Source organism: Rattus norvegicus, chromosome 18 (assembly GCF_021556685.1).
Source record: "Rattus norvegicus strain SHRSP/BbbUtx chromosome 18, alternate assembly SHRSP_T2T, whole genome shotgun sequence".
NCBI classification, from domain to species: Eukaryota; Metazoa; Chordata; class Mammalia; order Rodentia; family Muridae; genus Rattus; species Rattus norvegicus.
The window spans coordinates 20,386,303-20,530,481 of NC_141551.1; positions in this window are offsets into that span (position 1 = coordinate 20,386,303).

Genomic DNA, 144,179 nt, shown 5'->3' on the forward strand with positions numbered 1-144,179 from the left:
TGGTTAAAACTAGAAAGAACATCAGAGTGAACTTACAGCTGCTAAGAACTTACATGTTTTCTTAGTTTCATCTATGATGGAATTTGCATGGCAGAAGTCATCACTGACTTTTCAATACATCGATTCGAGAAAAGCTGATCTAATTATAATATTTTCTTCTACAAGGCAGTACTATCGAGTTGATTAAAACGAGCCCAGAAACAGAGAAAAGTAACACCACAGTTGGCAAGTGACAGCTAAATAAATCTACCAGGACAGAAACTCTGGAATGAATGGAAGGAATGTAAATAATTCAGTTTTAATTTCAGAAGTTTCAAAACAGGTAATGGCAAGCTTACCCATCACTTTCATGGAGAAGATAATATGAATACTCATAGACGTGAATAGATGCATGGTTAACATTAGATTTTCCATGGTTGGGAAGTGAAGACGGAAACCCAGACATGTGACCAGCAGGGCAATATTGGTAGAAAGTATCAGTGCCCCCTTGAACTTGAACTTGAAAGTGTGTTCACACCTAGAGTACTATTAAAAGAGAAATCAATTTAAATTAACACACTAATTTGTTATGCTGCTATAGAAGTTGTTATGAGGCATGTCAGAGGTGCAGTATAAAACTTAACAGTGAACTTTAGACAGTGGGTTCACGCTGTGTCAGAGGTCATGTGTTGTTGGACTGGACAACTTTACCCTTTGCAATGGCTTTAGCCAGCGGCTCAAAGTTTAAACCATAGTGTTTACTGTTTATAGTCCAGTCAGATAGTATGACACAGTAACCTTCTAGGAAACAGCTATTGGCAACTGTTCTATCCTATATTTATGTTCATAAAGCAACCCCTCCCTTTAACTTTCTGATAATGAGATTTTAATACACACACACACACACACACACACACACTCACACACAGATATGTCTGTTGTGGTGTCTGAGACCTTTTATATAACATACAATAACTGGTTTGAACGTTCAAGGCACAGAGACCTTTGTAAAATGTGTGAAGGAGAAAAGATCCCAATTTTAAATGCCAGTTTGGTCCCGGCTGTTTCTCCACACATGCGTGGATACCATCTCACAGGGGAAACTTGCGAGATGCACTGGAATTTGATCCTCAGTCAGTGCACAGCCCCTGAATAAGATATTGGTTCTGGGTCTGTACAGCCGTTTGTTTTATTTATGCTGATGATACTTCAAAAACCTGGTGTGTGTTCATTTGTAAATAAGCAATAATTCAAAACCAGCCCACTAACTAAATAGTTAATGCTTATCAATATTTATTCTCTCACATTTTTTGATATTATATGTTCATCTTTAAAAACAAGTATATGAAGCAAGGCATTATTTCTCTCCAAAGATGTGAGCACTAACAGAAACAGACAAAAGTTATATTTTTCAATAGTTATACAACTGGTGATGACATGTAAGTATTTAAGCCATATCGGAATCCAAAGTTCATGGTCCTAATAACTGAGGTAAGTGCTTAACTATGGTAAGTGCTTCCACATTCATTATTTTATTTGAGCCTATAAAACTTTACGAGTGGGGTAGAGCAAGCATCCGCTCACTTTACAGGCAATGAAATGGAGGGTTAGACATGCATAGGGCCAGTAAGCAGCAGGGCAATGTCTTAAGTCTGGACCTTCTGGCTTCAGTGCACAAACCCGATGTTATGAGCTCCCGGAAGTCATGAGATACAAGGTACTAGACACAACCTGTCTGTGACTCGCTATGAAGGACAGCATAAAGTCCCATTAATTTCCAAACATAAAGCCTGCAAGGACTCTTTTAAAGACTAGAAAGATTGAAAGGATTTCTTTCATTTCCTGGGATGGGCATCCTCAGCCCAAATGCATGTGATTTGGCCGCCACCTTGCAAATCTGCCATTAACGGCAAAGAAAAACAATGAGTATAAGCGCTTGCTTCCTTCTGGCTTCGACTTGGAAATTTTCTCAACTCTATTTTAGACTGGATGGGATCTATGTTCTGGCATCAGCAAGCGGCAGTAAGTTAGTGGGATATATTAATCACTCATAAAATGACAACGCACAGCAGCAGCATGTGTCCAGTGCTGCAGTGCATAACAAGCACGGAGGAGAAATAGGTCTCAAAAGCCAGCTTAAAACAAGGGAGAGCTACATACTCAAGCATTAGATCCCCATGACAGGCAGAGGCCTATAGGTGAAGAGACTGTGATTTTGGTAATATCTGCAGCTTTCATTCCTGAATCTCTTAGAAAATATTTCCAAACTGCATTCTTCTATGGTTTCTCAGGTGCTTTATATTAAACGCAATTGCACACCCCCCTCCATTTAGTGATTAAAATCTACCATTTGAGATAAAATATGGGTCTGTATGGTGGACCTCTTAACATAGACTCCTTTTGAGTGTCCATGACTCACCTGGGCTGGTCTTAGAAGAGCTGCCTATAGATCAGAAAGTAAGAATTCATATAGAAGTAGCTGGCATAATCAAGAGAGGGCTCACTTCCCGGCTGGAAGTTGTGTTACTCTTTCTGTACCCCCTCCTTCAATCAACTCTCCTAGTGATGTGCAGAATTCACTTGGATACCACATAGCACCAAGGAGAGACCAGGCTGACAGGTATCTGCCTTAGTACATAGTTCACGGAGCGGTGCATGGGACTGCAGGACCTTGTTCCCACTTCGGCAAGAACAGAAAACAGTTTCTCTCATGTTCTCTGCCCCAACCAATATCATGAGCATAGTGGTTCTGAGGTACAGAGAAACCCATGCTTCCTGTTAGGGACTCTTCTCTAAACACTGGAGACAGCAAGGAGGATTCTCCTTAAGGAAGTAAGTGCTTACTGAGTGAGCATAAGAAACTGATTTCAGATTCTTAGCACCTATGTAAAAAATATAGTTGAGTCTATGCAGGAGCATGTGTGTGTGTGTGTGTGTGTGTGTGTGTGTGTGTGTGTGTGTGTATCAATCCTACACTACACCTCTAATACACATGTACAAAGCCTGCATATATCATATCCCAACACAGACACAAAGACATATACAACATATTCAAGAACAGCTTTGTAAAATAATCTGTTTAGGTGGATAGGATCCCTCTTGAGCATCTGACTGTAATGTCATTGGTTCAAAACCTGCCTGGCTCATAGAACATTCCAGAGGGATTAAAATGAATATTCTTCTGTCCAGAAAGCTTAACACCTATGTCCTAGCCTCTTCGCTTTTCTGCATTTTGTATTCTCTTCCTGTGATTCTTGCTTCTAAGCATCAAGTAACCTGTATTCATGGTAGAGCATCATACGATGTAAGGAAAGGCACATTGCAAACTACTTTACAACACTTGCCATTCTCAGTGTGAACTGGAAAGTACATCATAGCATCTACATATGCATAAAAAATTAAAAATTAAAGACGCTTCAAATAACATCTCCATTTCTAACCAAAGACGTCATGTAGGAAGCCCATTAATAGTAAGGTTTTGCTCTTGTGCATAATTTTGCACTTCTAAAACACTTCCCCCTATTTAATCGTATTTGATCCTCATGACAACCGTGCTCAAAATGTAGGGCAAATGTTAGCTTGAGGGACAATGTGGAGGGGTAGAGAGTGCTCTGAACCAGAGTCTGGAGACCGGATTATGTCAGTAATTAGCAGAGCTAGCACAGGCAAGACCTTAACCCTCTCTGGACTGTTTTTTCCTCATCCTAGCACCAGAGTTTAGCCTGTAGAATTTCAAAGTTTTTGTCAACTAGGAAAATCCAGTCACATGTGAAACAGAGAGATATGAGGAGATTAGGTAGGTGATAACATCAGTAGATGATAACACTGTGATCAGGAGCATAACCCAAACTGTGACCAACAGCCAGGAAATTAAGAGAAGCATGAGTTGAAATGATACAACATTGGCTTTGTGGTTTGCACACTAGCCACAGTGGACCTACTATACTATGGACTAACAGATCTTTTTTAAAAATATATCTATTTACTCTCTTTACATCCCAATATCAGCTGTCCCTTTCCTCACAGAACCCCATCACTCAGATCTTCCCTCTATTCCTCTCTTCCCTTTTCCTTTGAGAATGGGAGCCTCACCTCTCCCCAAAACACACACATCAAGTCACTGCATAACTCACTGCGTCCTCTCCCAGTTAGGCCAGACAAGGTGGCCCAGTTAGGGGAACAGGATTCACAGGAAGGCAGGTATCAGATTGAGGGACAACCCCTGCTCCACGTGTTGGGAGACCTGCATAGAGACCAAGCAGCACATTGGCTACATATGTGTAGGGGGTCTAGGCTTAGCCCATGCTGGCTCTTCAGTTGGTGGTTCAGTCAGGCCAACAGTTCTTAAGTAACCATACTGATGTAATTTCCTCTCAGGTTGCAGATACAGAAGCAGAGATTTCATGCTTTAGAGTTTAGGAAATCTAGCTTGAGTCACCAGATACTAATGGACATCCTGACATTTAAATGTCATAGGTTATTTCATAACTATCCACAAGTAGATTCTTGGCCATTTCTCGAGAGTGTTATTAATGTTATGGCATACTAAACATTTAATAAGTTTTGGTTGAATCTTTGACTCTCTCTTGAGTCACATTCATCATTTATAAAATTGGTATTTTCACTTAAATTTGTTGCAAAGACCAAAGGTAATGACGAATTTAATTTCTGAAACTCAGCATTTGCCAAGTATATTAGTTTTCTACCATTCTTCCTTCAAGGGGTCATTTCCAGATGAATAAAACTTGCTTCACAGTTACAGTTTCTTCTGGCCAAAATATGCTGTCTTGCACATACAGCTAGTTAAACTTGCAAAATGCATTGGTTCAATAGAAATCTTAGAATGTATGATGAACTTACTATTTATATGTTTTAATCATACTAAAAAGTTCATTTCTGATAATAGAAAAATAAATACTTGAAAGTTCACTGAATCACTATTCAATTTTTTTTTTATTTTCTGTATAAAACAATTACAAAGCAATGATGAAAGCAATTAAGGACTGTATGGACAAAGGGATATGTCCTTGTTCATGGCTTGGTGGAAATTAACAGTGTGAATATTGGTGCAATGTGGAAAGTGTTGGGGTAGTAAGTTCAAGATGCTTTGCATATATTCTAGAGTCCGCAGATATTCAAATCCCTGTTGCAGAGTGGCGAATTGTTTGAATGTGATCTAAGAGCATCTTGACATTTCAATTGGCCTCCAGGTTGCTCCAGGTTACAGTATAAGTGTAATATACATGTAATCTGATGATAAGAACAAAATACATACGTCTTCAGTACAAACACAATGTTTGGCTGAATATTTTGATCTTTCTTTCTATTAATCTGTGGATATGAAAGTGAAGATAAAATGGAGAATAGGCTGTGTTTGCCTTAATAAAAAAAATCCTGAAATTGTAGGATTTTCTCACACCAGGAAGCCAGGAACTGGGTGTGTATATTCAGCAGTCTGGGTGACTGAGTTCACAGCAAGTGGCATTTGTATAGCAATAATTTTCACTTCATTTTTATTGGCGATGCCTTGATCAGGCTGAATACATGGCTTGATTTTGTTGTTGTTGTTGTTGAGTGGTTTTTTATTGTTGTTTGTTTGGTTGGCTTTGTTTCTTTGTTTGTTTTTTGTTTTGTATTGTTTTGTTTTGAAGAGGCAGAGCGTCTCTGCAAAATGGCCTTGTTTGTTCAATAGCTTTCAGTATTTTGAGGTCCCTTCTTGTGTGCTTCATAATTCCTAAGGTTTTGGTTAGGGTTTTAAAAATATAGACTTCTGTTTCTCTTTTTGTTTCTGATTTTTCTCCTCTTTTCTTCCTTCCTTTCTTTCCTTTCTTCCTTTCTTCTTTTTTCTCTCCCTATCCTCCCTTTATCCCTCGCTTTCCTCTTCCTTCCTTCCTTCCTCCCTTCCTTCTAGTCTCATTCTTCCCTAAGTTGAATAAAGTATATTTAAAGAATATTGTTATATGATGTCTTATGTTAATTTTTCTTGCAGAAACATACCTTTAGCTTTAGAAAACAACTGAGTTTGTGAAACGCAGTCACGTAGGCTTCAGGGTGGTAATCCAAAACCTTCAATCCCCTCCTATCGTAATTCACCTTTGCTGAAAACAGCTCCTGGTACGAACTGGATTTTAGTAATGTTGTACAAAAAAATGGTGAGTAGTTTCTTGAAACTGGAAGTTCACTGCATAGATTATTTTGCAGTTTCCCCTTGTGAATAGGTCCCACTGTAGGTTTCATTCCATGAAAGTTGACACAGCCTCTGGTGTGAGGATGGAGATTATTGAAATGGAACACTCTTGTAACCTGTATAATATGGACAATTTCCAGCCTATGAAATGGTGGAACTTCTAGTTGTCAGCTTGACTCTATCTGGAATGAACTACAAGCCAGATATGGAAAGTAGAACTTCAATCCAGATCTTGAAGCTGGACGACATAGACTTCTGACCAGGATCATGAAATGGAGATCTTCAGCCATAGTGGCCTCAGGAAAATCGTAGACCCAGGCAAAGTACTATGTATCTTTAATCCCAAGAGACTGAGGAAAGCAGATTTCTTAGTTCAATGCCAGCTGGGGACAAAGGAAGATCTAAATCCAGGTGTGACAGTACGTAACTTAGACTACATCTTCTGCTGGAGACCTACATAAGGACATTGGAAAAGGAATCCTCACGGTTCCTTGCCTGCTTCTTCTATTTGCCAGCACATCTATTGGAACCTACTTCTTTACAACTCCATCTTCTACAGAAGACCAGCTGAAACAATTAGACTTGTGGGACTGAACAGCTACTAGATTCTTGGATAACCCATTCAGAGCTGCCCAGTGTTGTGTTAATTGAACTACAGATTGTAAATCATTACAATGAATTTCTTTAGTATACAGAGACATTCCATAAGTTCTGTGTCCCTAAAGAATCCTGTCTACTGCAACAATGATACCTTCATAAGCAGATCTTTCTCAGATTGAGGACAAAGATCACTGGGATAACACGGCTTAGCTTCATACAGGCCCTGGGATCGATCTCAGCACACCAAGATACTTCAACCTAAGAGATCTCAAATGATCAGAACTCTGATAATCAATATTCTTTTTCCATCAGTCTCACCCTAAATCTGCCTAATCATTTATTTATAAAGAGGGAATGCGATTCTTGTCAGTATCTCCCCACTACTGGGATCTACAGGCTTATACATTTGATTGTTTTCTTGTTCAGACTAAGTATTGGTGTGTGAGTGCTGCGGGAAACTCATCCTCTAATTAAATCGCATATTCTGTAATGCCTTTTCAATTCTTTTTTTTTTTGAACAATGAGCCTATGTGTTTCCATACACATAACTCTTTAGTGAGTGTTTACAGAGACTTTACTGCAATTGTTTTCGGTGTGCTCACATGTGAGTCCTCACTATTGAAATGTGACTGTACCGAGAGACAAACAGTGTATGTTACATGTGATAGGGAACTCACATAGTAATTATATTTTATCTTAAATAAGACCAGAAGAAAGTTTAATTACGACTTTTAATTAATACTGGAAAGATTAATCAATCAATAATTACAGCAATGATGATGGGATATAACTGTGCTTAATTAGAGGGGGCTGATTAATGATCAGAATAAACTTTTCAGCTTTCGTGTCTTGAAAAAAATCATAAATGATGAATTTTGTTCCTACCACTAAAATGAAAGGCCAGAATTGAACATGCATGTCCTTGGCATCTAGGACATGAAAGAAAAACACTTGGTTGAAATTAAGGAATTTATTCTTTTGCTCAGTTTGTTTTCTATTGTGTTACTAATTTCTACAAGTGAGAGATTAATGGAAGAAAATGTGGATCTCAGGCAGTCTATGGGAAAAGCAAGAAAAAAGAAATTTCTTGAGACAGTTTTCTTTGGAAGATTATTTCTCAGGGGTGATCTTTCCATCTCCAAGGTCAAGACCAGTCTGTGAATTCAGATGACATTCTTATCAGTTCATCATAGGAATAGATGAGATGCAGAATCTGATACCTTAAGGACAACGGTTCTTGTTTACAGGCTGATGACCCCTCTGACTTCTACCTGATCTGTTCTAATCAAATCCAAGTGGCTGCTGGGACCAATGCCAATTCTGTCTCAGTGTGATGCAGTTTTCTTTGGAGACCTGGTAGGAGTTCTCATTTCAGTGCCATATAACTAATAAGGATGAATCCCAGAATGCACTTGACAGATGAAGATACATGATATAGCGTGGTGGCATTTCAAAGAAAGCAGCATCTCAAGAAAGAGGCCAAACACAGTCTAGTGCACCAATGAACACATTAGCATAAGAAGCTGTACAGAAAGGCAAAGTATTTTTAAAAACCACAAGAAAATCTGTTTGTCTAAATTGGGAAATAGCTCATACTAAAATTAGCAAGGGACTACACCCATTTTATATTTTCTTCCCTGTAATTCATATGTACTTTTTTCCCCTAAAAGAAATCTCCCCTGCAATGGGAATTTTACATGCAAAAGGGCTGAACTAAGCAATTTGTAGACTCCATTCATATTTATATTACCCACTACATTTTCCCAAATACATATAATTTTCTGGAGTAACTACAAATAAAGAAAGGACTGCAAAGCCTCACTGTGGGCTTCTGTTAAGTTTTGGCATGAAGGTGTTAAAAAGGAGATGAAATCATAGCATATTTTTGGACCATCTATTATTGATACATATTCACAACATTTTATCTGCATCTGAAAAAAAATCTTATCTTTCCATAGAGTATCCCCTCTAATACATGTGCACACTGAATGTGTGTTAGCTTTCCAGGAATATCACAGATTTAACAAGAACACATCCTGTTTCAGTTTGCTTCCCAGAAAGTGATCATTCGTTTAATTATTCTCAAATGACTAATACATTTAACCAATTTGTGACAAATTTGCAACTTTTACTGTCACCTCAGATAGGATGGTTCAATAGGATGATTATCAGGAACAAGGAAAATGATAGATATATGACTGATATATTGCCAGCCTTCAGTGTCCTGTTTTCTGAAAACTGAGTAGTTGAGCTTCAAACATTAACTCTCTAATACCACAAATACCTAGTCCTTTTGACATAACCCATGCCATCTTGAAACTATCTAGAGATCACAGTGAATAACTCCATTAATGAAAACTCAGATGTAGCCAAAAGCAGTACAGTCAATAAAAAGGGCACCAGTTTAGGAGAGATTTCCCAAAGAATTGCTTCTAAAGAAATTGAGAAAAAAAATAAAATTCTTTGTAATTCCACACTTAAAGATTATGAGTAAAAGGCTAATATGTACCTTTGTGTTTTGTTATGTCAAATTTTAAGCAAAAGTAAATGCATTATAATTTTGTGTCCAAGAACCACACACAAATTCAGTCTTCTGACCACAGTGTACCCCTGCCAATGTATTCAGGAGCAAGGACTGTCAGTGTTGGCTCTGTGGTCAGAATTTTCATAACTGAGAGAACTTATGCATGTCTCTATGGGATGGTTATACATTATTAGAAAGTAATTTTACCTTATGTAACATACAGCCTGTCATAGTAATTCAACATAAATTCTGTCCATACTTAATGTAGGTTTGTACCTTACCATTGTCCTTTTGTGTACATTGTGTTGGTACTTCATAAACATATACCTCTTAAGATCCAAGTGCTTTTTCCTATTCCGATGGGGATCAAAGCACAAGGAGAGAAGGCAGTACTCTGTTCTGCTGAGTTGCAGATGATTTGCTGTGTATATTATATGTAGGAAATGCTAGTTACGCTAGTGTCTGGACCAAGAGGCAAGAAACTCATTTCATTCTATTATCTATTAGTTTCCAGCTGGAGCATTTACTACTCTTGAGAAAAAGAATACAGGTAGTCTAATTTACTTTTCCACACGTAAACGAGGATGATCCTTACAGAAAAACAACTTAACAAAGTATTTTGTCTACAAGAACTCTCAGAAAATTAGGTACTGTATGAGGTGAATACAAATAACACCGCCATGTTTCTCGCAAGGTTATTTTGATGTAGGAAAATGCTTTGTAAATTTAACCATTATCTTACTATACAATTAAACTCAAAGCAAACTGTTTGTATGGTCTTCAGATGTAATACTGACCCTTTGGGGTACAACTATTGCCTTCTAGAAAACACTATGCCTATGCATTCCTTCATAAGTACAGAGGTACTATTCCCATTAAATTGAGAATGGAGTTTCAAAAAGTATGTTGTGAGTGGTTGGGGATTTAGCTCAGTGGTAGAGCACTTGCCTAGCAAGCGCAAGGCCCTGGGTTTGGTCCCCAGCTCCGAAGAAAAGAAAAAAGAAAAAAAAAGTATGTCGTGATGTGCAACCTATCAGACTTAGATTCGAGTTTCAAGTTAAGATGTCACTAAACTGCTCCCCTGCCACCACATTTTTTGACATTAGACTCAGAGGAAGTGAAAATACATACAATGCCATGACTGAGAAATAAAGTATCTTTTGCCATGACATTGAGAATAAAGAAGCCTTTGTGGACAGGGTAGCATCTTTGTAATTTGGTTGGGGGAGCTATTGTATAGACTTGAGGCATGTATGTCTGATTACTGAGCAATTCTTGCCAGAAGGAGTTTTGCCCTGTTAAATATTCGAACATGGTTTTTGACCAAGGGCAAGCCTAGAGCTTTCTTTAGAAAGTGTGTTTGCCTTGTCTTGAAAGGCAAAGCAAGGGTTATGTAAGCATTTTACACATAAGCCCCAATGTGTGAATAAATATCAAGGCTGAAACAGCAAGGTATTGAGTGACAGAACCATGTGGGCCCAGCACAGACACAACTAAATATCTTACAGCAGGCAAGAATGTGGTATCAGGGGAGCAGTTTAGTGACATGTTAGTCTGAAGCTCCTATTTGAGTCTGATAGATTGTACATCTTATATGGGAGATAAAGAGTTAGTATTTGTGACAGGAGCCAGAATACATGAGTTTTACTCTTTCCAAAATATATTCCACACTACTCACAAGCATGATAAATGTGCTAATTTAAATCTAGCAATAATTCCAAAGGTAACATTTTTTATAATCTTCAGTTTATTTAAAAAGAACTGGGAACTCAGAGGCCCAGTTGAACCTTTCCAAGTAGGCTTGGCCCATAGGATTCCAGAATATTGTTCAGTTTTTTCTTCCTCTCTCTCTCTCTCTCTCTCTCTCTCTCTCTCTCTCTCTCTCTCTCTCTCTCTCTCATCACTACAGTTTCCCTGTGTCCAAATAAAAAGGCAAGAAAGGAGAGCCATCTGCTTTATTGGCAGTAATTAGTAATTTCAGAAATAAAATCCTCTGGTATCACCCACAGACACTAGAACGTTACCTAAATCGCAGCTCTTAACGACATGGTGGCCAGCCTCTGGTTCTGTAGGCAGGTGGTGGAACTTTTTAGGACAAAACCTAGGGAAATGAAGTTGGATCATCATCAGCTTGATTTTTAAGGACAGAGTGGGACTCTGATCTCTTCTATCTTGTTTTTCAGAGTTCATTAAGTGAGCAGTTTCTTGGTTTGGACTTCCTGCCATGATGTTCTGCTTTTATACAAGAGAGTCGAGTGAGCATGTTTGGTGACTTTGGACACTGAGAAACAGAATACATATTTCATTTTATTCAGAATATTAGAATTTCTAGTATTCTGTAACAGTGAAAATAACACATCAGGCTTTGTGATCAAGGAAAGTTCTAAAGAAGCCATAGACAAAGGGACAAGATGGAGTATGTCTCCTGTCTGGGGATTCTGGGGCCCCTGAAGTACATTTACAGAGATGTAAGTCATGAACTTGTTATTGTGATTTGTGCTGTGGAAAATCGTGAACTTTTCAAGGAAGATGAAAGACATTGTTTTCACGGGTCCATTTTGCTTACTGAAGAACACTGTGCCCACTCGCAGGGATGGATTGGTATCCTTTATCGGTGTCATAGAGTTCGGCCATGGGCTTGCCTTCCAGACCACAGCTGTCAGGGAGCTTCTCACAAAGTTGACTTTTACAGTAAAAGTAAAAACAATCACAGGCAGCTGGGGGCTGTGGAAAACAACACTGTCAAGTCTCCACAGCTTGAGAGACATGATCGTAAAGTAGGTGAAGGGATTCAAACTGTGGAATTGAAAACATCAATGTTTTCAGTGGAGCACAGTGTCATTCACCAAAGACCATAAAAATACAAGGGTGTAAATTTTGAAAATGTTTTCAAAATTCTTAAACCAATACCTAATAAAATATACTCAGGTATAGTAAAGTAGATATTTATAGGAGAAGCTGAATAAGCTGATTATCATACAGAATAATAGAATAATAGGCAGTGTTTTAATCATAAGCCCTGGTGAAGACAATTCTAAATTTGCAAAGCTGAGAGCTGCATTCTTTTTTTTTATTATTTTATTTTCAGAGCTGGGGACCGAACCCAGGGCCTTGCGTTTGCTAGGCAAGCGCTCTACCACTGAGCTAAATCCCCAACCCCGAGAGCTGCATTCTTTATTTTTAAGTTGGACACCTACTTAGGCTCCATCACCCTGGAAAGTATTAATTAGGCTACAGAGTTCATTTCAGAGCCTCCAGGATGAACCTGTTTGGGAAGCACATGAATGTATTTCCTGTAAAAAGATATGGAAAGATAAATATTTATACAATGAGTGAATACTGATGGACCAGGAGTAAGGCTTTTGAAATAGTGCGACATGGAGAGTGTGTTTCCTAGCTAAGAGTTCTTGCTTCATAGTTCCTGGCATTTCTATATCTGTTAGTGTTGCGTTGTTCTAGGTAAAACATCATCAATGATTGCAGAACTTTGGGAAGTGTCATATGGGCCATGATTTCTGGTGTACTTTGCTGTGAGTTCTGAGGAAACTATACTGAGGCCTCACATGGCTGACCACTGGGCCTGAGCCTTGTGCAACATTGAGTAAGAAGTTTAAGATCATATCAACTCCTTTTTGACAAATAAGATAAACGTGAGACATGCCTTATCTTGTCTCTTATATCTGTAAAGAGTCTTCTACATGAATAATAAAAATGTCAAGAATTTGGAATGTTTATACATTCCTCAGTGATCCTAGAAGGTCCATGTTTGATAGAGTGTTTATGTAACAAGTAACTACAAACCTTGTACTGAGTTTTAAAAAGCAGAAAACAGAACACTTAGTTGTACCAAATGTGGAATACAGGGTAATGTGAGTTGGCTTTGTGAGAAGTGAGGAAGTGGGTGTTGAGATAGCCAAAGAGAAACTTATTATGTGGAAAGTTTAGTTAGGCATTCTGGACAGACAGGGCCTCCTAGGTAGTGAAAGGTTACTATATGGAGCCTGGTTAAAATTCCCTGAGTATACCATTGAGAAAGATAGCTTTAGACACATGGGATAGATGGGATCAAGATGGTTAGTTATAAAGATAACAACATATTCTTGATGAGTAAGAAAAGTCTTTGGATGCAAGCAATTTCTCCATGCTTTTAAATGCCAAGTACCTTATGTTATTAACAACTCTATTGGAAGGCAATTTTGCTGCTCAAGTTGAATTCATTAAGTGCAAGCACATGTTCTTCCAGTTAGCCCAGAATTTAGCATAGGACCAGAGCTCAAGGAAGATCAATAAATGTACTTGGATCCAAGCTTTTGAGCTCCCTCTAGCACTGGAGAGGTCAAAGTGTGCAAGAAGGAAAATTTCATCTTAACATTATAAAAATAATTACTACATAAGTCCATAAAATTTAGGGAATCTCAATTTATTCAGTTCTTAGATAAAATATAAGAATTGTACTGAGTAAAGTGTTGATCTCTTCTGGCCTTAAAGGCCTTTTATTTCTGTTCTTCTTACTGCCTGCAAACTACAGCTTAAACATACCACATTGCTTCACTGCCTGATTAGAATCAAGTGTGTGGCTGTGTCTTTGCCAATGTTTTTAATTCTGATAAAAGATACGGGTAATAGTCACAAGCTTTAAGGTTCAACATGAGTCAAATTTTCTTGATGTAGGGAATTCCAAACAGCTTCTTTATATTACAAAATAATCCATTGGCAGGGAGCTCACACTCATGGCCACTGAATTGTAAGTACTTTGACAAGAAAAGTGTGCAATTATCGTTTAATTCTTGCAGCCTTGAACTTTCGTTTAATGTATTTTGAATCCATCAGAACATTTGCAGTGTGAGAAGAGTGACATCAACAAAGCATCTCTTTTCACATGCGACTTTCTGATTCTGTAATTACTGTCACTTGTCAGAGGCAAGACACATCATGTTGAAACCTAAAATCAAAAGAAAACAAATAAAAAGTAGGGTGTCTTGAGAAAAGGAAGACACATCCCCCTGTTTTATCAGAAGGCAAGCTTAGAATGCATTATACACACCTGGAATTCATAATCCTTTTTTTATTGTGTGCAAATAGAAAAATAATATATAAACCTTGGGATTCTTCTGTCGCTCTGCCTATTTAACTTTTAAGAACAATCTATTCCAGCTGGGAACCAATAGGACAAGGATGCATGAGTGGATGGAAAAATTACCCATTACTGTGGAGAAAATATAAATGAACAATCACATCCAAAATTTAGGTTGCTACAAAAACAGCCTACAGAATACTCCAGATTTTATTTTATTTTTTCTACCACGACCGTACTATTTTATATATTATCAGTAGAACAGACCTGTGCAGACTCCAGGAGACCAAACTGCAGCATGAAGAGAGGCGTTCGGCACACCATCCCACCCTAGCCATTGAACCATTGGTATTCAGTTACTGGGAGAAAAAAGGGTGATTTTGTTTCAGAATGTAGCCCATGATGTGCCAACAATGCACCAGTATGAGGCCACACATCCAATGATATTTTGGCAGCACAGATTGGTCTTGGTGGTGGTAAAAGACCCAAAGTTGGACGAGTGAATGAAAGAAAATGGATTTGGAAAGATCCGTGGAGGGATTATTAATGGAAATTATTAGCATGAATGTTTATCATGTTTATCAGTTTTCAAGCACACAAACCAAAACAAAAGGGAAAATATGTCCTGCTGTAGGAAAGATGAGTTTCTGTGGAGGATAAGCAGGCTGAAACTGACATATGCTCTGTGCTTTCTAGGGAGTAGAAACATTAGGAGTATAAGAAACATCAAAGAAGAACAACTGAGTAAGTTACTTATTTTTTTTTAATCTAATCTTTCTTCTCAAGCAAAAAAAATGGAATTTGAGTAAGATTCTGTCTAGGCCTTATATGTAAAGCTACATCTTATATTGCCAGAAATGTCTGTCTTCATCCTAGAAGCCTGGATTCTATTTCAACTTGTAGATGATATTCATAGCCCATGAGACAGTCTTGAGATGTGAGATCATTCGAGATGACCAGAAAGTGAGCAAACTCATTTCCAAAGATCTCCTTGCTGAAAAAGGCAGACAGGAGAGGGAAGATGAGGGAATGGGGTTTGAAAACTACCTGACTTGACATCTCAAGCAGGAAAATGGTTAAGAACTTCACAAGATAAAGATTGTCAGAAGCTTTCTTTTTTAATTTTTATTTATTAAATAATCCATTCATTTACATCTCAAATAATATCCCACTTCCAGGTTACCCCTCCACAACTCCCCCCTATCCCACATCTGCCCTCTCCCCCCTCCCCTTTGCCTCTCTGAGGGTACTGCCCCACCCAACTACCCTTTCCCACCTCACCACTCCAACATCCACTTACGCTGGGGTATCAGCTGGGGTATCAAACTTCCACAGGACCAAGAGCCTCCCCTCCCCTTGCTGTCAGGTAAGGCCATCCTCTGCTACATATGTATCTGGAGCCAGGAATCCCTCCCTGTACACTCCTTGGTTGGTAGACAAGTCTCTAGGAGCACTGGATGATCTGGTCAGACAATGTTCTTAATATGGGGTTGAAATACTCCTCTGCTCTTTCAGTCCTTCTCTCAGCTCCTTCACATGGGTATCTTCGTTACGTCTAATGATTAGCTCCAAGTATCCACATCTGCATTAGTCACTTGATGGCTACACCTCCCAAGGAACAGTCAAACTAGGTTCCTGTTAAAAAGGGCCTCTTGACAAAGGCAACAGTGTCTGGTTTGATTCTGCAGACAGGATGGATAACTATGTGTGGCAGTCCCCGGATGACCCTTCTTTCGGTCTCTGCTCCAATTTTTTTTTGTCCTTGTTCTTTCTTTGGATAGGAACATTTCTTGGTTAAAAATATTGAGATGGGAGAGTGGTCCCATCCCTTGACTGGAGGCCATGCCTATCTAATGGAGGAGGGCTCTACCGGTTCAATTTCCCCTTCTCTGCACATTTCAGGTAAAGTCATTCCCATGGGTCCTAGCAGCCTCTCATTTTCCTGGTGCCTTGGACCCTCCAGTGGCTATCTCCAATTCCTCATCCCCTGTTACAAATGTTATTCAACTTTCTGACCCTCTGTGCCTCTCTCCCATCCCCGCTAGTACCTGATACTACCCTTTATTTCCTCCCCCTCCTCTCTCCATCCCAAGTTCCCCTCTTCCTCCACCTCCTACAGGAGTCCTGTTCCCTCCTCAATGCAGGACTGAAGTATCCACACCCTGGTCTTCCTCCTAAACTCTATATGGTCTGTGTTGTATCATGGGCATTTTGAGCTTTGGGCTAATATCCAATTATCAGGGAGTATATACCATGTGTGTTCTTTTGTGTCTGGGTTACCTCACTCAGAATGATATTTCTTATTTTATTTTATTTTTCATTTATTATTATTTTTATTAATCACTCCATTCATTTACATCAGAAATGATATATTACTTCCAGGTTACCCATTCATCAGCTCCTCATCCCACATGCACCCTCCCCACTACCTTTTGCCTGTATGAGAGTGCTCCCACAACCACTCATAGTCTCCTGTCCCACCATTCTAGCATGCTCCTACACTGGGCTATCAAGCCTCCTTAGGGTCAAGGGCCTCCCCTCCCTTTGCAGTCAGGCAAGGCCATCTTCTGGTACATATGTATCTGGAGCCATGGATCCCTTCAGGTATACTCCTTGGTTGGTGGTCTAGATTCTGGGAGAAGTGGGTGGTCTAGATTTTGGGAGAAGTGGGTGGTCAGGTCAGCCTAGGTTGTCCTTCTAATGGTATGGCAATTCCCCTCCTCTCCTCTAGTTCTTCTGCCAACTCCCCCACCAGGTCCCTGAGCTCCAACTGATGGTTGACTCCAAACATCAACATCTGCATTGGTCAGTTGCTGGCTGGACTTCCTCAGGACCTGACAAAGTAGGTTCCAGTCAGCATACCTCTTGACCATGGCAACAGTATTGAGTTTGGTGTCTGCAGAAATGATGGATTCCAAGGTGGGGCAGTCCTGGTTGGCCCTTCCTTCAGTCTCTATTCCATTTTTGTCCCTTTTCTCCCTTTGAACAGGAACATTTCTGGGTTAGACATTTTGAACTGGGTGGGTGTCAGCATCCCTTGCTGTGCCTATTTCCTGGAGGAGGTCTCTACTGGATCTATTTCCCCTTCTCTGAACATTTAGGCTAAAGTCAACCCTGATTGGTCCTGGGAGCCTCACATTTCCATAGTATCTGGAACATTCCGGTGGAAATCCCCAGCTCCTCATCCCCCCCTGCTATGTATTTTTGTTTTATTTCCTGACCCTCTATACCTCTCTCACATTTCCTCCAAATTCTGATGCTGCCACGGTTATTTTGTTTCCCTTCTTTCTCCCTCCCTGGTCCCCCTTTCATTACACCTCCTACAATTGCATTGTTCCCCCCAACCCCCAGTGCCAGACTGAAGCATCCACACCCTGGTCATCATTTTTTCTATGGTCTATATGTTCTGTGGGCTGTATTATGGGCATTGTGGGCTTTGGGGCTAATATGCATTTATTAGTGAGTACATACCATGTGTGTTCTTTTGTGTCTGGGTAACCTCACTCAGGATGATACTTTCTAGTTCTATCCAAATTGCCTACGAACTTCAGCAAGTCATTGTTTTTAATCACTGCTTAGTTGTGTTTATTATTGTGTATATGTAGTATACTTTCTGCATCCATTCTTCTGTTGAGGGATATCTGGGCTGTTCCCAGCTTCTGGCTATTATAAATAAGGTTGCTATGAACATATGAACATAATGGAGCATGTGTCCTTGTTGTATGTCAGAGCATATGCCCAGAAGTGGTATAGCTATATGCTCAGGTAATACTGTGTCCTATTTTCTGAGCAACCTCCAGACTGATTTCCACAGTGACTGCACCAACTTGCAGTGTCACCAGGAATGGAGGAGTATTTCTCTTTCTCCATATTCTCACCAGCATCTGTTGTCACCTGAGTTTGGGATCTTAGCCATTCTGACTAGTGTGTGGTGGAATCTGAGGGTAGTTTTGATTTGCATTTCCCTGAAGACTAAGGACGTTGAACACTTCTTTAAGAGCTTCTCAGCCATTTGAGGTTCTTTGGTTGAGAATTCTCTATTTAGCTCTTTACTCCACTTTTTAATAGGGTTATTTGGTTCTCTGGAGTCTCGAGATGTTTGTATAATCGGCATATTAGCTCTTTACTGGATGTAGGGCTGGTGGACTGGCTAGTTTTGTGGGTCAACTTGACACAAGCTGCAGTTATCCCAGAGAAAGGAGCTTCAATTGAGAAAAATGTCTCCATCAGACCTAGCTGTAGTGTTCAAAGCGGGAGGACACAGCCCATTGTGGGTGGTGCTGTCCCTGGGCTGGTAGCCGTGGATTCCATAAGAGAGCAAGCTGAACAAGCCAGTAAGAAACATCCCTTCCTGTCCTCTGCATCAGCTCCTGTTTCCTGACCCGCTTGAGTTTCAGTCATGACCTCCTTTGGTGATGAAGAGCAACATGGAAGTTTAAGCTGAATAAACCCTTTCCTTTGTGCAGGAAGAGAAACCCTGACTAAGACAGTTCATAAATACTTTCTCCCGGTCTGTGAGTTGCCTTTTGGTCCTATTGACCGTGTCCTTTGCTTTACAGAAGCTTTTCAAGTTTATGAGGTCCTATTTGTTGCTTGTTGCTCTTAAAGCATAAGCCATTGGTGTTGGTTCAGGAAGATTTCCCTTAAGCCCAAATATTTGAGGCTCATCTCCACTTTCTCGTCTATAAGATTTAGTGTGTTTGGTTTTATGTGGAGGTACTTTGCAGGTTTAGTTGGGGCCCCACATCTGTTCTACAACAGGGCTAGGGCCTCCCAGAGAGGCAGGCCATGGGAGGTTGACCATGCTTATCCTACTCTGTTGCCTTGCAAGTGTTGGGCCATGAGACACAGCTTGTCGGTGCTGGGAAGCAGAGTCTGAGTTCAGGGCACAGCCAGAACTGGCTAGGGGTCCCTGGCCCTGTAAGGAAGCCAGGATCATCTGGCTCTCAGGCTCCTTTAGCATCCATGCACTACTGGAAGCCATGGAAGAGCTGAGAATGGAGTGAGGGCCCACAGGCTAGATCTGGCCCAAGGCCAAACGGGAAAGAGGGAGACTCAGGCTGGTCCCCTGGGGATAGTCCTAGGCTTGATGGTGGCTGGCTAGGTTTGACTTGGTAACAGTTGCTTCTGGGATCATGGGGAGGCCTTCTACAGGAGATTAAATGGTGGCTTTGTAGGCAAAGACTTTTCCAATGACTCCCTGCAGCTGATCACGATGACAAGAGACAGTCCATGGTTTTAAGACATTTATTGTTATGGCAGAAAGTAGATGAGTAAAGCCATACCCCTCTTCTCAGGGTGGGCCTGAGCTTGCCTTTTGCAGGGAGGAGTGTTTGAGAACTAAAGTTCATTGGCTAAGCCTCCAGACCTTTGGATACCTCATTATAATGGAGATCTGTCTTCAGCCTACATGACCTGTGGTCCCATCTTCTACTTGTGGAGGGACTTGGTGCATTGCCCTTACATGACTACTCCCAACAAATCTATGGAGGGTTATTGGCTAGTGATGGACCTTGTTTCCTAGGAGTCAGACAAAGCCCCTACCTTCTCTTTCAGGGTAACCGCAGTTTCAAACCTCCTCAACTGGGAACCAGGGTGCTTTTCATGGTCCCACAGTACTCGAGCCACTTGGACTTGAACTCTGTTCAAGGAGATAAGAATGGGTCAATTTGCAATCTTCTACATGCTGAATGCTAGTTGAAACAGCACCATTTGTTGAAAATGCTGTCTTTTTTTCCATTGGATGTTTTTAGGTTCTTTGTGATTGATCAAGTGACCATAGGTGTGTGGGTTCATTTGTGGGTCTTCAATTCTATTCCATTGAACTACCCGCCTGTCTCTACACAAATATCATGCTTTTTATTAAAAAAAATCAATATTTTTCTATAGGATAGCTTGAGGTCAGGGATGATGATTCCCCCAGAAGTTCTTTTATTGTTGAGAAGAGTTTAGGCTATCTTAGGTTTTGTGTTAATCCAAATGAATTTGAGATTTTTTTTCTTTCTAACTCTATGAAGAATTGAGTTAGAATTTTGATCGGGATTGCATCAAATCTATAGATTGCTTTTGGTAAGGTAGCCAGTTTTAACAATACTAATTCTGCCAATCCATGAGCATGGGAGATCTTTCCATATACTGAAGTCTTCTTTGATTTCTTTCTTCAGACACTTGAAGTTCTTGACATATAGATCTATCACTTGCTTGGTTAGAGTCACACTAAGATATTTTATATTATTTATGACCATTGTGAAGGGCATTGTTTCCCTAATTTCTTTTTCATCCCTTTTAGCCTTTGAGTAGAGGAAGGCTACTGATTTGTTTGAGTTAATTTTGTATCCAGCCACTGTGCTGAACTTGTTTATCAGCTATCGGGGTTCTCTGGTTGAATTTTGGCATCACTTACATATACTATCGTATAACCTACAAATAATGATATTTTGAATTCCTCACTCCCAATTTGTATCCTTTTGATGTTCTTTTTGTCTAATGCTCTGGATAGAACTTCGAGTACTATATTGAGTAGGTAGGGAAAGAGTGGGTAGCCTTGTCTTTTGCATGATTTTAATGTGATTGCTTTGAGTTGCTCTAGTTTTATGTTGGCTATTGGTTTGCTGTATGTTGCTTTTATTATATTTAGGCATGAACATTGAATTCCAGATTTCTTCACTACTTTTAACATGAATGGGTATTGTATTATGTCAAAGGCTTTCAGCATCTAATGAGATGATTACGTGTTTTCTTTTATGTGAGTTAGCTTGTTTCATGGATTACATTGATGGATTTCCATGTATTGAAACTTCCCTGCATTCCTGGGATGAACCTTACTTGATCATGGTGCATGACTGCTTTGATGTATTCTTGGATTCAGTTTGCAAGAATTTTATTGAGTAATTTTTCAGCAATATTAATAAGGGGCATTCATCTGTAGTACTCTTTCTTTGATGAATCTATTTGTGGTTTAAGCATCATTGTAACTGTGGCTTCACAGAAATAATTGGGTAGTGTTCCTTCTGTTTCTATTTTATGGAATAGTTTGAGGATTGGTATTAGAACTTCCCTGAAGGTCTAGTAGAATTCTGCACTAAAACAATCTGATCCTGGACATTTTTGGTCAGGAGAATTTTCATGACTTCTTCTATTTCCTTGGTGCATATGGGAATGTTTAGACGGTTTATTTGATCCTGATTTTACTTTAGTATCTGGAATCTGTCTATGAAATTATCTCTTTCATCCAGGTTTTCCAATAGAGTATAGACTTTTGCAGTAGGATCTCATTTTTTTTATTTCCTCAGTTTCTGTTGTTATGTATCCTTTTCCATTCCTGATTTTGTTAATTTGGATACTGTTTCTGTGTCTAAGGGTTTATCTATCTTGTTGTTTTTCATCAAAGAACCACTTCGTAGTTTTGTTGATTCTTTTTATAGTTTTTTGTTTCTACTTGGCTGATTTCAACCCTGAGTTTGATTATCTCCTGACATTTACTCTTCTTGGGTGTATTTGCATCTTTTTTTCCCTCAAGAGCTTTCAGATGAGTTGTTAAGCCACTATTCTACAATTTTTCAATCACTTTATAGAGGCACTCAGAGTTATGAGTTTTTCTCTTAGCACAGCTTTCATTGTGTCCCATAAGTTTGGATATGTTGTGTCTTAATTTTCATCAAATTCTAAAATGTCTTTAATTTCTTTCTTTATTCCTTCCCTGACCAAAGTATTATTGAGTAGAGCATTATTCACTTTCCACATATATGTGGGCTTTCTATTGGTTTTGTTGCTATTGAAGACCAGCCATAGTCCATGGTGGTCCCTCAGACTACATAGGATCAATTCAATGTTCTTGTATCTGTTGAAGTTTGTTTTGTGTCCAAGTATATGGTCAATTTTTGAGAAAGTACCATGAAGTACTAAGAAGATATATATATATATATATATATATATATATATATATATATATATGTGATTCTTTTTTAGGATGAAATATTCTATAGATATCAGTTAAATCTATTTGACTCAAAACATCTTTTAGTTTCGCTCGACCTCTGTTTAGTTTTTGCTTCCCTGAACTATCCATTGGTGAGAGTGGGGTGTTGAAATCTCCTATTATTGTGTGAGGTTCAATGCATGCTTTGAGCTTTAGTAACATTTCTTTTACAAATGTGGGTGCCCTTGCATTTGGGGCATAATTGTTCAGAATTGAGAGTTCATCTTGGTAGATTATTTTCCTTTGATTGGTATAAAGTGTCCTTTCTTATCTTTTTTGCTAACATTTTGTTGAATGTCAATTTTATTCTGTATCAGAATGGCTACTCCAGCTTGTTCCTAGGAACCATTTCTTGGAGTTTTGTTTTTCCATTCCTTTTACTTTGAGGTGATATCTGTCTTTGTGTCTGAGGTGTATTCCCTGTATGCAGCGAAATTCTGGATCCTGTTAATGGATCTAGTCTGTTAGCATATGACTTTTTATTGGGGAATTGAGTACATTCATCTTGAGGGATATTAGGGACCAATAATTATTTTTTCCTGTTATTTTCACTGTTAGAGTTGCAATTATATTTGTCTGTTTCTTTTCTTTTTGGGTTTGTCCTGAAAAGATTAATTTCTTGGGTTTAGTGTCCCTCCTTGTGTTTAGCTTTTCCTTCGACTATCCTCTGTAGGGCTGGGTTTATAGAAAGATATTGTTTAAATTTAGTTTTGCCTTGCAATACCTTGGTTTCTCCATCTATGTTAATTTCGAGTTTTGCTGCATATAGTAGCCTGGGCTGGCATTTTTGTTCTCTTTGGGTCTGTATGACATCTGCCCAAGATCTTTTGGCTTCTATAGTCTTTGTTGAGAAGTCTGGTGTAATTCTGATAGTTCTGCCTTTATATGTTATTTGACATATAAACAGTATCCATATTTGCTGCTTTTAATATTCTTTCTTTGTTCTGTGCATTTGGCATTTTAATTATTATGTAATAAGAGGAATTTCTTTTCCAGTCCCATCTGTTTGGTGTTCTGTAGGCTTCTTGTATGTTTATGGACATTTCTTTCTTTAGGTTAGCAAAATTTTCTCCTATAACTTTGTTAAAGATGTTTGCTGGCCCTTTGAGTTAGGAATCTTCACTCTCTTCTATACCTATTATTCTCAGGTTCAGTCTTTTCACTGTGCCCTGGAATTCCTAAATATTTTGAAATATGAGCTTTTTGCTTTTTGTCTTTTCCTTGACTGTTGTGTCATTGTCCCCTATTCTGTCTTCTGCCCCTGAGATTCTTTCTTCTCTCTCTTGTGTTCTGTTAGTGATGCTTGCATCTGTGACTCCTCTTCTCTTCTCTAGGTTTTCCATCTCTATGGGTGTCTCCTTTAGAGTTTCTTCAATTTCTTCAACTGTTTTATTGCATTCCCCTGCATTTCTTTAAGGACTTTATGCCTTTCCTTTTTAAGGGCTTCTACTTGTTTACTTGTGTTCTCCTGTATTTCTTTAAGGGAGTTATTTACGTCCTTCTTAAAGTCCTCTATCATTTTCAAGAAATTACAGTTTACATTTGAATCTTGTTTTTCAGGTGTTAGGAAAACTGGGATCTGATGTTGACAATTAGCCTTGGTTTCTGTAGTTTATATTCTTGAGCTTGCCTCTTGCCATCTGGTGATCTCTTGTATTACCTGGCTTCCCTGTCTCTGACTGGAGCCTGTCCTTTCCTGCAAACCTGTCATCCTGTGATTCCATGGTCCTCTGAACCTAGATGTGTCAGAATGTATGGGGAGTAGAGGTGTAATTGGGTGTGCCCTGTGTGGGATCTGAAATTAGGTATGTCAGAATACCTGGGTAGTCAAACTGCAATTGGGATGTGGGCTGTGTGGGATCAGATCCTGTGGTGGTCTGTCAGAAGCTTTTAAAATTGAAAAAAAAACAAAATAACATTTCCAGAAGGTTATGAAAAATTAGCCTCAGACACTGAGAGCCATTTAGACACATGGCCTCGAAGTCTACAAAAGAACACAATTATGTGATCTTTTAAAGACTCCAAATGTGTAGCAATTTATTAGAACATCAAGGAACTACAATGTGGGTCATTTCAAATGTATTTAAAATATTAAATGATGATGTTGTAATCAAGTATTTTATTTATACCTTTTAAAAGTATGTTTATAATTGAAAAGTAATGGCCTCGCTTTCCCACCTCTTTTTCCTCCCTCCAGTCCCTTCCCACTGCCCTTCATCCAATTTCTCCCGTACATACACAGTCTCATGTTGATAGCCTCTTTTTCTTTCATTATTTTGCTATATGCATTTATATATATGAACAAATATATAAACACAGCCTGCTGAGACTGTTTTTGTTGTTTATGTGTATATGGAAATTAAGTATCTTTAAGAGGTTAATAACTCTCTTACATACAAGAATATGATTTTTTCAAAAAGCAATTGCTAATATAACTAAATATCACTTGAAATAAGAGTTTTCTTTTCATTTACCGAAATAAAGGTAAAAGCTTAAATACTTTTTCCCAAGGTAGGGAGATGGCACAGACACTTCAGGCATTTGCTGCCAACCCTGAAGACAGGAGTTTGATTCCTTAGCCCATGTAGTGAGAGGAAAGAATCAATTCTGGAAATGTATGCTGGTTTTTCTGTTTGTTTTTTTTTGTTTGTTTGTTTGTTTGCTTGCTTGCTTGCTTTTCTAAGGCAAAGATTTGAAACAGACCCCTCTTCTTGAAACTAAACAGACAAATAAATAAATGCAATAAAATAATATATGACATGAACAATGAGGAACAGTAAAAGACACTGTAGTGAGCACATTGAGACCTACAGAACATGCAGTTGTTAGTTCATCCACAGAGAGTAGTTTGATGTTGCTTAATGTATTAGTATCCAGCATTTACACAAGTGATCATTAATCATATGGATATTCCCTAAGTTTAAAATAGTGAATGCTTCATATCTGAGAAATCAAGACTGTCACTGAAGTTCTGTTCAGTTTGGTACACCAAGCCACAATTAATTCACTGATTGGGCTTGTAAGGGTCAGCTGATCCTGTAACCTTCAGTCACCATCACCCAAGGCAGCTGTATGAGGAACAGTTTCAGGAAGAATAACTGTTTAGACACCTGTCTGAGTACATTCTGAATGAATCTTTTTTGTGAATCTCAAAAGAACTGCTAACTTTGCTCTCATAACATTTTTGTGTGCTAGAGGAAAAGATGTCAACACCTTGATTTCAGGTATACCACAGTAACAGTATAAGTTAATAACCTAGACTGAAATGCACTCACCTTGGGATTAAAGCAATCACCTGTAAAAGAGTCATAATTTTACAAATTAGACTGAAATATTACTCATAAGCCTCTCTGATCATGATGTGAAGATAATAACAGATGTCCTGTCTGTCTTGCTTCTTGAGGCATGATCAGATTTAAGAGACATGAAGGCAGTGATATTATTTATACCATTATCGAAAAGGATTAAATGATAGGAACAAATTTAAAGAAAGTGGAAAAGATGTGGATGTGAAAAGTAAAAGGGTTCAGACCCCAGTTCTCCCACTACAGCAATTTATGGACACTCTGTCACATGGGAAAATCAAAATTCAGATTTAAAATCATATTCCATGATGATGATAGAGGACTTTAGGAAGGAAATAAATAACCCCCTTAAAGAAATACAGAACAACACAAGTAAACAGGTAGAAGTCCTTTAAGAGGAAATACAATCATCCATTAAAGAGTTACAGGAAAATACAACCAAACAGGTGAAGGAATTGAACAAAATCACCCATGATCTAAAAATGCAAATAGAAACAATAAAGAAATAAGAAAGGGAGATAGAAAACCTAGGAAAGAGATCAGTCGCCATAGATGCAAGCATCACCATCAGAATACAAGAGATAGAAGAAGGGATCTCAGGGGCAGAAGAGGCCATAGAAAACGTTGACAAAACAGTCAAAGAAAATGTAAAATGCAACTAACCCTAAAAGTACAGGAAATCCAGGACACATTCAGAAGAACAAAGCTAAGGATAGTAGGTAGAGAAGAAAGTGAAGATTCTTGACTTAAAGGGCCAGCAAATATTTTCAACAAAATTATAGAAGAAAACCTCCCTAACCTAAAGTAAGAGATGCCCATAAACATTCAAAAAGCCTACAGAACCACAAGTAGATTGGACCAGAAAAGAAATTCCTCATGTCACATAAAAATCAAAACACCAAATGCAGAAAACACAGAAAGAATATTAAAAGCAGAAAGGAAAAATGGTGAAGAAATATATAAAGGCAGACCTATCAGAATTACACTGGACATCTCACCAAGAGACTGTGAAAGCCAGAAGATCCTGGAAAGATATCAAGAGACCCTAAGAGACCACAAATACCAGGCCAGTCTATTATACCCAGCAAAACTCTCAGTTAACATAGATGTAGAGACCAAGATATTCCATGACAAAACCAAATTTACATAATATCTTTTCACAAATCCAGCCCTTAAAAAAGGATAAGAGATGGGAAACCCCCAAGGAGGGAAACTATACCCTAGAAAAAGCAAGGAAATAATCATCTTCAAAAGAAAATAGCTACACAAACATTATTCCACCTCTAACAACAAAAATAACAGGAAGCAACAATCACTTTTCTTTAATATTTCTTAACACTAATGCACTCAATTCTCCAAAAAAAGACATAGATTGGATTTGTAAGTAAGACCTAGCATTTTGCTGCATACAGTAACAAAGACAGACACTATCTCAGAGTCGAAGGCTGGAATGAAATTTTTCAAGAAAATGGTCCCAAGAAACAAGCTGGAGTAGTCGTTCTAATATCAAATTAAATATTCAGCCAAAAAGTATCAAAAAGACAAGGAAAGTTCATCCTCATCAAAATGTACCATGATGAATTATCAATTCTGAACATTTGTGCTCAAAAGGCCAAGGAACCCACATTCATAAAAGAAACTTTACTAAAGCCCAAAGCACACATATCACCTCATACAATAATAGTGGGAGACTTCAATACCCCACTCTTCTGCAATGGACAGAAAATGGAAACACAATCTACATAGAGACACAGTGAAACTAACAGAAGTTATGAACCAAATGGATTTAACATATCTATAGAACATTTCATCTGAAAATAAAAAAATATACCTTCTTCTCAGCGCCTCATGGTACCTTCTCCAAAATGCACCATATAATTTGTCATAAAATAGGCTTAAACAGATACAAGAAGATTGAAATAATCTTACACATCCTTTGAGATCACCATAGACTAAGGCTTGTCTTCAATAACAACAGAAAGCCCACATAAAACTTACACATAGAAGCTGAACAAAGCACTACTCAATGATTTCTTGGTCAAAGGAAAGAATTTAAAGACTTTTGTAATTTATTGATAATGAAGGCACAGCATACCAACACTTATCAAACACAATGAAAATAGTGCTAAGAGGAAAACTCATAGCTCTGAGTGACTCCAAAAAGAAACTGGAGAGAGCATACACTAAAAACTTGACAGCACACCTCAAAGCTCTCAGCGAAATGGAAGCAAATATACCCAAGGGGAGCACACAGCAGGAAATAATCAAGATCAGGGCTGAAATCAACCAACTAGAAACAAACAAACAAACAACTCTATACAAAGAAGTAACAAATCCAGGAATAGGTTCTTTGAGAAAAACAGCAAGATAAATAATTAGTCAGACTAACTAAAGGGCACAGAAATATTTTCCAAATTAACAAAATTAGAAAAGAAAAGGGAGACATAACAGAAACTAAGGAAATTAAAAAAAATCATAAGATCCTACTACAAAACCTATACTCAACAAAACTGGAAAATCTGGATGAAATGGATAAACTTTTAGACAGATACCAGGTACCAATGTTAAATCAGGATCAGAGAACACATCTAAACAGTCCCATAACTCCTAATAGAAATAGAAATCTAAGAATCTAAGAACACATCAAAATGATCATCCATCATGATCAAGTAGGTTTCATCCTAGGGATGCAGGGATGGCTCATTATATGGAAATCCATCAATGTAATCCACTATGTAAACAAACACAAAGGAAGTAAACTACATGATCATCTCATTAGAGGTTGAGAAAACATTTGACAAAATCCAATACCCCTTCATGGTAAAAATCTTGGAAAGATCAAAAATTCAAGGCTCATACCTAAACATAATAAAAGCAACATACAGCAAACCAGTAGCCAAAATCAAACTAAATGGAGAGAAACTTGAAGCAATTCCACTAAAATCTGGGACTGGACAAGACTGCCTCACTCTCTCCTTACCTAGTTAATATAGTACTCAAAGGCCTAGCCAGAGCAATCAGAAAACAAAAGGTGGTCAAAGGGCTACAACTTGGAAAGGAAAATCACTATTTGTAGAGGATATGATAGTATACTTAACTAACCCTAAAAATTCCACCAGAGAACTCCCAAACCTGATAAACCACTTCAATAACGTTTGTGGATATAAAATTAACTCAACCAAACCAGTAACCGCTCTCAACTCAAAGGACGAACAGGACATGAAATAAATTTGTGAAATTTATTTATTTTTCCCTTTACAATATTCACTAACAATATAAAATACCTTGGTGTCACTATAACCAAGCAAATGAAAGATCTGTATGACAAGAACTTTAAGTTGCAGAACGAAGATACTAAGATCTCAGAAGATGAAAATATCTTCTATGCTCATGGATTGGCAGGACTAGTAGAGTAAAAATGGTCATCTTCCCAAAGGCAATCTACAGATTCAATGCAATCTCCATCAAAATTCCAACTCAAGTCTTCATAGCATTAGAAAGAGCAATTTTTAAATTCATTTGAAATAACAAAAAACCTAGGATAGGGAAAAATATTCTCTACAATAAAATAACTTCTGGAGGAATCACTGTCCCCTATCTCTGTATTACAGAGCAATCCTGATTAAAAATAAACTGCATGGTATTGTTATGGAGACAGGCAGGTAGATCAATAGGGTGGAATTGAAGACCCAGAAATGAACCCACACACCTATGATCAGTTGATCTTTGACAAAGGAGTTAAAATCATCCAGGGGAAAAAAGACAGCATTTTCAACAAATTCTGCTCATTCAACTTGAGGTCAGAATGTAGAAGAATGTAGATTGATGCATTCTTATCTCGTGATAGAAAGCTCAAGTCCATGTGGATCAAAGCCCACCACATAAAACCAGATAGCTTGAAAGTAATAGAAGAGCAAGTGGGTGAGAGTTTCCAACACATAGGCACAGAGGAAAATTTCCTAAACAGAACACCAGTGACTTATGCATTAAGATCAAAAATGAACAAATGAGACCTCATAAAATTGCAAATCTTCAGTAAGGCAAAGGACAAACTCAATAGAACAAAATGGCAACCAACAGATTAGGCAAAGAGCTTTACCAGTCCTACATCTGATAGAGGGCTAATATCCAAAATATGTAAAGAACTCAAGAAGTTACACTCCAGAGAATCAAATAACTGTATTAAAATTTGGGTAAAGAGCTAAACCCAGAAATTTCAAGTGAGGAGTATCAAATGGCTGAGAAGCACCTAAAAATGTTCAAAATTCCTAGTCATCAGGGAAATACAAATCAAAACAACCCTGAGATTCAACTTCAGACCAGTCAGAATGGCTAAGATCAAAAACTCAGGTGACAACAGATGTTGGCTAAGATGTGGAGAAAGAGGAACACTCCTCTAGTACTGGTGGGATTGCAAGCACATCCAACCACTGGGAAAATCAGTCTGGCAGTTCCACAAAAAATTGGACATAGTACTATTTTTAGATCCAGCAATACCACTCCTGGGCATATACCCAAAGATGCTCCAACATATAAGAAGGATATATGCTCCACTATGTTCATAGAAGCCTTATTTATAATAGCCAGACACTGGAAAAAACCCAGATGTCCTTCAAGAGAGAAATGGGTAAAAAAAGATACATTTATACAATGGAGTATTATTCAGCTATTTAAAAGAATGATTTCATGAAACTGATAAGTGGATATTAGCCCACAAGCTCAGAATACCCAAGATACAAGTTACAGACCACATGGAGCTCAGAAAGAATACCAATGTGTGGATGTTTCAGTCGACTTAGAAGGAGGAACAAAATACTCACAAGTGGAAATACAGATACAAAATGTGGAGCAGAGACTGCCCCACCTAGGGATTCATCCTATATACAGTCACCAAACCCAGAGACTATGCAGATGCCAATAAGTGCATGCTGATAGGAACCTGATATAGCTGTTACCTGAGAAACTCTGCCAGAGCTTGACAAATACAGAGGCAGATGCTTGCAGCTAATTGTTGAACTGAGAACAGGATCCCCAATTAAGGAGATAGAGAAAGGACTGAAGTAGCTGAAGGGTTTTCAACCCAATAGGAAGAACAACAATATCAACCAATGAAACACCTCAGATCTCCCAGGGACTAAATCACAAAGATCCATGGCTCCAAACTGCATATGTAGCAGAGGATGGCCTTGTTGGGCATCCATGGGAGGAGAGGCCTTTGCTCCTGTGAAGGCTTGATGCCCCAGTTAAGTGAATCTCAAGGTGGGAATGTGGGAGGGAGGGAGCTGTTGGGTGGGTGCTGGAGCACCCTCAAGGAAGGAGGGGAAAGGCTGATGGGATAGGGGGTTTCCAGATGGGATATACAAATAAAGAAATATCCAATAAATGAAAAAAATTAGAAAAAGTAAAAATGCAAGCTGAAGGGCCCAAGTGAGGAAGCCTCAATCCTACCTGGGAGGGAGAAGAAAGCAATCACAGGAGTGGGGAGGAAGGGAAGTACCTGGGTGGTAAAAGAGATAGGGAGGGGAAATGCAGAATATGATCAGGTATTGGCTGGGAAAGGAACAGGACTGAAGCCCTGAGGGCCAGTAGAAAGAATAGAAACAAAAAACCATCTGAGGTAAGAAGTGGGGGAACTGTCTAGAATGTACCAGCTCTGGGAGGAGAGAGACTTAGGACTCAAGCACCTTAGATGAATGCCCTACAGTCAAGATAGGAAAGTTGTAGAGCCTACCTCCAGTAGAAAGACAGGATATCAAGTCAAGGGATGGGGTTGCCATCCCACAGTCAAAATTTTTGACCCAGAATTGTTCCTCTCTGAAAGAACTATATGGATAAAAATGGAGAAGAGCCTGAGGAAAAGGAGGAACAGTGACAGGCCAAATTGGAATCCTGGTCAATGCAAGATCCCAAGGTCTGACACTGTTACTGATGCTATGGTGTGCTCACAAATAGGGGCCTACCATGATTGCCCCCCTGAAAGAGTCAGATGCAGATATTTAAACTCAACCAATGGAAGAAGCTGGTCACCTCTGTGGTTGAATTAGGAAAATGCTGGAAGAATCCTAGGAGGAAAATGACCCTGTAGGAGGACTAGCAGTCTCAACTAACCTGGACCCCTGAACCTGTCAGCCACTGAGCAACCAACCACGCAGCATACAGCAGCAGATGTGAGTCCTCTAATACATCTACAGCAGAGGGCTACCGGGTCTGAGTCAGAGAAGATACAGCTAACCCAAGAGACTGGAGGCCTCAGCAAGTGGGAAGTCTGGTAGGCTGACAGGGGTGGGCACATCTTCTTGGAGACAGGGCTGTGGGTAGGAGGTGTGGGTTGTAGAACAGTCAGAGGGTAGACTGTAAAAAAGAATAAAGAATAAGTGAATAAAGAAAAATAAAGTAAAAGTATTTCTGAGAGGTCTTAAAGACATATGTGAGCAGGAGAACACATGTGCTAAAGGATTGCATGACTTAGGTTTGCAAAAATCCTTCCCCCAAAAAGAAAGTAAGAAGAAGAGGAGGGGTAGGAGAAGGAAGTGAAGAGGAGGTAAATGAGTACGATGAGGTGGTAGAAGAAGAAGAAGAAGAAGAAGAAGAAGAAGAAGAAGAAGAAGAAGAAGAAGAAGAAGAAGAGGAGGAGGAGGAGGAGGAGGAGGAGGAGGAGGAGGAGGAGGAGGAGGAGGAGGAGGAGGAGGAGGAGGAGGAGGAAGAAGAAGAAGAGGGAGAAGAAGAAGAAGAAGAAGAAGAAGAAGAAGAAGAAGAAGAAGAAGAAGAAGAAGAAGAAGAAGAAGAAGGAGGAGGAGGAGGAGGAGGAGAGGAGTAGGAGGAGGAGGAGGAGAGGAGGAGGAGGAAGGAAGGAAGGAAGGAAGGAGGAAGGAAGGAAGGAAGGAAGGAAGGAAGGAAGGAAGGAAAGAGAGAAAGAAGAGAGAGAATATCATATTTTTCACACCAGAGATGTCAAAAATCTTATTTCAGATAGAAAATATCTATTATAAGCTTTGAACACAGTATTAAACAACATTGTATACCAAGGCAATCTTGAGAAAAGAACAGAATTTAAGACATACTATGGAGTCACAGTGATCAAAACAATGTGATAATGCCATGAGGCCATGTTTGTGGATCACAAGTGTAGATCATACAGCCAGTCACTAAATGCTTCATACATGGTCAAATGACTTTTCACAAGGAAATCATTACTATTAGTCCAGCAAAGTAAAGTAACTCAACTTGTAATTCCAGGGAAAATAGATAATCATTGGTTAAAGAAAAGACTTGGACCTGTTAACATATTAAATTTAGTTTAAGCAAATCAGAATTTAGGTATAAGATAACGCAACACTTAGAAGTTGGGGAATCATCTTGCATATATAGGATTTGATGACTATTACTTGACTAGGACATCAAAAGAAGACATAAATATCTGAAGAAAGTGTGTGAAAGGCCTCAAATAACAGAACACAAAACTTGAACAGATGTCTTCCAAAGCTGCAAATCAGTATCCAAAAGAAAATGTCATCGTTCATTTTAGTTACCACACAGGAGGATAGCATTTTGGAATCAACAGGATCAATAACTCACACATGCACGAACACACACACACACACACACACACACACACACGCATATTGGTGGAATGAGAATGAATGATATGTTTTGAGCACTGTTGGTAGGAATCCAGAATTTGATATTAATATATACTGTTGGGCAGAGTATAGTGGTTCTTCAAAAGCTAACAGCATCTTCTCACAATACACCAACACTGAAGTTAAGATTCCACAGTGATTAAAAAGGACATATGAGCTGATATTAATATCCCATTTACAGCAGCCTTTTCTACAAAAAAATAGGCTATAACCAAAGCATCTTTCAGCAAAGACATGGTACAGCTAAACATAGTGCTTGTGTGGGCAAGTGTCACTCAGCACAGTGAAGGAGTTAGAATTGCACACAGTGTAACATCATTGGCAGCATCCCAACTAAAGTGAGTTAGACAGAAAAGAAAATAGATGATGTGCTTCCACTTACGATCAAATAAGTGATTCTACCATAAAAATACAGTATCTGTGAGCAAGGAGAAGGCATGGAATGGGAGCCTTCATTATTTAGTGTTTTGGGAAAAGAGAAAAACTTTCAGAATGAGTGCTTTTTTTTTGAACATTGTGACTATATGTCATGTTATTGAATTTAAAACATTTTTTAAAAGAAATATGCACATATTTGGACACAACAAATTACATTAACTGGAAAGTAAGAATATTTAATAATATGTGTCATTTATAATGTGTTACTTAGTGACTAAGGAGTAACTAAACATGTTAAAATCATCCCCACTATAAAACAGAGACAAATGTTGATGACTTCCTAAAGTTTATGCTGTAAGAAGATGTGGGATGGAGGTGGGAGGCATTGTATATTTGAATCCATAAACTTCATCCATTGAAGGAAATTTTGATGGGATATGTCAGCTCTTCAATATGGCTAAGTTATTGGTTATTGAGAAAGTGTAATGGTAATGTTATCATACCTTAGTCTAGTTAGAACATCCTTTGATAACCTATAGTGTTTTCCTATATGCTATGAAAACTCACTCTGAGTTTAGACTTTAATTCAATATCTAAAGTAGAGATGATCAAACTTCTATGTTATTGGTTCTACTTTTTTCTGTAGCAAGGTCTTTCTTAAATGTATTGTGATCTCCACAGATTCAGTACAAGTTTGCCTCAGGAGATAAGAGAATCACATCTCCATATTCCCATTAATTACTTTTAGGACCTTTCAAATGACCTTCTTACAAGGGATACCCACACTAATTTTTAAATGAATTAAAGCCCACATTTATATGTCTTAAAATCTGTCTGTAGTGATCAATTTTAACTATGAACTTGATGAAGAGGAAGCCTGAGAAAATAGTCAAGTCTGGGTACAGGAAGGCTCAGTTCTACACAATGATGTAGATGAAATGATGAAAGTATGATTTAATGGAGGTGCAACTTTATTGAAATAGACTCCTAGAGGCTGGTTCTTACCTTAGACCTTTCTGTTGTTGATGCTTGACCTCTGTCTACCAGAGTGTATATTGCTATGCCCTGAGGTACCCTTCCCAAAGCAGCCCTGTTCCTCTGTGCCTTTCTCCATTACCCTTTCTCCCTTTGTGCTTTTTCCCCTGATGCTCTTTCCAACTGGGTCTGTTAGGATGATGCTCTGTGTCATGGTGACTTTCACTTTTGGCATTCTGCTCTCATTTTGGCCTCCCACTGAATTCCCTGCTCCTAAGTCACTTTGCCTATAAGGCGCTGCTACACTACACAAATATGGACACTGTTGTAGAACACCGAGTCATCTGAAACAAAATAAAATCTTGATCCCTTGAGTTCGTCTGTAAGGAATTTTTGAAAGCTGCAAATGTTCTCAGTAACACACACCTCCATCCAAGCTTCTGGCCACATTCCTGGCAGTATCTATCTCCGAGGCTGCATTTCCCAGAACCATTAGCAACGTTTCAAAGCAATGTTGTCTCAGTAGAGGCTATTTCCTCAATGTACAATAGGAAATGTGACTTCTTTCCTCTTTGTGAGAACAGTCAGATGCCATTTCTGCAGTGCAGATGACTCGTGCATCCTGTGCCATTTGATATTTCTCTCTGTTCTCTAGTTGGGTGGCTCAGATTCTTAATTAAACGATTTATCTCCACAGCAGCATTTATAACACAAATATTTGCATGTGTAGAATGAAGGAGAGCAGGGCAAGAGGTACATGCAATCTGCTTCAAACCGGATATGGAAACAGTCCACTAATCTTTTTTTGAAGCTTGGTGGAGTTTCATATTCCCCTTTAAATGTGGATTAAACAAAGTTGTCCAGAAAGCATATGCTTTTATATAAAACATTCCAATTATAAGGAGGATGAAAACAATTTGAAAAATGTGTACTGACTCCATCGGAAGAAGAGCTGGCATGCTCTGGCTTCTGCGGGCAACCCTTATATGTGGGTAGATGAAGACATCATAGGAAGTGATGGACTGGGTTTGATGCTGAAAGTGTCATACAGGATTAAAGATAAAGCCTGCAATGAAAGTACAGTTTGTTAAAAAACTGGTGAATTGGGACAACATGGGAAATTTCTAGGTTTTGAGGCTTGTGATCAGTCATGGTGCAGCTGACTCCGAGTTTATTGAAGAGTCTTTCCAGCAAATGCTTACTTGTAGTCAGATGGGTCAGCAGCTGACATATTATACCCCCGGTTTTTAAGCTTAAGCCTCCAAATCTCTGCATTTAAATTGAATTGTTCTATGTCACAGAGCCCTCTGAGTTCATAAGGTAGAGGAGGGAGGACAAAGACTTCTGCATCCTGTCATGGATGCTGCAGGAACTTGCCTTCTCCACAGGGTACATTCTAAATTGCCACTAACCCTGAGGGTGTCTCTTAAAGGTCTTGGGTTTGGAGTGATATTATAGTTTAGCAAATGCTGAGGGAGTAATTGTTTTACTCATATAGCAGAAACATAATGGTGTAATTCTTTCTAAACTGCTGCCTTGGGGTATGTGAGACACTCATTTCATCATCCTGAAACTCAGTTGATTTGTTTATCAATAATATGCCTACCCTAGGTTTTTCTCAAATGTGTTTGTATGGAAAAATAAAATATGCATGGATATATGAAAATAATCTGATAAATTATGTATTGTCCTTTGCAGTGGACAGTGATAAAAGAAGTATCTACAAACGACCTTGCAGAATCTTAGCTCAACAATCCTTTGAATAAAGCGATCATCTTCTCATTTACTGAGAGGAAATAAAGACTGAGAATCACAACAGCTTGTCCTGGATTACTGCATTAGTTCATGGTGCAAAAGGAAATAGAGCTCACTTGTTTGTATTTGCGATCCTTCTGTGTGGTCATCTGCCATTAATAATGGAGTGACACTTTTCTCAGCAGTCCTCATTTCTAATATACTGAATATCAAAACCCTTTTCTTGATATATCATTCTGTCAAATAGATTGGTGGACAAAGAGTAAAACTGGATGATGTGCAAGTCAGAAAATATTCAATTAGAATCTATATTTCTCCTTTGCTCTGTGATACAATGTAGTTGCATTAAATGAGTCATTAATCCAGAAGGAATTAGAGCCTAGAATTCTGTTAACACTCTGAAATTGAGTGATACATCCAAACTCTGCTAAGATTGTTCAAGTGATTTACAAATCATACACGTATGTGCAAGCTAGAAAGGTCTACCCCAAGGTCTGTAAAGAGTAAATGGCTACCTGTAGATGTTCAGAAGTGTTCTTTATGTATCCAGTGCTATGAGGACAGCAGATCTACTCTTGTGACTCAGTATACTAAAGTCTTTTCTGAGTGTAACTATGGTTATCTTAGTCTTTCATGAACACTCAGTCCTGCCTAGAGTCACTTACAAAGAACTACCTTTTCTTATGAATTTTATCATTAGGATATATCCTGTTTGCTTTCCTTGAAGATGATATTGTTTGTAACTCTGAGAAATTCTTTGCTGTACTCCTGGAGACTCTCTTGTGTTTCCATACCCTTCCTATGGTCTTTGTATGAGACCACACACACACACACACACACACACACACACACATGTTTGTGTGTTTATGTGTGCGTTTATGTGTCTGTGTGTGTGTCAGTGTGTGTCTGTGTGTATCTGTGTATGCCCCAGTCCCTATCATCTGAAAATAAGAAATCTTCTTGTTAGCAGATAAAGTATCAGTTCATTTTGTAATCCACACATTCAAGGCATTGCCTGGATATAAACAAATTTTGACTCACAAATAAATGGTTATCATCTAAGAATGTGTTGGTCTAAGGCATCTTATGATTGAAATGATATTGCAACCAAAAATATTGCATGTTTCTAAACAAGGTCAGTTTTTAAAATGCCTAAGTGTGTACCCAGTAAATCAACAGACCATATCATGTATTCTGATTAGACACAAAATTTCTTACAGGAAAATATAGAATAATAAAAGCATACCATGGTAGTTCACTGGATGATACCAAAACAGGTTCCAGAATTGAAACTCATGCCGCCTATTTTCTTGTCTTGATTGCACTGCCCATGTGGCCCTGAGGACCTCAGTATTATGAGAAAGCAGAATCACAGATTCTGGCCTGCTCCAAATCTGTGCAGGTCTATGAATTGCTGGTAAAAAAATATCTTACGGCTCAGTGGACATTTTCTTGATTTACTATATCTTTATAACTTGAGTCTTAGAGTTTACAGCAAGTCTTAAAATACTATTTCAAGACATACTGTGACACTAGAGTACATGGCCTTTAGGGATTCAAACTGAAGTCAACCCATTGGCCTTTATTGGTACTTAGTATGAGCACTATATTGTCTTAAACATAGTGAACATTGCAAAAATAAAATGAAGTCTAATCATAAGTGCTCTAAAATCTAATTGGAGAAGTAATAAAGACAAAAACAAAAAGAACCTGATGGGATAAAAGGAAAAAGTTCTAGGACATTGCCCATGATTGATGGTTATAAAACACCCTGCAACCTATGTGATGTTGGGACATTGAGAATGGTGGGACAGTGATGTCATGAATTTACTTGGGGCACTTAAGACCTGCAGGAGTGTGGGAGAAGTTTCCAGCCAATCTTGGACCTTCACACGTGCGCGGCACATTGAAGGGGCAGAGAAAGGCAGAATCAGATCACAGTATGGATGGAGCTCTTCCCAAAATGAGAATCTGTTTAAGAAAGCAGGGATTAGTCTTATAGACATCTGGGAACTCTATGGCATAGAGGTGACATTACAAAGTTAGAACAGAGCACCACTTAGCAACGAGACCTCTCCTTCCAAAGTAATGGGCTAAAGGAGTCTTAAGGTCAGAATGGCAGGTTTGTCCCACCCTGAGTATGGGAACTGATGAATCAGATTATGCTCTCATTGAAGTAATATGAGTCAGACTTGCATTTTTATTATCTAGCTGATGCATTGTCACTCTTGTTTATGCCCGCACTTTCTGCTTGTGCCCATCCCTGCAAATCAATAAGCAAAGAGCTTTACCTGTGGTACAGCTATCCTACCTAAAAGCAGCAAACTTCCACATGAATGCTACCACACTATGCCTTGTTTCTTTCGCTGGTTTTCTACGTTCACACCAAGGACATTTCTTGTCTGCTTTCTTTGTTCTGGAAGACCTTTCACTCTGCAAACAATACCTCATCCCAGGGAGAGGATTACACGGGTGGATGTGTTTTGTTTCTGTGTAGCCCAAATTTTAGGCTTTTATCTGAAAAACTGAAAGGAAAGAGGACATTCATCTCCTCTATCTAGAACTATAGTGATGTTTTAACCCACTGAAATTTAGATTTATCTAAATTAGATTCAGTTAAATCCTCTCCTCTGTCATCCGTGTTAGAAAACACGCAGGCTTGCTTCCTAGTTGATGAAAGAGCTGAGATTTGAAGTGTGGTTCTTTATTGCCCCAGCTTCCATTCCCACCTCCTCCAAACAGTACACCCCACCTCACTCTGACATGCTCACCCATCCTTGACAGGGAGGTGGCCCAACCTCAATACAGCAAGCATGGAGGGAAAGATGGGAAGCTTAGAGCTAATATTAATGAGCTGCTTTCCTGGGACACCATGTAGGTTTAGCAGCGATTTTCCTCAAATGGGGTATGATCGAGAATTTGTAGAAGTTTATTCTTAGCTCTTCCCTTGGCTTCTGCAACATGTTAACAGCTTGTGCATTTTGTAATGCCTTTTTCTCATTGCCATGGTAACCATTAAAACTTAAGGTATATGTGACTGGAGATCTGGCCCAGACATTGGTTACTGGCATACTGGAAGGCAGTACAAATGGAACTACACCTGGCAGGTTCTTATTGCAGGCGTGTCTAGCTGAGAGGGAATATACAAAATCTTTAAATAGGAAAATATTACCCAACAGTTATTCATTTCAGAAAGACAAAGCAGTGGCGTCTTTTTATTGAGTAAATTCTTTAACTGGCTTCACCCTGGATTATTTCATAATTTGAAGGAATGTTCTTGGAACCTCAGCCCTGAGTTATTGGACTAGAGAAAAGGGTTACATAATTACTTATAGATCTAGATGCTACCTAGACCTCTCCATATTTTTATTTGTTTGTTTATGTTGAATAGCGAATGGCTGGCTATATCAAGATGGCATTGTAAGTGATTAACTCTTAACAAATTCAGTTGAAGTTAAGCAAATCCAGTTACATATGATAACCCTAAGATTACACAAACAAGCTGCAGAGCCCGGCAGGAAGAGCAGACGAACAGGAGCATACAAACTGCAGTTCTGCGAAGGTTGGTGGCTGTTCATCGGAGCTTGTTTCTAGTCCATTTCCGTTTTACTGTTTCAGGACGTCTTGTTCTTTTCAGCATCAACATTGTGCTGCAGGAGGAGTTTGTGTGCAGTTTGTAGGAGGAGTTTAAATCCATGAAGTGAAATTCAGATGTTAATGTATGTCTTGAAAGAGCATGTGAAAAATTAATTAGGAATAAAGTAGTGAAAAGATGAACAATTCTTGTGTTAGAAAGGTGACTCGTGAACTTGATTGTCAGGAGGTTCTGAGGGTCCTGTTTGCATTATCTGCTGCAAGTCCGGAAGAGAATCAGCTGATTGCACTGTCGCCAGGAACAATGTTTCTCAACATGCTACTTTTTTGTATGGTTCACAGGAATAACTAATGTGATTATTCAGTGTAGGGCAGTGTGTATATTTGATGGAGAAACTCTGAAGCCCTAGCTGAAGATGATATTTTGTTGAAAATATTGAAATTCCTTAGAAGTATGCAAATCTTTCCTGGTTCATATGTAAGTGACAGCCACTCCCAGTCTAAGGTGAGGATAACGGATTTGCACTGAGCTCCTGACAGGGTTTGATTCAATGAAATATTTAAAACGGGGAAAAAATAGGCTCCAAAATACAGGAGTATGATGGAAAGCATACAAACCACAGAATCCTATCTCATAATGAAGGATTTCAGGCACAGTGTTTCTTCCCCTCCTGGCCCTTTATGGTACAGTTGTTAAATCCAGAGTCCTGGCTCTAAGACAAAACAACGGACACACTCATTATCCCTCTGGGGACACTGTATGTGGATGAGACACCTCTTCCACTGTTGCCTTTCCCAGAGATGGCCTCCCAGTGTGGTCAGTGGGTTTCCTTCTCAGGAGCTGGCAGGTGTTTCCTTAATCAGGACTCGTACTCACGTGAGACACGAAGCACAGCATTTTGTGAGATTCTGCCTTGATTCTGAAACTGGCAGAGCCACCCTTTTCTTGACAATTGTATTAGAACAAGAGTGATTTTAGCAGTGTCCAAGTTTCCCTAACTGACCAGGCAAATACCCAGCGTGGCAGACCATTGAACTTAGCCATAAAACAGAAAATGTCTACTCACCAATGTGTAGTTAGTTAAGGGAACTCTGATGACGTAGATCTGGAAGAAGCAAAGCCAGTATTATAGAGTTGAAAGGGCATGGAGCAGCTGACCGTAGGTGCAGTTCTGACATGCTTTTTTGGTGAATGGACCTGTCAATCATCCTGACTACTACAAACACCAGGACACAAGGATGTAGTCACATAGCATATTCCTAGACACATATAGCACACAATTACACCACACACACACACACACACACACACACACACACACACACACAAATCATACACAGTGTACAGAATGATACACTAAACACAGTCCACATACTTAGATATATAACTACACATGCACAAATCTTGGCATATATGGTTACAAAAACACACACCTATATTACATGTACACCACATCCACTTAGAGACACACTCCCCACACAGCATAAACATAAACTCACAGATACAGCATACTCATAGACACAAAAAACACAGCAAATGTCTAGACACACAGCATAAAACTATACATATATTAAACATACATCACACACCTAGGAACACTCTATGCACACAACACAAGTGTAGACATGTAGTGTAAACTCACAGTATCTAACAAGAGAGATACTACACACACATACCACATAATTACACACATGCATATTATACACAACATATGTAAGTCATTCCTTAGAGACACACCATGCATCTAAATATACACACTACATCACACATACACGTAGATATACATATTACACTACACATACAGCACATACCATATACAAAGAGCACATACTTAGATACCCATGGTACTACATACAATCACTGCACACCTAGAAACTCACCAGTTCACTACACACACAGAGTAGATACTTAGATACATATATACCATATTATACAAACATACATGTGCAAGCACACAACACACACCTAGATTCACATATGACATGCTATACATAGAAAACCACATTCACTTGGCACACATATAAAATACACACAATCCACAATACAACATCGAGGCTATATATTTCAATACATACTCTACACAACACTACATAAAACACACATCCCAACATACACATTTACATCACATTTCTCCCATGCATACATACATTTCACTCCACCTACACCACACATACCATTCACCTAAATGAATAAGAAAAATCAGACACACAGACACATACACACACACACACACACACACACATACACACACACACACACACACACACACACACACACACTGTAATGGCCTTCACATGATGCACACCCTTCTTTTGATTTATTTATTTATTATTTATTTTTTCTCTCTCTGCAGCATGAAGATCCACTAGTTTCTCTTCTCAATTCAGTGTTATTTTCATGATGTCACCTATTGTTGTGGTTTGCCCTGGAGTTATCTGCATTTTGATGCTAATTCCACTGCCCCAAGGACTGCTGCCTAGTCTCATACTCAGGACTCAGGTGACTTCACCAGAACTTTCTCCCCATTGAATTTATAAAATACAGGTGAGGGGCAGGTATAGGATAGAAGGAGGCCTGTCATTGGAGGAGAAGGAAGGATGGGTGGGAGAGAAGTTTGAAGGAAGAGGAGGAGACTGGAATGGAAAGGAGAAGAGACAGGAGGGAGAGGTCAAGAAGCCATGGCAGGTGATGTTAAGATTCCTAAGATTCTGCTCTCTGTATTTACAGGTTGTTATTAATGTTCTGAAGGGATGGATGGTGCTGAGCTTTATATGTTTGGGTGGGTAATTATATCTTATCAATTGGATCTAAGGTTATTGTGTTGTGTGTTCTTTCATGTGCAGATTTAAGTGTAATTGAGTGTGGGGCAGCTGGTCTGGGCCGCCACGGAGTTGAGATGTGTTTCCGCCAAGATATCTAGCAGATATTTTGGGGCACTGTGGTGCCCAACCTAGCAAGGTAAAAGACAACCATGCATTTTTTATTTTTTATATTTTTACAACAACAACCTCTGCCGTTAGAAGGTTAGAGTATAAGACTACAATTTCATCTGCCTCTGGTCTCTGTGGGAGAAGCCTATCATGAGTCAGAAGCAGTCGCCTGTGACTACGGGAGTGAGAGGAACCTCTGTAGAGTGGGCCTAAATGCCTCCCATGTCCTTTCTACAGTGCTTTCCCCAGACATCTGTCCCATTTTACAAATAGTTATTAGCAGATATAAGGAAATAGGTGAGGTGCTATTCCCATCTCATACCCACATTTGCTGCTGTCAGCAAATCGGAGTTTCAGTAGTGATGTCATCAGTATTCCTACCCCGAAGGTGCACAAACTACTTGGCCATTGGACATGTGAAGAAATTGAGCATATGTAATTTCTACTTTGTACTCTCACATGTAGAGGAACATATAACAGGATGTGGGGGAGGGGGATCTCATGCATGGCACTTCTCCCTTGTAGAGGAACATGTTACAGAATGCTTGCGGAAATCTCAAGTACTTCTCATGAAATGTCTATTGGGTCACATGGCATGGTTTGTGGGTGACTTGCAGGAACGGAATGAGATCTCTGGGTAGTGGGCAGCTGAGAGAACAGTGGGGCCTTCAATCTCCGTACTGCCTGTAACCAGGAAGGCTGGAAGTGGATTCATTGTCTCAGATAAGAATCATATTCCCAGCTGATTACTGGATTAGCCTCCTAGAAGACTCCAAGCAAGGGCTTCAACTAACCTATCTCAAGATGGTTCAGAAATTAGGACTGGATTGTGTTATTGAAGCTCTTGTTTATAGTGTGCACTACACAGTAAAGATAAACAGTGATAGCATCATTCTCCAGTACTCTGTTCACATAGTCAAGTGTCACTCTCCCGCAAAGGTAAGGATGATTCAATCATTCAATCGCACATTACACAACTAAATCAAAAGGAATCTATGATCAAATTCACTAGCTGAGAGCCATCTCCTATTGGTGTATGAGGAACTCCTTTTAAGAGCTTCCTTCAGACCAAGATTCATCTGTCTGTACTGTAACACACTGAGTGCATACTCCTGTCTGTCAATATAAGGCCTTGTTGTACGTTTGTGTTTACTTGGTAATGACTCGAGTCGGATGTTTTAGGGGAGTGTGTTCAATCTCTTATAATGGATATAACTGTGTAAGACTGTCAGTGGGGACATTTCCTCCTGACCTCAGCTGGTGATCACATCGTGCCCTGAAGCACAAGAACAGCTAGGCCTTAGAATTTTATCCAAGCAGAGTAGAGCACCAGCTGCTGTCCTTGAAGCTTGGTATCTGATTAAATCCCCAAATTAGGCATCGCATTTTGTAACCTAAATTCTGTCATGGTAGTAAAATTTGCTAATATAGGTCCTCATTTTCCCATCTGCTATACTAGAGGTTTCTTTAGTAGCTAGCACACAGACTACCTCAGCATCCACAGGTTACTCAGGAACGTTCATAGAGTTTGGAGTCTGCAATCTTCCTAATGTAAGGAAGGAAAGAGGGAGACCTATTCAGCTGCAATTGTTGTACCTACCCCCAGGGACACACCTTACAGATTGCCATGAAAATAAATTGGAGTTTACAGTGTCACATCACTGACTCCCCTGTACTGTTTCACGGACAAAAGCAGATTCCATCCACGACCATCACCACCCAAAACCCAAGAAAACCTGCCAACACTTCTGTTCCTTCCTGAAGAAAAACACATTAACATCAGTACAGGCTACCACCTTTCAGGAAGTGAGTTGGCATTCTGCTTCATAGAAATTGATTTATTATTTATTACTATGTTTCTTCAAGATTGTCTTCCTTGTTTCTTCAGGGAAGGGGCTGTTTGCCTCCAGTATCCAGAATGAAAGCTTTCAACTGCAGCCTGCTACAAATTCCACCCTCACAGTCAAGCAGCAATTAGAACTGTTTGTAACAGTGACAGCCAGAGAAGCCTTTCAAGCAACAAGGCAGAAGCCTGGGGAGTCAGAACAAGAGCTGGTTCATTTGAAGGGGACTATCGCCACACAGCAGCTGATCCTGGGATAGCAGGCAATTTGGGGAGCATGGCTGCTTGGAACTTTGGAGAAAGGCCTAATCTTGATTTTGCTGGAAGGAAAGAAAATAGGAAGCCATGTTTGGGATATTTAAAAAGAGACTATCCACTCAATATATGAAGATTCTGGTATGAAATACAGAGGAATAAATTGGGAGCATCACTTGCTAATGTTGGATTTGACACAGAGTTGCAGGGACCAGAAAACATCTTAGAATAATAACCGTGAAATAGAGTCCTGTTTACATATCGGGGGAGCATATTTAAAATAATATTTTTGGCATCTTTGTCTGTAATACAGTCTTTTGATATTGGTAAATTATATTGAGTTCAATTAATATCTTGGTTGGAAATCTTATGTTCGGTATGACAATTTTCTCCCAGTTCTTTCTGTTTCTTGTTTTTCTTTCTTTCTATTCTTCTAGTATACACTTTTCAAAATTATAATTGGATTTTGTTCTTGATTTAAGCAATTAAAAAGAAAAAAGTGTCACTCCTGACAAGTAAGTTGTTTTTGGAGGCTATCTGTTCTTCTCAAATACACCAAGAATCTCACTCCTTTCCCCAAAAGGCACTGAGCAGCTGTAAAATACTGCAGGGGTTTTGATGTTCTTAAAGAGAAGTAATTTTCCTCCTTTGTTCCAGAGTAATTATTAAGTTGAGATTCAATAAATAGCAAAGTACAGATAGGTCTTAGGCATTGCATTGAATAAACATTTTGCTAATTTTTTTGTGTTCACATATTTGAATATATTACAAATTTTATTCTCTAATAAAAAGAGTCAGGTTACCAAGCAGAAACTGTGAACAAGCATCTCTCAGAGGAAGCTGACTTAAGGCTGGCTGGTTTGCACAGGTTGTTAGGCTTGTTTCTGTTCAGCCTCCAGTGTGTTCTCGGTAGCAAATATTTCAAATGCAAAAACCAAAATCAAACAAACAAACAAAAACATTGACACTTTTCCTCTTTGTTTTGTTGTAGATGTCCCTCCCCCCATTTATTTTGCAAGTACACAACCCCTCTACCGCAATTCTTTCTCATGTCAGAGATGAGGCCACACTTGACTGGATACATGGAAGATCAATTTGTTACATCATACTTCAACATTCAATGTAGCTTAAAAGATAACTGTTAGTCCATGTACTCACAGCTCTTAGGAAGTATTCCAGCTTGCAGAACTAAGAGTGTGGCTATTGGTGACATGTAACCAAAACCAAAGCTAACCAAAATGTTCAGGCTGAGAAATGTATAGCTCCAAGGAAGAAAGATGGGGAGGAGGAAGAACAAAAGACAGAAAAGGAAAACACACACAGACAGAGCTTTGCCACTCCAAATACCAAGGTTGATAATTTACAAATAGAGTATTACATGTAAATTACTTTTCATTATTCTTATTCATATTTAAAATGTTCCACAACCCCCCTTTTCCTCAGATAGCTTCATGAACCCTGCTTTGAAAGAAGGGCATCAGAGTAAGTGGCTCCTGCTTTCTATTTTGAGGGATGCTTGCTTACCAACAGCCTATTCGGAGAGGAAGCCATAGGAGAGGCTGCATGACCAGCCCAGTGACTAAGTCTTTTCACATTCCTTTAGAATCAAGCTGCCTGTCCTCTCCCATTAAAATCTATAAGGTTCTTTTAAACAAAAATAAACATGCAATCTTTGCAGCTTCATAAATTGAGAGGAGTCCAGACATTATTAAGCTGATCCTATGGTAAGTCAATTCTGTGAAAATATGCACTCACATTGGCTCCTTAGATGGAGAAGAGAAGATACTTGGATGTTAAATGTAGCTGTTGCCTAGTAATATGATCTTCTTTGGAGACATTACTGGATTTATGGTCTATCTACCCCAAAGCAGTGTGGCTATGACCTCCTATGACAAAACACACATGCCAAAGAGTCTTGACATTTCTGGTTAATAGAAGTGTTTTATAGCAGACCGGAAGCAAAGAATCCTGGGAAGAACAAGGGTATAATTCCAGAAAGTTAGGGCATATGAACCTGCTTTATCAATATGTCACACTGAGACCTCGGATTCTTTGCATCCCTCATGAAACTGTGATTTGCAGTTAGGACAAGGGACAGAGTTCTGTTTATAGTGAGGATTTGTAGGATGACATTGTCAGCACCACAGGTTGCTACTTAATGTAAGCATTTGTAATATCTCTTCAGACAATATGCAAATACCCTTAGCAATTCTCTGCTCTTTTAGGTCACCTATCATGTACAGGGTTGTGACACATAGCCATAGTATGGAATGTTGAGCACAAGAGTCTTCTTATATCCCAAGCCTTTGGATCCCTTGGCCTCCAGCAGTGGAAGGATCTTTTATCACCATTGGATCCTGTCCTGGATACTGTCACCTCACTCATGCTAGCTTTTCATGAGAGAATTCAAATCAGCCTGGATCCTGTGTGTCACTGTTCATGAATAAGCAACACAAAATGAAAATCTTAACTACTGTAGAACCAAGAAGAATGAAGAAAACCTACATGCCAAAAACTGCATTGAAGAGTACTAGCCAGGTATATATTTCACATCTGAAATCCAGGACTTTGGAATGCAAATCAGCATGGGTGACACAGGAATACCTAAGCTTCACAAACCAAAGTTGAGGCAGGAGCCCACAAAGAGTACTGACATGGATGCCTGTAATCTATAAGGTCATAGTCTCATCAGAGCCTATAATCCCATAACCAGAGTAAGCAAAGACATAAAACAAAACAAACAAGCAAAATAACACTGACTGGAAAGAGAAAACCTCAGTCAAGACAGAAAAATCCCACAAGTAAATTAAATAAAATTAAATTAAAAATTACAAAATGACACGATTGCTTCTATGAACGTTGGGGAGAATGTTTATTGCAGATTTGAAGTAGAGCACACCCAGAGGCATCCGGCAGGGTCAGACTGAACTGTGCCACGAAGGCAAAAAACAGAAAAAGAGAAGAGGGGAAGCAGGAGCCAAGAGGACGCGAGTGAGGCAGGAGACCAAGAGACACAAAGTTTTCAAAATGGCTGTGATATATAGGCAAGAGAACATGGTGGACAAGACCCAGGCCAGTCTCTAGGCTGGTGAATTTAGGGTACTTGGTCTGATGGAAAGTGCTGGGAGGATCTACAGGTACTAAGTGATGCTGGGAGAAATGGCAGGAGCTATAGGTACTGAGAAATGCTGGGAGAGCTTGGCGGAGTCACAGGTAATCCCTGTTCAACACAGGCTTGTCAGCTTAATTGGCTTTATAAAGCATAAAATAATGTTGCACTTGTGGGCTGTTTTGGTAGTTAGAGTTCACATCCATAAACATGTGCTCATGTGCACACACATGTATACATGTATGCATGACTGTGCTCCCAAAACACATACTTATTTTACCAGGTGTTGATGATGAGGATCAATAAAATATGTCAGTTGTTTTAGCAGATTCCATATTACTCCTCTCCAGATAAAGAAAATGCGTCACAGAAGACAGCTAAGTGGATCAATAATCACACAACTGCTCCTGAGTGAAAGGGCTTGTACTCAGTCTTTTGATCCTATATTCTATTTCTTCTAATACATCAGTCTGCCTTTGATATTATCGTACCTGATTATCAGGGATCTCGTTCAAATCTTTATTTCCTTATGATGTCTTCCTGAATGCATCACTTTACACAATTCTCTTCTTTGAAGTGTGCGATAATAGTAATGATAATCTTCGCATGATATATATTGAGAGTCTTTTTCAGTGTACAACGTGGTGATGTATAATTAATTATAAAATTTTGTATTAAAATATTTATTATTAATGCTGGAACTGTATTTTTTTGTTCACTCAAATAATTATGTTTCTGAAAGTGTGTTGTAAACTTTGGAAGGCAGAAAATATCTTCCCCATTCTGCCTTTGTCTCTGCAGCCTCTAAGTGATACTCATCACGCCGAGGCTAGGTTGGTACATAGCACCTGAGCAGTTACATCTAGCTATGAGTTAAATGCACGTCATTGGCTCTATCACTGCTGTCTGGGGTAGTTTTTGTGACTACGAAGTCTCAATTCAGAGCATCCCTGTTTCTTGAATGCTTAGACAATGCCAAAATTTTCCAACTCCCGGAATTCTCAAGCTTCATTTGTGCCAGCTTTTTGGGAGGCCAAGGAAGTCTAATGTAGAGAATAATTTTCAGATCTATGTGTTCAGAGCTGCTAATGTTGCATGTTGAGCCAAAACATAAACAATGTCCCACCAGCCATACTGTAATACATTATAAAATTGAGAATTGCATTAACAGCAAAGTCTAGTAGGTGTTTCTGAGATGGGATGAGTGCACATGATCACGTTCTAAAGCATGCACTTGAAATTCCACCCTCATGGACAGTAATGGCAATGGGGATGAAGAGGGAAGTTATCCATTCTAGAAAAGCATCTGGGCTCCTATTTCAGCCACCCTTACCCTCTCAGTACCCTGCCTATGTCTGGGCAGCACTGAAATCTAAAAGAGTTCATTTCTGATTATCATCTCTTAGCCTTTACAACAACAACCAAGGTCACACATCCAATTTAAGAACACAAGTCCTCCTGGAATGACTCTGATACTGGTAATGTAATGGCTCTGTCATTTTGTTATAATAGATGGTATTTAAGGAACTTTCTCCATCTTATATGAGAATTAAAAGATAGAACCCATTTCCAATAATTTTTAGAACAACAACAAAAAAAAACCTACTTGGTGGACTTCACTGCTTCTTTAGTCTTAATTCTGTGGTTCTATGAAATCAAGATTAAGAGTAATCCTCCAGATTCTTCACTCACAAATGTATCCCTATCTTTACAGGTATGGCAGAGTGGGCAAAGACTCAACATTGGCTCTGAATATTCAATTATCATGTGATGGTATAAAAAACAAAGAAAAGTGTTAGGTTGTTTCAAGAGCCAATACTGAAAAGCTTTGCAATAGGAGGAAATTCTGGGCAAAGGACAGGTATTACAAAAGACCCGTGGAAAACACAGAACCACAGCCAAACTCTGGAAAGACCCAGTAGCTGTACGTAGTAATTTATACTCTGATGCTATTGTAAAACCTGGACAAAAGTACATGGTGGAGGAAAGGACTTATGTGCCTCATAGTTTACAATGCAACAAAGAGGGAAGGCAGGTCAGCAACTCAAGGCAGAAACTTGGAACTTAAGTAGAGACTATAAAGGAATGCTATTGCTTTGCCCATATTTGGTGACTTTTCTTATGCCTCACCCTGGTCCATTTGCATAAGGATGGCACTCAACAACGTGGACTGTGTGCTTCAACAATTATCTATGAAGTATATATCCCACAGTCATGGCCCCTGGCTAATCTGATAGATGCAAATCCTCAGTAGTGCTTTCCTCTTATCAGTAGTGTGTCACTGACAACTGAAACTAACTATAACACTGTCACAATAAGAATTGAGATGGTATAAGATTAAGTAAGTTACATGCAAGCTGGGCTTGAGCATACTCAAATCCTACAGGAAAACAATAGAAAAGTGAAGAATAGGGCTTCTGTGAGGTGTGTTCCCAGAAATTATCTCTTGAGGTAAACACAATGAGCAGACAGAGAAGTCGGATAGAGATCAGATGAGAAGACCTCAAGGTCTCCATACCTCAGCATTCTCCAGTGGAATTCAGAATTCTGAGAAGGGATGGAAACAAACTTTAAAGGGACCATCAATGAACAGAATACCATAAATAATGACTCTGTGACTCAGTACAAAATCGCCTTCTGGTATCTTATTTACAGTGGCCAACACACAGAGGTATACAATTGTAGAATAATATAGACATTTCAGTTAATTATTTCGTATTCAGATACTCTAAAAGAAATTTTGTAAACCTCCAAAATTCACATGGATCAGAGTCAAAATCATGAAATTCTGTATTACAGAGGGAAAGTTCTTAAGTCTTTCAAACTCTATGTCCATCTAAATATGACTTACGTGTGAATGCCATCTCAACTTAGTTACTACAGAGGTTGGAATAGTAAGAGTCACAGATGTCTTCTAAGGCTGACCAAACTGTAATTTAAAACAACTGTCTTCAGCACAAGACTGAAGAACTTATTTATGATGCATTTTAATCAAGACCAGAATTATTGTATTTAAAGCTGTTGGTATTGAAGCATCACTAAGTGATTGAAATGTACTAGTGTGGTAAAATCGCTGAAGGCTGAGTTTCAGGCCCCCTTACTACCTCACATATCTGTGACCCTGAATACATTAACAAAAGGGCCATAGCAGTTCTCATACATAATATTAGTTAATAGTTCAAACTCCTTCATATTTTTATATGAAGATAAGACACATCGCCTGTGTAGAGTTACAGCATGCCATCAATTCAAAGCTACAACGATCGCTATTATAAATCAGTGTAGTGAGCCCTATGTTTTAGTCACAGCACCCAGTGGGTTGCAGAATTGGTGGTCACAGTGAATTTAAGACTGAGCCGGCATAAATATCAGAAACTGTTCTGTTTTTCAAAGTTTATCACATTTTTCTACAAACCAAAACCAAAACAAAACAAAAACCCCTAAGGAATCCAAAACTGAAAAGATGACAGTGAAATCTTCTGTAATTTCTAATGGAAATATTTTATCACCTGTGCTAAGCTACTAGCCTTTTAGTAATGACCATAGATTACTTTTACAAATTCATCTTTATTCTTGTTAAATAAAAGACAATATCTATAAAATTGACCTTAAAATCAATTTAAAGTGGCAACAAACACAATCTGTGTTAGGGATTTCTGCTCGAATCATAAATCCTCCTCTTTGGAGTTTTCTTCAGTAAATCGTTAAAAAAAATGTTTAAAACATTTCAAGTTCTCGATTATTGAAATGGAAATAAACTTGAGAAACTAGGATAAAATCCTTTGTTTTTTTCTTTGTAAACATTTACTTTATTATTGTTGTTTGTCACAGGAGGCAGGACTTTCAGGAGTTGGTTTTCTTTTCGCAGTGTAGATTACAGGAATTGAACTTAGATCATTAAGTTTCCATGCTGATGCATTTTAGCAGCCCTACCCAAAATTAACTAGGCCTTTCTTTCCAAAGAAATACTAAATATTTAAAATTAAAAAAAAACCTATATCAATGGCTATCATGAGATTATATGTTCTTTACACTTGGCTACCATTACATCTATTTTCTACTGGTATGAGGTTGTCTTATTTGGCCTTGACCTTTGCGTATAGCATATTGCTGTACATGGTATCTTGAAGACTATGGGACATTCTACTGTCAGTTACATGTTCAATCAACTAGGCATTAATGTCACTGATGAGAATCAGGGAAAGATAAATTTGAGGGATAATGGATTCAGCACTTGAATGTGTGGATATAGAGTTACTCAATTCAATAACAATCATGCTAGGTCAGGTGAATTTCTGGGAAAGCGCCATAGGCTTAAGAAAATGTCTCCAGGATGAACACGTGCAGATCATATCTAAATATCTACTAACTGTAAAAAGAGAATTCCTAGCCTCTAGTGAATCTGAATGTTACATGTTGGACATGCTAACTCAAAAGTCCTATGGAACGTGCATTGACTGTTGTATATTGAGGAAGCATCTCCTACAGTATTGTTTATAAGTATTGTTTCGATACCAGTGGTGTGTTTCCATTGTAGTGTGAAAACAATTGCCAAAAGCAACTTGGGAAGAAAATGAATTTTAGTTAGTGACCCTCAGGACTCAAAGCATGACTTAGGAAAGTCAGGGCAGGAATCTAGAAGCAGAAACCTAAGAAAACATTGAGGAATGCTTCTTACTTACTCGCTCCTTGTGGCTTGCTCAGATTACTTTCTTACATACCCAGGGTCACCCAGCTCAAGACTGCCAACATCCACGTGATTTGCAAACACCCACATAAATAGCTAATCAAGAAAATGCCGGACAGACTTGTTTATAGGCCAATCTTATGGAGACATTTACTCGACTGAAACTCCTTCTTCCCAAGTGACTCTATCTTGTATCAAGTTGAAAAAACAATACCAACCAATACACAGGCATGCTGTATCAGTTATGTCACTATTATGAAAGGATATGTAAGGATGCTCTCCTAGTTAGCTTTAATTTTCAACTTGTTACAGCTTAAAGTCAGGTGAGAAGGGTGTTTTAATTTAAGGGAATTATCAGATGAGATTGTCCTGTGAACACATCTTTGGAGAATTTTCTAGACTATTACCTAAGTTTACCAAAACTTAGGCCACCGGGGAGTGAAATCATTCTATGTGTAGGTGGCCATGGCTCTACATGAAAACTAGGGAAGCATGATTCTAGGAACAAGGTAGCAATTAAAGTTCCTGCATGGTTTCTGCTTCAAGTTTCTGTTCAAGTTAATGCACCAACTTCCCTCCATAACGAACTATAAACTAGAAGCTGAAATAAACCCTTTCTTACCCTAAGTTGCTTTAGTCAGAGTTTTATTACAGTTACAGAGATGCTACGAGCACAAATGGGAATGGAGTAACGTTGGTGAAAAGAGACATGTGACCTTAAAGATCTTTAAAGGTCATTTTGATAAATTCAGTGGACTGGATGATAATGCCTTATTTTGAACACACACAGGAGTCAAAATGAATAGATTGAAAAGCAGCGCTTCTCCCCCCAGCTGTGCAGGGATCAGCAAGACCATTATCAAGACACTTACTCTCTGTGAAATGGTTTCTGTTGAAATTATTTTTTTAAGGGCATCATTTCTCTTGGCAAAACTTCATTACTAATTTGCCAATTGAATATCCCATAAGATATTGAAAGGCGTTAGTGAATGCAGAGTGAGTATTTTGATTTAAATAACATGTGCATCCCCGTTGTTCAATAATAATAGGATGGATAACATCTACTTTAGATTTTCAAATGTAATTTATGGTGATAAGACCGTAAGACAGCAGATGGATGAGATAATGGGTGAAGCACATACTGCTGGAACTCAGGTAATGATTGTGACATATTTTGCATAAGGTTATGATAATCTGAAAACAAAGTAATACTTCCTTAAAAACAAACTGCCAAGGAGACTGATTAATGAAATTCTGATATGAGAAGTGGTCTGAGTCTTGTACTGCAAGACTTCTGGTCTAGTTCGAAAAGTTTCCTTCCAAGCAAGTTCAATGTGGCATTTTCCTGGAGAGGTGGGAGCTGAGGGGTGGGTCATTTCAGGATTTAACATTGAACAGCCATAGAAGACTACACTGAGCAAAGTAGAAAAATAACTCCTGGTTGATTCATTGGATAATTTGTGTTATTACTTTAACCAAAGTCAAGTCAGATATTTGGAGGCTGTAATCGCATTATATACTGAGTTTTTCCTCCTTATAAGTTTTTCTATTACTGGAAATTTTGCATATTTACTTGATATGTATATCATTTATGTGAATTTAGTCTTCTTTCATTAGTCTGTGGGTACAAACTCTAGCCAACTTACCCCTGCTAACTATTTGAAATGGTCGTAGACTAAGCTGTGAAAGACATGACAAGACCCTGTAGACCACAGGTGCATATAACCCTTGAGTTCTCCACAACATTGGGGCATACTGTGGCACCTGCCAGTAAGCAAAGGGCGTTATAAAGTGTTCCAGTTGGTATCCAAAAAAAGCCAATGCTTGCAATAAGGTTAAAGACAAACAATATTATTCCAAATAGACATTGTTAGAAATAGTGCTAAAGTGCCCAAGAGATAAACGTTACAAAGATGTGCCCAAGTAAAATAACCATCAAACCGTGTATATTCTAATTAAAGGCAGGTAAAGGACACCCAGAAGCTGACATGTGCAGAGAAATCAGAGAAGGAACTGAAAGGCTTACCATAGTAGTTGGACTATTACAGTATTAACTCAGAGCCAAGTTTCAGAAACCAGGAAGAAAACTAAATATTTGGTTGAAAAGCAAATGGTTTCTGTTTATATTTCCTCTCTACTCTGCATGCACGAATAGAGGTATTGAGTGAGGAAATTGCCAAATTCTGCCATTTCCAAGGAGCCTTTGAGTCTCTATGTGAGAGCCTGCCTAGCATGGGCAGACTTATTAGCTTTCCCTAAATAGAGACACAGAGGAGGACACTTATGTCAGAGTAATGGAGTGAGATGGCAAATGTGTTACTAGGTTCCGCTGGGCTCTCCTGAGCCTGGATTTCCAGGCTTAAAATTCACTATACTTTTCTGGCATTCTCGGGGGGGGGGTGAAGGGTTTATACCTATTTTTCAAGGCTCCCTTGACCATGGTCCTTTTGAGTTAGATGAGGTTCTGGATGTTTCACACAGGATTCTTCTCCCTAAGAACTGATGTCACCAAAAGATCTAACCTGGGTTAACAGTAAGAAGCAGGATGAGATAATTATTACTGAAGTGGAATGTGTATGAGAGTGGGTTAGGAACCTAATTCATCGATAAAGTTGCATCTATGGGAGTAGTAAGTTTCAGTTTTAAATATATAACTACAAAAAGATGTTGAGACAGAATCCCCTGTATTAATGTCACACACTGCAACCATTACATATGTTACCTTTGGCTTTAAGTTATGCCTAGAACATTAAACAACTAAATCAAGGTGGGTATGGTGGTATACACCTGGGACTCTGGAGCTAATTAGGGAAATCCAAAATCTTTGATTTACCTGGGTGAGTAGATTGTGAATTCTAGGATTGTCTGAAGTACTAACAAAACCCCTTCTTATAAAATAAAACTGTATCAAACAGGGGAACAAAACTAGAAAGGAAACCCAATGTGAATTTAAAAAAATCTCTTTGCTGCTGCACACATATTTCGTAGACCTCCACAAGCCCTTTAATCTTCTGAATAAGAATGAATTCATGGGCATCTGCTCCCACCAGCATCCTTCCCAAGAGCTCCTCTTCTGGATAGTGAGAGCAGCTGTGCCTCCCTTCCTTCCCTCCCTGATGCCTAAGACCCTAAGAGACTCTACAGAATGAAAAAGCAAGACATCAAGGCTGAAGTCTTATTCAATTCTATGACTGTGATAACGTAAAGAAATCCATTTGCTGTTAGTAAGACCTCATTTCCTAAAAGATAAGCCTCCTATATATTGAAATGTCCTCCAGCCCCTGGGTCACAAGAACCACAAACTTGCCAGTGATAGGCTCGCTCTCCTGAGTGGAGGCTCTTAAGAAAATCTGTGACTGTCTCCATGCTTGCCTTTGCCTTCTACAAATTAATCTTGTAATACCCATTTCGAAAAAGGGATAGGAAGCTTTTGACATGTGTAACAAGGACTTGGAGATCCTCAGATGAAAGGAGTCTCACATGTTTGAAAGCATTATCCTTTCTGCATGTGTATTTTCTCCCATGGTCTAACTGAGGGGAGGGATTAAGGGGATTAATTGCGCATATGATCTGTCTAATCGGTTACGGAGAGCACAGAATGCTCATGACCTTCAAGAACACCAAATAAAACAGCCTGTGCCAAGTTTCCCTAGCTTAGTGAATTGTATCAGGGAAGGCTGAGCTGGGCAAGGGAAGGCTCAGCTGAGTCTTGAGACATTAGACTGAGAAAGGACAGAGTGAAGCATCAGCCACAGCAAACCACAGAGACAAAATGTCACAAAAAAAATATGTTTTAAATACCATGTCTCCCATGCTAATATAGTTTAAAGAGTGAATATATATTGATATATTAGCTTTGACTTTTTTCGTGTTCCTTTAACTGATCCTTCCCCCGAAACATTTAGTTGGACATAAGACTCAATCATCTGCTACCCTAGTCAGTTGAGGGGAACTTATGTGATACCTACAAAGGAGTTCTCTTGTAGAAAAAGCCAGAATTCTTATTGAAAAATCCAAGTGAGGAATTGTTAATGACAGATACTTCAAATGGCAGGATGAGCCCTGCCTTTAGCATCTGTCCTTTGCAATGAACTCCATCAAGCAATTTAAAGAAGTGTAATGTGCTTTCCTTGCTTGGTGAATGTTGAAAGTTTTAGTGCTTTCTGCTTCTGTCTATAGCAATAACTTCTTTGTGTTGCCAACTTCCTTACCATATCCATTTATATATGTAATAAGTTACGTATATAAATATCAATGTGGACTCACTATCAAGCTAAGTTGGAGTCAGAAGTTAAGCCACTTGTACTTGCATTGTCTTTTATGTGACTCAGCAGATATACACATTTTTTTTTACTTTTAAAAATTGTGTGTGTATGTGTGTGTGTGTTGTAAGATTTTTATCTATGAATACACAATTCACAAAGATGAATGTGAATGTACATCTGTACAGTTTGGAGGAAAATCAATTCTCGCCATTCACCTTTCCTTAAAACAAGACCTGCTTGATTCCTATTTTTACATGATGAGCTCCAGGATACATGGTCCATGAGCTTCCAAGAAGTACTCTTGACTCTATCTCCCCTCTTCCTTTAGGAGTGATTGGACTGTATAATATCTGGCTATTACATAATTAATAGATTTCAAATCATAGTCCATCAGCATTGTGTAGAAAGTAGCTTACCTGGACCATCTACCTAGCCTTCTGTTTTTATGTACTACTTAAAGGCTTTGAGTCTAAAATACTGAAAGTATACCATATGTATTGCTCACAACTCTGTATTTCTGTTATTATTTAATAGTACTTAAAATGACATGCTTCTTCAAATTGCATTTCCTTTAAAAATAATGTTATAGTGGAAAACAGAACCTTGAAAAGTGATAAATCTTGATGCATCATGCTTTGATTTTTTAAGTAAGTAACAGGATACCGTGGAAGTCTGTGGCTATACGCTGAGAGCAGTAGAACATTTCCTTTACAGAACAAGTAATGGTCTTATTTGAGTATTCAGAGTAGAGAAAGGTCTCAAAAGTCTTTGGCAAACACCATATGTTCTTAATGCTTCTGTCACACAAAATATTATGGGTGTGCATATTTACTTTAATAATATTTTTACTCGGTGAATGTTTTAAAGTTGTGTGCAGTGTGTATATAAGGTGTTGCTATTTTCAAGCAAGCTACTCATCGAAACATGATGGTCATGTATACTTGCATCCCAGATGGTCCAGATCGTTCCTGTAATTTGGTAGTAAAGAAAAACAAAACACTCTGGTGCTCTCAAATGGGAGTTGACTAAGGAATAAGAGAGGTGAAGAAGCAGAGACATCTAGCTGGTGGTCACGTGATGGGTCAATGCTGTCGAGCTATGCCTCTGAAGAACCTCATTTAGTTCCTCTCCATAGTATAACTAAACCAAAACACCCAAATCACACATTGCTGATGTTGTCAGGTAAAAATTGATCTTTAAACAATGAACAATAATGACCACAGAGCATATTCTCTATGACATGAGAGAATTCACAGCACTATAGATACACAAATCGCATTTCACATTGTGTATGGTACTTCCAAGATGTAGGAATGCAGGAAACCTCACAAACTTCCACATGGCTTCTCGCCTACAGAGCTACTACAGAAGATGGAATTTTCTGGAGACAGGTAAACTGGGCAATGTAAATCATCTGGATTCATTGGAAAACTATGCCTTTTCCTATGTGAAAGAGTTAACAGTTTACTGTTTTTGAAACTGGAGAGCCAGGAGCAAGACCATCCCCATAACTGATATCATGACTTTCACAGATACGTCACATGGACATGGCTAGAGATCTAGAAAGGATTAAAAATGGAAGCATATTAATAAGCATTTATCTGTCAATAAAGATATGAAAGTCATGATTTAAATAGACTATAAAACAGATAAAAATAATGAAACATATAGAATATCCACCTATTTACTGTCACCTATTTACCTTGCTTGCTTATTGTCCATGATCATAAGATCCTAGTACCACCATATGGAGGTGATCACTGAGTAGAATGACCATCTCATTGTATTAGGGCTCAGACATGAGGTATAAGTTGAAGACTTTCTCTATAATATCTGTCGATGCTTATGAATAATAAAAAATAATGGTGAATCCATACTATTGATTAAGGTAAGAAATGTAAAAATAAAGCTTAGGATAATAAAACCATAGATGCTAATATTCATATAGCCTGCCAGGGAGTCAAAAAGATCTACTGGAGGGTAAACTCTAGTTCATCCAGCTGGAGACCTGTCACTGAACGTGACCACATTTCCAGCACAGAAGAAAGATAATGGTTTAGCAATCAGAAATGCTGAATGTTTACAGACTGGGAAATCTCTACAATCTACATGTAAGTACATCTTTCGAGACAGGGTTTTGTAGCATAATGACAGAACGTGGTGTCTCTGTGTACCCACGTTGTATTGGCAGAGCAGCACACTGCAGTTTGACTCCATTTGACTGTTTGCCTAGGCACTATAGCGCTTTTCTAATTAATATGGGTTGAGTGTTACTGTCACAGCCTCCAATCCCCAAAAGATCTTTTCCTCTATGCCTGCAACCCCACCATTAATGCTTTATTTATATGCGTTAAGTGCTGCCCTCTACCCAGTGTCTTCATTAGAATGCAAATTATACTGAAACAAATATCACATTAAATAAATATGAACATATTTACTGTGTCCTTTCTCTTTTATAAGAAGCGTCAGGTGAAAGAGGGAGGACCAGGTGCCTAGGATCGGGGTGGACATTTGTTTGGGGGTAAAAAGCTTACGTGGAAGGTTAGCACAACCTTGGTGGCAGAGCAAATGAAATAAACAGAGACAGCACCGCCACCCTAAGCTGTGATATCTGATGTAGTTTTGTTGTTTACACCTCTGAGTTCCATGGCCTTATTTCATTCCCTTACACTACAGATCCATTTCAAAGTCCAATGAATAAATGTCACACTCTTTGCTTTCTGCTTATGGTACCGACTCCAGTGTCCTCCAAAAATACAACAATCAGTTAGCGCCCAGCATTTATAGGAGTGAAGTATGTGTTAATGAATATTAAATAATAAGATAAACTGGCAAGTACTGGGCCGTTTTGATTCATGCAAGCGATAAGGTTTAGATATATGCATATATATGTTTATATTTCAGGGTACATGAATCAGAATACATAAAAATGTTTGTAATTTATCTTGATTCTTAATATTTATTAATGTATGATACTAATAAATTTTAGTACACACACTTGTAAATTTTTAATATATATTTGTACTGAGGGTTGAGTAAAGAGAGGAAATATTAGAAATAAAAAGAGCAGGGTGATAAATGTTCTGTTTCACCCTGTTTAAAGTTTGTTTTCTGAGTAAAACAACCTTGTAGTGTCAAAGTAGGTTTTAATTTCTGTCCTTTGCATTTTCTTTCATCTTTTTTCTTCTTTTTCTCTGGTGAAGTCATGGCAGATGTGCTGATATTTCAAGCGACAGGCAAACACTGAGGGGTGACTTAATCCAGACCTTGAGTGGCTGAGAGCTATTCTCCTTACTTCTGCAATTGGTCCATGAGAAAAGGAACAGAAGGCCAGTCTCACAGGCAGTCAACCCATTATCCATTTCTGTATGTCTTCCACCTTGTACTAATTGTCCTTACTGATCCCAAGGTTTAATCTGAGTCTGAAGAAGTTATTTTCACTGTGAGGCAGAAGACAATGAGAAGGAGCAAAGGACATTTTAAACTCTTTAGGGCCAAAACCTAACAGGGTGTCATATAAAATGAAGTGAACTGGGTTATAGGCTTCTGTGTAGAGGAAGGAGACTTCTTTAAATGATCAGGAGCAGGGGAACAATTTAGACTCTAAATGATCTAGGTTTTAGAGGCTATTTTCAAACAAGTAACTGGCATTTTGTACTCTTGTATCATAAACAAATTTATTTCATGTTTTTGTCAGATATGATATAATTGGTTATTATAGGGAATGGTTTAACAATTGATTCATAAAATCTGACATGTTATTGTTATATAGGTGTTATGTTTAGGGCGGGATAGATGATTGGAGAGCAGAACTGGAATTAATTATTGATAGTAAGTATAAGATAAATAAAAATTGAAGGAGGTGGACTTTCAATTTGAAAAATCATATTCTGTAATTAAAATTATGACAGGGTCTCCATACATACAGATGAGAGTTTATGTCATTAACTATATTGAGAAACTTTGATTTGTGAACTGATTCAATATTTATTATGTAAATATTGTGTACACATTATTTTTCTTAGGTGTAGGTCATTGATCAGTGAAAATGGTTTCTACTCTCTTGTTACAGCTAAGACCAGTATGCCCCATTGGAGCTTTCAACACTTTCATACACACTGCTTTCTTCTGTTTCACAGTGGTTTAGATAAGAAGGTTATTTTATGTACAAGAGCACATAGAATCTGAAGTAAAGACCCCTGGCAGTAAGCTAGAGAATTCAGAAACACTCAGGACTGTTCAAAATCTCTCCCCACTACTTTCAACAGACCTCACCTTTCTCACAGAAATGGCTGAAGCATTCTATATTGACCAAGAAGAAGAGAAGAGAAAACAAGTAAATTACATTTACTAGACCCATTGTTCTTTAAAACTCATTAAATGTCTTTGGATAGGGCTCTGATTACTCTTAAATGATAAAATGTCCAATGACAGTTGAGAGACTTTTGTTAGATATCCATAGTACTAAATCCAGACACAGGCTTGCAAGTTAAGCTTTGTTATCTTTTATAAGAAGCAAATGATATTTTATTCAATCCATGCTTTCTCCTGCTAATATCTTGTTTAAAATCTAAAGTTGAGCTCTTGTTCATATAGGTGTTGTCAAGAATACCTATGAGTACACACCCACACACTCACCCACAAAAGCAAACCACATGTATGTACACTAACACATTACAACTCTGAATGCACAGAATGTACTGAAGGGACTCAAAAATGTGTGCTGTGCTCGCACAACTTTGTTTTCTCTCATCCCTGCTTAGAATCCCTTACAGAGCAACAGCAGAGAAAGCATGTAGTTCTCCTCAATTTGAACATATGGCTTGGCATTGCTGAGAGTGACCTTGTGTTAGATTTTGCCTGCTGGCCAGCCATTCTTACTCCACTGTGGTCATCAGGACCTAATGCCTCCTTAATGACAACCTTGTCTCATTCCTGGCATGCTAATGATGCCACCTCAAGAGACAGCTTTTATATCTTAACTACAACCCAAACTCCCTTAGCTTCAAATATTAATCAGAAGCCTGTAGCTAATAATAGACTGTCCTTCCCTATCCTGATTTCAGTGCCTGATGATTGCAGCAGGTTGGTAAGTGCTAAGAAATCACCGATTGGAATGGTCTTCACCACCTCATTTAGCTGCCCCCTCCAAAATTTACATATTGGCCCCCATTAACTGGACATTCACTTGTGGTAGGCTTTAAAGTGTTTGTGTCCTACCTCAACATCCCTGGTTTCCTTTTGGCAAAGTACAAAGAAACACAATTTTGTGTACACAAAGTACTACACCACTAAGTATTTCCTTCCAGACATTAAAGTCATGAAATGAGTATCTATTGGCCCTGACTCACAAGTCATATAGATAAATAACAGAGTACTGTATCATGTTGGAAGCTATGATATCTGTAAGAAAAAGGCTATTGAAATCTCTCTCTCTCCCTCTCTGTGTCTCTGTGTCTCTGTGTCTGTCTGTCTGTCTGTCTGTCTGTCTGTCTCTCTCTCTCTCTCTCTCTCTCTCTCTCTCTCTCTCGTTCTCTCCCTTCCCCTTCCTCCCTTTCTCCTTTTTCTCCTCTCTCAATGTATAGACAAACAGAAACGGACAAAAAGGATATAGTCTCACAAAAAGGCATCAGCATCTGTCAATTTGAAATTTCATGGAAAAGAAACTCCATTTAAGAGTGATAATAAATGTTAAGGGTTTTGAAACCTATTTAAAGCATATTCAAGCTTATGCTTTTAACAAGAGCAAAAATAAGCAACCAGGTTTGTCAAGTGTGATTATGTGGTTATATCAGAATATGCAATCTGAGGTGTTACCTGCTTCCTTTTCCTAATATCTTGTCTATCTGTTTAAGAAATCGTAGATGGCCAATGAGTCTTGAAAGCAATAAAGTGCTAACCTTCTATGGTCACTTGCAAAAGTTTATTATATTCAGATGTATAAAAATATACAGAGGACAAAACTAAGAGTAGACACACCAATATAGGATTCAGCCTTCTCAATTTTCTTTATTAAGGTAAGAATGTAATGATGGTGTCTTCCAGGTCTGCAGTTATCTATATTTGTTATGGCTTCAATTGTTGTGCTGCATATTTATATTTAGATGTTCTAGTCACAGATCTTGAGTGTGATTCTGTGTCAAAAACCTTTTAGAGATATCGCACGTAAGAAGAGAGTTTCAGGAAGTCCCAGTTGAATATGATTGTGGCCTTTATCAACAAGGAAAGTGTGGACAGTAGAATGCAGCCAACAAACATAGGTGAAAAGGTGCAAAAAGGAGGACAAAGGAGAGCCCCTGGCAAAGGTCACTTAGATGCCTTGCGAGGACAAAAACCTATCATATCTAGATTATTGCGTTTCTACTAAGAAAATAAATTTACTTTGGTTAAGCCACAATATCTATGATGCCTTGTTTGAAGACCCAGAAAAAATACATTTTTTATTAACTTGAGTATTTCTTATATACATTTCGAGTGTTATTCCCTTTCCCGGTTTCCAGGGCTTCCCCTTCCACTGGTGCTCTTACTAGGATATTCATTGCTACCTATGAGGTCAGTGTCCAGGGTCAGTCTATGTATAGTCTTTAGGTAGTGGCTTAGTCCCTGGAAGCTCTGGTTGCTTGGCATTGTTGTACATATGGGGTCTCGAGCCCCTTCAAGCTCTTCCAGTTCTTTCTCTGATTCCTTCAATGGGGGTCCTATTCTCAGTTCAGTGGTTTGCTGCTGGCATTCGCCTCTGTATTTGCTGGAAAAAATACATTTTTTTAACAGTTGATAAAATGTTTCAGATTTGTGAAGTGGAATTCTTTCCTATGGTGTATGACATAACTCTGAGAAATTGCAATCTATCCGTATAAACCAAGAAATGCAAACATCCCTTGGTGGGAAGTGGGGCTCATAGAGTTCAACGCTCATGGGTCTCACAAGAGTTCTTATCTCCCTCGAGAAATATAAGTAAACAAGAAACGTGCAAGGGATTCCTAGTGTACTGATGGCCTATCACTTCCTCATGTTCCTGTGAATAAACCCTAGTGTCTGTTTTGGGGATGAAATTCTGACAAGATGAAACAAAGAAGGAAGGGTTTAATTTGGTCCAGAGTTCCAGAAGGCAGTTTATGATTTGGGGACAACATGGCAGCAGGAGCACGGGAAGGCAGGTGGTCACATTGTACCCACGGCCAGGAAGACGATGAAAGTAGATCCTAGTTCTTGGCCTGCTTTCTCCACTTAATGCACTACACAACCCCAAGACATAGAATGAGTTCACCCAAATTCAGATTGGAAGTTCCCACCTCAGTTAACTACATCTACATAATCCAAAACTGGAACTATCCAGTAGCTTATTTAATTTAATAGCCCACATACACACTATGGCTTTTTTCCTATGGGAAACTAGATGCCTGTTGGGCTGACAATCAATGGTAGCCATAATTCCACTTAACTCAGTTTACCGAGGTAGACTAGTGTGATACAGTTTCTTCTTCCTGTCCCTGCCTTTTCTCTCATGAATGAGTAAAAATAAACTTACTAGACCAGTCAGAAACCAGTAGACTTTGATGCTACTTGATATATTATTTGGAATGTTGTAAGCTCTGTCCAAAACCTTTACAGATAGTGAGTTACTTCACTGAGAGATAGTACTCATTTTTGTTTCTGCTTTGAGTTTTCTTCCATCAGTCATGTGCGATTGGTATGTAACATCAGTGCACCATTTTGGAAAAAAAATATGTGCATGAGTAACTTGCTTCATTAAGGAAAATATTGCTAGGCCATTAGATGCTGCTTCTACTCACAAGCTAAAACTTCTCCAGTTGATAACTTGCTGCTCAGATATACAGATTTTGATGTGGGACTTGTTTATTGTTTTCTGTCAAAGGATTTGTTATTTCATTTGAACTCTTTTGGATCATGGTATCCATTACTATATCACTCATATTTTCTGTGCTGTTTCTTTTTGGTCAACTTGATAAAAACTACAATTACTGGCAAGACATAACATCAACGGACAGTTGCTCCTACCAGATTAGCCTGTGTAAATGTCTTTGTTGTGTTTTGTTGGTTAAGTACTGATGTGAGAGGGCCTGTCTTACTGTAAACGGTAATAGTCCTCAACAGGCAGTTCTGGTGCTATAAGACAGAAGTCTGATCAGACTATGAGAAGGAGTCAGCAAGCATTCTTCCATGGTTGGACTGTAAATTGAAGTGAGGCCTTTCCTTCACAAGTTAACTTTTGGTCAGTGTTCTACCACATAACATGAAACCTTGAATTCCATGCATGTAGTGCAAGTTGAAGACATACTCCACCAGCATCACCCAGCTTTGGCTAGCAGAACAAGCTAGAGATAATTCCCACCTAGTCCCACAGGGTCTAGAGAGGCAGACTACATTTGAGAAGACCCCTGCCAGGTACAACATAGCTCAGGCAGGGACATTATATTCCAGAGACAATCCCAGAGACCCTGAGGCTCCAAGAGTCACTAAAAGAAAAACGTAACTGTCTGAGAGATGAAAGAAAAAGAGAGGCAGAAGGGTGTGTCCACAATGAGTGTATGGCTCTGCAGCAGTAGAGGTCAGTTACCACTAAAGGTCATGTGAATGCTTCTAGTGAGGGCTGCTGGCTTGCGCCTTGTTGATGTCTGAGTGCTGAGGAGAGCTGACACCAACACTCATCAGTTGCGGGTGCCTGGAGAGCTAGAGAGCTGGCCCTGGTCCTGGATAGATGTAGCACTCAGCAGAGCAGACTCTGTATCTGGCCTCAGCAACAAAGTAGGGCCAGCCCTGGTCGGGGAGGTGCAGATGAGCTAGTCAAAGCTTGAGAGTAAGAATGGGGAGTTATGTGTACTCCGTGTATAGGGCAGCATTGGGTAAGCTAACTGGGGGAAGTGCTGGAGAGCTTACCCTTCGGTGTGGCTGTGAGAGAGCTGGCATGCTGACCAAATCACTTACCACATAGGCCCAGATCCAGGGCTTTCAGTTGGTCCTCCCCAACATCTATCCCATCTGTAAACTGCTGGAGCACGTGAAGGGCTAAGTTCGGCAGATCCTAAGCCATAGAGTCTCCATGACAAAGGGCAACAGTAGAATAGCCAAGAGGAGTCACAGGGACAATCCAGTATTGATAGTGTAGCAGAACCAGAGGCCTCAAACAGGATCAATAACTTACTACACTGACATTAACAAGTAAAGATATGTGGACAAAAGGGTATGTGGGGTGACAATCTGTGACAGCTTCCACAACAACTTTATTTTGAGTGAGGTGGGGACAAAGGGAAGATATTAAGAGTTAAGTAGATGAATGGAATTCGGGTGCATGATATGAAATTTACAAAGAATCAATAAAATATTAAATAAAAAAAGAAATTCAAAATATCCCCCTTTTCAATTCTGTGATTTTTTGATTTACTTTAGATGACTGCTATGACACCTTCGTTTCTAAAATAGAGATGTGTATGAGTTAATTCCATCTTTTGTTCTGCTCCCCAAATCATAGCCCATCTTTCCCCTGGTACACTTTGTGCCAGACAATAACTAGCAAGTAGGTGAGTGTCTCGGATGTATCTATCCCTTCAGATAGTAGGTCGTAGTTCATAAGGTCAACTGTTTTCCTTGCAGGTATTCTAGTGGGTTAAATCTGTACTTGCTTGATATTATACATACATAGAACTTATTTTTCTCTTCTTCTATGGAAAAAATGTTCAAGCTCATGCACAGTTTTTGCTGGGCTGTTTTCTAAGCATTTCATATATACATATATTTTTCATATATGTATGTAATTACACATGTAGACAGTTTAATGTGTTACAAACCACTTCTCCAAGTTAGAAACTTGTTTGTCCTCCTTTTATGGAGTTAATGCTGCTTTTAAATAAAAGTTATCCTTATTAATGTATCTTTTTAAATGTTCCCTATTTGGGTCATTGTAGAAAATATTTTTGTCCTCTGTGCTCACACAGACTCTACAACATGTGCTAAAAATATTATGATTTTGCTGTTCACATTTAGCTCCCCCATTCTCCTTGTATATATGCCTTTGTTCAACTACTATTTCTTTCCACTAAACTCTGACAGCTTTCCTAACTGGAACACACCACGTTTGAGAGCTCGGGTATGCCAAATTGTCACTTACTAGGTTCTGTGTTCTGCCCCAGACTGACAGCAGTTTTCTAAATCACAAGCATGCATCACTCCTTCCCTTAGAATATCTGAACTCCCAATGCTTGTACAGATTACTATATCAAATGAGTGATGTATTTGGCTAATGATTTTATACTTTATGTATGGAATATTCATCATTATTTTCTGACACCTATTCAGTGATGATCTTACTCACCGATGCCAATGTTGCTGATCACTTAAGTAACTAGTATAAATGCTTTAATAAAGGCTTCCCATTGACCCTTGTGTCTCATTATGCCCTAGAAGGGAGCTGCAGACTCGTTTTTAGAGAACATAGACCCTCAAAACCAAATACTTATTTTGTGCTAAAGAAAAATTACTAGTATATAACTACATGTGAGAGAGACGGATAGTATATGAATTGTTAATTATAAAAGATCTACCTGCTATAAATGTCATGGTTTGCCAGGTTTTCCAGGACCATTGTTATGTTATTTTTATCAACAAAACATTTTTTAAAGTGATTTATGGTGAGTTGTGATAGCTTGGCATGGGAATTTCATATTATCTTTATAATAGATGTAAAATATTCCACTTGATGATGGAAAATAGAAAAGCCTCACCCACAGTCCCTGCATTTCTCTTTGTTTCTTCAAATTCCTGAGAATCCAAACGCTTATCATTATTATTATTACTTGTTTCATCTACTGTGTGCTTATCAAACTGAGCCTTTCTGTCACAGCTGGAGCAATCAAGACTTCTTTTGTTGCTTATCATAAATAAATACTCAATTGTAAGAATGTCCTCAGGGAAAGTTCATTAAAAAGAAACGAAACCGCTGGGAAATAAATGGTTATTGTGGCTGCACTCATTTTGATATCATATGCAAAAATGTAATTTTATTCTGTAACGTCTGAAATGCAAGGAAAAAAATTTGAGATGGAGAAATGGAAAAGACGCTACATTTGTTATGTTAGTTCAATTATCATTTTAGTTCTGAGGGTGCGAGAATGTAGATTCAAAACATCATTTTGGAATAAAATGTGAATGCAGCAAACAGAGGAAGGAGAGAAATACATAACTAGGAATATTAACTGATAAATGGATAGAATCAGGCACACTGCTAGCATTTCCCAACAGATACTTTTTTAGACTTAATGCCTGTGCATTTGGATTTTTCTCTTTGTTTTGTTTAAAATCTCTATTGGCAGTGTTATTCTGCAGCTTCCCACGTTACTTTGCCTTCTCCTTGCTTTGGCTCAATGACAAGTAACAATTAACCAGTCAGAGAGCATTGTAATAGAGATGTGAATGGCTGGAGGTAAATGCCTGATATCAGAACACAATTCTCTAGGTAAAGCAGTTTCTTTTGGGGATCCAGGATAGAAGAATGAAATTAGCTCTGTTCCTCTTCCGTTTTAATTCTATTCACTTGTCCTCATTCCTCAAGTAATTTTCTCTTTTATATCTCCAATGTGGATTCACACAGTAGTGTTGTTTTTCTCAAACAACCAGAATGGTGAGGAAAGATGCAGATAAACAAAGAAAGCACATAGGACAAATAGACAGTGTGAGCCAAGGGTCAAGAATCTAAAGGGTAAGTTAGGTAAGGCAGGCGGCAGAGAAAGGAAGGGGGATCTTTGAATTGAACTTGAAAAGCCATGGGGACAAGTGAATGTCAGCATGGCCAGAAGCCTTAAACCTACCAGTGCTCTCAATTCCTAATCTGCTTCTTTATATAATTGATTATTTAACCCCAACCTGTATCTATTGTCATCAAACAGCCAATTTATGGTAATTTTAACAAGTAAATAATACTGAAAGAATATTTTCTTCACACACACACACACACACATACACACACACACACACACACACAGAGAGAGAGAGAGAGAGAGAGAGAGAGAGAGAGAGAGAGAGAGAGAGAGAGAGATACAGACACATACCAGGTATACAGAGAAAGAGATAAACAGACACACATATATATGCGAACATGTACTCACACATGTATACAAAGTGAAAAAGAGAAAGAGATGCAGACAGTCACATATGTACACACACACACTTACACACACACAGAGAGAGAGAGAGAGAGAGAGAGAGAGAGAGAGAGAGAGAGAGAGAGAGAGAGAGCAGAAGACTCAAATACCTTAGCTAAAGGGAATTCAGGAATTATGTGACTATCCAGTAATTATAGGATAACTTTTGTTAACTGCTGTCAATCATCTTTACTTTTCGTTAAACAGAGTCTTAGACATTTGCCAAGATCAACTCAAGCTGGGGCAGTAGAGTGGACCACTGTGATGAAAAATAATTAGAACTGAAAACAGAAATTTAGATTAGAAATAGATGATTCAAATAACTCTGAAATTAAATGATATGCAAAGCATCAGGCCATTTTTGTGATGAAAGGAGAAAAGCAACATTGTACATACATTCTTTGGTTCCTCCAAGAAAGTACAATTAAAATAAAATATACCTCATTAGTTATGACTATATCTCAAGCTTTTAGAGAGAAGAACTACCCAAAAGAAAACTAGGAGAAAATTGTAATAAAAGGAAATAAACTGGTCTTGATTGCCTAAAGAGGAAGAGAACACACAGGGTAATGACAAAGTGGGATGTTGGAGAAATGGGCAAGACTGTAGTGTACAATATTTTGAAAATAATGAAGGAGAGAGGTTTACATTGCTAGAATTCATTTAAACCTGTCCCTAGGGGACTTCTTTAAAGCATACACTTGTATAATGTTTGAAAATATTTGTTATAGGTTAGTGATATTCATTTAAATACCCAAGAAATGGCTCTAAGATCATTGCCCCAGTGAAACGAAATCTATCAAAATTTGACACATGACTGATGCTTGAAAATGAGCTATCAGAATCAATCAATCTATAAAATAAAATAGTGAACAAGTAGAGCATATTAGATGATTAGCTTGGCAGTTATGGGGAAGTAGGGAAGTGACTAGAGGTGAAGCAGCTCATAAGAAGCCACTGCAGGAAAGCAGAGGACAGGTGAGGAAAAGTGTCACGAACGCGGTGCAAAGAAGCAACTTAAGGCCCAAATGGTATTTTCAGGGAGTGCCAGAAAGTCTTAACTATCTAGATCAAGAGATAGTTGAAAAAGAATTATATACTTTGAAATAAATGGCTGAGGTTTTTGTCGATGCTGAAAATGAAGAGATTTTGGGTTGGAATCCAAGACTGGAATGCGGTACAAATACTAACATAGGAATCATATCTTATGTGTTATCAGAAGCCCATGGAAGTTGGAGTGGAAACAAACATCAAAGTCGGAGATCTGCTTCTGATTCATTCACTGACACTGAATCAAAACGATGGAAACAGTCACTACTCTTAAGGAACAGGCAGGCATTATCTGCCGTGTGTGACTGTTGTGAAAAACACTTTTTCTGGGGAAATACAACACTCACTCCTACTCCCTCTATATAAGGAGCCAAGGAACTTCCAAAATATGGATACCACCAAAGGACAACTTGGTGAAATAATGGGGTTGTTTATTACAATTACTTGAAGGAATATGGATGAAGGGTTACTTACAGAGACAAAAATGACTCAAAAGACATTTACACTGCCAACCCCCCCCAAGTGTGGATGACAGCTTACAGATTTGGGTACCTGAAACAGAATTCACAGTCTACATTCAGCACAATATTTGAGAGAGTACCTTTTCCAAGCAACTCAAGTTGGTCTAAACTTCTCCATGCAGCTCAGCTAATTTCTGCTTCTTCCAAATAGATAGCATAGTGCCAGAGTCTTCTTTGCAGTTTGACTGGTCTGAACTGGTCCCAGCAGTCATATATACAGGACTACTTATATAATCCTAATAAACTGATTGAGGAATAAGGGGATAACTGAATATGGCTGGTTTCATGGACTTCCTGAAACCTTTCTAGATGTTTACCTCCTGTTTTAAGGTGCCTGTCTGTAGGTTAGGTTGTTTCAGGCTTAGAGGAAACTACTGCCCACCATACTTGTTAAGAGAATGCTGTTTCCAGTTGACAATGTGGAAGAGTAATTGTGCTTTGATTTTAAACCACATCAATCATGTTTCTAAGCCAATCAATCATTTGTAATACCTGTGAACTTGCTTATTAAACCCTTGAATTTCCCTCAAAAGAGTCATGGAGGTTCAATTGTCTTCATTTTGTTTTTATCTTTTATTATGAGAACTTTCCTTGCCTTTCATTTTGAGTGAATCATTATCCTCTTGATAGTCAAGCAAATAGCATAAAAAGGTAAATTTCATTTTGGAGGTCGGGAATGTTTTATATATCCAAATAGTCAGATTTGGCTATTTACATACTACAGGATTTGCCATAAAAATGCTTTCAGCATAAATCTCCATTGATTCAAAGCCTGTAGCCAATGTAAACTCAATGTTAGTCATTTATCTTCTAGAGAACCTTGAAAGACCCAACTGGAATGGCCTAATCCACGGAAGATAGCAAACTTACACACACTGTCCTTTCCCCACACATGGTTCTAGCAAGAAAGATTAATTTACTTGGGTCTCAGCAGGATAGACACAGAAACAACTGATTCTAAAAGTGCAGAATTGAAACGATATGCTATAATAAAAATTGTCTCTCTTGAAGAAGTCAAGAACCATATTTTCTTTAAATGTATAAAAGTTTGAAAACAGGAATTACATAGCAAAACAGGCTGGACCTATGTTTGAAAAAAGTCCTGTTTATTGGAAATCTGAATGTTAGATGGTACTGGACAGTAACAGCTGTAGTAACAGAGAGAAACATCCATGTTGTTAAATTACATGTAGTTCTCTTGACTAAATCTAAATCTGGGTGTATCACTGTCAGTAAAACATGACTATGAGTTAAGTATCTTCAGTTCACTTGCATGATGAAGGTGAAAATATGGAATATGTGAACCTATCTTGATTGGTTCCAGTTAACTAAATTAAAATTAATATTACATAGTGACCAAACCAGGAAAGAAGATAGAGTTGTACATCGTAAGTACCAAGTATCCCATCTTGTCCTTTCATTTGATGCATAGTGAATGCAGAGATGTAAAGGGCACAGTCAACCGATGTCTACATCAGTTGACTCTATACTGTAAAACCTGACAATACATAGCAACATTGCTTTGCTGTCCCAGGGTTCAGGAAGATGCCTTGCCTCATCCACAGGCCACAGAACCACTGACTGTTCTCTCAGCAGTTAGGCTTACTTGAGACCTTCAGACTCCTTTCTCTTCAATATCTGCTTGGCAATTTTTAGGACTTTGAAGGGTAGTCCTAGCAAGTCTCTCCTCCATGGCAAGGGTTGGTGCAGATTTCTGTTTCTTCAGCCTTAATTAGCAGCACAAACAGGTGTGCTCTGCTCAAAAGGTTGGGTTAAAATAGATTCCTCTATTCCTGAGTCACAATGTCATCATCAACATTTGGAGCTCACAGGGTGAAGCAGTGTCTGGGACACAGTGACTGACTTCACTGTCCATTTTGCTTCAGTTGATAAAGTGACATGATGGATAGCATGGTTTAGACTTTATTTCTATCTTTACTTCATAGGCTTGTGAGAGCTTGGGATTGTAGTTTTCTGTAACTTAGAGGTTCCCTGTTTGGAGTGCTGCCAGTGGCTACATGGGACCTGCTTGTGCTCAAATGTAGTCTGCGATGACATCGTATTTACACTCATTTCCACAAGATTACATTTCTTTGTGTGATAAACAGAAGCTAAAAGGATTCCACTTGTCACATGGGTCTGAAGCTTGTAGAGGCACTGGATGCTGTGTGACATGTTAATTGTGTTCAAATGAGAATAGTGACAGTTGTATCAATTGGTAAATATATGTTAACACTTGCTGATTATACTCTTGAATAGGGTAGGTTTTATGTTTCTCAAATAGACAATTAAATACATTCAAGAGTGTTATCAAAGTCAAAGCATGCCAGACTTGACCTGAGGTAGGAAAAGGGCTCAGACCACATCAAAGAGATAATTTCTCAAAGAGTGGGCCGTCTATATACAATTCTTGACTTTATCATATGCTTCATGGGTGCAATGGATTGCTATGCACTTTAAATACATTACATTAATTCTAATATCACCTTCGTCTATTTGTGGAAGAAGTACCGGAACCAGCACCCTGCAGCGTCACAAGTTAAATAATTACATGGAGAAAACGACACATGAAGGCAATTACTCAGAAAGACTGGTCAGCATTCAGTAGTGGAAACATAGGCTCTGAATTTCTGTATAATCATTGCATGTTCACAATGTTGTGGTCCAAGGGCATGTCAAGCAAGAAGTAAAGCTTGTATATAATTTAACTGTATAAGGAGGCCTGTGAATAGTTTCGGTATATATTACTCAGGACTTTGCTGGTGTCCCTCACATACAGAAATGAAATTCACACTGTATTCTTCCTTCGGCACCTTAAAGGTCCACAAAGACATGCCTTCGTTAAGCCTAACAAGTCACAATATACTTGCCCATTTGTGTTTCTCAGCAGATTCATTGATGTTTCAATGATACCCAAACCATGGTCCCGGAATGTAGGAAGATATTTTTAGAATTTTTACAGTACTCACTTGACTAAGACTGTATAGCATTTCAAGGAAAGACAATGGGACACAGAAATGCACTGCCATTTTAATGTTGAATCTAAATAGTAAACGTTCATTTCTTGAAAGGAGTTCAATGGAATAAAGAATGATTTTATAGAGCAATGCCAAAAAAAGCATTAATCTTTCCCCAAACACAATTATAAATTTAACTGGTTTATCTGTTTGCTTTGAATATATACTATTTCCATCATTTTCAAATCAGGGTTAATTTAATTTAATCCAGTGTGTTTCTCAGATTTCAATTTAAAACCATACCCATGTCCCACACAGGAGACTCATAGCTCAGTGAGCTGCATTGGGCACTGTGATGCTGATAGGAGTATCTGGTCAGTAAACTGGGTGGACAGCATCAGAGCTAGGGGAGAGGAAAACATCTGAGCCTTGGTGAATGAAGCAGGAGCGAAGTGTAAACCCCTTTGAAAGTTTAGCTATTTGCAATGTAAAATGGACCTCTCAGTTAGATATGAGTATATATGCTAAATCTCTGAAGTTTGGGCCACCGTCCAAAAATACTGGAGTCTCACAGATCTAACATCTTATTCAGACTCTGCAAGTTTCTCAAGGGTGAGTCACAGCTAGATTAGTACTTCATGCTTAAAGCACTCTACTGTGTGATATATGTTAAGTGTGTGTGGGCTATAGAGATGGCTTAGCAATCAAAGTGCTTACTACACAAGAGAAAGGACTGGAGTTCCAATTCAGAGACCCAAATGACACATGGTTGTGATGCCCTGCTTTCCCTTCTAGCCAGAAGGAGAGGAAGGAGAGGGAGTCTATGAATGAAGCCTGTGATTCTGACTAGCCAGATCTACCAGGTCTGGATTTGAATGATATCCTTCAGGTTAACAATAGCTGCTTTAATCAGTAAGGAGGAAGAAAGATCTAACATTGATTTCTGACAATAGCCAAGAGCATTCATATATATGTGTACACAATATGCACACTTAACCCACAAACACAAGTGCCCACACATAGGCAAACATACGTACACATACATGAAAATACACAAAAATATATGTAAAATGTGTCTAGTATCTATGTTGTAAATAAAATTACATTAGAATGTTCATTATTTCTCCTGTGAGGCTTAACTGTGATTCATCCTGAGTCACTATTGTCCTACAAGCCCTGTGGATAAGAGTATAGACATAGCACTAGGACAAATGAAAAGCTATATGAAATATTTTTCCACAGACTTAAACTGTTCAAAAGACAGTGTCAAAGATCAATCCTATTTGGCAAGAAACATTCCTGAATTCTCGGTTGTTGCCCCAGTGATTTTTCATCCACCTAACTCAGACTCCCTAGGACAGATGACCTCAACAATGCTCTTTTCTTGACGTATAGAGTCGGTTGAAACATTCAAGCTACCAAAACAGTTTAAATTTAATTTTATTAATGAAAAAATAGACATTTATCTTTTCTAACAGTTAGCCTTGGATTTGTATGATCAAAACTCCAGTATTCCTAATAGGAAATGCATTATTTTATGATCACTCTTTAGTAGAACCCTCCTGGATGATTGCAGGCTGTCAGAAAAGAGGACAACATACAGAACTCTGTTGATGTTACCATGTGCTCAGAAGTACCTGGTTTAAGGAAGAAATATTGTTGTGTTGATTTCATAGTAATGTGATGGTCTGAATGTTGCAGGTGGCAGATGTGATTTGCAATCAGATGTAAGAGGATGAAGGCCGGTTGACTGACTTGAAGAACATTAAGACAATGGTAAGATAGAAACTCTCTGATCAGTTTTCCAATAGTGAACTGAGCTTCTACAGCTTGAAAATTATCAGCTCTTCAGCTATGGTCTTCTCATGTCTTTTGTTCTCAATTTTAAAGCATCTCCAGCCATCTGAAGCTTTGATCATCAACACATGCAGTAATGTTTCTTAATTGTGTGCCTATCCAGTTGATGGCTTGAGTGATATGCTTTTCAGGAAACAGCCATTGTCACTTTTGAAAGCCATTTATATTTTTATTGCCAATGACCTGACTACATGCATTTGCCTTATGGGTCCTATCATCGGTTATTCTAAGATTACAAACCAGAACTCAGACACCCGTCTACAATACTCAGGTCTATGTATATCCAATCCAACATTATATTTTTCTTAAATGAATGGCCGTATTAGTACCCCACACTTTTTACTGTATCTGTGACTTACTATACCTTTATCTGTCAATCTTGGAGTGTTTTCTAGTCTTTTGCCTAGGGTGTTCTATCACCTACTAGGTAGCCTCAGATTCTTGGTGCTATGAAAATATATAAGAAAGCAACTACCAAAAAAGAGTAATTTGTATAAAAGACCATTATTTTTTCATTCAAAGACAAACAACTTTGCTTCAAGTTTAGTATCTGTTATATTGAGTAATCAAAATCTGGATTGCTTCAAGATTCACCTAATGGGGCAGAATTTACCCAGTCTTCAAAGAGTTCAGAGAGAATTCTAATGCATCTCCTGGAGACAGAAAAATAATAGATCACAGAGAAGTAATTTTTGTTCTTTCTTTATTGTGGTGTCAAAAGTCACTTTACATATTGTTGGAAAAAGAGCTTCAGAAAAATCCCCCTAGCTGTGATTACTATTTCAAACCAGATTTCATCAGAAAACCTGTTTTTATATATGATATTAGAAGACTTTCACATTTATCTTCCATGGAATATATTGTGTCTCCTTCTCCCAAAGCACCTTTACCATGCATGTGACTTGGGTTGGAAAAGTTGAGCACATTTTTAGAAGAAAGTTCTTTCTCCAGCATTTTAATTGAGTTACGTAATCTACCATAATTAATGAGATTTTCATAATATAAGCAACTATGAGAAGATCAAAAACACTTTTAGTGTGGCTCTGTAGGGGTGTTTTATCCAATGCTATTTTGATTTGAATGGGAAATAAAAATGAATTCATGGTGATCAGTACTCAGGACGGAGAAATTAGCTTAACATTTAAAAGCAAGATCCACATCATGTGTGAAATAACCTAGTTTAGTGTAAAACCAAATGTCTGTCTTGTTGAATTGAACTCTCTCAGTAGATATCTCAGGAGCCCTTTGACTGCCAGAGATGAGGCACATAAACATCCATTAGTATAACACTGTAGAAATATTTTCCCCTTTCCAAAACATTGCAGTGTCTATAGAAAAATACTTTTCATATCAGAGAGATAAATTCTAATATTTGAAACAATTACAGACAGAAGAAACACAATAGTTTTAAATGTTATCTCTGCATGAGGGATGGAGGGAAGGTGGTAAAGGAACTCCACAAGGGATGTGCAACGTTTATATTGTTTTCAGGATAATAAAAGGAGTCTGGGAGCGGTTTTCCTTCAGTGTTTATGCTCTTCTTTCAGTGTTCCGGTATGGACTTAATGTAGACCTATTTATGATGTATGCCTTTAAAAACCAATGGAGATAAGCAATGTCCATAGTTCAAGCACTACCTGAAGTTCTCCAGTCACTCATAATAACAAGGAGATTCACCAAACTACAACAAATAGAGGCTGGCTTATTTATGGTGTGACAAGGAGACAGGATATTCTTATTCAGCAAAATGTGCGATGTACCCCTTTCATAATTTGGTTCAATGATTCCCCAGTAAGTCACATACAACGGAAAAGAATCCTCTGACCATCCTATGCATCATGGCAGAGTTTCTGTGCAGATGGTAGTGATTGTTAGTGTAGAATTCTGCTCAAAGCTGGCGAGTTTTCACCAAGTAGGTTCATATTCTCCATACTCCTGTTCTAAAGAGGGCAATCTAGAAAACACAATAAGAAGTGTGGTGGCTGGTATAGTCTCATGTTTACAGTGCAGGGAAATGTAATTGGAAGGGGGAATAGAGTTATACTAGTGCTCTGTGCAGCAAGATACTCACAGAAACCCTTGCCAAGAAGAAGCAATGTAAATAAAGACAATAGGCTGGTTTGGAGCAAGTGGTAGGGACAGTGAAGAAAGAGTGGGTGAGGAGAGTGGAAGGCAAATGAAGAAGGCCCAAAGAAGAAGTAGACATGAGATATAATGAAGAGCAAAAGCCTGCATGCATCTAGGGGATGCATGGACTGTACCTGTCCTGAAGTGTTACAAAGAACTAACACGTTTCCTCTGAGTGAGAGCAGGTGCGGTAGCAACTTACAAGGCAGAGAATGCGATCATCTTACTTCATCCTAATGTTACTACCATGCACTATGGCACTATTTGGAAATAAACAAATCATATACAAAGACCATGCAGGGTCTTTCAATTGGAGGCAACACAGTTATGTGAAAGCACTCCGAAGTCAGGAAGGAGGTAAAAAGATCGGCATGAAGTACATTATGAATAAAGTCAAGATACATAACTGAGCAGGCTTTTAACCTACAATTGTAAGGAAGTTGCTTTTGTGAAGAGAAGAAAGTTCTTGGCAAAGAGAGTAGGATGTATGAAAAGATTTCCTCATGTTAAATTTAAGATGCCCATCAAAAACTCAGGTAGAGGTGTGAGGAAAAAGCATACGATTGAATTTTACAGGATTGGTTGCTTTGGAAGCATATTCTACACAGTGCACAATGTTAAAGGCCATCCCTTATCCATACTGACCCTGTGAACTCAGAATGTGGTATTAGTAGAAAAGATGTCACTGCAGAAACGTTTATATAATCCTGGAATGGAGCATTCCATCCATTATTTCATAATTCATCTGTATTTACCTTGTTATAGGTAGACTGCTGCATGGTCCTCAACACAGATGTGTAATCAATGCTGTGCAAGTCACAGAAAATGGGGCAAGCACCTTGATTTTGAATGTTTTACTTCCAAGGTACTGAAATAATAAATTTCTATACCTTTAACCTATATGATATAGGATATTATGTATTGCACCCATGGAAAATTAAAAATTAGTTGTTTAGAAATAATAATTAGTTTGAAAAGGTGTACAAACCTGGATTATTTTTTTGGTCAGGGTGTGGAATTGAGCCTTTCATCCCTAAGAGGCAGAAACAGGAGGATCACAAATCTGAAGATGGGGCAACAAACTATGACCCAGTTTCACAAACAAACCAGAAAATCTGGACAAATCTTCCAAGGAGAAAGTGTAGTTAAAGCAAAATGGGGCTCAGTGTTTGAATCCTAGGAAGGGTATTTGTCAAAAGGTCATAGAAAGTAAAGATGAAGGGAGCCCGATGAAAAATTCACACTGAAAGGAGGCCACCTGTCCCCCAGTGTGGATGACTCAACCAGATAAAGCTTGATAGATCACTTCTACCAACAGAGGACTCTCTGCAGTCTTCTGCAAGTACAACACAAGGCTCTCAACGACTGAGCCTTATTTTAACCCCTTAGTTAATTTTTCAAAATATATTTTACTGAATAATCAATCGATGTTTCCCCAAGAGAAGATGGTTTCTCTAACTCATTTCTTAACTGTGATCAGTCTTCCGTGTAGGACGGAGGGCTTTTGGGCTTTTCCTCTGTCTAGTTTGTTATGTCTAATGTTGTCCTTGTTCAGGTCATGTTTGGGCAGATATCATGAGCCTTTATGGGTTTAGCTTCTGATATTACTAGGAGACACAGCATCATGGCAAACTCTCCTGTCCTCTGGCTCTTACAAGCTTTCTGACTCCTATTCTCTTTCTTAAAACATGTATGAGAAACATTACTCCGATTGAGCAGGCTTTATTAAGGAATATATACATATACACATATATTGAATTTGAAAGAGCAAGGGAAGTATATGGGAGACACTTGAGAAAGGAAAGGGGATCAAAAGTGATATAATATAATTATAATATCGAAAAGAAAAGAAAACTTAAAAAATTAAATATGACACTAAGATGATGTCACCTATAGCTATAAAAATTATTGTAACAATTATTTTATTATGTGCATGGGTCTTCCTGAGTCTCTGAGTGACTCTGTATAGTTGTCGCTGGACCTATTTGAGTTCACGTATGTAGAGAATGACTGAGAATGTTAGAAGAGGGCAACAGATCCCCTGAAAAAGGAGTTTTAGGGTGTTTTGAACTAACCAAGCTGAGAGAGACATTCCACCTCCAGTCCCGCAAGTATTCTTAGCCAATGAATCTTCCCTCTGGTCCTTATGATAGTTAATATTAATTGTAGATTCCTTGTGGTTTATTATCACCATGGAAACATTTCTGTGCAGGACTCTATGGACTGAGAACTCACACAAATCCTTTCTTACCTAACTTAATATTGTCAGGTTTGATTGCAACACGGCACAAAGGGAGTTATCGACTGGTAAGTAGGACATCTTGCCACTCTCTTAGGAATGAAACCTTAACTCAAGCAAATCAACTGTCCATAACTGCCTGCAGGGTTACCATGAAATACATAGTTGAGAAAATTTTCTTAGAAAACTTTTTGTAAGGTTGTATTCTATAGGAGACTTTCCTGCATTATTAACTCCCCACCCCCCTTATTGCAGAAATGACAAAGAATGCAGCTAGTTGAAAGGCAGAAGAGAAAGGGAGGTTTAGCTGGGATGATCTTTGATGTCCTCATAGGTTATTGGTGATAGAAGAAGGCAGAATGCCAGAGGGACATTTGGTATAAAGTTCTGAGTTTTCATGCAAGTACTCTGCCATAAAACTAACCTACAACTTACCTGGCTTGTATTCAACTTGACACCATTGGAGAACTGATCCCTTGGAAGACATGTCTCTATACAGCTGTCAAAGTAACTAGTGTGGTTAGCTATTGAAAGTTAACATTCTTGTGTGTTAATTAATTTGTGTATTTGAATGCAGCATCTTAATTTAATCAGAGCACTATATTTAGTGAGGTTTACACAGCATAATGCAGTATCTCAAAGCTGAATATAGTGTGCATTGTACTGAATACTTGCATGTTTTATTTTTATCACAGATGATATGTAAAGCGCCTGGATCAGGCAAAACTCCTCTTTCTCTGTTGCCCGAGATATTCTTAGTACGGTCATTAAGTTCTCATGTAAGTATTTCACTTTGTGCACTTGAATAATGTCTTCTCTCAGACACTCAGGTGGTTCTTTGTGAAAATACTCAGGTAGTTGTCCAAGTGAACCTAATGTTTGTAGCATTGTTAGGGCTGAAACTTGCACTCCTTATGGTGGCATACAGGATAATAGGGGTTGCATGGATGTCCCAGAGCTAGAAATTAAGTTTATAAGAGTTGGAATAGTATCCAGGGAAAGTGAACCAAGAAGATGGTCTATGTTATGAAATATAGGAAGATTAAATATATTAGGAATGTCATATTTGGATTTCGTTGGAACTGATGTGAGGATAGTAGCTTCTAGTCAGAAGCACCCATGTCTGCTGACACAGAGTATGCTGCGTTCATCTTTTGTGACCACAAAAGTATCACAGAGGCCCATTTTATAGGAAATTTTATATAGCGGGAGACTTCAGCATTCCTTCCTCTAGAAACTGTGTCCTTGTCTAGGAGATTTAACTTGTTAAGTAGACTTTAATTGATCTACTATGTTGTTTAGTCATTTTTTGTTTGATTTTGGAAAACCAATGTTTTTTTCATCCTTCATATGAAACTTGCTTTTGACTCTGAGAGAAACACATGAAAATAAAACTGAAAAGTATATTGGAAATGGGTATTATAGGGAAGCTGACCACTCACATACTCAACATTACCTTATGGGATCACATAATATGATTGGCGGGTCAAGATTACAAATTAACCCATTTCGTAAGTAAGAAATGAACAACTGACGTCAACAAATATCTGAATGTTTAGAATTCATGGTAGACATTCATTTTATAAGAACCTTCAGCATATTTCTTCCTTCCAGAAAATGATTATCATAACAAATGTATAAACACACAAGCATCATTCTGGTTCAGGGTTATGGAACAAATCATAATTTAAGATTGCAGCTATGTATTATCTTTTTTATTAGATATTATATTTACATTTCAAATGTTTTCCTCTTTCCCAGTTTCCCCTCCAGAAACCACCTATCCCACCTTCCTTCCTCTGATTCTATGAGAGAGTTCCCCATCCACCCACCCACTTCTGCCTCCCTGCACTGGCATTCCCTTAAACTCGGGCATCAAGCCTCCACAGGACCAAGGGCCTCTTCTCCCACTGTTATCTGACAAAGCCATCCTCTGCTACATATAAAGCTGGAGACATGGGTCCCTCCATGTGTACTCTTTAGTTAGTGGAGCCCTGGGAGCTCTGGGGCATCTGGTGGATTGATATTGTTATTCTTCCTATGGGCAAAGCCCCTCAGCTCCTACAGTCCTTTCTCTAACTCCTCCATTGAGGTACACATGCTCAGTCTGATGGTTGCCTGCAGGCATCCTCATCTGTATTTCTCAGATTCTGGTAGAACATGACAGGAGACATGCATATCACTCTCCTGTCATCAAGTATTCATGGCATCAGCAATAGTGACTGGGTTTGGTGGCAGCATATGGGATGGATCCCCAGATGGGGCAGTACTGGATGACCTTTCCTTCAGTCTCTGCTCCACTCTTTATCACTGTATTACCTCTCGTGAGTATTTTGTTCCCTCTTCTAAGAAGAACTGAAGCATCCACAGTTCAGTCTTCCTTCTCTCGAGCTTCATATGGTCTGTGAATTTTATCTTGGGTATTATGAGATTTGGGTTAATATTCACTTATCAGTGAGTGCATAACATGAGTGTTCTTTTGTAACTGGGTTACATCATGCAGGATGATATTTTCTAGAACCATCCATTTGCCTAAGAATTTCATGAAGTCATTATTTTTAATAGCTGAGTAGTACTCCATTGTGTAGATGTACCATATTTTCTGTATCCATTCCTCTGTTGAAGGACATCTGGGTTCTTTCCAGTTTTTGGCTATTATAAATAAGGATGTTGTGAACATAGTGGAGCATGTGTCCTGGTTGTATGTTGGAGCATCTTCTCGGTATATGCCTAGGAATGGTGTAACTTGGTACTCAGGTAGTACTATGTTCAATTTTCGAGGAACTGCCATATTGATTTCCAGAGTGGTTATACCCTCTTGCAATCCCACCAACAATGGAGGAGAATTCCTTTTTCTCAATATTTTCGCCAGCATCTGTTGTCACACGAGTTTTAAATGTTAGCCATTCTGAATAGTATGAGGTAGAATCTCAAGGTAGTTTTGATTTGCATTTTCCTGATGACTAAGGATGCTGAACATTTCTTTAGGTGCTTCTCAGCCATTTGATATTACCCAGGTGAGAATTGTTTGTTTAGCTCTGTCCCCCATTTTTTTTATTAACTTGAGTATTTCTTATATACATTTCGAGTGTTATTCCCTTTCCCGGTTTCTGGGCAAACATCCCCCTCCCCCCTCCCCTTCCTTATGGGTGTTCCCCTCCCAACCCTCCCCCCATTGCCGCACTCCCCCCATAGACTAGTTCACTGGGGGTTCAGTCTTAGCAGGACCCAGGGCTTCCCCTTCCACTGGTGCTCTTACTAGGATATTCATTGCTACCTATGGGGACAGAGTCCAGGGTCAGTCCATGTATAGTCTTTAGGTAGTGGCTTAGTCCCTGGAAGCTCTGGTTGCTTGGCATTGTTGTAATTTTGGGGTCTTGAGCCCCTTCAAGCTCTTCCAGTTCTTTCTCTGATTCCTTCAATAGGGGACCTATTCTCAGTTCAGTGGTTTGCTGCTGGCATTCGCCTCTGTATTTGCTGTATTCTGGCTGTGTCTCTCAGGAGCGATCTACATCCGGCTCCTGTCAGTCTGCACTTCTTTGCTTCATCCATCTTGTCTAATTGGGTGGCTGTATATGTATGGGCCAAATGTGGGACAGGCTCTGAATGGGTGTTCCTTCAGTCTCTGTTTTAATCTTTGCCTCTCCCTTCCCTGCCAAGGGTATTCTTTTTCCTCATTTAAAGAAGGAGTGAAGCATTCACATTTTGATCATCCGTCTTGAGTTTCGTTTGTTCTAGGGATCTAGGGTAATTCAAGCATTTGGGCTAATAGCCACTTATCAATGAGTGCATACCATGTATGTCTTTCTGTGATTGGGTTAGCTCACTCAGGATGATATTTTCCAGTTCCAACCATTTGCCTACGAATTTCATAAACTCGTTGTTTTTGATAGCTGAGTAATATTCCATTGTGTAGATGTACCACATTTTCTGTATCCATTCCTCTGTTGAAGGGCATCTAGGTTCTTTCCATTTTCTGGCTATTATAAATAAGGCTGCGATGAACATAGTGGAGCACGTGTCTCTTTTATATGTTGAGGCATCTTTTGGGTATATGCCCAAGAGAGGTATAGCTGGATCCTCAGGCAGTTCAATGTCCAATTTTCTGAGGAACCTCCAGACTGATTTCCAGAATGGTTTTACCAGTCTGCAATCCCACCAATAATGGAGGAGTGTTCCTCTTTCTCCACATCCTCGCCAGCATCTGCTGTCACCTGAGTTTTTGATCTTAGCCATTCTCACTGGTGTGAGGTGAAATCTCAGGGTTGTTTTGATTTGCATTTCCCTTATGACTAAAGATGTTGAACATTTCTTTAGGTGTTTCTCAGCCATTCGGCATTCCTCAGCTGTGAATTCTTTGTTTAGCTCTGAACCCCATTTTTAATAGGGTTATTTGTTTCCCTGCGGTCTAACTTCTTGAGTTCTTTGTATATTTTGGATATAAGGCCTCTATCTGTTGTAGGATTGGTAAAGATATTTTCCCAATCCGTTGGTTGCCGTTTTGTCCTAACCACAGTGTCCTTTGCCTTACAAAAGCTTTGCAGTTTTATGAGATCCCATTTGTCGATTCTTGATCTTAGAGCATAAGCCATGGGTGTTTTGTTCAGGAAATTTTTTCCAGTGCCCATGTGTTCCAGATGCTTCCCTAGGTTTTCTTCTATTAGTTTGAGTGTGTCTGGTTTGATGTGGAGGTCCTTGATCCACTTGGACTTAAGCTTTGTACAGGGTGATAAGCATGGATCGATCTGCATTCTTCTACATGTTGCCCTCCAGTTGAACCAGCACCATTTGCTGAAAATGCTATCTTTTTTCCATTGGATGGTTTTGGCTCCTTTGTCAAAAATCAAGTGACCATAGGTGTGTGGGTTCATTTCTGGGTCTTCAATTCTATTCCATTGGTCTATCTGTCTGTCTCTGTACCAATACCATGCAGTTTTTATCACTATTGCTCTGTAATACTGCTTGAGGTCAGGGATAGTGATTCCCCCTGAAGTCCTCTTATTGTTGAGGATAGCTTTAGCTATCCTGGGTTTTTTGTTATTCCAGATGAATTTGCAAATTGTTCTGTCTAACTCTTTGAAGAATTGGATTGGTATTTTGATGGGGATTGCATTGAATCTGTAGATTGCTTTTGGTAAAATGGCCATTTTTACTATATTAATCCTGCCAATCCATGAGCATGGGAGATCTTTCCATCTTCTGAGGTCTTCTTCAATTTCTTTTCTCAGTGTCTTGAAGTTCTTATTGTTCAGATCTTTTACTTGCTTGGTTAAAGTCACACCGAGGTACTTTATATTATTTGGGTATATTATGAAGGGTGTCATTTCCCTAATTTCTTTCTCGGCTTGTTTCTCTTTTGTATAGAGGAAGGCAACTGATTTATTTGAGTTAATTTTATACCCAGCCACTTTGCTGAAGTTGTTTATCAGCTTTAGTAGTTCTCTGGTGGAACTTTTGGGATCACTTAAATATACTATCATATCATCTGCAAATAGTAATATTTTGACCTCTTCTTTTCCGATCTGTATCCCTTTGATCTCCTTTTGTTGTCTGATTGCTCTGGCTAGAACTTCAAGAACTATATTGAATAAGTAGGGAGAGAGTGGGCAGCCTTGTCTAGTCCCTGATTTTAGTGGGATTGCTTCAAGTTTCTCTCCATTTAGTTTAATGTTAGCAACTGGTTTGCTGTATATGGCTTTTACTATGTTTAGGTATGGGCCTTGAATTCCTATTCTTTCCAGGACTTTTATCATGAAGGGGTGTTGAATTTTGTCAAATGCTTTCTCAGCATCTAATGAAATGATCATGTGGTTCTGTTCTTTCAGTTTGTTTATATAATGGATCACGTTGATGGTTTTCCGTATATTAAACCATCACTGCATGCCTGGGATGAAGCCTACTTGATCATGGTGGATGATTGTTTTGATGTGCTCTTGAATTCGGTTTGCCAGAATTTTATTGAGTATTTTTGCGTCGATATTCATAAGGGAAATTGTTCTGAAGTTCTCTTTCTTTGTTGTGTCTTTGTGTGGTTTAGGTATAAGAGTAATTGTGGCTTCGTAGAAGGAATTCGGTAGTGCTCCATCTGTTTCAATTTTGTGGAATAGTTTGGATAATATTGGTATGAGGTCTTCTATGAAGGTTTGATAGAATTCTGCACTAAACCCGTCTGGACCTGGGCTCTTTTTGGTTGGCAGACCTTTAATGACTGCTTCTATTTCCTTAGGAGTTATGGGGTTGTTTAACTGGTTTATCTGTTCCTGATTTAACTTCGATACCTGGTATCTGTCTAGGAAATTGTCCATTTCCTGAAGATTTTCAAGTTTTGTTGAATATAGGTTTTTATAGTAAGATCTGATGATTTTTTGAATTTCCTCTGAATCTGTAGTTATGTCTCCCTTTTCATTTCTGATTTTGTTAATTTGGACGCACTCTCTGTGTCCTCTCGTTAGTCTGGACAAGGGTTTATCTATCTTGTTGATTTTCTCAAAGAACCAACTTTTGGTTCTGTTGATTCTTTCTATGGTCCTTTTTGTTTCTACTTGGTTGATTTCAGCTCTGAGTTTGATTATTTCCTGCCTTCTACTCCTCCTGGGTGTATTTGCTTCTTTTTGTTCTAGAGCTTTTAGGTGTGCTGTCAAGCTGCTGACATATGCTCTTTCCTGTTTCTTTCTGCAGGCACTCAGCGCTATGAGTTTTCCTCTTAGCACAGCTTTCATTGTGTCCCATAAGTTTGAGTATGTTGTATCTTCATTTTCATTAAATTCTAAAAAGTTTTTAATTTCTTTCTTTATTTCTTCCTTGACCAGGTTATCATTGAGTAGAGCATTGTTCAATTTCCACGTATATGTGGGCATTCTTCCCTTATTGTTATTGAAGACCAGCTTTAGGCCGTGGTGGTCCGATAGCACGCATGGGATTATTTCTATCTTTCTGTACCTGTTGAGGCCCGTTTTTTGACCAATTATATGGTCAATTTTGGAGAAAGTACCATGAGGAGCTGAGAAGAAGGTATATCCTTTTGCTTTAGGATAGAATGTTCTATAAATATCCGTTAAGTCCATTTGGCTCATGACTTCTCTTAGTCTGTCGACATCACTGTTTAATTTCTGTTTCCATGATCTGTCCATTGATGAGAGTGGGGTGTTGAAATCTCCCACTATTATTGTGTGAGGTGCAATGTGTGTTTTGAGCTTTAGTAAGGTTTCTTTTACGTATGTAGGTGCCCTTGTATTTGGGGCATAGATATTTAGGATTGAGAGTTCATCTTGGTGGATTTTTCCTTTGATGAATATGAAGTGTCCTTCCTCATCTTTTTTGATGACTTTTAGTTGGAAATTGATTTTATTTGATATTAGAATGGCTACTCCAGCTTGCTTCTTCTGACCATTTGCTTGGAAAGTTGTTTTCCAGCCTTTCACTCTGAGGTAGTGTCTGTCTTTGTCTCTGAGGTGTGTTTCCTGTAGGCAGCAGAATGCAGGGTCCTCGTTGCGTATCCAGTTTGTTAATCTATGTCTTTTTATTGGGGAGTTGAGGCCATTGATATTGAGAGATATTAAGGAGTAGTGATTATTGTTTCTCTTTATATTCATATTTGGATGTGAGGTTATGTTTGTGTGCTTTCATTCTCTTTGTTTTGTTGCCAAGACGATTAGTTTCTTGCTTCTTCTAGGGTATAGCTTGCCTCCTTATGTTGGGCTTTACCATTTATTATCCTTTGTAGTGCTGGATTTGTAGAAAGATATTGTGTAAATTTGGTTTTGTCATGGAATATCTTGGTTTCTCCATCAATGTTAATTGAGAGTTTTGCTGGATACAGTAACCTGGGCTGGCATTTGTGTTCTCTTAGGGTCTGTATGACATCAGTCCCGGATCTTCTGGCCTTCATAGTTTCTGGCAAGATGTCTGGTGTGATTCTGATAGGTCTCCCTTTATATGTTACTTGACCTTTTTCCCTTACTGCTTTTAATATTCTTTCTTTATTTTGTGCGTTTGGTGTTTTGACAATTATGTGATGGGAGGTGTTTCTTTTCTGGTCCAATCTATTTGGAGTTCTGTAGGCTTCTTGTATATCTATGGGTATCTCTTTTTTTAGGTTAGGGAAGTTTTCTTCTATGATCTTGTTGAAAATATTTACTGGTCCTTTGAGCTGGGAGTCTTCACTCTCTTCTATACCTATTATCCTTCGGTTTGATCTTCTCATTGAGTCCTGGATTTCCTGTATGTTTTGGACCAGTAGCTTTTTCCGCTTTACATTATCTTTGACAGTTGAGTCAATGATTTCTATGGAATCTTCTGCTCCTGAGATTCTCTCTTCCATCTCTTGTATTCTGTTGGTGAAGCTTGTATCTACAGCTCCTTGTCTCTTCTTTTGTTTTTCTATATCCAGGGTTGTTTCCATGTGTTCTTTCTTGATTGCTTCTATTTCCATTTTTAATTCCTTCAACTGTTTGATTGTGTTTTCCTGGAATTCTTTCAGGGATTTTTGCGATTCCTCTCTGTAGGCTTCTACTTGTTTATTAATGTTTTCCTGTGTTTCCCTAAGTGTGTTCATGTCTTTCTTGAAGTCCTCCAGCATCATGCTCAAATATGATTTTGAAACTAGATCTTGCTTTTCTGGTGTGTTTGGATATTCCATGTTTGTTTTGGTGGGAGAATTGGGCTCCGATGATGCCATGTAGTCTTGGTTTCTGTTGCTTGTGTTCCTGCGCTTGCCTCTCGCCATCAGATTATCTCTAGTGTTACTTTGTTCTGCTATTTCTGACAGTGGCTAGACTGTCCTATAAGCCTGTGTGTCAGGAGTGCTGTAGACCTGTTTTCCTCTCTTTCAGTCAGTTATGGGGACAGAGTGTTCTGCTTTCGGGCGTGTAGTTTTTCCTCTCTACAGGTCTTCAGCTGTTCCTGTGGGCCTGTGTCTTGAGTTCACCAGGCAGCTTTCTTGCAGCAGAAAATTTGGTCTTACCTGTGGTCCTGAGGCTCAGGTTCGCTCGTGGGGTGCTGCCCAGGGGCTCTCTGCAGCGGCAGCAACCAGGAAGACCTGTGCCGCCCCTTCCGGGAGCTTCAGTGCACCAGGGTTCCAGATGGTCTTTGGCTTTTTCCTCTGGCGTCCGAGATGTGTGTGCAGGGAGCAGTCTCTTCTGGTTTCCCAGGCTTGTCTGCCTCTCTGAAGGTTTAGCTCTCCCTCCCACGGGATTTGGGTGCAGAGAACTGTTTATCTGGTCTGTTTCTTTCAGGTTCCGGAGGTGTCTCAGGCAGGGGTCCTGCCGCTCCTGGGCCCTCCCCCACGGGAGCCCAGAGGCCTTATACAGTTTCCTCTTGGGCCAGGGATGTGGGCAGGCGTGAGCAGTGTTGGTGGTCTCTTCCGCTCTGCAGCCTCAGGAGTGCCCACCTGACCAGGCGGTTGGGTCTCTCTCTCACCGGGTCTGGGAGCAGAGAGCTGCTCGTGCCGGGATCCGCGGGTGTGGGACTTCCGGTAAACACAGAACGTGCCCGGTCCTAGAGAAGTTCTGCTTCCCTGTGTCCCAAGCTCACCAGGCAGCTTTCTTGCAGCAGAAAATTTGGTCTTACCTGTGGTCCCGAGGCTCAGGTTCGCTCGTGGGGTGCTGCCCAGGGGCTCTCTGCAGCGGCAGCAACCAGGAAGACCTGTGCCGCCCCTTCCGGGAGCTTCAGTGCACCAGGGTTCCAGATGGTCTTTGGCTTTTTCCTCTGGTGTCCGAGATGTGTGTGCAGGGAGCAGTCTCTTCTGGTTTCCCAGGCTTGTCTGCCTCTCTGAAGGTTTAGCTCTCCCTCCCTCTGTCCCCCATTTTTAATAGGTTTATTTGCTTCTCTGGAGTTTAACTTCTTGGGATTTTTGTATATATTGGATGTTAACCCTCTCTCAGATGTAGAATTGGTAAAAATCTTTTCTGAATCTGTTAGTTGCCATTTTGTCCTATTGACAGTGTCCTTTGCCTTATAGAAACTTTGTAATTTTATGAGGTCCCATTTTTTGATTGTTGATTTTATAGTATAAACCATTGGTGTTCTGTTCAGAAATTTTTCTTCTGTGCCCATGTGGTGTAGGCTTTTCCTCGCTTTCTTTTCTATTAGTTTCAGTGTATCTGGTTTTATGTGGAGGTCCTTGATCTACTTTTACTTCAGTTTGTACAAGGTGATAAGAATGTATATATTTGTATTATTCTATATGCTGACCCCCAGTTGAACCAGCACTATTTGTTGAAAATGCTGTCGTTTTTACATTAATGCTTTGTCAAAAATTAAGTGACCATAGTTGTGTGGGTTCATTTCTGGGACTTCAGTTTTAGTCCACTAATCTACCTGCCTCTCTTGGTACCATTATCATGCAGGTTTTTCAGGGTTGCTCTGTAATACAACTTGAGGTCAGGGATGGTGATTCCTCCAGAAGTTCTTTTATGGTTGAGAATAGTTTTCACTCTTCTGGGCTTTTATTATTCCAAATGACATTGCAAATTTCTCTAATTCTATGAAGAATTGAGTTTGAATTTTGTTGGGGATTGCGTTGAATCTGTAGATTGCTTTCAGCCAGATGGCCATTTTACTATATTCATCCTGCTAATCCATGAGCTTGGGAGATCTTTCCATTTTTTGAGATCTTCTTTGAAGTCTTTCTTTAAAGACTTGAACTTCTTGTCATACAGATCTTTCATTTGATTAATTAGAGTCACACCAAGGTATTTTATATTATCTGTGACTATTGTGGAGGAGGTTCTCTTCCTAATTTCTTCATCAGCCTGTTTATCCTTTCAGTAGATGGAGGCTACTGATTTGTTTGAATTAATTTGAATTTGTTTATTAGAGTTTGAAGTTCTCTGGTGGAATTTTTGGGGTCACTTAAGTACACTATGATACCATCCACAAATAATGATATTTTGACTTTTTTCTTTCCAATATTTATCCCCTTGACCTCCTTATGTTGTCTAACTGCTCTTGGTAGAACTTCAAATACCATATTGAATAAGTAGGGAGAGAGTGGGCAGCCTGGTCTAGTCCCTGATTTTAGTGGAATTGTTTCAAGTTTCTCTCCATTTAGTTTCATGTTGCCTACTGGTATGCCGTATAATGCTTTTACAACATATAGTTATTGGCCGTGAATTCCTGACATTTCCAAGACTTTTATCATGAAGAGGTGTTGAATTTTGGCAAAGGTTTTCTTGGCATTTAATGAGATGTTCATGTCATTTTTTCTTTGAGTTTATTTATGTAGTAGATTAAGTTGATGGATATCCATATATTGAACCATCCAGGCACCCCTGTGACAAAGCCTACTTGATCATGATTGATAATAGTTTTGATATTTCCTTGAATTCAGTTTGTGAGAATTAGTAAAATTCTGAGTATTTTTGATTGCTATTCAAAAGTATAGTTCTGAAGTTCTCTTTCTTTGTTGAGTTTTCATGTGGTTTATGTATGAGCATAATTGTGGCTTCATAGAACGAATTGGGTAGTGTTCCTTCTGTTTCTGTTTTGTTGAGCAGTTTGGAGAGTGTTGGTATTAAGTCTTCTTTGAAGGTCTAGTTGAATTCTAACCTAAACTTATCTGGTCCTGGGCTTTTTTCGGTTGGGAGACTTTTAATTACTGCTTCTATTTATTTGGGATTATGGTACTGTTTAGATAGTTTATTTGATTCTCAGTTAACTTTGGTACCTGGTATCTGTCTAGGAAACTGTCCATTTCCTCCAGATTTTCCAGTGTTGTTGAGGATATTCTTTTTTGTAGTAGGATATGATGATTTACTCAATTTCCTCAGTTTCATTTTATAGCTCCTTTTTCATTTCTGATTTTGTTAATTTGCATACTATCTCTGTGCCCTCTTCTTAGTCTGGCTACGGATTTATCTATCTTGTTGATTTTCTCAAATTAATTGCTCCTGGTTTTGTTAATTCTTTGTATAGTTTTTTTTGTTTGTTTCTGCTTCATTGATATCAGACATGAGTTCGATTATTTCTTGCCATCTGCTACTCTTGCGTGTATTTACTTCTTTTTGTTCTAGAGCTTCCAGGTATGCTGTCATTTGCTACTGTATGCTCTCTCCAGTTTCTTTGTGGAGGCACTCAGAGCTATGAGTTTTCTTCTTAGCACTGCTTTCAGTGTGTCCCATAAGTTGGGGTATGTTGTGCCTTCATTTTCATTAGATTCAAAAAATTCTATAATTGCTTCCTTTTTTCTTCCTTGTCCACATTATCACTGAATAGAGTTTTGTTCATCTTCCATGTTTTGTGGGCTTTCTGTTGTTTTTATCGAACACAGGCTTAGTCCTTGTTTATCTGATAGGATGCATTGAATCACTTCAGTCTTCTTGCATCTGTTGAGACCTGTTTTGTGGCCAATTATATGGCCAGTTTTGGAGAAGGTACTGTGAGGTGCTGAGTAGATTGTATATTCTTTTTTTTAGGAAGATATGTTCTATAGATATCTGTTAAATCCATTTGGTTCATAAGTTCTTTTTGTTTCACTGTCTCTGTTTAGTTTCTGTTTCCATGATCTTTCCATTGCTGAGAGTCGGGTATTGAAGTCTCCCCCTATTCTTGTGTGAGGTGCAATGTATACTTTGAACTTTAATAAAGTTTCTTTTATGAATGTGGGCACCATTGCATTTGGAACATAGTTGTTCAGAATTGAGTTTGTCTTGGTACATTTTTCCTTTGAAGGGTATGAAGTGTCTTTCCTTATTTATTTATTTTTTTGATACTCCATCTTGTTTCTTGGGATTATTTGCTTGGAAAATTGTTTTCCAGCCTTTTACTCTGAGGTAGCATCTGTCTTTGTCATTGAGGAGTGTTCCCTGTATGCAGCAAAACGCTGGGTCCTCTTTAAGGATCCAGTCTGGTAGTCTATATTTTTTTATTGGGGAATTGAGAATATTGATGTTAAGAGATATTAAGGAAAGTGATTTTGGCTTTCTGTTATTTTCATTGTTAGAGGTAGAGTTATGTTTCGTGACTATCTTTCTGTGGGTTTGTTGTGAGAAGATTTTTTTTTTACTTTTTCTAGGGTGTAGTTTGCCTCCTTGTGTTGTAGTTTTCCAACTATTATCCTTTGTAGTGCTGGATTTGTGTAAAGATATTGTTTAAATTTGTTTTTGTCATGGAATATCTTGAGTTTTTTTCTATCAATGTTTATTGAGAGTTTTTCTGGTTATAGTAGCCTGGCATTTGTGTTCTCTTAGTGTCTGTATGATATCTTTCCCAGATCTTCTGTCTTTTAGAGTCTCTGGTGAGAAGTCCGGTGTAATTCTGAAAAGTCTGTCTTTATAAGTTACTTGATCTTTTACCCTTAGTGCTTTTAATAGCCTTTCTTTCTTTTATGCATTTGCTGTTTTGATTATTATGTGATGGGAGGAATTCCTTTCATGGTACAGTCTATTTGGAGTTCTGTTGTTTAGGTTTTTGTGCTTCCGTCTCATCATCTTGTTATCTCTGGTTTTAGTTGGTCGTCCTATCTCTGACTAGAATCTGTCACTCATGTGATCCTGTGCACCTATGATCTTAAGTGTATCAGCACTCCCAGACCAGCTCTCTCTGTGTGGGATTTGAGTAGGAAGACCTGTGCCACAAGGTTAACTCAGGAGTGCATATAGAGACCTGAAGTATCCTGTCCCGAGTTACTCTGCAGTTCCTGTGCTCTGTGGCTCCTATTGGGTCCTTTTTTGGCCAGTTATGGGAACAAAAGTATTGGTCTCACCTATAAACTTAGGAGTGACAACATTCCTGGGAGACCAGCTCTCTCCAGGCAGTATTTGGGTACTGGGAGCTGTGCCAGAGGTTTGATTCAGGGGCAAAGATGGAGACCAGAAGAGCTATGCATTATCTTAAGCTTCAAAAGTTGATTATATGCAAAATCCGAGGTGAATGGGTCAGGTGTTATATTGTTCTCTTAAAGGCATGTTAAACAGACTGACTGTACAGTAAGAATTCTTCTTAGGTCTTACGTGACCTCAAGGTGCATCATTACCTCTTCTGTGAGGACCAGCAAAATTTAGTTTCTTAGAATGCAAGAGAAATTTTTATCACAATGTCAAAGGGTGTCCAACTTTTTAGCTGTGGAAATCTTAAGTCTATAAAGCACCAACTTCCTTTGTGTTATAGAGAGAGGGAAAAAGACAGAGAGATAAATATAGATGCAGACAAAGGGAGAGAGGAGAGTGAGAAACAGAGAGAGAGAGAAAGAACAGAGAAAGATCAGTTTTCTGGTCTCATTCTTCATAAATTAAATATCCCTATGAACTAATAATTTAATATTTATTTTAATTTATTTTAAATGCATATGAATACTTTGCTTGTATATATGAATGTGTAATGATGCTCATAGAAGTCAGAAGAGTGATTTAGATCCCCTAGAATTAGTGTTATGGATAGCAGTGAACTGCTTTATTATAGTTTAGAGTCAAACCTTTGTCCTCTGAAAAAGCAATAAGTGGTTTTTTTTTACTACTGATCCATTTCTCCAGACCCTTTAAGTAATACACAAAGACCCTTACTCTCCATAGCCTACAAAAAAGGCGAGCAATTCAACTCATAAGTCTGGAAGGTACAAGCTGTTGTATAGCCCATAATGAGCTGATGTCCAAGGAAATCCATATAATACAAGCCCTGAAGACTGAAGACAGAACACAATGACCTTGTAGGTGATAAAAATGGCATTTTCCATTGAAGTATTCCTAGTTTCTCTTAAATAATTCTTGTGCATTTATCATTGAATTTTATCAATTTTCTTTCCACATTTGTTTGTAATGTATTAAGCTTTGACAATTCACAGGACCACTCTCTAGAGATATAGGAAACTATAATTGGCAAAGGAAAGCATCCCAGTTTAGATCATATATCATTCATTAATATTTTCATGTGTAATAACAATATAGATATATTCTCTAAAGTAATATAATGTCTTTTATTACTAAACTTACTCTGAAGAATATTGTACCAATAGAAAATTTGTTCCAGCAAAAGATTTTATGCAAAAAGAGTATGTCTGGGTGAAAATTTTAATGATACAATAATATAAAGAAATTCTGAGACTTTTTGGATTGGAAGACTGCATTGAAATGTTATATTAAATAATCTGAATTTAATCTTGGAGGAAATCCTATGAAGATTTGTTGCAAGTGCCCCTGGTTCACTTCGATTTTGGTTTTGTTGTTGTTGTTGTTTGTTTGTTTGTTTTGTTGCTGTTGTTGTTTTTTATTTTTTCTATGTTTTTTTTGTTAATGAACTTCATGGAAAGAAAACAATGGCACAAAGATAAATGACACAGACGCTCATCAATCTCCTCATTGTGTCTCATTAACTCAGAGGCCGATATTTAGGTCTTAGTGGTTTGGTCATATTGACTTTAGGGTATTTCCAATTTGTGAAAATAAAAGACCTTTTTTTTGAAATAAAAGACTTTTTTCAGAATAATGGAGTCTCCCACACTCAGATTCAGTGATGTGTTAATAACATTTAAGCATTGTCTTGTAGATCAACGGAATGATGCTAGAGATGGCTAACAAGCTGAAATTTCTTTGCAGCTCTCGGTTTGCTGCTTTCTGCAGTTTACCCTTTATTTTCAGCAATATCCATTTTCTAAATTATAAAAGCTTAATTGTAAATAATTTCTTTTAATGCTGGATAAAATTTCTTGTTGGTCATAATAATGTTTCTTATGGAAAATATCTTTTATCTTGCTTTTCTATCGCTGTATTTTTATTTCTCTTCCACATTTTGTCGTAATAAATTATGTTTGAGATACCCATTGTTAGCATTAGTCAGATATACAGATATACATTGAATTTATGAAGTAAGATGCACTGTGTGTTAGTAGTCACCTTTTCTTATTTATTATACATTTTCCAAAGATTTATCATGTGTCTTGTTCCTTCATCCTTTACTTTCCTTCTTCTCTTTGTTTCTGCTTTCTATTGTGGTTTATTTTTTGTATCTTTGCTGTTTCCTTTTTAAATTAACATTATAATTTTACATACCTAATTTTACAGTCTACTTTCCTTTTTTTAAAGGGGTATTCCTAAATATTTGGAATATGTACTTAAGTAAGTGCTACATGTAATTTGTTTCTTCCTGTCAAAGTAAGGGACACTGAATTCCTGTGCCCCTAAAGCATTCTGGACAACCCAGTCAATGTCTGTCTTTGTTACTAGAAATATTGGTGCTAACCATGAGTCTTTTACTCTTTATAGATCAACTGGGACAGTCCTCAGTAGATTTTGTAGTTCCTGTACTAGAAACTGTACATGGAGTTTATCTGTCTTTGATATCACAGGCTGGATGTTTCAAGTGCTAGAGTTCTACCTTGTTATCCCCTAAATTCATCGTTCTTATGCTGATGCCAAGGAGATTATATATATATGTGTGTGTGTGTGTGTGTGTGTGTGTGTGTGTGTGTGTATAAAAACAAAAACCACTTGATACTAAATAAAAAGGTGGAGGAAATGTAAATGATAAGAAAAATCATTGTATGACGAATTAACAGGTTTGAAGAAGACTTTGTTCTTACAGCTGAATATAACATTTTTAGTACTTATGACAAGTTTTGCTATTGCTTATCTGTTAATGGGTATCATGTTGTATGTAAAACAAAACAAACCAAAAACAAAAACAAAAACAAAAACAGCAGACATATGGAGATATGTTAAATGATACAACTCTGACAGAGAAAGATGTCATCTTTCATATGCAGAAATAGATTCCACATCTATCTTGTATACAAGGAAACACTATCCTCTTGAACTAAGCCTCTTGCCTCTCATATCTTTGTGACTTTTAAAAATACAGGCATTGTACATAACATAAGAAATATATAACATGTGCCAATGTGGATTATTTCAAGAGCTTAATGCTTCTATGTGTACATTAATTTCTCAAGATCTCTCAGACAGTAAGCCACCAACCAGGCACCATATACTAGCTAATATTGAGACCCCCCAACACATATACAGCAGAAGATTACCTGGTTTGGCCTCAGTGAGAAAAGAAGCACCAAACCCTTTAGAGACTTGAGGCCCCAGGAAATGGTGAGGCCTGGTGGGTGGGTTGAGACTTCTTCTTGGAAACAGGGGGAGGAGGAATTGGTTGAGGAAATGTTGGAGGCTGGACCAGGAGGGTTATAACAACTGGACTGTGAAAAAAGATTGAATAACGATAACAATAACAATAATAATAAATGCACAAAGTTACAAATATAAGAGGAGATAATATGAGTGATATTAGTAGCCATTTGAAGGGAGTGCTGCACAGGAGAGTAAATGAAGGATATTGGATCACATTGTGAACTCGGAGATTATTAATTGTGGTAAGGCACATTCTTGAACCTAGAGCATTCTCTTTACTGGAATCACCTACATGTGGTGTATCTCCGCACTAGCACACACCTTTAGTTCAAGAGCTAAATAAAGTCAACCCTCCTAGGTCAAGAGGTGGAGCAAGAAACTAGTCCACAAGGAACGAACATAAGTAGACAGAAAGGAAAGACATTGAGAAGGGTATTTAAGACAGCATGGAGGAGGAGGAGGAGAGGCTTCTCCATTCTAGGATGTCTGTGGAGTAGAAAGGTCAGCTGGGTGCTTTCTCTACCTCTTGGTGCCAGCAGGAAGCTTTCTTCACAGCATCTGGATCCTGAGACATCACTGGTAAACATGATTATCTGGTAGTTTTGGTTTTTGAGACAAAGGACAGCAGGATGGATGTGATCAAAATATACAATAACCCTTGAAGAAAATAACACAGTGAACCCATTATTTTCCTAATCAGTATTCACACACACGTGCGCACGCGCACACACACACACACACACACACACACACATATACACACACATAAAGAAGTTGAAAACTAAAGAATATTATAGTAACATTATGGCCTACGGTACAGTAGCTCTTGTTGATGGCAGGTGTGCTCTTTTGTTTTAATTAATTTTTGTCTAAAACCACCTTCAGTGAAGAAAAGGAACGCACAGTCTTTGACTGCACTGTTCCTGGTTTTATTTATTTATTCCAGAGTATGTATTATCACCTGCTAGATGTGTTTATTTCATTATTTGTATTTGGAATCCAAACTTCAAGGTCTTAATTTTTCATGCAGAGGTAAAAATAGGCACAGATTATCTTCTGACAATATTCTCAGGAACTATTCTTTTGTGGAGCCCATTCTTAGCTGGTTCTATCTGTGTGTTTCCGTCATAAACTGTCATTCTGAACAGGCACTGCCTTTATGGTTGTTAATATCTGGTGATTCCTCACCTCAGTCATTCGCTCAATCTTTTTTGGGTTCAGAGCCTTTAATTCTTCCATCTGGAATTTTTTATTCTTAATTAATCTTAAAAAATGCATTAGTTTGCTTGGTTATTATATTCAATTTTAAACCACTCAATATATTTGACAATATTTGATTTTTAAGTTCATTTCTACTTTTCAATATTACAAATATTTGTTTTACAAGCACCTTTTAAATAATTTTTATTTTTATAGCAGTGTATGATGTGTAGTAAAATATAAATAAAACTATAATATTTGCATTTCAGTCATATAGTACAGCAGTAACCTTGAACGTGAGAAATTTTCCTCTATTCAAGTATTATATAATGAATTTATCTTACATTTACAATACAGAAAAGAGTCATTGAATCTTAGAACAAAAAGGGGAACTCACACGTGCACAATGAATATGTCAGGAACCACAAAGAACTATCCTAATGCACCACAGAGCTGTTCTGTGGGAAAGAAACTTGGGTAGAAAAAATTAATATATGCAAGGTTCATTTAAAAATTGTGTCAAAATCATCATCCATTGAATTCCCCATTTCCAAAAATACTGGCTTTACCTTTCCGTACCTGGGTGAAAGCTAAAATCTGATGTATATTACAAAGCAAACAGCTTTGCTTACAATACTTAAATGAGTAGTCTAGAAATTATACAGTCAGCTTACTTTTCTGTCAAACTATTCCCAGCTCAGGCTTCTATTCTGAAATGGTGCTGAGCCTGGTAAGGTTTGCTGTGGTGTTATCTTTCACAGTTTCCAAGGAGATTCTGTGCTGCTGACCTGACCTCTGGTGCTAGAAAACTTGAAGTCACTTGGAGGATTAACTTTTGGTGAAGTTGCATTCGAGTGATTACAAGATATATTTAGTGGGTCAAGAAAACTGACAGGAAGTACATATTCATTAAAGGAGACTGGATATTGAATGAGTGAATATATATTCACATGTGTGTATATGTGTGCGTGTGCGTGCATGTGTGTGTGTGTGTGTGTGTGTGTGTGTGTGTGTATGGTATTGATGTTATGACAAAGTCCATCTAAATGAAGGGAAGAGACAAAATATATTGATTATAATGGTTAAATCCATACAGATGTGGACTTCCACTGTCTATATTATGAATTACTTATCTGCAGACAAAGTCAAATAAGACAAAAATGACTGTTGTGAGAGTATGATTACACAAACACTGAAAATCAAAAGGAATGTGACTTCAACACATTTAGGCTCTAAATTTTTATTAGAGCCTAATAATTGTATTTAATTCTTCCTCGTTTAATTCTCCCAAGGACAGTTCTCAATGATATATGACATTCAATATGCCCCACTCCTTTTCATCACACCATGACATTTGATTCATGAACAGGAATAACATGAAACACGTGGTAAATCATAACCATGCTTATTATTGTTTATACATTACTTTGCTTACAATAACATTCCCTTAGCATGGGCATTACTTCCACTGAATGCCTATTATATGTTTTTTGACATTCATAAGCATTTATATCTTGAACCATCTCTGCATTTCAGAGATATTGCCAAGTTGGACATGGTGTATAATAATTTTAATATATGTCTGTATGTTACTTGCAATTATTTTACTGAGTTTTTCAGTCTATTCACCTTGGATATTGAATTATAATTTTTTGTGTCCTTTTATGTGTCTCGTGTGGGTGGTCTGGTAGGAGTGTGTGTGTGTGTGTGTGTGTGTGGGTGTGTACCTGGTCTAGGTATTAGTGATACTGACTTAATAGGGGAAACTTACGGTTTTTTTGTTTCTATTTTTTTTTCATAGTTTAAGACTTATAGTCTGTAGATCTTCATTGAGTATTTGACACAATTTTTCTGTGAATTTCCCTGGACTTGGATATTTCTGCATGGAGTACTTGTCATTACAATTATAATTTCTTCATTTATTGTGAGTCTGTTTAGTGTGTATGACTGATTGGTGTAATTTTGGTATTTGGCTAACTCTAGGAATTTGTTCATTTCTTTGAAGTTTTCCATCTCAAGGGCTTGTCAATCTTCTCTCCCTTCTCAAATAAACAATTCTTAGATTTGTTGTTATTATGATGCATATATAACCTTTCTCTAGTTTCTTCTCTGATTTTTAGTATCTAACGCTGTCAAGTGGAATTCTATTTATTTTTATTTTTCAACTTTTTGAGTTGTATCATTAAGTCATTTATTTGTGATCTGACAATTTAATGTAAGCATTAAAGCTATAGATTTCTTATGGGACTGATTTCAATGTGTCCCAGGTGTTTTTCTGTTGAGTTTTCATTTTCATTTAGTTCCAGAAAATCATCCTTTAATTTTTCTTTGCCATACTAATCATCCAGTAATGAGCTGTTTAATCTGCATGAGTTTGTGTATTCACTGGAATTTCTTTATTCTTTCAATTTTGAGTAATGTTGTATTGTGGACAGAGAGAACATAAGGAGTGATGTCAATCATTTTGGGTTTGTAAAGACTTGTTTTGTATCCCAGGATATGGTCTATCTTAAAAGAGCATTCATTTGCTGCTGAGCCAAATGTGAGTTACCTGATATTTGAGTTGGATATTCAATACATATCTGTTTAATCTATTTAATGTATGATGTCAATTAATTGTAATATTTCTCTGTTTAATTTTTTGTCCTGACAATGTGTCTATGAAGAATGTTGAAATTAGGGGTTGGGGATTTAGCGCAGTCATAGAGCGCTTGCCTAGGAAGCTCAAGGCCCTGGGTTCGGTCCCCAGCTCTGAAAAAAAAGAACCAAAAAAAAAAAAAAAGAATGTTGAAATTGAAATCACCTATTATTAATGGATCAACGTTAATCTGCATCTTAAAATCTAGTAGTAATTTATTTATACAATTAGTTTGGCCGCAGCTTGATGCACATGGTCAAGCACGCAGTCGTGAACACACACACACACACACACACACACACACACACACATACACACACATACTCATAAGGCCTCTACCTTTTTTGACCATTTCCTTGATCAGAATGAATTATCCCTCTTCGTCTTCTTTGATTAGCTTTCGTTTAAGGTCTATTTTATTAGATATTTAGTTAACAATGCCTGATTGCATTTAATTGGAATAATTTGTCCCATCTTTTCACACTAATGTGGTACCTATCTATAAAACTAATACGTGTCCAGACAAAAGATAGATGGGTTTTGTGTCTTAATACATTCAGACCTGTCAGCTTGGGTCTCTTGAGTGGAGAAACGAGGCTCTTGGTATTTAGTTATTATTGAAATGCATGTGTGGATTTTTGGTGTTGTTCTTAGGTTCTCCATTACTTGGAATTATAATTATTATGACTTTATATATTTTCCACTGTTTTTCTGCTATACTCATTCATCTGTTTAGCCCATATTAATACATATTTTCTTTAGGTTTGATCTGTAAGATATAAACTATCTTACGCTGTTTATATCATAGAGATGTCTTCTTTCTATCTTGATCATAGCAGGTTGTTTTGCCAGCTTTACTATCCTAAGTAGGCTCGCACAATCTTTTAGGACTTGTAATTCACGTCTTTAGGCTGTTCTGGCTTTTGAAATTTGCAATGAGAATTTAGGTATTATTCTCATGGGTTTCTTTGTATATGTGACTATCAATTGTTTTCTTGAAGCTTTCAATATAGTTTATAGTTACTGTTTTGTATACTTATGTTTTTACTATGATATTCCATGATGACTGTTTTTTGGTCATCTAGTTGGTACTCTATGCATTTTCAATTTGTGTTTTTTTTTTAATTTAGGGAAATGTTTCCTTATGATCTTGTTGATGATCTGGTCTATGCCATTAACTTGAAATTTTTATTTTTCATTTATGTCTATAATTTGAATCATTCTTATTGTCCATATTTTTTATGACTTCTTTTGTTAGTTTTGAGTCTCTTCTTGACATACAAGGGAAGGAAAGAAGAAGGGGTGTACAGTGCTGTTGGGTCCAGATGTTGGAAATGATGTAGGTAGTTGAAGTCAGGTGAAGAGAGTTGACTTGGCTGTTGTATAGAATGTGATTTCTGTTACAAATCTGGATTATAGGCTAGATAGGCTTGGATAGAATGCTTGCACATGGCTTTGTAGAGTTCTGTGATTGGGGCTCATGCGGCAATGGTCCTGGCTTAATTCTCCAGCTAATTTTAGATATATGCAGAGGAGGCTGGTGCCATGGTTCTGGTACCCAGACTAAACTTCTGCATTAGGAAGAAAGTATAGATGAGGAGGTCATAGAAACTCATTGGGTTAGAACCTGAAGGATGGTGTGAGAAGTCTGACTACTGTGCTGAGAGAAATGGCACAGAAATGACTTGTAGATGGTCACAGAGAGAGGAGCAGTTGATGAAAGTCTAGAAGTTGTCTATGGCACAAGAGGGAATTGGGTACAATAGACCAGATACCATTTGTGAGAACAGAACTTGATCTAGTAAGTTGTAGAAAATGTGCAGATGAAGAGATCAGGGAGAGTCACAGGGTAGACATTAGAGGAAGTTTTCGGGAGTTTGGATTACTTAGATACTATTTTTTAAATAGCTTTGTTTTTCTGTTACTCTGTCAACTATGCTGTACATTTCAGACATGTCTCAGCTTTTGCTGCCAGGCTGCCACCTAACAATAAGCCATCCAACTAAGTTTATCAGGAGTTCACAGAACAACTCATTTGTTCATATTCCTTCTATGAATTCCTATCTTTCCTGAACCTCTGCCCATTAACATCTCTTCCCATACTGGAACACAAATGGAAGGACTGCATTTTTACTTCATTCAATGGTACAATTAGCCTATGACACGTGGATTAAAACCAACAGGATTTTGAGTTTATTGAAACAAGGAGATGCCATTTAGCATGCGTTTTGTTCATGTATGTCTTGAACAGCACTGACCAAGGGTGTATATCTTAGAAAAGGATCTCTACTGAAGAGAAGCTTTGGGCAACAATCTCCATGTTTATACTTGGGGAAATGTGTGAGGCAGTAGACCTGTCAGAAAAGTATTACAAAGATCAGTAAGTATCATTGATTCCTAGCATGTCCCATAAAAAGAGATTTCTGAGTTATACAGGTAAGACCTCAGATTTCTGTCCCTAATTTCTATACAACTTTATTTTATTTTCCCATTGGGCATTTGTATTCCTCAATATTCTCTTTATTTCTCAATCATGTCATCTACATACTGAAAATGGCATGTGCTATGTTGCTTTTCCATGATATTGTCATGAGGGAATAAGATCAGTGACACTTGTTCTCTGATTACTTATCTAATACAGCAGACTCTGTCACCAAAACCAATCAAAATTAGCACATTTTTTGATTAATTAAGCATTTATTTGTTTGTTAAAGGACAGTCATTTTTCAAATCCCAGAATGGCTTGCCACTAGAAGCCTCCTCTCTCAGCCTTCTGTGTACTGTAATCATGAGTGCATCATGATCCTCAGTACTTGTCAACATTTTTGAGTCCTAAAATTATATAATTTAATGATGCTCCATCAATTAGTTGAAGACAGAAAGAGATGCAGTTACTAGTACATGCTGCTACTGGTGCAAAAGCTTAAGAGGTACATATATGAATGTTCACCCAAATAACCTTTCTTCTAATGAAATTTTCACTTCACATACAGATTTAATAAAGTGTCCACCTTGTACTTATGATTAACTTTCAAATAAATAGAGTATATGTATCCAGGCTATAAACATCTTCAATAACCAACTTGAGTTTTATCACCCTTATATTTACCCTAATACTTGACAGAGTAACTTATGAATTAAAATCAATTAAAGCATTTTTACTTGTTTTAAAACCCAAGGATCTCTGTCAATCTTGGGCTGTTATCATTGGTTCAAAATATCCTTTGGACTGCGTCTCTTCATTTCTCAATGGCTGGAAATTCTGTCCTTTTCTTGGTTGCCTGGTGGCCTTCTTATTTTCCTACAATAATTACTGTTTGGGAAGTTTTTGAAGCCTTGGCTAAAACCAATTCTGGCAGGTAAAGCATTTTCAGCTAAAAGGTGGAAAATAGATTTAGAATCTCATCTTGTGTCAGCATATAGTATTTTAAAACTAATCTATTCGGTTTCATTTTTTCCATTTTGTCAAACATCAAGGACACTCAGGGAAAGTCATTTCTCTCCATATTTATTAGATTCCCAGTTTGCTGAATACAGAAAAGTGATATTTAACTCAGATTCTTTCAACGCCACAAAAATCTAGATTTATTACTTACGGTCGTAAGAATAATTGCACAGCTTTATCCAGGGTTTCAACACATACAAAGTACACATATGTTTGAAGTAAGAATAGTAAATAGAATATCTCTGGTTGTGATGTAAGGGAGAACAAGTGAGTTTCCATCATTTATCCAGAATTCTCCAGGCAGTGATAGAGGTCTTTAAAATTCCATTCTCTCACCTTCCTTCCCAATCCTCTTCCTGTCACCTCTTTACCCACCATGTTACTAGGAGAGACCTACTTGGCTTTGTAGCAGACATGGGCTGTGCTGCAGACCAGGATTCTACTAAGGAAAAGCTAAAAGTCTTCTCCATACATGGGGTTTGGCTGTGCATATGTCAACTTTATCCCTTTCTACTTCTTCAATCAGGATACTCTCTCCCAGGAACTTTTCCACTGAGTTAGTCCTCTACATTTCAGTGAATGGGATTAGGTGAACAAGGAAAAAACACATTCCGAGAGCTTGGAAGTACTTAAAAATGGTTTATAGTTTTCTGACTTGGGATATTATTGAGAGGATGGTGGAGGAATCCCTTAGCTTATCGAAATCCTTAATTGTTATAGTATTTGTTCATGATGCAATCTTGTAGAAGATAGACATGAAAATGCAGTCATAGTGGGAAGGCTTAATTTGCCTGTACACATGGACATGAGTAACTCAGGGATAGTTCTCCTGATCTCCACACTTTATAAATGCAGGCTTCTTCTTCCATACAGTAACATATTCTGTTAAATTCCCATTTTGAATTCTATTGCTAGAAACCTCATTACTCTAGATTACTCTGAGACTACCCAGCATTCTTTGTAGGTCCCCCGGCTTTTCTACTTTAATTATCAAAAGTTTAGTGGCTTGTATTCCTTCAAGAAACAAATGGTGTGAGATAACCACGTGCCAAATTAGAGATCAGACCATAGGCTTCTGACAGCAACAAATCTTAGTACAAAAATTATTAGATCCTTGGTGTCCAGCCTCAGCGAAGTCTTGCTACTGTAGATCTCTCATCCATTATCTGATGGTGGAAGAGTGGTTAGATTCTGTTTCTCTCCTACTTAGCAAAGTGTTCCCAGAAATATTACTGAGGATGGTGATAACTTTCTTTGCCTACATCTTTTTTCTTCACCATCATTTCAGGGTCAGGAAAATGAGTCTTCTTTGCACATGGGATTTATTTGCAACAACAAGAACCACCACTACCAACAACAAAAAGGAATGCCAAGCAAGGTCTTCTCTTGTGGCTAAGTCATGTTTACTCATCTAATGCAAACTAATTGCATTGTTTGTCCAAGAAAAACATCACCAAAAAGGCAAAACTACAATTAAAATGTTCTATGAAGCATTCTGAAGTTAAATAGAAATTAAGAGCACACACTGTTTCTATACAAGAAAATCCTCTCTACAAGGATGAATAAGAGAGGACTCTGTGGTTATTCTTTACAGTGTTTCACATAATGCGTGTGCTAGTCTTATTCTATCACATAAAGTACACACTGACAATGTTTCTACAACTTGTCATTAAGTAGTCTTGCTTACAGTATATAAATAAAATCAACACAGGTTAGTTTCCCCTTGTGTCTCACAGAGAGCAAGTAAAAACTTTAAAAGAGAGATTCTCGATTCATTGATATTGTAACTCTTAACCTAATAACTAACATCAGATTATTATTATTGTCTCACATTAAAAAGATATACTCTCCATCTTTTGTACACTTGATTTTAATTGAGAGAGATGGGAGGCTAGAAAGAGGACCAAAAGAAGAATATATAACTCACAGGACGGAGCACTGCTAAGGGAGCCTATTGATATAATACTTGGTTCAAGTAAGGCTAGTCAGTATGTTGATAATTTTATGTCAGCTTGAAATATGGGAGTAGGGAACCTCAATTAAAAACATATTTTCGTAAAATAGGTCTGTACAAAAGCATGTAGGGCATTTTCTTAATTAGTGATTGATGGGGAGGGGCCAGATCATGGTGGGTATCATCTCTAACAATCCATTGGAAGCCAGCCAGCAGAAAGCATCCCATAATAACCTACAAATTTGCTCCTGCCTCTAAATCCTGGCCTGTCTGAGTTCCAGTCTTGAGTCCCATTGAGTTCTAGTCCTGAATCCCATTGATGGTGATCAGTGATGTTAAAAAGTAGGGTAAATAACCCTTTCTTCCACAACTTGCTTTTTGTCATTCATAGTGTTTTATCACAGAAGTAGTAATACTAACTGAGACAGCAAGGAAATTTCCCTTGGATCTCAATTGTTGTTTAACCCTTATGCGTGGCAATTGACCGGCTATGTGATGATGAGAATCATGACTCATTATATCAGCCATGTAAATGATCTTTTTTTTCATTAAAAATGCTAAGAATAGTGCCCATTGCATTGTACTGAGTGAAGCTTTATTGGTTCAGTTTTAAGAGCGCTGTGTCCCACTCTTGAACTGAAGTTTCACATAGCCTTTTAAAAGTCTGCTTACTGCATCCTGACATAGAAAATTGGAATCTTTGCCTCTAAATTTTGTGAGATACTGTTAATAAATTCGTTAGTACTTCTCAGGAGTCACATGACTAAATGTTGGAAGAACAAGCTCTTAAAAATGCGAATGACTGAGTTATTGATATGGTAAGTGTTGCTACATACCTAGGATCTCAGAACTTGATTAACAGATTCAGGTTGATGGTAGTCTAGGATGCACAGAAGACCTGACTGGGAGAGAGAGAGAGAGAGAGAGAGAGAGAGAGAGAGAGAGAGAGAGAGAGAGAGAGAGAGAGAGAGAGGAGAGATAGAAATAGAAATATAGATAGATAGATAGATAGATAGATAGATAGATAGACAGAGAGAGAGAAAGACAGAAAGAGACAGAGAGACAGAGAGATACAGAGAAAGAGATATATACAGAAAAAGAAATGGGCAAACTCAGTCAAAAGAAAATGACAGAAACAGAGAAATATGTATAGAGATGCAATGCGATAGAGAGACTTGCTAAAATAAGTTATAAGAAGAATTTTTCCCAATGTATATAGTCTACTTTATTTCTCTACACAATTCCTGGCCTATCCATGCTGAGCTCTTTGGGAAAAAAGTTTAAAGCACTCTGAAAATTTTAAATCTACATCGTGTCACTCAAAATTACAACTAAATCCTTATGTCACTCATTCAACCTCAAAGGTTGTATCAGAGACTTCCTTTGCTGCAATTGCTGTTGTTCAATGACACACCTGCTCTATAATAGCAGACTCAGCTTAGGTTTTAAAACCATAACAATTCTCAGAGTTATAAACACAGCCTCTGAGGATGTTTTCCCATCAGAAGCAGAAACTGCTGAGATAACCAGCTGGTGTGACTTACTTTCCAAAGCCATAATCACAATGCATCCAAGGAAGAGACATGAAAACATTTTATTATTAGTTCTGAGCTAATGATCATTGACTGAGCGGGAGGCCATGGGATTCTTTCCACTGTAATTGGACTGTCCAACAAAGAATAAGAGTGAAGTACTGACCACTTTCATCAAGAGCGCTATAGGCAGCCTAAACCTTCTTGTTAGAAACATAACCATCATGCCCAAGAATATCACTGAACTATTTTTTTGCTGACTCTATTCTTACCCAATGGAAATGCTGGTCATGTCACTACAAGTGAACAAGCATGAGGGCAAAAGGACACTGCTGAGGAAGTTATATTAATCTAAAGTATGTTATCAATATTCTGTAATCCTGCTCTTAATTCCTCCACTGCAGTCCATCACTAGATTAGGAACTTTGCATGCAGTGGCACCCTGTTGTTCGGGGTACAAAGAACAACACCACTATCTTGAGGAAAGGGGTCATATAGACAAAATGTGTCAAGATGAGCTATAGAGAAAACTGACATCCTTGAGGAAACATTTGCAATGTAGTTTTCTGCTGTAAGAACAAGTCTCTTCTTTACCCCACCATCTATCGGGGAGACAGTGTGGACCACTTTATCAAACACAGTACTAGAGATGATAACCAATGTCTAGTGTCCAAAAACCACTGTAATAGAATTCTGTGCTAAAACTCCCTGGCTTTGGGTTCTTTCTTGGTTGGATTATTTTCAGTGACCACTTCTATTTCTTTAGGGGTTAGGAGTTATATTCAGATAACTTACCTGGTCCTCATTTAACTTTAGTACTTGGTATCTGTATTTAAAAAATCATACATTTCATTTAGATTTTCAAAGATTGTGGAGTACAGGCTTTTGCAGTAAGACCTACTGATTCTTTGAATTTCATCATTGGTGTTTTATCTCCCTTTTCGTCTCTGATTTTGTTAATTTAGGTACTGTCTCTCTGCCTTTTAGTTAGTTTGGCTAAGAGTTTGCCTATTTTGTTCATTTTCTTAAAGTACCAGCTCATGGTTTCATGGACTATTTATACTGTTCTCTTTGTTTCTAATTGATTGATTTCTGTCCTGAGTTTGATTGTTTCCTGTTCTCTACTCCTCTTTGGTGTGTTTCATTTTTTTTTCTCTAGAGCTTTCAGGTGTATGTTTAGTTCATTAATATTAGGACACTTAGTGTTATTTCTCTCTTTACTTCTCACTAACCAAGGAATTACTGAATAGAGAGTAGTTGAATTTCCATAAGCATATGAACATTCTGCTTTTTCTGTTGTTAAAATCCAGCTTTAATCCACAGTGGTCTGACAAGATGCAAGCAGCCATTTCTATCATCTTCTATCTGTTGAAGCTTGCCTCCAAATACTGTCCCTAATTTCCTGGATGTTGACCAATATGATTAATTTTATAGAAGGCTCCATTAGTTGTTGTGGTGGGAAGAATGAATATACTTTTGTGTTTGTGTGAAATGTTCTAAACATATCTGTTAGGTCTATTTGAATAATGATTTCTGTTAGTCTCATTATTTGTATGTTTAATGTCTGTTTTGATGACATGTCCATTGATGAGAATAGGGTGTTGAAGTCTCCAGTTTTTAATACATGGGGTTCAATGTGTGATTTAAGCTTTAGAAATGTTTCTATTTCAAGAGAATATAATCTTACATTTGGAGATGTTCAGAACTGAGTTATCCTCTTGCTGTATTTTCCTTTGAAGAGTAGGAAGTGTCCTGCTCTGATTACATTTGGTTGAAAGTCAACATTTAAAAGTTATTCAAATAGCTACTCCAGGTTGTTTCTTTGTTTCTTTGGTTCATTTGCTTGGGAAATGTTTCTCTAGCCCCTTACTCTGAAATAGTGTCTATCTTTGTTGCTGAAATATATTTCTTGTATACAGCAGAATGATGGATTCTATTTATTCATCCACTCTGTTAGCCTATGTCTTTTAATTGGAAAATTGATTGCATTGATGTTGAAAGATATTAATGACCAATGATTGTTATTCTCTGTTATATTGATGTTGGTGGTGGTAGTAGTAGTAGTAGTAGTAGTAGTAGTAGTAGTAGTAGTAGTAGTATGTGTGTGTGTGTGTGTGTGTGTGTGTGTGTGTGTTAATAGTGTGAAATTATTTATTTCTTAAGGTTTTTTTCAGTGCAGTTAGCCTCCTTGGGTTGGAATTTTCCTTCTAATATTCTCTCCATGTCTGGACTAGTGAAAAGATATTCTTAAAGGTTTTTTTCCACAAAATGTATTGGCTTCTCTATCTGTAGTGATTCAAAGTTTGGTGGATATAGTGTCTACAAACATCTTCCCAGGACATTCTAGCTTTCAGAGACTCAGTTTAGAAGTCAGTTGTAATTCTGTTAGATTTGGTCTTTTCATAGTGTCCCTAATTTCCTCGATGTTTTGTGTGATGAAATGTTTATATTTTGCATTTTCTTTGAGTGATATATTGACTTTTTCTACCCTTTTCTTCCTATTCTCTGTCTGAAAATCCTTCTTCTATCTCGTGTATTTTGTTGCTGATGCTTAGGTTTATATTTTCTGTTCTCTTTCCTAGGTTATCCAATTTCTGTTTATGCTTTCTTTATTGCATTTATTTCCATTTTTAAGTCTTAGACAGATTTTTCATATCCTTCACCCATTAAATGTATTTTCCTGTTCTTTAAGTGTTTTATTAATTTCCTCTTAAAGGCCACTATTAGCATTATGTGATTGAATTTAAGATCGTCTTCTTGCCCTCAGTTTTGTTAAGATATCTAGGGCTTGCTGTACCAGAATTGCTGGGCTCTGGTGATGCCATGTTGCCCTGGCTCTTGTTGACTGTGTTCTTGTCCTGTGCTTTAGACTTCTAGTTTTCACTGGTGTTGGTTGGATTATTCTGATGACAGCAGGATTTCTCAGGAAAGCGAGGAAAATCATAGGACCCATGAAATTCAGGGCACACAACTCTGCTGGCTGTGCCTTAGGCAAATACCAATCTGCTAACTGTGCTCCAGGCAAACTGGACTGGGAAGGGATTTGTGGGTTCAGGCTTCATGTTAGTTATTATTGGAATCCTTCAAACCACCTCAGGGAAGCAGGACTTTTAGGGTCCTGCAAGGCTCCTGGCTTCACAAAGGCAAGTCTAGTTGTAGACAGTGGGGAGTAAGTACAACCTAAGGTGTGCCTCAGGTGGACCTGATTGGGAAGGAATTGGAGGGGCAGGGTTCCAACCTGATTATCTTTGAAGCCTCAGCAACCTCCATGGGATAACAGGAATCTCTTGCGGTCCCGCAGGAGTTTTCATAACACAAGGGCAAGCACACAGCAAACAATAGAGTCTAGGATCTGGACAAAACTCATCTGTTCCAACTGTGTACCTGTGAATCCCACTGGGAAGCAGTCAACTATTTTGTTTTTCATACACCCTTTAAAAAGTAAGACAACACTGTTTTCTGAGTGGACAGGTTAGGAATCAGGTTGGAAACAGAAGGGAACATGTTGGACAGGAGGAGGAAGAAAACATATTTGGAGAAACATTTGGAATGGGGGTCTTTCAGGTAGAATATGGAAACTAGTACAATGGAAACAACGTGCAATCTATGAAAGGAACCCTAGCAAAAACACTCAGTGATAGGGTCACTGAAGTGGAAAAGGCCTGCTTCTGTAACTATGCAAGCCCTCATGTGCAGGGATTGGGACATGAACCCAGCAAAAATACTTTTGTCCTACAATTGTTTCTGCCTACAATTATTATGCTGGATCCCTAACCTAGCAGAATCAGCATTAAGGGTCAGTTCAGAGAATGAGAATTGTGGCAAGACCTTCCTAGTTTCTCTTCTGATTCTGAGAATCTCCATAGGTAACTTGCCACAATTTTTCATATCTATATCTATATCTATATCTATATCTATATCTATATCTATATCTATATCTATATCTATATCTATATCTATATCTATATCTATATCTATCATCTATATCTATATCTATATCTATATCTATCTATATCATCTATATCTATATCTATATCTATATCTATATCTATATCTATATCTAATCTATATCTATATCTATCTATATCTATCTATATCTATCTATATCTATCTATCTATCTATTACACTCAGGGAGTGTGAGGACAGAGAATGGGGAAATGTTAGCATATTACAACATCAAAATTAAAGAAATAATTTAAAATAGTAATAGCACACGTATGCTCATAGGTAAGCAAACTAAATTAACATCAGAATTTTCTTCGGTGAACATATTTGGGCAGAAAAATCTATTAATTAATGAAATGATTATAATTTCAAAAGAATAACATAGGATACCTAAAAAGGCACATGGAAATGAAACTTCATAGAATGACGATAAAATAGTAAATAAAAATAATAGAACAAATAACAGAAAGACCCAGAATGTATTGTCCTGAAGAATGAAGCAATGACCAGTAAACCAGAAATAACTGTAATATCACTGCCTGTAAAGCAACATTTAATGTTTGATTGATGCATGCAGTAAATAAAATAAATGAGAAATGAATCTAAATGATACTATATGCCTAAAGGCACTATTCAAATATTTATCTAGTTTATTTTTATGTGTAACTTAAAAAATAACCATACTAACGTAGAAAAGATAGATATGTACAGCAAAACTAATAGTTGCCTCTACTATAAAGTGTAAGAATTGTGGCAGAAGCTATGGCTCAGCCCTTAAGAGCACTAACTGCTCGTGTCAGGGACTGCAGTTTGAGTCTCAGCATCTATATGGTCGCTCACAACACTCAGTAATTCTTGTCCCAGGAAATTCTTCTCCTATCCTCTGTAGTCACTGGGCTTGCATTTGGTACACGCAGAAACACACAACCACCCACCCACCCACCCACCCACCCACCCACCTACCCCCGCACAAGCACATACACTTACACGGAGGCAAGTACTCATGTACACTAAACAAATCAACAAAATAATTAAAGAATCATTGTTGTTATATTTTTAAAAATTCCTTTAAAGTCAAAGAATTTTCAGAAAAGGACCAAACTTTTTCATGGTAGAAATCAAAAGCTAAACAAATGGAATTTTATGGCCTGCTGTTCTATAAGTTAATTAAAATTAATTAACTGACGATAACTGTATAATTTTTACTGGATTTTGCAATATGTGTAATTGTGATCAAATATCATAATGCTACCAAGAAAAAATAGTAAACAGTAAAAGAGAAATAAAGAAATGCCTTTGACTGTAAATCCTTGGGTCACTAGACTCCATACTCATCTGCAGGAGCAGAGGATGGTTAGCACAGTTTGGCTTGCTGTGAACATACGTTATGTCATGATTCCTTCCTTTTTTGTTTTCACAGTATTAAATGGTTGAAAAAATATCAAAGGAGAGAAATATGGCAAAGAATGAAACACTGGAAGAAATAGAAAGTTTGTTGTTCATCAAGAGAGCTTACTAAAGCATTATTAGAAAATTGTGTGCATTGGTGCTAGCATATTATATGGCTTCTGTCAAGATATAGAGGCAGAACTGAATAACTGTATCAGAACTATCTGGAATGAAAATTCTTGACTGTTTTTTTGACGCCTTAATAAAGGAACAGTGATGATTATTTTTCTAACTCATAGAATTAATATGAATGGGATTACTATTATTTCTGTAACTATTTTGTATATTTTATGTGGCAATGTATTATAATCAGTGGTGGAGGAAATGAATAACCCTATCTACGAAAGCAAAATGGGTTATCTATCTTATGCACAAAATAAATTTAGTATAGATTAAAGAGATGACCATAAAATGTAAAACAATGAGCTAATTCCAATAATATAAATTAACATGAAACATAAACTACCTTAAACTGAAAGGTAGGAAGCTAAGCAAAGGAAATATATTTCAAATAATAAATTAGAAAACTACATATTATATCTAAGTTAACTTCATACCTTGGATGTAAATTGGTTAACGGTCTGGAAACCAGTCAACATTACAGTGAAGTAATCATGATTTCTGTGGAGGTACAAATAAATCTTGGACAAAGCTCAATGTTCCTTCCTGATAAAAGTTTTGAAAAAATTATCTGAAGGATCATTCCTCAGCTTAATGCATTGTTTATACAATAAAACATTTTCCCAAGCCAAGAATGATGCGGAATGTACAATCTCTCCATTATGTAGAATTGGAATGCCTTTAACTTTTAGACAGAGCAATAAAGGAACAAAATATACTAACAGGATTAAAGATGGTAAGAGATTAATGTAGGTTAACCTGTGTATGGAAAATATTATTCAATGTTTTAAAGACCATGGTGACTCAATCACAAATCTAAAATGTATTTCATCAAAATTCACAAGTACAAAATGACTACACAAGAGACAGTAGGTTTTCTATGTATCAATACTGAACATGCTGGCAGTAAGATCATAAAAACTATTCTATTACAAATAAGCAAAATTATAAAAAATTAAGAACAAGTCAAATATAGCAGGTAAAAGCAGCTTCACAACAAAAATCGTAAAACACAGAACTTGAACAAAATAGCAGAGGATACAAGGGCCACACATGTACATGGATTTACAAAATTAATGACCTAAAAAGAACTTCATTAGTGATAACATCTAAGCATTCAAATAAAAACTCATCAGAATTACAGTGATCATTGACAAAGAACTAAGAAAATGCCATAGTATTCATGTGAAAGTATAAATGAGCTCAAATTGTAAAAGCAATCTGAGCAAAATTAGAAATTTTGGAAATATTACAGCCATGATTTTAAGTGCTGCTTCAGAGCCAAGTTAATACACTGCTAAAACCAAACAATGAATCAATAAACAAATATATACATGAGAAAAATAGAATAGAGAAAGCTGTTAAAAGGCATGTCTCTCAAGAGACATTTTGGAGAAAGGAAAACTTCAAGAGTTGGTACTGGAAAATGGAATAACCATGCATGCAACCCTATACAAATATTAGTTCAAAATATGGAGTAAGAATCATTTTCCTAAACTTTGAATAGACTAGAATAATCTCAGAGAAACAACTTTGAGACTAGAATAGTTTAATGGCTTTCTTAATAGAACTTCAATAATTCAAATATAATAATAGCAATTGGCAAAGAGAACAGCATGTAATTAAAAGCTTCTGCACAGCAAAGAAAACAAATAGAAAACAGTGATAAACTATATGACACAAGAGACTTTTCCTCTCAGGTTTTTATGCATCAGTGCATTAGTACCCAGAGTACCTTTCAAAGTGAAAGAAAATAATCAAAGTTAAAATAATTGAGTAAACAGAGGAACCAACATTATGCCCTCAACATACACATTTCAAAATAAAAATGCAAATGACCAATAAGTACAATGAAGGTATTAACTGAAATTTCTTTTTAACCCATTAAGAATGGATATCCTCGAGAGCGCACACATCACAAAGAGACGGAACAAATGGGAAATATGTGACTATTGTTGGTATGGATAAATAGAACCATCCTTTCATGGGCCTACTAACAATCACCAATGAAGAAGTCAGTCTAGGTGCCAATCACAGAATGAAAGAATGAAAAATATGATACACATGTACTGGAATACTCTTAAGCTTTGGATTAAAATTTTGTCTTCGGGAAAAAAATAGATAGAACTGGAGCTCATCATGTCAATGGCAATAAGACAGACTCAAACAAATATAGCATCCCGGTTGGAGGAGTTAGAGAAAGGATTGAGGAGCTGAAGGGGCTTGCAACCCCATAAGAACAACAAAGCCAACCAACCAGAGCTCCCAGGGACTAAACCACTACCCAAAGAGTACACATGGACAGACCCGTGGCTCCAGCTGTAGCTGAGGTTGGCCTTATTGGGCACCGCTGAGAAGAGAAACCTTTGGTCCTGCCAAGGCTGGATCCCCCAGTGTAGCAGAATGTCAGGGAGAGGAGGAGGGAAGGGGTGGCTGGTTGGGTGGAGGAACACCTTCACAGAAGAACGGGGACGGGGAATGGGATAGGGAGCTTATGGGCAGGAAACCTGGAAAGAGGATAACATTTGAAATGTAAATAAGAATATTCAATAAAAAATATGGCATGTTTCCTCATAAGTAGAGAGTCTTGATTACTTTAAAAGATATGACAGGTAAAGAAGTAGCTATTTTGAAGAAGTAGGTGAGATAAAAGTACAATCAAAACTAATAGGTGTGGTGGCAAAGAAAGTACATTACTCATGAAGACTTCATTCTAAGCTCACGGTTCATGAGATTAATTACAATATTAAAATAGACTGCAAAGAGAACTCTCAGGTGTCGACTGGCTTATTGGAGAAAGGAGCTTTCCATGGCTGGAGGATCTAAGTTTGATAGGTGGGACCCACTCGGCAGAGACAGACTTCAAATAGTTGTTCTCTGACCTCCGCAAATGTGTAGTAGCACGTTCCCCTCACCAAATAAAGTTAAAACTTAATCAAAGTTTAAAAATAGAATTTCTGAGACAATTTTAGATTTGGAAGTTATTACGCCTGAGTCCATGCATAACTTCAGGATAGTGGCTCGATTTTTTCTGTCTTTTCTGTTCTTAGGAATGAAATGGAATTGGAAACACATTGGACAGACAAATCATATTTGTAATTGTAAGATCTTTTGGTAAACTGTAACATAATTTTATTTTAAATGTACAATAAGAAAGGCACACAGCTTATGAACCCTAAAACACTAAAAATTTTTGTAGAGAAATTTAAAGCTTTAATAGGCAGTACTGTGTTATATAAAGGATTCCGTGGTCTCACTTTTAGATAATGGTAAACAAGAAGCTAAATAGAAGAAATGCGAAGGTACAACTCACAAAGGAGAAGATCATAATGGTAAAAAAGAAAAACTCAGCTCAGTATTAGTTTTTGAAATATGCCAATAAATGTGTGTCATTATTTTACAACCATCAGCCTGGGACAAATTTCAAAAGAAACAATTGCACTCACTGCAGGTGGAGAAATGGCTTGTGGTGGTACAAAAGGAAATAGTGCTTTTTGAAACCAATCAGATAACTCCATTAAACATTTGAAAAAGATGCTGATTAGTCCTGCTTCTGGGAATTATACAAATGCTAAAATAGGAAAAAGGAATACAGGACTGAAAATTTTCTTAATATAACATTGTACACAGGTGGGAAAATATATGCATAGGTGTGTAGTGGGAAAACTTACTATATCTATATCAAAAATTATGTATCTTGTGAAAATAAACTTTAAATGAATAGTGTGTGTTGAGCATATAGACAAGGGAGGTGGAGCTACACAATGTTGTCTCCCTGGAGATTGGAAATTGAGATCCTGAAAAATTAGGAGAAGAGTAAGCACAATGATGAGAGAATGCAGGTAGAAATTATGCTGGTGCAATATTCTGAGAAACTGCTGATGTTCACTCCTTCTTTAAAAGGGGAACTGGAATACCCTTGGGAGGGAATAGGGAGGCAAAGCTTAGAACAGAGGCAGAAGAAACACCCACTCAGAGCCTGCCCCACATGTGGCCCATACATATACAGCCACCAAACTAGATAAGGTGGATGAAGCAAAGAAGTGCAGGCCGACAGGAGCCAGATGTAGATCTCTCCTGAGAGACACAGCCAGAATTCAGCAAATACAGAGGCGAATGCCAGCAGCAAACCACTGAACTGAGAACGGGACCCCCATTGAAGGAATCAGAGAAAGGACTGAAGAGCTTGAAGGGGCTCGAGACACCATATGAACAACAATGCCAACCAACCAGAGCTTCCAGGGACTAAGTCACTACCCAAAGCCTATACATGGACTGACCCTGGGCTCCAACCTCATAGGTAGCAATGAATAGCCTAGTAAGAGCAGCAGTGGAAAGGGAAGCCCTTGGTCCTGCCAAGACTGAACCCCAGTGAACGTGATTGTTGGGGGGAGGGTGGTAATGGGGGGAGGATGGGAGGGGAACACCCATAAAGAAGGGAAGGGGGAAAGGTTAGGAGGATGTTGACCCAGAAACCGGGAATAACAGTGGAAATGTAAATAAGAAATACTCAAGTTAATAAAGATGGAAAAAAATAAAATCTCACAGTAGGCTCAGGGAAGGAGAGATAAGAGCACAACACATCAGAAATACCCCCTGCCACACATGCCTCTGCATGGCTCCACATCCGTCAGGTGGTTCAATGTAAACATTATATCTATGACTTTGATCCACCTGACTTATTATACATCTTTGCAAAAACGGTTCTTTGCTATTGTGAAGAGTTCCTCCTTATGAATGGTGGTCTATCCATTTTGTCTTTAATGTCCCCCCTGAACTTCGTTTGTCTACTTTTCCATGTCTCTGTGATTTGCCTACATTAGTTTCTGTTGTGAAATAAAATATTGCTTGAATGTCTTTCATTTGCTGTATTTAATTTTGAGAGACTGTTTTCTAAGCCTGGTCCTACATTGATATATTTTGAGATGAAGAACTTCCTTGGTGAACATAGGTTTACTTTATGTTTATCAACAAGAGTCTCTTTTTTTTCACTCACCATCCATCTCTACATCTCTAGGTCTTTCTTCTTCTGGAAAGAAAAGTCATTTTATAGGATAGACACCCGAACTAAGTGATGCACATCTGATTTCTATTCAACATCAAAAGCATTGCTCCTCTTTCCCCATCTGCTCATTCTTACCCTTGGAATCAGTATCGACGATTTCATTTTTGTATTACTGTCATACATTTTTATCTCTCTGAGATCTTCATGTACTTGGTCATATATCAAATTGCATCACATTTTGTTATTAAACTGTTTCAACCTAGTAGAAGGAAAATCATGTGTTAACTAAAGATCAGGGTTCATACATGTTGGTCTTTCTCTGCTATTGTTTGGTTGGTGTTGTGTGAAGAACACCCAATTACTATGTTCCAAAATCCTCCAGCATTTTTAGTATTTTGGTTTTGTGTGTTTATTCATAATTCAATTTCTTGTAAGTCCAGGCTAATATTCATATTCATGTGTCTATTTACTTTTAATAAACTAAAAGATCTCTGGTCATACCTCTGCTGAAATCAGTCATTGGCTGTGACTGCTTCAGTTTCTCCCAGTCCACTTACAGATCTGCAGTACGCAACTGATATGTGAATGTGGAAGCCGCAAAGATACCTGAAGCTCAGCTCTGGGCACATTGGAAATGATTCCCCATGGTGCTAGGAATGTTCAATGTCTGCAACCAATTCCAACTTTAAAGTATTCTGTTTTTCTGGGTATGAATCTTATGAAGAGAAATTACTGTCATAAGAACAGAAATCCATTATGAGTAAAATGGTTTTGTGGTTTCTGCCAAAAGTTGAGAGTGGAGGCTGATGTATCACAGCAAAAGTGTCGGACCAAAGACATGGGTGTTAGATCACGGAACAGGCCTGTATGTCTTCTTAACTAAGGACTACCTCGTGTAGTTACGGGGTGGTAATTTGTACTCCTTCTTAATCAATGTTGCAAACTGTGGATAGGAGATGGTGAAAGGAACCCCAGTCCTTCTTAACTGATGTCTGGAAACCCTGAAAGAAAGCAATATTTTTGATCCTGAAACTGTAGGTCAAGAACAGTAACTTTAACAGTTGAAGAGAAAAAGCTTAGGCTATTTACAAAATGGAAATGATGCAAAAATGTTGCTAATGAATCTGTGGCTCCATGACAAACAAAGGAAAGAGTTTTGAAGATCCATGTCAGAACACAAAATGATATTTTACCTCACTATGGCCAGCGTGTCCATATTTTGTGTTGCTGGATTCTTTCACTGACATCCAAAGCACCTTCTTTTGGATGAAGACTGGAGGGTTTCCAAGAACTCCCCTGTGTTTTAGCCTTAGACTCAGATTGTGGAGACAAGCAGCCTCATGGACTAAGCATCTACAAATTTCTCACAGTCTTTGCACTGTGGGGCAGTCACTCTGACTCCAGGCCGTGCCTGTGGAAACAGGGAAGTCTCTTCTGTTTGGAAATTTTATTAAATGCTACCTTGGGTGAGGAAATTTCGAAGTCTCAAGAAACATTTCAGTAAGTGGAAAAAAACAGTCATAGTTAAAATGGAATCCTGAGGGTTTCTTTTCCTTCTTCTTCAATATCATTTACTTTTTCATTACAAAATAATTTGAGTTATTTGACTCAGTTTGGAATACATATAAAAGCATAAAAATAGTGGGAAATTTTGTTTGTAATCTTGATACTTTAAAGTGAGTACTGTGCAAATGTAAGCATTTTACATAAGCATATATGTAAATCTATGTGTTTTAAGAGCAATTGGTGCCACTCTTGTTATACTAAGGGGTGACCTTTTTACATTTAGCAAGATGCTGAATATTTCTTTCTATTTTTAAGTGTTCCAAAAATATTTTTACCTCCTTTTTTAGAATGCTAATTTAAAGCCAATATCTTCTTATCAAGCTTTTAGCTTCCTTCAATGTTTTAGTTATTATAAATACCTCAGCTATACACTTTCGAATGTATAAATATCTCTGCAGAGCTCTGGTTGTTTTCTTGAGTTAAAACTGCAATGAAGTCTCTCAACAAATACCATTTCTTAAATATTTGACTTTTTCTTTAAATAATATAAACTCTAATGTACTTCAGAACCCAAATGTATCCAAAGGAAATAATTTTCCAAAGATAAATAGAAGTTATCAACAGACAAGTTTTCGAAATTTTTATTTTATAAAAGACATTCCAGGGAACCTTCCATTACCCATTGGGACTTTTAGATAGTATATAAATAACTAATTCCATAACGGGAAGGATCCAGTTAACAAAGTCTTCACTGTTTTCTCTCAAAATGATACCATGTTTTACATGGCTTTAATATTTATAATATAATCCATCTAATGTATGAATACTTTCTGTTGTGAATGTTGAAGTCCGCTGATTCTTGGCAAAAAAAAAAAAAAAACCAACAAAACAAAACAAAACAAAAACAAAAACAAGCAACCAAACAACCAAACAAAAATGAATGATGATGAAGTATCACAGTCTCTGGATGTACAGTGATAGATACTTGTAACTCCATGAGGAAGAAAATGTGCTTGATATCAATACCCTCACTGTAGAAAGAACTACCTGCTTTCCTGTGTGAAGCCTTAAGACTGTATTTGAAATGACATTCAACTTAGCTCAACTCTGGAGACAAATATATTTATGAGCTGAAATCTATTTGTTTCCATAAGAAGGCATGTAGTACTTCCAATTGTCCACAGAAATCAGTTAAGAATATGTGTAACTTTGTTTCTATCCATGTCTTTCATTACAAAACATGTAGATCTGCATGTAACTTAGAAGTGACCAGACAGACTTCAATCTCTGTGGAAGTTTTGAAATGGATGTTTTGTTACAAGTGAAAGAAAAGTTCAGTGTCTTTGCAGTTTCCAAGCTATTCTTGGAGAAAAGAATGATCAGTGAAAGACAGAAATGTGCACAAATGGGAGGGATAAATGATATGAGAGTAAGATTAACTACTATTCTGTTCTCATTGAAGTAACCCTGAAATTAATCTCCTCTCCTTCCACACACATTCAGATATTTCATTTTTATTATGTCTACCTCCATATCATGTAGGCTTCTAGTTTTGAGCCCAGGGACCCCAATGGAAGAGCTGGGGAAGGTCTGAAAAAGCTGAAGGGGATTGCAACCCCAAATGAAGAACAATATCAACTTACTGGACCACTCAGAACTCTAGGAACTAAACCACCAACGTAAGTATAAATGGAGGGAGCCATGGCTCCACATATATATGTAACAGAGGATGGCCTTATCTGACATCAATGAGTGGGGAAGGAGGCTTGATGCCCCAGTGTATTGACATGTTAGAGGGGTGGGGTGGGAGTAGGTGAGTGGGTAAAGGAACACTCTCATTGAGGCAAAGGGGAGTGGGAAAGGAGGATAGGATGGGAAGTTTGTGAAGGGGTAACTGTAAAGGGGAATATAATTTGAAATGTAAATGAATATTATTGATGAAAAAAGAGTAGGGCAAAGGTAGTTCTTACATGAAATAAAATATAAGATATTTCCATTATCTGCCAGAAACCTCTGTGTATGTTTATGTGGCAGGATTGGGGGTCGTCTTTGTGCAAATGATCATGCCCTTGTCATTCCTACGAAACTGTCCAACCTGAATCCAGAGAAAAAGTGTGTTCACTGGAGAAACCAGAAACACACTGTCAATATCTTCCTGGATTTTTTGTTCATTTGGGCTCTTTAGACAAAACTCAGGTCCTCATATTTTCATGGTGCGTGAATTAGTTTAATATAGCTATGATAAAAATACCACGGCATAGACAAGAAGAAAGAGTTTATTTAGGTTTAAGTTTCTAGAGGGAGAGTCCGTAATGATGGGGAGACATGGCATTAGTGACTTACAGCAAGAAGTTAGTTGATCACATTTCCAGCAACAAATGTGAGGCAGACAGAGAGAACTGGCAGTTAAGAAAGGGTTTGAATTCCAGCCCCACCCTGGTGATTTATTTCCTTCAGCAAGTGTATTGCAACTCTCCCAAGAGAGCCATCAAATGGGAACCAAACATTGTAGTACCTAAACCTAGGTTGGCCCTATGCTATAAACCATATAATGACCACAGAAGGCCAACAACGTACCAATGAGCTATCTCACTCTAACTCCACACATATCTGTTAATGATCTTTGCCCAACCAAACATGATTCATAGGTGCCACTGTTAGCATAAATTAGCTACTTACTATCATAAAGCAGCAGCATAAAGATCTATGTTCTATCTAAAACATATATCTAAATGACAGAGCAGTTTAAAATAAATTGGTAAAGCAGGTTTGTGGTACCAATAACCAACTCAGTGTACACTGATGCCAGCATGGCGGATACCCTTATCTTGCGATTGATCATCAGTCTGCATCACTTTGGGACACATTCCCAATCTCTTCTCAGCTTAAGAGACCCAGTCTTTCATCTCTTCATGTAGCTCAATATATCCCTTAAAACAAGGAGTGGAAAAAGACTACATTTTCCATGATGTTTCAAAGAATACTGTTTTATAAAATAATTAGACAAAATGTGTTCCTATAAAGTGTATTTGAAGATTCATGACCAAATTATGAATATCGATCAGTTTCCCAAAATTGTGGGTAAAATGTATCTGGAGAATATAAAATCTTGATATACCTGTTCCCAGAATATCTCCAATATTTTTAACACACACTAGTAATAACTGACTTTATTGTTTAGTTTTCACTATGTGTGGAAAGATTCCTCACATATTCTTTCAATATAAAAATGTCCAGTTGGCTGGATTGCGTCTTTTAGTACCCTACTTCCCAATTTTTAGATAACAAAACTTATACTTTCTACAAACTTTTGCAATATTCTTTGAGTTATCAAATCAACTGTGGGAAAACTCCATGCAGTTTGTGGGCTGTCATCACAAATATTGGGAAAATCATTGTGGAGGTCAGGTGTGTTTTAATCCTTTGTCTTGACTGCACCGATCCCATGGCCCATTCCTGTAGTAGGATGTGACCATGTTTTATATAATGGCAGAGAGAGTCTGTGATGTGCAAGTTCCCAGTCCACATGTACAAGCACAGGCTTATCAAGTGAGGCCTAAAATGTGAGCAGCAGAAGCACATCTAAAGTCCTGATAACCTGAATAATCTTTGTTCACATTCCCTGAGCATGCTGTGGGAAGTGACTTTGGGAAAAAATGGTAACCACAATGACTGTTAATGCCACGATGGAGAATAAGTTGGATGTGGTATTAACAATAAACAAATAGTCCCACACCCGCGGATCCCGGCCCGCAGCAGCTCTCTGCTCCCAGACCCCGTGAGAGAGAGACCCAACTGCCTGGTCAGGTGGGCACTCCTGAGGCTGCAGAGCGGAAGAGACCACCAACACTGCTCACCCCTGCCCACATCCCTGGCCCAAGAGGAAACTGTATAAGGCCTCTGGGCTCCCGTGGGGGAGGGCCCAGGAGCAGCAGGACCCCTGCCTGAGACACCGCCAGAACCTGAAGGAAACAGACCGGATAAACAGTTCTCTGCACCCAAATCCCGTGGGAGGGAGAGTTAAACCTTCAGAGAGGCAGACAAGCCTGGGAAACCAGAAGAGACTGCTCTCTGCATACACATCTCAGACGCCAGAGGAAAAAGCCAAAGACCATCTGGAACCCTGGTGCACTGAAGCTCCCGGAAGGGGCGGCACAGGTATTCCTGGTTGCTGCCGCTGCAGAGAGCCCGTGGGCAGCACCCCACGAGCGAACTTGAGCCTCGGGACCACAGGTAAGACCAAATTTTCTGCTGCAAGAAAGCTGCCTGGTGAACTCAAGACACAGGCCCACAGGAACAGCTGAAGACCTGTAGAGAGGAAAAACTACACGCACGAAAGCAGAACACTCTGTCCCCATAACTGACTGAAAGAGAGGAAAACAGGTCTACAGCACTCCTGACACACAGGCTTATAGGACAGTCTAGCCACTGTCAGAAATAGCAGAACAAAGTAACACTAGAGATAATCTGATGGCGAGAGGCAAGCGCAGGAACCCAAGCAACAGAAACCAAGACTACATGGCACCATTGGAGCCCAATTCTCCCATCAAAACAAACATGGAATATCCAAACACACCAGAAAAGCAAGATCTAGTTTCAAAATCATTTTTGATCAAGATGCTGGAGGATTACAAGAAAGACGTGAAGAACTCCCTTAGAGAACAAGTAGAAGCCTACAGAGAGGATCGCAAAAATGCCTGAAAGAATTCCAGGAAAACATAAATAAACAAGTAGAAGCCCATAGAGAGGAGACAAAAAATCCCTGAAAGAATTCCAGGAAAACACAATCAAACAGTTGAAGGAATTAAAAATGGAAATAGAAGCAATCAAGAAAGAACACATGGAAACAACCCTGGATATAGAAAACCAAAAGAAGACACAAGGAGCTGTAGATACAAGCTTCACCAACAGAATACAAGAGATGGAAGAGAGAATCTCAGGAGCAGAAGATTCCATAGAAATCATTGACTCAACTGTCAAAGATAATGTAAAGTGGAAAAAGCTACTGGTCCAAAACATACAGGAAATCCAGGACTCAATGAGAAGATCAAACCTAAGGATAATAGGCATAGAAGAGAGTGAAGACTCCCAGCTCAAAGGACCAGTAAATATCTTCAACAAAATCATAGAAGAAAACTTCCCTAACCTAAAAAAAGAGATACCCATAGACATACAAGAAGCCTACAGAACTCCAAATAGATTGGACCAGAAAAGAAACACCTCCCGTCACATAATAGTCAAAACACCAAACGCACAAAATAAAGAAAGAATATTAAAAGCAGTAAGGGAAAAAGGTCAAGTAACATATAAAGGCAGACCTATCAGAATCACACCAGACTTCTCGCCAGAAACTATGAAGGCCAGAAAATCCTGGACTGATGTCATACAGACCCTAAGAGAACACAAATGCCAGCCCAGGTTACTGTATCCAGCAAAACTGCCAATTAACATTGATGGAGAAACCAAGATATTTCATGACAAAACCAAATTTACACAATATCTTTCTACAAATCCAGCACTACAAAGGATAATAAATGGTAAAGCCCAACATAAGGAGGCAAGCTATACCCTAGAAGAAGCAAGAAACTAATCGTCTTGGCAACAAAACAAAGAGAATGAAAGCACACAAACATAACCTCACATCCAAATATGAATATAATGGGAAGCAATAATCACTATTCCTTAATATCTCTCAATATCAATGGCCTCAACTCCCCAACAAAAAGACATAGATTAACAAACTGGATACGCAACGAGGACCCTGCATTCTGCTCCCTACAGGAAACACACCTCAGAGACAAAGATAGACACCACCTCAGAGTGAAAGGCTGGAAAACAACTTTCCAAGCAAATGGTCAGAAGAAGCAAGCTGGAGTAGCCATTCTAATATCAAATAAAACCAATTTCCAACTAAAAGTCATCAAAAAAGATAAGGAAGGACACTTCATATTCATCAAAGGAAAAATTCACCAAGATGAACTCTCAATCCTAAATATCTATGCCCTAAATACAAGGGCACCTACATACATAAAAGAAACCTTACTAAAGCTCAAAACACACATTGCACCTCACACAATAATAGTGGGAGATTTCAACACCCCACTCTCATCAATGGACAGATCATGGAAACAGAAATTACACAGAGACGTAGACAGACTAAGAGAAGTCATGAGCCAAATGGACTTAACGGATATTTATAGAACACTCTATCCTAAAGCAAAAGGATATATCTTCTTCTCAGCTCCCCATGGTACTTTCTCCAAAATTGACCATATAATTGGTCAAAAAACGGGCCTCAACAGATACAGAAAGATAGAAATAATCCCATGCATGCTATCAGACCACCACAGCCTAAAGCTGGTCTTCAATAATAATAAGGGAAGAATGCCCACATATACGTGGAAATTGAACAATGCTCTACTCAATGATAACCTGGTCAAGGAAGAAATAAAGAAAGAAATTAAAAACTTTTTAGAATTTCATGAAAATGAAGATACAACATACCCAAACTTATGGGACACAATGAAAGCTGTGCTAAGAGGAAAACTCATAGCGCTGAGTGCCTGCAGAAAGAAACAGGAAAGAGCATATCTCAGCAGCCTGACAGCACACCTAAGAGCTCTAGAACAAAAAGAAGCAAATACACCCAGGAGGAGTAGAAGGCAGGAAATAATCAAACTCAGAGCTGAAATCAACCAAGTAGAAACAAAACGACCATAGAAAGAATCAACAGAACCAAAAGTTGGTTCTTTGAGAAAATCAACAAGATAGATAAACCCTTAGCCAGACTAACGAGAGGACACAGAGAGTGCGTCCAAATTAACAAAATCAGAAATGAAAAGGGAGACATAACTACAGATTCAGAGGAAATTCAAAAAATCATCAGATCTTACTATAAAAACCTATATTCAACAAAACTTGAAAATCTTCAGGAAATGGACAATTTCCTAGACAGATACCAGGTATCGAAGTTAAATCAGGAACAGATAAACCAGTTAAACAACCCCATAACTCCTAAGGAAATAGAAGCAGTCATTAAAGGTCTCCCAACCAAAAACAGCCCAGGTCCAGACGGGTTTAGTGCAGAATTCTATCAAACCTTCATAGAAGACCTCATACCAATATTATCCAAACTATTCCACAAAATTGAAACAGATGGAGCCCTACCAAATTCCTTCTACGAAGCCACAATTACTCTTATACCTAAACCACACAAAGACACAACAAAGAAAGAGAACTTCAGACCAATTTCCCTTATGAATATCGACGCAAAAATACTCAATAAAATTCTGGCAAACCGAATTCAAGAGCACATCAAAACAATCATCCACCATGATCAAGTAGGCTTCATCCAAGGCATGCAGGGATGGTTTAATATACGGAAAACCATCAACGTGATCCATTATATAAACAAACTGAAAGAACAGAACCACATGATCATTTCATTAGATGCTGAGAAAGCATTTGACAAAATTCAACACCCCTTCATGATAAAAGTCCTGGAAAGAATAGGAATTCAAGGCCCATACCTAAACATAGTAAAAGCCATATACAGCAAACCAGTTGCTAACATTAAACTAAATGGAGAGAAACTTGAAGCAATCCCACTAAAATCAGGGACTAGACAAGACTGCCCACTCTCTCCCTACTTATTCAATATAGTTCTTGAAGTTCTAGCCAGAGCAATCAGAAAACAAAAGGAGGTCAAGGGGATACAGATCGGAAAAGAAGAAGTCAAAATATCAGTATTTGCAGATGATATGATAGTATATTTAAGTGATCCCAAAAGTTTCACCAGAGAACTACTAAAGCTAATAAACAACTTCAGCAAAGTGGCTGGGTATAAAATTAACTCAAATAAATCAGTAGCCTTCCTCTACACAAAAGAGAAACAAGCTGAGAAAGAAATTAGGGAAACGACACCCCTCATAATAGACCCAAATAATATGAAGTACCTCGGTGTGACTTTAACCAAGCAAGTAAAAGATCTGTACAATAAGAACTTCAAGACACTGAGAAAAGAAATTGAAGAGGACCTCAGAAGATGGAAAGATCTCCCATGCTCATGGATTGGCAGGATTAATATAGTAAAAATGGCCATTTTACCAAAAGCAATCTACAAATTCAATGCAATCCCCATCAAAATACCAATCCAATTCTTCAAAGAGTTAGACAGAACAATTTGCAAATTCATCTGGAATAACAAAAAACCCAGGATAGCTAAAGCTATCCTCAAAAATAAAAGGACTTCAGGGGGAATCACTATCCCTGAACTCAAGCAGTATTACAGAGCAATAGTGATAAAAACTGCATGGTATTGGTACAGAGACAGACAGATAGACCAATGGAATAGAATTGAAGACCCAGAAATGAACCCACACACCTATGGTCACTTGATTTTTGACAAAGGAGCCAAAACCATCCAATGGAAAAAAGATAGCATTTTCAGCAAATGGTGCTGGTTCAACTGGAGGGCAACATGTAGAAGAATGCAGATCGATCCATGCTTATCACCCTGTACAAAGCTTAAGTCCAAGTGGATCAAGGACCTCCACATCACGCCAGACACACTCAAACTAATAGAAGAAAAACTAGGGAAGCATCTGGAACACATGGGCACTGGAAAAAATTTCCTAAACAAAACACCAATGGCTTATGCTCTAAGATCAAGAATCGACAAATGGGGGGTTGGGGATTTAGCTCAGCGGTAGACCGCTTGCCTAGCAAGCACAAGGCCCTGGGTTCGGTCCCCAGCTCCGAAAAGAAAAAAAAAAAGAATCGACAAATGGGATCTCATAAAACTGCAAAGCTTCTGTAAGGCAAAGGACACTGTGGTTAGGACAAAACGGCAACCAACAGATTGGGAAAAGATCTTTACCAATCCTACAACAGATAGAGGCCTTATATCCAAAATATACAAAGAACTCAAGAAGTTAGACCGCAGGGAAACAAATAACCCTATTAAAAATGGGGTTCAGAGCTAAACAAAGAATTCACAGCTGAGGAACGCCGAATGGCTGAGAAACACCTAAAGAAATCTTCAACATCTTTAGTCATAAGGGAAATGCAAATCAAAACAACCCTGAGATTTCACCTCACACAAGTGAGAATGGCTAAGATCAAAAACTCAGGTGACAGCAGATGCTGGCGAGGATGTGGAGAAAGAGGAACACTCCTCCATTGTTGGTGGGATTGCAGACTGGTAAAACCATTCTGGAAATCAGTCTGGAGGTTCCTCAGGAAATTGGACATTGAACTGCCTGAGTATCCAGCTATACCTCTCTTGGGCATATATATACCCAAAAGATGCCTCAACATATAAAAGAGACACGTGCTCCACTATGTTCATCGCAGCCTTATTTATAATAGCCAGAAAATGGAAAGAACCCAGATGCCCTTCAACAGAGGAATGGATACAGAAAATGTGGTACATCTACACAATGGAATATTACTCAGCTATCAAAAATAACGAGTTTATGAAATTCGTAGGCAAATGGTTGGAACTGGAAAATATCATCCTGAGTGAGCTAACCCAATCACAGAAAGACATACATGGTATGCACTCATTGATAAGTGGCTATTAGCCCAAATGCTTGAATTACTGTAGATCCCTAGAACAAATGAAACTCAAGACGGATGATCAAAATGTGAATGCTTCACTCCTTCTTTAAATGAGGAAAAAGAATACCCTTGGCAGGGAAGGGAGAGGCAAAGATTAAAACAGAGACTGAAGGAACACCCATTCAGAGCCTGCCCCACATGTGGCCCATACATATACAGCCACCCAATTAGACAATATGGATGAAGCAAAGAAGTGCAGACCGACAGGAGCCGGATGAAGATCGCTCCTGAGAGACACAGCCACAATACAGCAAATACAGAGGCGAATGCCAGCAGCAAACCACTGAACTGAGAATAGGTCCCCTGTTGAAGGAATCAGAGAAAGAACTGGAAGAACTTGAAGGGGCTCGAGACCCCAAAAGTACAACAATGTCAAGCAACCAGAGCTTCCAGGGACTAAGCCACTACCTAAAGACTATACATGGACTGACCCTGGACTCTGACCCCATAGGTAGCAATGAATATCCTAGTAAGAGCACCAGTGGAAGGGGAAGCCCTGGGTCCTGCTAAGACTGAACCCCCAGTGAACTAGACTATGGGGGGAGGGCGGCAATGGGGGGAGGGTTGGGAGGGGAACACCCATAAGGAAGGGGAGGGGGGAGGGGGATGTTTGCCCGGAAACCAGGAAAGGGAATAACACTTGAAATGTATATAAGAAATACTCAAGTTAATAAAAAAAAATAAACAAATATAATAGTATATTTCCTTAAGTCTCACTTTCATTGTAAATAAGCTTATGATCATAGCACACATCATTACACTGGATCTTTAATGCACTTTCATTTTAAAACAATACTTTAAGAAATGAAAAAAAGATTAAAACATTTTTTCTCAAAAAAGATGTTTATGCCTGTATTATATTTGTTTCTGACTTAAATGCATAAAAGCCCCTTGTTTTACTCATATATACATATATAAATTTTTAACCTTAGCACCTCAATTTAACAAGAGTAAAGAAGACCCAAGAACTTTTAATTTTTCATTTTACTGATAACTTCATTAATATGTTGTACTTCATTTGGTGTTTAATAATTTAAGTAATTTTGAATTTATAGCTGGAAACAATTTGTGAATTCTTTTTATCTATGTTAGAAATATGTTTTTAATTAACTTGAGTGTTTCTTATTTACATTTCGAGTGTTATTCCCTTTCCCAGTTTCCGGGCAAACATCCCCCTAATCCCTCCCCTTCCCCTTCTTTATGGGTGTTACCCTCCCCATCCTCCCCCCATTGCCACCCTCCCCACAACAATCTAGTTCACTAGGGGTTCAGTCTTGGCAGGACCAAGGGCTTCCCCTTCCACTGGTGATCTTACTAGAATATTCATTGCTACCTATGAGGTCTGAGTCCAGGGTCAGTCCATGTATAGTCCTTAGGTAGTGGCTTAGTCCCTGGAAGCTCTGGTTGCTTGGCATTGTTGTACATATGGGGTCTCAAACTCCTTCAAGCTCTTCCAGTTCTTTCTCTGATTCCTTCAACGGGGGTCCCGTTCTCAGTTCAGTGGTTTGCTGCTGGCATTCCCCTCTGTATTTGCTGTATTCTGGCTGTGTCTCTCAGGAGCGATCTACATCGGGCTCCTGTCGGCCTGCACTTCTTTGCTTCATCCATATTGTCTAATTGGATGGCTGTATATGTATGGGCCACATGTGGGGCAGGGTCTGAATGGGTGTTCCTTCTGTGTCTGTTTTAATCTTTGCTTCTCTATTCCTCATAGCTACCACACAATAAATGTATAAATTCTAAGTTGCACAGAGATCATTTAGAAAAACAAAGTATTCTCCCTTAAATTTCTCCAAGTTATTTACTTTTAGGGATTGTTTCTATATGTGCAATGAAAACTGAAATCTCCTCCAAGCACAATCAGTTGGCTTCATTTCCTCACCGAATCTCCCATTTAACAACAGGTCATAGCATCTTGGGAGGATTCAAGGGAATTATCCCTCCTGTGTGCTGTTTATCCATTATGAACAACAGTGATTTTGTATCTTGGTGAGTACAAAGAAAGCCCAAGATAAGCATGGCCAAGATGTAAGAGAATCGAAGAACGTTCATTATCTTCAACAGACAAAGATAAGAAGTTTTTTGTTGCTGTTGTTGTTTGTTTTGATTTGTTTTATTTAGTTTTAAAGCAATGGCCTAAGAAATAGAACTAGAAAAGTTATCCTGTGTGAGGTATCCTAGACTCAGAAAGACAAGCATGATATTACTCACTTATAAGTAGATATTAGCTAGAAAGTAAAGGATAATTTTGCTACAATCCACAGAGAGACTAAAGACTGAGGAAGACTCAATGGATCTTCCCGGGATTGGGAAATAGAATATTTTATGTAGGGGACTGGAGACAAGTGGGCATGGGAATCAGGATGGGTGTGGGGGCATAGGAGGAGAAAGTACTGGGAGTGATGACTGAAATTTGAGTAGCATTTCTGGGGAAGGCAGAAACCTAGTGCAATGGAAACTCCCTGTAAACTCTGAGGCTGACCCTGGTGCAGACTCTTAGTATTAGGGTTAAAGAGTCAGACTTGGCCATCTTCTGGAATGAGGCAAAGCTCCCAGTGGAGAGATTGGGACACCGACCCAGCTACAATAGCTTTGGTTTACAATTTGTTTTGCCTTCAAGATGTGCTGGGATAAAGATAGTCTAGAAGCGGCCAAACGATGACTGGTCCAATATAGGACCCCATGCCGTGCGTGGGAGCCCATGCTTAATGGTGCTTTGATGGCCAAGGACCAGAAGCTGGTAAACCCAGAGACCTTGAATAGAAACAAGTGTGAATGGAAAAAAAAGTCTCTAAGAAGTTCCTAGTGATATTCTGTGTGAAGACTGAAGCCTATCAAAATTTTCATCAGAGGCTGCATCTAGCTACTAATAGAAGAAAACACAGGGATTCACAGCCAAACATTAATCTAGACATGGAGAATAGGAAGCTGCAGAAAAGAAATAGGAAGAATTGTGGAAGCCACAGGCATCACCACAAGAAAGAGGTTCACAGAATCAACTAACCAGAGCTTATAGAACTCATAGAATGAATCTTGGTCTGACTTATGTTCCTTGAATATATACTATGGTCTTAGAGTTTGCCAATGAGCTCAAGGCTCTTTCCCACTTTCTCTTCTATTAGATTCAGTGTCTCTGGTTATGTTAAGGTCCTTGATCCACTTGGACTTGAGCTTTGGACAAGTTGACAAATATTGTTATACTTTCATTTTGCTGCATACAGACAGCCAGTTAGACCACCAACATTTATGGAAGATGACTTTTTCCTAGTGTATATTTATGGCTTCTTTCCAAATATCAAGTATGCTTAACTGTGTGGTTTTATTTCTGGGTCTTCAATTTCATTCCATTGATCAACCTGTCTGTCTCTGTACCAATACCATACAGTTTTTATCACTGTTGCTCTGTAGAAGAGCTTGAGGTCAGGGATGCTGATTCCCCTAGCCATTCTTTTAGCGTTAAGAATTGTTTTATTTATTTATTTATTTTTTGCCTTTCCAGATGAATTTGAGAATTGTTTTTTCCATGTCTTTGAAGAATTTTGTTGGGATTTTGACAGGGATTGGATTAAGTCTGTAGATTGATTTGGTTGCATGGCCATATTTACTATGTTAATTCTGCCAATCTATGAGCATTGGAGATCTCTCAAACTTTTGAGACCTTTGATTTCATTCTTGAGAAATACTGTAGTACTGACTTTCACTTGTTTGGTTAGAGTTACCCCAGAATATTTTAAATTATCTGTGGCTATTGTGAAGTGAGTCATTTCTCTAATTTCTTTCTCAGTCTGTTTATCATTTGTATAAATGATTTACTGATTTATTTGACTTAATTTTATATCCGGGCACTTTGCTGAAGTTGTTTATCAACTGAAGAAGTTCTCTGGTAGAATTTTTGGGGTTGCTATGTAGACTATCATATCATCAGCAAATAGTGTTACCTTGAATCCTTCTTTGTCAATTAGTATCCCCTTGATCTCTTTTTGTTGCTTTATTGTCCTAGATAGCCCTTCGAGTACTATATTAAATGGATATGGGAGAATGGGCAGTCTTGTCTTGTGCCCGATTTTAGTGGGATTGCTTCAAGTATCTCTGCATTTAATTGATATTGGCTGTTGGTTTGCACTAAATTGCTTTTATTCCATTTAGGAATGGGACTTGATTTCCTGGCCTCTCTAATACTTTTAACATGAAGGGGTGCTATATTTGGTCACATGATTTTTCTCCATCTAAGGAGATGATCATGTGAAGTTTTTTCCTTTGAGTTTGTTTATATAGTGGATTACATTAACCAATTTTCATATATTGAGCAAATCTTGAATCCTTGAGATGAAGCTTACTTGATGATGGTGAATGAAGATTTTGATGTGTTCTTGGATTCAGTTTACAAGAATTTTATTGAGTATTTTTGCATTGGGATTTATATGTGAGATCGGTCTGAAGTTCTCTTTTTTGGTTGGATTGTTGTGTGGTTTTGGTATCAGAGTAATTGTGGCTTCATAGACTGAATTAGGTAGTGTTCCCTCAGTTTCTAATAGTTTGAGGAATATTGGTATCAGGTCTTCTTTGAAGGTCTGGTAGAATTCTGAACTAAGTCCATCTGGCCCTGGGCATGTTTCGGTTGGGAAATTTAATCACTATCTTCTATTTCCTTATGGGATATGGGGCTGGTTAGATGGTTAACTCTTCTTGATTTAACTTTGGTATGTGGTATCTGTCTAGGAAAACATCCATTTCATCTATATTTTCTAGTTTATTGAGTAAAGGCTTTTGTTGTAGGATCTAATGATTTTTTAATTTCCTCCTTTTCTGTTGTTATGTCTCCCTTTTCTTTTTTTTTTCTTTTTTCTTTTTTTCGGAGTTGGGGACCGAACCCAGGGCCTTGCGCTTGCTAGGCAAGTGCTCTACCACTGAGCTAAATCCCTAACCCTCCCTTTTCATTTCTGATTTTGTGAATATGGATACTGCCTCTGGGCCCTTTAGTTAGTCTGTCTAGGGTTTTTATCTATCTTGTTGATGCTCTCAAAGAACCAGCTTTTGGTTTTGTTGATTATTTGTATTGTTCTCTTTGTTTCTATTTGGTTGATTTCAGCCCTGAATTTGACTATTTCCTGCTTTCTACTCCTCTTGGATGAGTCTGTAAGGCAAAGGACATAGTCAATAAGACAAATGGGCAACCTACAGATTAGAAAAATAATCTTCACTAAACCCACATCCAACAAAAGGCTAATATCCAAAATATATAAAGAACTCAAGAACCTAACTACCAAAATAACAACAACAACAAAATAATAACCAACCAACCAAGCAAACAAACAAATAAACAAAAAAACAAAAAAACCCAAAACAACAACCCAATAAAAAAAAGAGATATAGAACTAAGCTGAGAACTCACAACAGAGGAATCACAAATGGCTGAGAAACACCTAAAGACATGTTCTTAGCTTGTCATGTTCAGAGAAATGCAGATCAAAATGACCCTGAGATTCCACCTTATACCAATAAGAATGCCTAAGAGAATAACCTCAGTGGGCAACACATGTTGGTGAGAATTTGGCGAAAGAGGAACACTCCTCCATTGCTGGTAGGATTCAAACTGGTACAACCACTCTGGAAATCAATTTCAAGGTTCCTCAGAAAATTGGAAATATGTCTACCTAAAGAACCAGCAATACCACTCTTAGGAATATACCCAAATGATGCCACACCATGCCACAGGGACATGGGTTCCACTATGTTTATCATGGCCTTATTTGTGATAATCAGAAGCTGGAATCAACCTAGATGTCCCTGAACGGGAGAATGGATACAGAACATGTGGTTCATTTACACAATGGAATACTACTTAACTATTAAGAATGTAGACATCCTGAGTTTTGCAGTCAAATGGATGGAACTAGGAAATATCATCCTGAGTGAGGTGACTTAGACCCCAAAGGACATGAACAGTATGCACTTACTAACAAGTGGATATTAGCCAAAAAGAAAATGCAGAATACCCAAGATAAAGTCCACAGAACTCAGAAAGGTCAACAAGCTGAAGGGCCCCAGTGAGGATGCCCCAGTTCCACTTGGAAGGGAGAAGAAAACAACTACAAGGGGAGGGAGATAGGAACCTTAGAGGGTAGGGCAACATGATGTGGTATTCGGTGGGGGAAAGGACTGAAGCCCTGAGGGTCAGCACAAGTAATGGAAATAGGAGGTTGGGAGGACCTTCCAGAATGTACCCGAGGTCTGGGAGGTGAAAGACTCTCAGGACTCAAAGGGGGGAAGGGGCTAGATGCAATGCCCTACAGTGGAATGAGGAAACTTTTGGAGCCCACCTCCAGCAGAAAGACAGAGCATCAAGTGAGAGACAGGGTTGCTATCCCATAGTCAAAACTCTGACCCATAATTGTTCCTGTCTGAAAGAACAGCAGGGATGGAAATAGAGGAAAAGAAGGTCCAGTGACAGGGCCAAAGGGGCATCCAGCTCAAGGGGAGTCCCCAAGGCCTGACACCATTCCTGAGGCTATGGAGCACTCATCAAAAGGGACCTATCATGACTGTCCTCCAAAAGACCCAACAAACAGCTGAAGGAGCCAGATGAAGATACGTGCACCCAACCAATGAACAGAAGCTACTGACACCTGTCGTTGAATTAGAGAAAAGCTGGAGAAAACTGAGGAGGAGGGCAACCCTCAAAGAGGATCAGCAGTCTCTACTATCCTGGACCGCAGCCATCTTGCAGGTACTTGATCACCAACCAGGCAGCATACACTAGCTGATATGAGGCTCCCAACACATATACAGCAGGGGACTACCAGGTCCGGGTACAGTCAGAGAAGATGCACCTAATCATCAATAGACTGGAGGCCTCAGGGTATTTAGAGCTCTGGTAGGGTGTGGTGGTGGGAACATCGTCAGGGAGAGCACAGAGGGACAGAGGTATAGGATGTGCAACAGCCAGAGAGAGGAATAAAATCTGAAGTGTAAAAGTAAATAAATAAATAAATAAATAAATAAATAAATAAATAAATAAAAGTATCCTAAAAGAATAAAAAGAGTAAAGCATAGGAACTGATTAAATGTTCACAGAGCTGTGTGACTCTCAGTGTTACATTCTGGGTATAGATCAACTTCAGAAAGCTCAAAGTGGCCAAAAGAAAGAAAGAAAAATTCCAAACTGAATTAGAAAGGTTGGAAGATACCTATAAAATGTCTTTAGGAATGTTAAGGTTTTTGTTGTTAGGAATTCAAAATGTCGTGTTTTGTATTAAAGATAGCAACGTTTAATTCACAACCCTGACATTTTTACTAGTTATGAGATATTGGATAATTTCACTTAGACATCAACTATGCAAAGTTAGGCTGAATCTGGAGAAAAATATTAGACACTTTCATTCAGATTAGGGTAAAGTCAGTTTTCACTACTTTGCACAGTGCTTTTAAGTATTCTCATGACTTGGCCTATCTTCCACACACACCCTGCTTGCTAATTTTTTCCATGATTATGAATATTCTAAATGTTAGAGGGTTTTGATAGGCTATAAGTTTATCTAATTTCCCTCACAAATTATTAAGTACATGGCCTGCCTACTAAGGATTCTTCATTTTGGCTCAATATCTAGAAATCTCAAATATGCATGACCCTGAGATCAATAATTTTGCCAAGGAATAGAAGAGTTATTTTGGGAGTTAGCCTCTCACAATGCCGTTAGTTGCTATAGAAAGTTGGAGATTGTGGGACATCTAGTAAGGGGTGTGTTATATCTGAGACCCTTCAAGTATATTCCTGGTCATTGCTGCTATTATTTTCCTACTGCCAGAGAAGTTGTATTGCATATATTATTTCAGTTTCAATCTTTACTGATTCCATTTTATTATTACCCATGGTCATTAATCATCATTTTCTCTTTGTTGATTTTCTAAGAGAGATAAGAGAGAATAACAGGCTAATAATCCAATACCCTACTTAAAGCACAGAGTTAACAATCTTTTATATAGTAGATAGTTTAGATTTTAGTGGAAGTAGAAGAAAACTAAGAGCAACAGATGAGCAGACAAGTACCTGTGTTCACACACTATGTCTGTAAACTCATGTTAGAACTGATTGACAGTTGCCTTGTAGGTTGATAATTTGAGATATTGAAAAAATCCCCACATCATTTCATAAATGTAATATTTAAATAGAAGTCTGCCTTTAAAATAAGATATGTCACTCTAATTGTGTAGATAACTTGATGTTTCTGGGTTCCCTGTTGAAAGTTGCAAGTTATCATTTTATATTAGTAAACTTTTTAAATCTATCATCATGATGTTTCTAACCTCACATAGATCTATCCTAAAATCCAAGTATTGACTGAGTATGATGACACGCATGTGATATGAGAACATGGCAGTAAAAGGAAGAAGGTTTCTGAGAGTGAGGCCAACATAATCAACATAGCAAATACCTTTGATATATACAGTACTGAACAGCACCATCTGTAAAGTCAAACCAACCATTACAACTCAGAGAGCACACAGAAATGAAGGACGATCCTATAATTCCAGAAATTGCTTTATCAACTTTGTCTAATTATGAATACATATTCATTTTAAGAAGTAATATTTCATACAGTAGTTATTCACTTCATCATTAAATAGGATTAAGGAATAACAGACAAAAAGTAAATGTTGTATAATACTATGTGCTATCTGCTACTTTTTAAAATCTTTTATTAGTTATTTTATTTAATTACATTACAAATGTTATCCCCCTTCCAAGTTTCCCCTCAAAAAGTCCCCTCCCTACCTCTATGAGGGTGCTCCCATCCACTCCTGCCTCAGTGCCCTAGCATTCTCCTACCCTGGGTCATCAAGCCTCCACAGGATCAGTCATCCCAGATAAGGCCATCCTCTCCTACATATTCCACTGGAGCCATGGGTCCCTCCATGTGTACTCTTTGGTTGGTAGTTTAGTCCCTAGGATCTTTGGGGGTTGTGGTTGGATGATATTGTTGTTCTTCCTATGCGGTTACAAACCCCTTCAGCTCCTACAGTTCTTGCCCTATCTTCTCGATTGGGGTCCCCACTCAGTCCGATGTTTGGCTGTGTACATCCCCATCCGTATTGTTCTGGCTCTGGCAGAGTCTCTCTCGATCCCGGTTTATCTGGCCACCATCAGTAAGTACTTGGCATGAGCAAAATACCTGGGTTTGCCGATGGGATGGATCCCGAGGTGGGGCAGTCTCTGGATGGCCTTTCCTTCAGTTTCTGCTCCACTCTTTGTCCCTGCATTGTCTCTATGCTACAGATCTAACTGCTTCTGAGTTGCTTATCTTGAGGCTGGACTTGTTTGGATTTAGAGTCATTGTAACTTTGAGGTTGTTTCTAGAAAAGGGAGTTTGGTTATAAAGTGAAGCAAACAGAAAAATAGTTGAACGAATGGGTAAGTAATAGAGTGGAAGCACAGGGGTTAATTTGGTTTTAATTTCCATCTACCATAAAATTTTCTATGACTTTGAGGGTTGATAAAATTAATTTAAAATACCATCTTTGAGGATATGGGCCTTGATCACTGATCTAGTTTAAATGCCTCCTTGCTCATACAGAGAGGTATGGGGAGGAGGTGGGATTCTGTCTGATTCACTTATGTTTATTATTTGACTAATTCAGTTGAATGATAGATAGAATAGCTCACCTCTTATTCTGTTCATTGATGAATTTAAGCCCACAGAAACCTAGCCATTCTAGTCCTTTCTTCATTCTTTTTCTACTCATCTGCTGCCCCAGCGACAGCTGCATCATTCTTTTAAAAACGAAAGCAAAAATTGGTCAGAGGAGATGGTCAGAGCAGCTGGGCATAAAATTACAGCAGTGAGCCAAGCCGATTCATAGTGTGCAAATGGCAGACAACATATGAGGGGAGCCTGACCATTACCATTTCAAAGAGAATAGCTAGGACCAAAGAACTTTAAGGAAGTGTAAGGGTAACACCGGGTTGTATAAGTCCACGAGCCATGAAGAATGAATTATACAGCCATGTCATGGGGGTTCCTGTAATGCAAAATAGAAAATGTAATTAAGTCAGGGGTGGTAAGAAGCCAATGAAACTTTGAGTGTTAAGCCTTTCTGTTGTGCTATTGTAGACTCGGTTGAGTTATTTAGCATTACTGCTCTGTGAGGATGTATAAACATATACAATGGATTTCTATATCTTTTTCTGAGTTTTTTGAGTACCGACAAGTCTGCCTTATAATCTCTGTGACATATTTTTGTGAAACAAAGTGTTGTTCTGTGAGGTGAACTAACTACATCGACATTATTGAAGTAAACATGATTTTGATATAAGGAGTCCAAATCACATCCGCAATCCATTTTATCATCTTTGCCCCAGGTTCCCGAGTAAATCAACCTACTTTGGAGTATTAAGTTGTTCACAGTCATATTGTAAATGGTGGAAAAATATCATAGTAGAATGTGAAATTAAAACATCAAATGGGTGGCAATCTCCAAAGCACTATGAACAGGTGACATTTTTTTCTTTCAGTCACTTTCTTTTCTATGCTTCCCATCATGATACAAATTAAGTTCTTCATGAAGTATATGCTCAAAATCAGGGCCAATGTAACCCTACCAAACCACCATCACGGGTGTACAAGGCTATCTAATTGTAGCCAATATTAATATGTATCAGGGTCCTGTTATCTCTCCAATGTAAACCTAGGGAACTCCAAGAGAAAAGAAACATGTTTTTATGGGTTTCCGCTGTTTTTCAATTCTGATAAAGGTTCCAGAAATGTTATGAGTGACAAATGACGATACACAGACAGACCGTAGAGAGCTTTGTCTAGGATACTCTTATTAAAATTATCTTGGTAAAAATGTAGAATTAACTCAAACCCTAGAAATTGTGAGTTTCAGTTAGCCCTGAGCTGGGGCAAGTTTTCCATATGGTTTCATAACATATGAAACATAATCTTGCTTAAAAGATTTTGTAGTAATATTTTGATAGATCAATTTTAAGGAATGCAAACCCAATGTTTCAAAAGGTTAAGATATATTTGTATTTTTTAATAAAAACAATGGAATTGGGCAGGGATAACAATGGAATTATAATCAAAGAAGTGAAGCTATACTTAGAGAGTGTTGCAGGTTATGTAGTATTCGCTGTATTCTGTGGCTGGGAATACAAGGTGAACAGTGAATAAAACGCAAGCAGTGTTCTCCTCTGCTCTGGGAAGGTGATAAATATTAAGAATGAGCTCAACATTGGAGTTGCCCTTACTTTTATAATATCCTGCTTACTTTATTGCTCCTAAACTCAAAATACAGCCAGGCATCTCTCAAGATGTGTTACATAAATTGCATTCCATAAGGAAGACATTAGACCTATTCATAATTACTGATTAAGATAATTTGATCAAGTGTCTCTGAGAGTTTCCATATAATATTTAAAGTTAATGTGTTGTTGGCTATGCAGAAAACTGCAGTTATCGGTCTTATTAATAGGGCTGCTCCCTATATTGTTTACTAATCACAAATGAGGTATTTTAATAAAAATCACAAACAAGAGAAAGAAAACCATGAAGTCAAACAAGAGGCAAAAGCTGAAGAAAGGAAAATGTGTGTGTGTGTGTGTGTGTGTGTGTGTGTGTGTGAGAGAGAGAGAGAGAGAGAGAGAGAGGAGGTATAAATGATCCCAGACACACAAAGTCCGAATTTTGCATGATTGCTCTGGTGTTCACTTGACTTGCTTAGGAAAGCAATTTGCCATGGGAATTGGTGTGAACAAGCACGAGAAGTGGATGCTTTTACCAAGCTGTACCAGGGGAGAAATCAAATTGAAATTTAAAATGTGCCATGAATTATTCACTGGGATGTTAACATTTTAAACTGTCTTTTCACATCTCCTGCCCCACTGGGATCAACAATGATCCTCTGAGGTAGATAAGACTATAACACCCCACTCTACAGATGAGGATATTTACGCCCTTTAAAGCTCAGTGAGTTCCCCAAAGCAAGGCAGTACTTCAGCTAGAGAGATAGAGGTATATATTGGAACTCTGCCTTTCTTCCAGATGCATCTATAAGCTTCTTTGATACTGGATATTCAGATCAGAGACTCTGTGCTAGCCAAAACTCTGGAACTGAGAGCTGAGGAGCTGAGGGTCTGCTGCTTACACTTTTTCATTGTGTGTGAGGACATAAGGAGAAAACTTGAGGTAATCAGTTTTGTCCTTTCACTATGTTGTTTCTGCAGCAAACCTCTGGTTGGTAAATTGGCAGCAAGTGTCTTTTTATCCATTAATCTGTCTTGTTAACCTGGTAGATGGTTGGACATAGAAAACTACTGAACTGGAATTCCCATAAATCTTGTCACATACTGTATAATTTTAAGTTAATGTTTAACATTGTATTTAATAAATAATTCTTTAGTAAATGTATCTTATAACCCATCTCTTCCAATTATTAACAAATCTGATTTCAGTCCAGCATATTCTAAAGCATCATAACTGTATGCATGAATATATATATGAATATACACTCTATAGCTCTAGTTCTAGTTATATAGTTATATATTTGTTACATAATTATGTAGTTTTATATAGTTATATAGTTTTATATAGATATAGAGATATAATTATTTATATATTTAGACATATAATTATGTAGTTATAAAGTTACACATTATAACTGTCAAAAAAATCCTTCTCGCCCATCTTCAGCACAGGTAGACTCTAAAATCTACCTTCAATGTCCAAACTCTTATTGATCTCATCTGTTGCTTGGACCACAGCAGCAGCTTCTAACTTGTTTTTGTTCTATTTTGACTTCATCTCTTTTCCTAATCACATTTTGATCATTAATGTTGTCCTTATATATTCTATTACTGTAAAAAAATTCTAAGTCAGTGAATTAAGTCACCTGAGTCTTCTCTGTAATTCTTAGTATGATACCAATAGGATAAGATTTTTTGCTTCATCCTTTCCTATTTGTATGCATTTTGCTTCTTTCTCTTGCTATGTTATACCTAAGACTTCATTCACTATACTGAGTTATAGTGGAGAAGTTGGACAGTCTTATCTTGCTCCTGATTTTAGCAGAAAAGCAAGAAATTTGGCCTTAGGACAAAAGCTAATGCCCTTTAGTGGACCCTAGTCTGCACCCTTAGATGTTATGCACTTACTTCACCTACCTAGTGAAAGCAGCAAAGGGGAAAATCCATTTGGACATTAGTAAATAAGGGGAGTGAGAGTCATATTTTGAAATTAAGTTCTAATCCACATTTATGATTATTTATTTTATTTACATACTTTTTTGTGATTAATGAGTTCACGAGCATTTACTTAAGGTTGTTGTTATTTTGCTTCTGTCTTTATAAGGAAAAGTTAATAAAGAAACGAGAGTAAACAGCCTATCTCTACTGCATTCATCTTTGTGCTTAGAAGAACTCAGTTGTTCTGACTGTAGCAGTTGGAAATACAGATGCGACTTGCAGAGTTAATGTGCATTGTATCTGAAGCTAAGCATTCATAGGATACATTAGCAATCTCCAGTAGAGCCCTAAAAATTCATAATTTCAGAAAGTTAATAATATTAATATTAAATAAGTAAAGGGTTAATTCAAATTTTGATATACAATGTGAAAGAACAACTTTCAAATTATATTTAAATATTTTATCAAGGGTTCGTGTTGATGATAAATACACAAATAGGAAACAAGTCTTCAAGCCTGCAAAATATAAAGAACTCTTACTAATCTTAATACTTTTCAAAAATGAAGTACCTTAAAGTCCACAACTCCTATTACCTAGGTTTATAATTTATGATTATTAGAGTCATCAGAAGATGGACACAGTTTTCTTCCTACTCAACTAAAAAAGTAAATGGCCAAAAGCTTTATTCATGTGCTGTTATTTTAAAAGTTGTTTCTCTCCTCCTTTTAGCTCTTCTCTTTCACAACTCATGATCTTGCACTAGGAAATGGAAGAGAGGAGATCTCCTGGGATGATGTGCCTTTGGTAGACAGTGATTTGTATCAGATCAAAACACTTGCATTAAAATTACTTTTTCTTTTCAGATTTTCTACCAATCCAATTAAAAAGAAAGTTGGTATTTTACAAACATAATAGTATTGGCATGAAGACTTATCAATTGCTTTCTGATTGCTTATGATTTTTTTTATTCCCATGACAAACTACTGGGGTAGGTAGGGCAGAGTTGTTATTACTTGCAGCTTAAGGAGAAGAAACAACTTTAACACTTTGTTGAAAATTCTCAGCATGGGATCTGAGGCTTTCTTTTCTTTCTTTCTTTCACTGAATATATTCGCTTCATTAATGTATTTTTAAAAATTGTATAATCACCAGAAGAATGAGATTGCAAAGGGCATTAGTAAGTGTTGAATTTTAAATTTTACAAAATAAGCATTTTGGTAGTTTCTGAACTACTATGATTACCCATATCTTGCTTGTATGTATAACATTTATTCAAACTATGTGTTCAGTGGGCCTCCATTTGAATGGCATTGCCTAATTTGGTATAAGTTATGAGAGGTATGTTAGCCATGGTTGTCTAGAGTAAGAGAATTTATAGAATGAATCTCAATATATATTCATGAATGGGATTTAGTAGAATGACTTAAAGTCTGTGATTCAGTTAATCTCACAATGACTGGCTATCAATGGAAAGTACAAGTCTAGTCATTCCAGGACTTTCTCAGTCCGTTAGTCTAGATGTCTCAGCTGTTCT